This window comes from Cornus florida, unplaced genomic scaffold, assembly GCF_030987335.1.
Source record: "Cornus florida cultivar Cherokee Brave unplaced genomic scaffold, ASM3098733v1 CherokeeBrave_3.0.0_Hap2_Chr08, whole genome shotgun sequence".
In the NCBI taxonomy this organism is placed as follows: domain Eukaryota; kingdom Viridiplantae; phylum Streptophyta; class Magnoliopsida; order Cornales; family Cornaceae; genus Cornus; species Cornus florida.
Window position 1 is genome coordinate 23543044 of NW_026775578.1, and position 107567 is coordinate 23650610.

Genomic DNA, 107567 nt, shown 5'->3' on the forward strand with positions numbered 1-107567 from the left:
AACAACTTCTTGTCGTAGTGCTTGTGGCCCGAGTATCATGGATCCACCACCGTGTGCTTCTTTTTGATAGTTGTGTTGATAAATTGCAGTTTATCTGTTTCATCATCACTTTCTCATCTAAGAATGGTTTTATTTAGATTTTTCTATCAGCAGGTGGATCAAGTTGCAACCAAGATCATGGCTACTGATGACATTGTCTGTGCTGATCGTATGACCTTTCGAAGTTTGTTCTTGCTCTATCAATGGCTGATGAAAACGCTCTGGCGATGGCTAACAATGCTGGTCGTATGACCTCTTGGAGTTTATTATTACTCTCTAAATGGTTGATGTCTGATCTGTGGCTAATGAAGACTACATCTGTTATTGCTCTCTGGATTGATTCATGGCTGCTGACGACACTGTCTGTGTTGGTCGCATGACCTCTCGGAGTATGGTCTCGCTCTATCAATAGCTGCTGGATGATCCATGGCTGATGAAGACGCTCTAGCGATGGCTAACAATGCTAGTGGTATGACCTCTTGGAGTTTGTTCTTACTTTCTAAATGGTTGATGTCTGATCTGTCGCTAATGAAGACTGCATCTGTCGTTACTCTCTGAATTGATTCATGGCTGCTGACGACACTGTCTGTATTGGTCGCATGACCTCTTGAGTCTGGTTTCGCTCTATCAATGGCTGCTGGATGATCCATGGCTGATGAAGACGCTCTGGCGGTGGGTGTTGACAACGTTGTCTGAGCTAGTGGTAAAACCAGTCTCCATCTACATCTGTCATTGCTTTCTGGGCTGATTCGTGGCTGCTGACGACACTGCCTGTGCTAGTGGCATGACCTATCGGAGTCTATTTTTGCTCTATCAATGGCTGCTGGATGATCCATGGTTGATGAAAACGCTCTGGCAACAGGTGTTGATAATGTTGTCCGAGCTGTTGGTAAAGCCTCCCTGTGTTTACATATTTCGTTGTTCTCCAAGTCGATTTGTGGCTGCTGACGACATTGTCTGTGCTGGTGGCATGACCTCTCAGAGTCTGTTCTTGCTCCAAAACGGTGGGGTTTGAAACTCTTGAAAAACACCATGGTTGACTAGCACCACTAAAAAAAAAAATGGTTATCACTGGAGGAGGAGGAACAAAAAAAAAAAAAAAAAAAAAAAAAAAAACGAAGGAAAAAAAAAATCATGAAAAAAAGGAAAGCAAAAAAAAAAAAATTGTGAAAAGAAGGGGAAAAAAAAAAAGAAGGAAAGGAAAAAATTCGTGAAAAAAAACAGAGAGAAATAAAGGAAAGAAAAAAAAAAAAAAAACAGAGAGAAATCATACTGATTATTTGTTCAAGTAAAAGCCGTAATCCAACACAGTCTTCAAATGTTGTAATCTGAGAAGTCTTTAGAGAATATTAGAATTGATGTCAAACCCTATAATATTGGGGGTATATATAGGTAACAAAATAACTCCTATTTTTATTAGGATTTGTATAATTCAGTTCAAATAGGAAAGTAAAATTCCAATTCAAAGTTAGATAGAAAAGCAAAAGAGGAAATCGTACCATCCAAAGTTGAATTAAGAAAAAAAAATAAATAAATAAATAAAATAAAAAATAAAAAAAAAAAAGAAAAAGAAAAAGAAAAAGTTGGATACTTCAAATCCCACTTGAAAAAGGAAACAATTCATGTCAAACTGGGGACTCGAAGTGGGGGCAATTTGTAGACACTAAAATTTTAGTGGGCTTTGGTTTTGACAAATAGACCCATTAAATATGGGCCTAATGTTTAATTAAGTTATTTAATTGGCCCAAACTTGGTCCACTTAAATTATTTAATTAGCCCAGCCCAGATGGTTAAATAAACAGATAATTATCCCTAATAAAATATATTTTGAATAATTATTTTTAAGGACAATTATCATAATATAACCGGCCTAACCCAGTTATTATTTTATCCTTATCAAGAGATGACACGTGTCATCATCCTATTAATCCAAGAAGCCTATAAATAGAGGCCTAAAGGAAGAAGGAAGGGACACACAAATTCAGAGTCCAGAAATCCAAAGACTCAGAAATCCAGAAGGTCCAGAAATCCAAAGACTCAAAAATCCAGAAGGTCCAGAAATTCAGAGTCTAAAAATCCAGAAGGACAAAATACAGAAATTCAGAGAATCAGAAATCCAAAGGGCCAGAATTCCCGAGGGCAAACCTAAAGGCGAAGAACACCAAGTACATCTAAAGACATGCAGTTCTTCCTCAAATTTAACAAAGGACACAAATTCATAATTCAGAGGTCCAAAAATTCAGATACAAATTCATAATTCAGAAATCCAAATTCTAGAGAGAAATACAGAAACTCTGCCCCAACATTCAAACCTAAAGACGAAAAACACCAAGCACATCAAATTGTGTCGTTCTTCGTCAAATTCCCGGTGATCAATAACAAGCTCATCAAAAGACGTGTCGTTCTTTATTCAAATTTCACGGTGATTTAAAATCAAATTCGTGCAGCCTTTGGATCCAATCAACTAAAAAGGAGATCGAATCAGATGACCTTATTCTATTCTTTGTAAAGAATATTACAGAGGATTATACTCTAAATATTCTAAATTAATAAATTCTATTTACTCCATATTTTATTTTTATTTGTAAATTACAAAATTTGTGTGTACACATCCGTATGTTAGAAACGGATGATCTATGTAAGCCTGTTGTTGTGTAGTGTTGTTTTGGGGTCTTTTGTTTATTTGATCACATCCGTATGCTAGAAACGGATGGTCTATATAAGTCTGTTGTTGTGACTATTCAAGTCATTAATTGCAGTTATTAGTTCATACAATTGGACCTGGGATTTTCCCGTGTTGGGCTGCTTTAGGGCAAGTTTGTAGTCACAATTATGGGTTGTACTAGGCCTAATGGCCCACAATCTAATTATCTTTTTTATATATATTTTAGTTGCTTAAAATTTCGGTAAAAAAAAAAAAAAAAGAAAAAAGACAAAAAAAAAAAAAAAAAGTCAAATTATGTGTTTGAGCAACAATATGGAAAAGCAAGAACCTGCAAGATGGATAAGCACATCACTCTGCTTGATTAATATTCTGATAGATAAATCTTAAGAGAGTTTTTTAATTTTTTTTATTTAATTTTTTTTTTCTTTACCCTTTTTGCAAGTAAAATCAAATACCTGTTTTTAATTTGAAATGAAGTAACAAAATGGAGGTATTTTGAAATACCTCTTTCTCTTATTTTCTCCTAATTTCTCTCTGTACCAAACCTCGAACTCTAGACCTGAGAGTTGACAGTACAAATCAACTCCCAAGCCAAAGAGAAAATGAGAGGACCAGTGCTTTGAACGGTTTATGTTTTACTTATAAAGTGAAAGAAAAGTACATCCGCACCGGGAAGGCGGAACAAAGCCTATATAAGCCGAGGAAAAAGACGAATCTACCCCCAGCTATTAGATCCACTATTCATATAGAAGAGTGATGCCAAAATACAGTCTGGAGGGCGAAATTTTTAAATGGTCCAGGTCAATTAGGTGCAGCTATATATGTAATTGTAGATAAATTATTATATGATTACAGAATTATTGGTTTTGAACCAATCAAAATATGACACATTAGTAAATGCGTCAAAAATGTGTAAATTTTATTCAGTTTTTTTTATTGATGTGTCATATAGTAATTGATCAGGGTTATGTAATAATTTTTTTTAATTGTGTCCGTTTTTAATAATTTTTTTGCTTATGTGACCACATGTAATTAGTCGGGACCATATAGCTTGTGACCATATAATAATTTTTTCAATCACAATGCTCTTAGTGCATTAAATGTTATTACAGCCTAAAAATTGTAAAGCCATTTCTCAAATGCTTGTTTGGTACACATGATTAATTTGTTAAGGAATGAGGAGGTTACATTTCGAAATTAAAGGATGAGTTGCTATGTGGTTGTTGGAAACGTATGCGACGGGCTTCACTCCTTAGCAGTAGTCAATCCAAAAATTAATTAGTGCGGTGAGATTGGTGTCCAAAGTCAATTATTGGTTCAAAAGTCATATGTCAAAGAGTAACATTACTCAAGCAAAAAAAAATAGATCGATTAATCAACAATAATGTAAAATTATCGATAGATACATTTACGTAGATTCTGTATAAACTCATCTCGTCAATATTTATAACTCATTTTAATTTTTTTTTTTTTTTTATTAATCAGTTTACTTTTTCACTTTAAAAACTTCTTTTCCTTTTTCAAAAAAGCAGAAAACCTCTATATTTCTAAACAGTATAATTCAACCATTACCACATTAGTTGATTATAAAATTAATCAAAATTTTTATTATTGAGTTGTAAAACAAAGTCCAGACTCATGATAATGTCATTTCCACTATCATAAAATAGTTAGATTAGTCGGGAATCAGATTACTTATCATTTTCCTTTTATCAATTTCCGTTTCTAATCTCCAACAATGGTTAGGTGTGCGATATAACTTCAATTATACTACATACCATCACAAAGAAAAACAAGCCGACAGTTCATATATATAAATCATACGACCTATGCATGTTTTTGACATTAAAAATATTTTAGCAATATAAAATATGGACTTTGTCCCGTTTTCTTGCGGGTAGTGAGGTAGATGGATTGAGGTTGTCTCCATAAGTTGATGTCTCTAATTAGGACTTTTTTTTCAGTATTTGAGACATGAATGGTGGACAATTGAACAGAATTAGTTAGTGTTAGTCATTAACTATGTGTATAATATTTTTTTAAATGTTTCTTGTACGTCATAACATGGGCGGCTAAAGAGTGCAACGAATTTGATTTCTAAGTATGGCATGGGAGAAGATTGCGTTTGTCTATTCAGTGAGGTTATCCATCTGTATGTGCGTCTGCTCGGTATGTGATAAGGACATTGACAGGTAGGAATCCATTTTATGCTCCCATCCATGCCTGTGAACCATCTTGGTCAACATCAGTTTCATATATATATATATATGTGTGTGTGTGTATATATATATAGATTGTCAACTGCAGCAAGAAAGGGGTTGTTAACTCTATGGAGTGGATGTTAGGAAGTAATTTCAAGTTTTGTTTGCGTGTCAATTTTATCATACATATCATATTGTTTCAGGTTGGATCAACCAGAGAATTGTATGAGAATGGCGGTTTTGAACAATAATAATATATATTGGGGTACCATTAAAAATTGAATGAAACTTTTTTAAAAAATTTCATAAAATTTATAGACAATTTTGCAAAAAAAAAAAAAAAATTCAATAAAGATACCTCCCCCACTAAGGACAAGGATTCTCTTCAAAAAAGAAGAAATTCTGCACACCCCACTAATAATGATGTCATATCAATGGTTTCTTGAAGGGGATCCTTATCCCCCACTAAACCCTTAATAGTTCGGTGCCTGTTTTCTGTTTATATTTTTAAAGATAATATTCATATTATACATGTAATGTATTTATCCAGGCTAGGTATTCATATTATACACATTATAATGCGTTCATCATTATGAATTTGAAAATAATATTCATATTTTTATAAACTCTTTCTCTCCCTTTTTAATTTTTTATTTGTGAGTCGTGTTGTTGCATAAGCATTGTCACTCCTTAGCGGTATCACGTCGCCATCGAATACTATTGATTATTAAGTTACACAATCATTCTCAACAGATGCTCTTCCTCTTGCTCTCGTTCCACTCTATATGACTTATGTTCATCGTAAGATTTTTCATAAGTGTATTTCAAGCTTCAAATTAACATATCTAATATAGAATATTAAAAGCTAGAAAAAATACTAATATGGTATCAATAATTAGAGGGGAAAAAATTAGAAAAGAAAACCTAATAATTCGCTATTGGCATGAGCAATTTGAGAGGCCAAATTATTGATTATGTTATTCAGAAAGTTTCGCATAGTTTGATTTGAATAAGTTTTAATAGAAATGTGTCTTTAATTCCAAGTCAAATCCTTCATAGCAGCCTTCAACAAAAATGATAAAGACCAAGTCATTTCGTGATTTAGGACCATAGAAACAATCTAATAATTGGGTTTGTAATAATTTGTAAAATATATATATTTGTAACAGTAGAAATAAAAGCCTGAAAATTTTAGTAATTTTATTACAATTTTTTTATTAACATGTAAATTATACAAGTTAATAATTCAGTTTTTGACAAAAAAAAAATCTATGAACTTTTAGTAATTTTGTTTTTATTTTTTCAAATCATTCTTAGTAATTATATTTGTATTGAGTTTGGATTTTGAAAGTATTGAATAGGCCTTTGAAATTAGAATTGAAACAAATTTAATTTAAATTAAATTTTCTTTAATTCTAAATTTAGAATGTCAAGTTGGTTTAATTAAAAAAAAAAATTAGATAACCCGATCTATCATGGAGACCCCATTTAGCGACAGAGCCATGTTGGGCCCAGTGAGAGCAATTGTCCCCAGAATTTTTCTATTATTTTAAGTTCTTATACATAAATTTCAATAATAAATAAAAGTAATAATAAATAAAAATGATCCATTAAAGCCTTAAAAAATTCACAAAAAAGTAAAAAAAAAATTTCAAAATTCAAAATGACTCCTCATTTTCTAACTCAATAGCTCAAAATAATTTTTATATTTCATAAAGACCTGTCTTTTCTCCTCCAACGAATCTCACAAAATTTTTTGAAATCAAAATTCAGATTATTATTTTGCTTCAAAGTTTATTTATTTATTTATTTTTTATCATATTAGTGTTAAATGTCAATAGTTATCCCAACACCATATTAGTTGCTTAACGAAAGAAATCTGCGGCAGTGGAGTGTGGGCCCTAAAGCAGCTATGGCGCCAAGTTTTTGGATCTATCATCAATGGAGGTCCTTGGATTGGACACTTTTAAGCATCTATTCGAAGATTCTTCATTATCTTTTAAAAACGTATTAGAGAATAAAATAATAATAATTTAATTTAATTAATTAAATAAATGAGTTCGTTAGTTGGTCCATGGCCGACGCTCCAAAACATGCTTCCTTCCTAGGGGATAGGTGCAGCTCATATTTACTGTCTTCTAAGTCAAACCAGCGTCACATTCGTCCCACCCAACTAGATCACCACTTAATTTTATATAATAATATATAAGTGTATTTAATATGTGTATAAATGTACATAAAAAAAATTTATTATTTTTATCTACGTAGCCACCCGTCTTATCTTTTATTCTATAACTGTAAATAAATTTAACTGTTTATATAAAAGAAGTAATTTCAATCCATTTTTTAAATATATATTTTATGATTTTTACCTACTTATATAAAAAATTTGTAACCGGTTCCTCTTGAAACAATGTTAAATTCAAATCGGTTGACTTGGACACATAATACTTAAATATGAATCATTTGACAAACAACAGAGTGCCAAATTAATTGTCTTTTTAAATTTAAATTAAATCCAAAACTTCTTAGCAAAAAAATACTTCAATTTAATACATTAACAAATCTTATTATCTCTATCTTACTCAAAACAAGAGTATTGGATAGATGTAGTAGTTAATGTTGGTGTGCATAAAAAAACAGTAAGCATTTAATAATTGGGCTGCAATACACGCAAATCATCAGCTCCTCCTCTGTATCTATCCATCCATCTATCCAGACGTGTAAGCCAAACACCACCACTTTGCTTTCTTACCTCCCAACTGTAACCGCCACGTGGCAGCATCAGAGAGGTCTACCTGGCACCGCCAAGCCAATAAAAATATGTCCAACCATATCCGACAGGCGGAGTGGTGGTGCACGTGATCGGAACGCCACGTGTCCAACTCCGTCCACAGTCAGTGCCTTTGCTTGAGATAACAAGCCACATGCTTAGCCGCGTGATTGGATGGCCAACAAAAGGTAATTGCTTAGTTGGATGACACCCCGCCCCCCCCCCACTGGCTTTAAAGAAGATATGGGTTGTTGACACGTGGACGAATGAATCGGTGGCGATGGGCGAAATTGAAGCGGTAAACGCGGTGAGGGGGATGGAATTTTCTAGAACCAAAGAAGAGAGAGAATTAGACTTATCTACAAGCAACTGAACTGAGTCCCAAGTTTTGAATGGCTGAAGGAAAATGCCCCTCATATCTTGGTTAATTATCAACTGCCCTCGTTCAAGTCTTGTCAGCCGTCTTGATAGACAGTGCCGCGATGTAACCGATATACAAATCGTATATTGGACTTAAAAAGGGATCGTGTATCGGTTGATACGTCGCATATCGGATAATACGACAAATCATGTCGAGAACTACATGCCCCTCTTGTAAATAGTATATCATGTTCTGTCCAATTTGAAATATAAAATTAAAATATTTACTAAATATTTTAACTTTTTAATAAGATACAACCCAAACTAAATAGAACAAATCCTACCGATCCATTAGAAATGATTCAAATCCTGCATAATACAGCCAACAGCCGGGTACCATCACAAGACTAATAAGAGTGGCAATCACAATAATGTGAACAATGTTAGCATTTCTGCATCAATTTCAGTTTGTTGGCTCTTAATGGTTGTTGTATAATTTATATTTGACATTGAAGTAAGAATGGATTTTTTCAAATAACATGTGACTACGGCTAAAAAAAAATAATGATGATAACATATGACTATGGCCATGTGAGAGAGTGATCAAGTTCACACCTTCCCTCTCACAATGTCAGAGTCCCATGTGGTCAATTCTAATATTGTTCTTGGATTAAAGATGATATATTTTGAAGAGCTGGTGTATTATTGGAGTAAGACTCAAGTTTTACCTTATGTAGTAGTACCATATATGTAAAAGAAATAAAAAAAAAAATTAAAATCTATCTTATTGAATTAAACAAATTTTTTTTTTTGTCACATAAAATAATGTCAAATAAAGCTTGATTCATATAGCTTCTTGAGAATGTTTCAGATACAGACATATTAGGAGTCTCCTCTATCCAGTTCTCCCCACTTATTTTCGCTAGTTTTTAGGCACGAGCGCATTAGTCCCCACTCAAACCGACAATGGCATAACTGTAATACCGTACATCATCAGGCACGCGTCCAAATCGGGTCAGCTGGAACCCTTTCAACGAATGAGACCAATCCTTAGTCTCCTCGGAGGCATCCTAGGAACTAATGTTCCTAAATATATATCAAAATAAATAAATAAATAAAATTGTAAGTATATAACCAGCCAACACATCCATTGACAAATTATTGAGTACATGCTTATAAATGGTCCGGTCAATTATCATTTCACCCTCAAAAATATAATGGAAATTTCATTTAGCTTTTCATTTAAGTTATAATACTCATTTCCTTAAGAATGTCTCATATTAATTTATCTCATTTGAAAAATCAAAATAAAATAAAATTATATTTTTATAACTATCGTTTTAAATTTTAAAAATATCAAAATATATATAATATGCACATTTAAACTTAAAAAGACATCTTAATAATTTTAAGATTAAGATTAGACAATTGGTCCCATAAAAAAAATAATTTTTAATATATAAAGTGAATAACTAATTTATTGATATCTTATTTATTATGAGAGAAATTTTGATTTTAACTCATCATAACTTTGACATGTAAGCTCAACCAATTAAACGTATTTTGCTTGTTAGATTCACGAAATCTAAATCACATAATAATTTCTCTCATTATTGGCTCTACCAAACACGTGGAACATTCTTATTTGATGTTTGACAAGAACGTCCAATAAAAAGTGTTGCAGACTTGCAGTTTACGTGGGTGGTCCTTGGCAGACTTTAATTGAAAAATAAAACCACATTCCTAAAAAGAAAAAACAGAACGTGCTACGACTAAAAGTCCATGCTTATCCAAGGGCATTTTCGTGAAAAAAAAAGTCACACCAACTGTGTTAGGTATATTCGTATATGGATAACCTTCATGCTCTTTACGGAGTATTATTAAAATAACAAAAAAACAAAAGAAATAAATTAAAAATAATTAATTCCTCCCACCGCCCCCGCTTTGAAATTCCTCGTTCTCCATTTCACACGCGTTTCTTCTGTTCCTAACCCATACCCTTCTCCCATATATCTATATATATATCTCTCTCTGTCTCTCTTCATTTCAAAATTCATCATCCATACACACCTTTTATATATATCACTCGCAATATGGTCGATTTAGATTGGAAAACAAAGATGTTATCTTCCGATATGACCAACAAATCACCCAAATTTACAAATAAACTCAATATTTTGGTGCCACCTCCGTTTCGCGCCGGTGAATTGTCGCCGGCGTCTGAGTCAGCATGCTCGGCTTACGAGAACTACATTCGTCTCCCGGAGCTGAAGCTTCTATGGAGCTCTAAAGAGTTCCCTAATTGGAAAAATGGGTCCCTTATCAAACCAGCTTTGCAAGCTTTGGAGATTACGTTCCGGTTCGTTTCGACGGTGTTGTCCGATCCGAGACCGTACGCGAACCGGAGGGAGTGGAAGAGGAGGCTCGAGTCGCTCGCGACGAGTCAGGTTCAGCTCATAGCTCTCCTCTGCGAGAACGAAGACGACGGGGAGGCACGTGGGACGGCGCCGATCGTTGATCTGACCTCGTCGGGAGGCGTGTTGGCGCGCGAAGGAAGCTCCGCCGAGGTGTGGAAGCTCCACGGAGAGACGACGGTGGTGAGCCGAACCAGCGAGGCCAGCTTGCTGCCTCGGCTGGCCACGTGGCAGAAGTCGGAGGACGTTGCACAGAAGATCCTGTACTCTATCGAGTGCGAGATGACGAAGTGTCCGTACACACTCGGTCTCGGCGAACCGAACCTCGCCGGAAAACCATGCCTCGATTACGATCTCGTCTGCAAACCGACCGAGCTTCATATTCTGAAGAAACCCCCAATGAATCTCGAAAATCACGAGAATCAAACTCTTTACACTACGCACCAGATCTTAGAGTCGTGGATCTACGTATCGCAACAGCTTCTGAGACGAATTAGAGAGAGAATCGACAGCAAAGAATTCGAAAAAGCTTCAACTGATTCATGGATCCTCGAGAGGACATGGAAATTTCTTGCCGAAATTGAAGATCTCCATTTGCTTATGGATCCAGATGATTTTCTCCGATTGAAGAACCAGCTCTCGATCAAAGCATCAACCGAGTCGGAAGCATTTTGCTTCCGATCTCGAGCACTCATCGACATAACGAAACAATCCAAGGATCTGAAACACAAAGTTCCGAACATCTTGAATGTGGAGGTAGATCCCAAAGGAGGGCCGAGAATTCAAGAAGCTGCGATGAAGCTGTACCGGGAAAAGAGAGATTACGAGAAGATCGATTTGCTTCAGGCGTTACAGGCGATTGAATCGGCTTTGAAGAAGTTCTTCTACTCGTATAAGCAATTGCTTGTGATTGTGATGGGGAGTTTGGAGGCGAAAGGCAATCGAGCATTTCTGGCCGTCGATTCGAGCGATTCGTTGTCTCAGATCTTTCTGGAGCCGACATATTTTCCGAGTTTGGATGCTGCGAAGACATTTCTGGGAGACTACTGGAGTCACAGACATGGAAGTCGCAGTCCAGAGAAACGAGTCGACAAAGAAGAAGGTAGACTCGGTGTGTGACTCGCTGTTTGGTTGGCAACATGGGACTTGGAAAGTCAAAAACTCATTTTATTTTTTTATACTTTGAATTTTGTATACTCAGTTATTTGTATTTTAGATCTTTGTAAAATTTTCACATCATTCTTATATATAAGTTATTCTTTTTCACACATCATTGAAATCAGTAATTGCATGTTTGGATGTCCTTTAAAGTTGAATGAACCTATTTTAAAGGATTGAATAAGAAACATATGCACCCATCTCAAATTACAGATTTATTCTTTTTCTCGAGTTACGTCCTTGACCACGTGGAAAGAAATTTCAAAAGAAATACATTCCACGCCTATTTTTTTTTTTTTTCAAAATGACTTATTCAACCTATTGACATCCATGTCAAAAGCACGGTTTACAATTGTGATAATAGGTCTCATTATAACGATCTTAATGGAGTTAGACGAATATCGGTGTAAATCAATCAATTCCTGAAGAAGTTTAACGGGTACCAAGATGTTTAACGATATCGGACCATACGTTGCGTATCGGTGTAAATCAACCAATTCCTGAAGAAGTTTAACGGGTACCAAGATGTTTAACGATATCGGACGATAAGTTACGTATCAGATGTTACGATGAACCACGACGGTCAAAAGTACAAAATATGGGGAATTATTCAAAGTCCTATAGATTTCTGAACAGGCTTCCATTGAGAGTGGGAGTTGTAAGGTCTTGATGGCCGCCATGTACCTACCTACCAGGGGATGCAAAGTTGCAGTTGACGACGACGCACAGGGTCCAGAGAAGATTGAGTATTTTGCAAGCATCAGTTTGGAGTCTCTAGACACCTACAACACGCCATCACCATTCGTGATTATGTAAATAAGTTCTCGGCATTGATGCTAGACATGGGGAATATGCCCCCTTTATATGTCATAAAGAATGGTAACTGGTAAGGGAAAGACACTCTTCTGCTTCGTAGAAGGGCTTGAAACCATGGCCGAAGCAGCAGCTGAGAGACGAGGATAGTGGCCCAGAAATGACTAGAAAGAAGCTTCTTGCATTACAACTATTGCAGCTGCAAAGGAGGCTTGCATTCATCAAGGAATCTTCATAACATTAGCTGCCACCAACTGCCATGGTAGATATTGCAACCCATTCTAGCCTCTGATTGGTAAAACACGAAGAAATTTTCTTGAACTAGATTTACAAACTGCTAAAACATTACTCTACTAGCCAATCGTTTGCAAACATTGTGAACATATAACATATACTGATACGCGCACGCGACCACACAAGCAAGTACCCATGCAAGTGAAATATCAGTAAGAAACTAAATCATTCAGCTAAAATGGCCCAAGCAATCTACTTAATAGATTAACCTATTATAAATAAGTTGACAAGACAGAAGATCAAATAGATGATGTTTGCTCTAACCAATAGAGTGCCATAGATAAATATGTAACTCAACAACTTAACAAATCCTTATCAGCTGCTGATTATGCAAAACGAAAGTTAACAGTCCAACTGATGACTCTGCAAAATGAAAATAAATCTCTTCTACTGCTGCTTTTCTGTAAGTTTATGTGCATGAAGTTTAGGAATAGAAGCCTAAGTTCTCATTGCTTGATACAGCTAGCTTCTGGTAGTACTAATCCAGACGACAATTGTATCCGTGAACCGGCTTCTCGATACATGAACAGACAATACGCTAAAGAAATAAGGAGGCCCACAGTTCTCCATAGATTTGAGACTTTATCACAGAAAATTCCCTTAATCAATCCTTTACAAGCCTTTCCATCCAGATGGTATAAAGCGAAATCAGGTACTAGCCATACTCATGGAAAGAATGGTAATAACGAAGCCAAGTAAGGTATTGACTATCAGAAAGCAAGACAATAAGCTCCGCAACCTTGGGCCTGATGGCACTTTAAACACAAGCTACATGAGGAAGGTAATAATTCATAAACTGAAGGCATATGATAACATCTCATTAGATGTCAAAGCAAGGTAGGTAAGCCAACACCCTCTAAACATTTAGCATGCGCTACATCCGGATCCTTTATCAAGGCTGTCTCTTCTACATGAATGGCATTCCTTTCCATTTCTAAGTTGCCATACTGCTCCTGGAACACACTAAAGCCCATACTTTCAGAACCTTTACCAAAATCACCTAAAATGGAAAAAGACATGTTCAGTGGCATGGAAGATGCATCAACTTTGACTTTGGTAGGTCCTGACATTTCAAGGGATGACAATCTGTGGCTTTGACACAGGACAAGTAGTAACTAGAAAGAAAGCAGGGGACGAGAATGAGAAGATGAGGTGAGGCTAGACGAAGGAGGTGAGAAGACAGACGAATGGGGATGAGAATCAGATTGAAGGAGGTAGGATAGAGAGGCAGAGGGATTAAGAACAGCAAGAACAAGGAGGGAGAAGGACACAAAGGGAGTTCGCAAACTCAACAATAATATTCAATTTCTCAAAATTGAGTTCTCAAATTACAAAGGAGCCTTTAAATAGGCAAATTATTAAGCAAACCCTAAAACATAAAAATACCAAAATAACCCTAAAATTCAAACATGATCAAATATAACAATAAGCATAAATAAAAACCCTAAATTACTAAAATTCCCAATTTTATTTCTCTTTCCCTCTTCTCCAAAAGTAATGTTGGAACACGTGCAGCTCATGTGTGCGAATCACACCCCGTTCCCCATCAGGCTTATGGGAAGGTCTCCATTATTGTAGGAGGGGAAGTCCAAGGGAGAGAAGCTAATAATGGATGATTGTTGTATATCATTAGTTTTACAATTACAAAATTTGAAGAGTGAACTTGTTTTTGTTGTAAATGACATGTTTTCTGAACTGAACTGAGTGTTGTGTGCACGTTGGGTTAGTACATCAGATGTTGTTGTGAAAGAAGTTCATTTCTCTTTAACCGCCATCTTGATAACAAGCTAGTGCATTTAGGGAAGGCATTTTTTCATGAGTATTTTAGTGACAACAACATTAAGTACTTTAACAGTCATTGTTGGACTTTCAAAGAAAATCTTTTGTTCAAACTTCAAAGGTTAGATAGAATTTATACTTTGCTACCACTGGGTCATTAGTGCATGGAGGTCATTTTAGGGTGTGTGTAGGAGTATTTACCTAACAAAAAAATAAAGGAGTGGTAAGGGCCAAGTCCTTTAAGAGGCTCTTTCAGTGAGTACCAACCAGTTATGTCAGACCACAACAACTGATCATTTAAACTATCTATAAATTGCAGTAGTTTAGTTCAAATTTAATTGCATAATAGAGTTCATCGTGCATACAGCAGAGCCAAGACAAAGCTTTTTCTTTTTCTTTATATTTTTTTGTTCATAAGTAGAGCAAAACCAAGAGATCTTCTACTTGATTCAATGCTTAAAAGTAGCTGCATCTGAGAGAAAAAAATGTCCGATTGTCCAGAATCCATGAAGTTCTTCAACATGCCCCCCATTCGTTTTTCTAAATTGCAACCAGTCCTTGCAAACTTCCCTCTCTTCTTATAAGGACTAAGGATCCACAATCAGATTTGTGACTAGTTCTATTATGTATACTTATAGTTAGCCTCCAAATTTATGCAATCAATTTGTTCCCTGGTTGTGTTTTACTGGTAGTTGCCCTTAAATCTATGCATTTTACATTATTAGCTACATCTCATGTTAAATTTCTATATTTATATCATACATCCAAAATTTATTCATTAACTATCGGCGGAAGGTTACAAAAAACTAGAAAAATGTGTTCACATGCTGAAAATCGGATGGGGTTCATTAAAACGTTAAAACCATAAACAAGAACACCATCTTTCCAAGGAAAGAAGCAAAGACTATAAAATTATATAAAAAATGATATATGACCTCATGATGTATCAGTATCCTTGTATGCTCTGCAAACCTCTTCAATCTCCATCTCAGAATTGTCTGATAGTGAATCATCCTCTAATCCACTCATGGTCTCCTCCTGCTCAGATTCCACACAAACATTATCATAATCAGAATCGCTCTCAAATAAATCCTTGTCCTCTATGTCTGGTAAGTCATCAAAAGTTTCAATTTTCTTCTTCCTTCCTCTATAACCAATAAGACTTTGAACTTTTTCTTTCCAAAGGACCAATTCACTTTTCTCAATCAACTCTGAACCTTCATAGGCTTCGGTCAAGAACACACTAAATCTCTTTCCCCTTTCAGAAACATAGAAAATGCCAAAATGCTTCAACAGAAGCCTCATGAGCTTCTGCGGCATCATAAACTCCCTTCGGAAATGTGTTAGGTGATCAGTTACCAACCTCTTCTCAATAGTAAAGTTAAGCAGCTCATGCATTACTGCAATGGCCCTCTTATCAAATTCTTTTGAACCGGCTTTGAGCCCCCGTGCATCTGCATATGGAGACAAATATGACATTTTCTGAAAATGATCAATCTTTCCACCATATCTATAAACCTTCTTGTAATCTGGAGGAAATTTCATCGGGAAAGGGAGCGAAAGCAACCCAGGTGTATGATCAACAGAATCAGTTCCAACCATAGCCTTCTTTTCCAATTCTGTGATAGCCCAAACAGGATTCCTAGAAACAAGTTCCAAATATTTAATATCATCCTCTGATTTAACCAACCTAAAGTGTTGGGGATACTTATGCACCCAATTAGTCCTAAAATCAATTGGCAACCCAAAGTCTCTTCTAAAATGTGCAATCTTGTCCAATGCAAGACGCCCATCAACAGACATCATTAGCATCCTGGTAACGTGCTCGGCTGCTTTCTCTTCGTACTCCTCAATGATCCTCTCTTCCTCCTGCACCAACTCTTCAGCGGCCTCCGTCAGTCCACACCACAACACCCCCTTACGGTCCTTGTACAATTCAAACAGTTTTGGCGATTTTCGGAGGAAATCTGATATCTTGTGTGGCTTTGGCAAACTGATTTGCCGCCTATACTGATCCAGTGACCTTATGGGCATGATTTGCTCTTTTTCTTGCTTAAGAACCTCCATAAAAAACAACACTTTTGAGGCTATCTTCCACTTCTCTGTGGCAATTTCGAGATCGTGGACCCTCTTCTTCTTGCTCCGGTCTTGGACTCGTTTACTGGTTGTCATTTCTCGACATTGAAACGCCAAATACGACAACACGTTGGCGCAAGCTCTACGTGATTCACCATAAAAGATTACGCTTCTGAAGACTCGGTTGAGCATCACTACGCACAACAGAACTGAGAGATAGATTTATGAAAGACTGATAATTCAAAAAAAAACTCAAAAGCTTACTCACCTGTCACTGTATGTCTGTATCTTTCTCGGTTCTAACCAACACCTATCAGCTGCTTGTGAAAAGGCTTAAGCGAAAGGTGTTAGTGTCACACTCTCTCTTGTTTCCGCCACTGAAGGGCAACAGTGGAGCCATCAAAACCCTAATTTTCCAAATCTTCAGAGCAAACCCATTTCGATTATCTCTCTAACGGCTCGCACGAAGCAAACAGCTCGCAAATCTACGCTTCAAGAGCCCTGATAAGGGTTTTTCCTACACAGCAAGTGTGAAGAGGTCTAAAGCAGAAACTCGGGAGGTGTTCGCCTTATCAGCTTCAATGGAGGACGAGCTGGGTGATCAACTTCTTTCTCAAGCTTCCTGAGATGAAAATACTGAGCAAATTCTGGAGGATTCAGACTCCAGAGAGGGAATGAAATTATGCGACATCGGTTTTGTAGGAGAATTTATTCTCTGATAAACCCATCAATTTTATTTTTAGGGACTACGCGAGCAAGATTGGGAATGCAAGTCGTTAATAATTTCGTCAAAGGGAAATTTCGAAGAAGAAGCCCATGGCTAAATATTTTCGATTACTAACTTCTTACTATATTAATTTAGGGCGCAAATCACCTGTGTAATTCCCATGTTTCCTACAGTGAGTAATAAGTCGCCTTAGTTTGGTCACGTTTTATTCCACTTAATAAATACTAACATTGTGTTAGACAATTACATTATTATTTATAAATAATATTTTATGTCTAACCAAACTATTCACTATTAATTTCCGTCAAAAACCCCAAAAAAAAAAAAGTTTGGCCTTTTTGATTAGTAAAACAAAATATTTATTGAGGTAATTAAGCAAGTCAAGTCTAACACTTTTTTTTGCCCTTTTGATTTAGCTAATTGCATTGAGCTCACCTATACCATGGAGTTTCGATTAGCCTACGCATTCTATTTCAAGACTCATCTAACTTTCTGTTAGTAATTTTGGGCAAAGAAAAAAGATATGATAATAATAATAAAAAGGAAAAAACCAAAAAAATCCTAAATAGGGTTTCAAGAGGTGGGGAGGAGGAAGTAAAAAATAAAAAATCAAAATAGGTGGGATTTCAACTAAAGCTACTCCCCCACCCTTCTTTATTTTACATTAAATGTTGGTTCAGAATTCAAATTATCGGAAGTATCGAATGGGCAGCTTGAATTTGGGATTGGAAGTGATCCCAAATATTGCATAAAAGTAATCACCTTAAGCTATGTTTGGTACGGTGAATTTGAAGGGAAAGGATAACATTAGTTATGACGGAAAGAAAAGAGAATGATAATTTTAATTTCCTATCGTGTTTGGTTGATTATTGAATGAAAAAGAAAAGAAAGGATAATAATCATATTCGGAAAAAGAAATGAAAGAATATGAAGAAGAATTATTTTAATAAATTTACTATTATGCCCTTTTATATTTTAAAATATAAATTTATATATATATATATATATATATATATATATATATATATTTGTCTCCTATATAAAAGGCCATGGATCGGCCACCACCAGAAAATGAAAAAAAAAAAAAATAGGGCAAATCATTTCAACCTCCATCTTTATTCTCGTTCTCAACTCTGAACTTACCCCCTCTCTCTCTCTCTGTAACTGCAAACGACTACAAGAATTAGAAATTCAAAACTCATATATTTCAGTTTATTTATTTGTCTGCAAGAATCAAAAGTTCAAAACCCATATTGGCATCATTTCAAATTGTTCAAAATATCAAAACTCAATTTCATATTGTTCAAAATATCAAAACTCAATTTCATATTGTTCAAAAAATAAAAACCCATATCAATTTTTCAGTTTCCATCGCCCGCTGTTCCAATTCAGGTTCGCCGTCCGCAAGCTTCAGCCACTGACCCTCTTTCTCTCAACTCTCAAGCTTGCCCCCCTATCTCTCTGCAACTGCTAAATCAACTAATCTGTAATTCTTGTTTTGCAAACTAAATTCACATATAATCAAGGGCAAATTTGGCATCAAAAATCACACACCAAACCTCTTCTTCCCTTTCCTTTCATTTCCTCCCATTTTTGGGATGTTAAGAAATTTACCGTTGAAGCTTGTGTTAACCCTCCAAACCCTTCCCTTCCCTTCCCTTCCCTTTCCTTTCATTCCAACAATTTTTGTCAAACACAAATTTTTAATCCCCCTCCATAACCTTCCCTTCCCTTTCCTCCCTTTTCCATTGCACCAAACTGACCCTTAGGCTTCTGCTTCTGCTCCTTGTATGTGAAAAATGGGAACCATATACATTCGATATTGCACTGCTGAAACACACAAGTCCAGACACCTTTAGTATTCAAGATCCGAATGAGAAATGAAGGCTTAATTATACCATTACAACAACATCTACAAGGAAATATATTCATTCTCCAACTTTTAATTTGGAGGGTTAAACTATAAAGGAAGTATAAGGAACCCTCAAAAAGAAAATGACAAGAATACATCAATACAATCGCTTCCTGGATCCTCCATCAAGTTGCGTGTTAATATATATGGCTCAAAACTAATTGACTACACTAACTCAGCTTCTATCCCCAGTGACATATAATTGGTAGTAACATGAAAGGAGTATTACAAAAGTAGGGAATTAATGGAACAAAATGAGGAGGAAATCAGGAGCCTATAGGTACAAGAAACACTAGCATCACCAAAACCAGATGTTGCGGCTGTCAACAGCCTTCACGGAAGTCGAAACCAAGGGCATTCGCCCATACTCTGCCACAAATCTATTAACGCATTCAGACCTTTTTTCGGTGTGACCTCCCAAGCTACTGATTCCGGTTGAACCAATCTCGTTTATCTTGCCTGCATTGGCACACCAACAAAATATCTTATATAATTAAATGATATTGATGGCGTACATATACAAGCTATCCAGATTTTAAGATAGTGTAGGGATGAAAACATATAGATACTGAAATCTTTCTCAGAATGTGGGAATCATTATTTGACAGAAACGGAATAAGAGAAACAAAAATCAGAATGCGGAACATAATTGATAAGGCAAAGGCTTCGTGGTTTGTTCCAACACTTTGCCACAACTCAACTCTCTCCCAGAGGAGCAACCTAAAATCAAAAACTAAAAAGCAACAGCATCTTGCCTCACTTGGGCATCCAGATTTGCATTTAACACTATCCACGGACTGGATATCCTAATTCTCTATCGATCTCCACCAGCCAATTCAAAGCTGTGGCAAATTTCCACAAGTGATAAGCCCAATTCATGGCAATTAGTTTTGTGTAGCATTACAGTACCATCCCATACAAAGTAGGATATTTCTTTAAGCAGTGTCATTAGTTCCGAAGTAAGTTTGAAAATATGGGACCAGGTCATGAGTTTGATTCAATTTATAACTGTCAGACACTAAAATTTTGAGACAATAAAATCACCCATATGATTGGTCAAATGGTCAAAGTATCTCAGATCAAGCCACAAATCAAATGTTTAAAGTTCAACCAATGAGTCATGTCTCATGGGAAACGCGTGTCAAAATCTCAAGGCTAAGCCATTTATGAAAAAGTCCAGCAATTCAAATTTAAAATCAAAATTATTTCCAGACAAATAGAGACAAATTTCACTTGTTTTCGAAAATCAAATCATTTAGATATTCGTTTTTGGGGTTTCCATACTAAACAGCCCCTCACCTGGCCTATAAAACAATGCCATGCAACAAATATAGAGACCAAGAGATTGCTTAACTTTGTCTCTCTACAGAGTTTCCTGTTCGTGTCACCACTCTGAATTTGTATTCCAAGAAGAAAAACACCAAGCACATCAAGTTTCAAGTCCCTGTCATTTTTCTTCAAGTGTGCTCTCATCTCCTCCCTCTATTTTGTCTAGAACCCACCCTAAAATCCAAATTCATTTGGCACCATGGAGTATTACATACATATTTAAACATATATAAACCTTATAAACCTTTGGGATTTGGATATAAACAGTATGATGGAATGAAGTAGGTGTTTGCAGGGGGACTTTCTCCTGGTGAAAAATATCGATGCAGAGCATAGAGTTGGAAGCAGTTAGAGGACATTTTGTAATGAAAATATAAATTAATTTTAAAAATACATATTGGGAAGAAGATAAAGAAGATGATATGAAACAACTCTCAGTCTAGCAGAAGCCATTTTGGAATAGCCATTTCAATATTCTGCTAGAGATTAGATTAAATTTTCATGCTTAATCCTTTTTTAAAATGCAATGATACTTCTTTGCTCTTTCAAACTTCCTATTTCTCCTACTTGTACTTCATATTAATACATAATTGGAATTTATAAATATTTCAAAAGTACTTCTGATGTAATACTTCATGAATGACTTTAGAGGTTACAAGTCTTCATACATAGAATTCCTTTTCAAAACTTGCAAATATGTTGCTCTAAATTTTGCACTGCGTGCTTTGAATAATTGTCTAATTACCTTTAGTAGCACATCCACCACTCATAATAACAAGGAGAACAACCAGAAAATAAAGTATTATTGCAGTACCATACTTTATCAAAACATATGCTAGTGTTCTTTCTTTTCTTTCTCTTGGTTAAAGACTCAAAACAGTATTATATCTGATATTACCCAGGAAAGAAACATTTCGTCTGCATCTAGATCATAGCTTTTTGGTCACTGATTATGCTGAAGAGATCTAAATTCAATCCTATGATACACTATGATATAAAGCATTTTTATTGTAGCTAATAACACCTGAAAGGACATGAATTCCCAATAACATTGGACTAGCGTCAGAGGGTAGCACCGAGGTTTGTTTACAGATAAAATTTAATGTTAATACGTCTCAAGAGGTTCAATGTTGTTGTTTCCTAACAATGCAAGCTGCTTAAGGGGGATAAGTAAAACCTTTGGAAGATGAACCATCAAAAAGATGTGGAATAAGCAGGACTAAGAAAATGTAACTGTATTATTTCAGTAAAGCTAAGATCTGTCCTTTATTGTATGCACGTTCAATAATCAAGAAAGTAAGAAACACCATGTCCCTTTGACCAATGCCAAAAGTGATGAAACTGTAAGCTCCCAAGCAGTGGGAGAAGCCCGGGGCTCTGACCGCATGCCTGTTGAAGAATGAGCCAGCGACTCATAGGCAGTGGCTTGGTTAAGGGAACCCACCAGAGCCGTAGCGAAAGCAAGTCTTCATAGGGCAATTGTCACTACTTATGGACCCAAACCTGGGTGATCTATCCATGACCGGGATGAAGCTTGGGTGAAACTAGGACATTATGATGGACTAATTTGAAAGATAAGAAGATATAAAATTATAAAACACTGGTTAAATGCACTGAGGAGAAGCTAAAGACAATACTGTGTGAAGATAAAATGAGTGAAAGTTGTCTGGTATGATTTAATTCAGCTAATTAATTTTTATTCCAATTTCATTTTAACAATTCATTCCAGTGTATTGCATGTGATAAAACACCAGTAGACATCTCAATGAGAATTTGGGACTAAAATAATATAAAATAAATCATAAATTGATTGGTTTGGGTAATATCATTTACCTTTCACCCAAATTGGGGGAGCACCAGTTGCATTTGCAACAAGGAAAGACATAGCAATATCTTCACAGTTCCTGGTAGTTCATCCCAAGATTTAGGGAAAATGTTAGCAAAATATGCCATTATGTTAGCAAAATATGCCATTATACAAAATGATAGAGAGATAAAATAATAAAAGAAAATTTTCAAAATGGATAAATAGTAGAAAAATAATTATTCACACACAAAAAGAACCTGTTCTTTGTTACATAATCTCTGATGGATGCTGGCATCTCATTTGTATACAAACTCAGATACTTTTTATGGAAAAATGCTGCCTTAGAGAGCACCATACTGTATGTACCCATCCACCAAACAGACCACCATCCTCCATAAATATAGTGATCCTTATCAGCTTTCTGCATGGAAACTTCCTGGTTAAGAAGACAAGTCTGACAAATTAAATTTTCTCCATGCAGATCCAACTCAAATGAAAAAGCTACAGAAAATGCATGCTACCAACAGTATATCGCAAACAACCACTTTGCACTTCACTTTGATTCTCGTGGAAGGCCAAGGCTTACAACCCCCAGTGATCTTGGGAGTTGTTTGACTAAAAAACACATTAAGTGAAGCATGTGGAAAGAAAAAGAATGGTAGGCACACTGGTGTAGTTACCCACTCACAAGAAGGACCATATATCACAATTAAGCCTAAGACCATTCTATCTCAGTTAAAACAATTAAATTGATGTGCCATCCTACAAGATTAAATTAAGCTCTAGCTAGGATTCTACATGATTTAGGTAAACCACCCCTGATGCTGAAGCACACAAAATATATATTGATGCAGACTTCAGAAGGTATGATCTCTACAGATTGGTGATTTATCAGTACAAAGAATAATAGTAACCACAGGAACAATTAGAAATAACATAACTAACACATACCGATTCATCAACCCAATGGATACGGGGCACATATCCCACCATTGTATCTGGTGCACTTCGCCAAACATTGAAAGCAAATTCTACTGAAGAGCAAGGAAATATAACATCATCATCAATTGAAAAGATGGCATCCGTCTTCAAATCCTTAATCTCTTTGAATCTATTGTTCAGACTATCTTCCTTGTTTATATCAATTTTCAATTCAACTTGCCGACCATGCTTAGAACTTGACTGTGTAATGTGGTTTAGTAGATATTTGACAAGAGAACTTGATGGAGGATCGGGTTCACTCCAGACGATATGTATGGAATCAAGCCCAGGACATGAGATATAGTGAGAAATAGACTGTTTCAAAAGATCATTTCTCTTCCATGTGTTAATCAGTATAGTATATCCCTTCCTGTAAAAAATATAAAGCCAGCATGTAGGAGTGAGAAGAATGATTTTAAATGTTCGATCAACACTTGCCTCAGCTACAGATAGATCTGATTAATTAGTTCTAAAATTTGAAAGTTTGCTCTCTAACACATAAACATGCAGTTATAAGTTCAAATTTTGAGAAGGCACACTAAAAAAATGACATGACTAACAAAAATTGTGGCCACGCAGATAAATTATTAATACATGAAAAGGGAATGACTTTTGCTTTAGTCTTCGACACAAGTTGCACTAAAACAAAAGGAAACGTTGAGATTCAGGAATTACCACGCATATCTCAAATTTAATAATATAGAACAGTACAAATGAACTTTCAGACATGAAATGCATTCAACAGTAAGGGAAGTGCACAATGTTCTAGAGTAAATCAAAGCTTCAGTTAGCAACAGAAACAAAAACAACAAATGTAAAATTTAAGAATCTGTAGTAAAAAAAAAGAACAATTTGTACGATGAAATGATATTAAGGAAGATTATTTCTTTACATTAAAATAAAAAAACTAAGTGCCTACCAATACAAAAAGTGCTGACTGCCACCAGCTGGGACCACAAACATGCAATTCTTGTTTCATGGCGTAAAGCAAGGTCATGGAGATTATCATATTCCCTGCCAAATAAGGAATTTCGCCAATAAAACTGGCATCGTCACTCCTTATACTGTTTCAGATAGTTCAGGAACAGCTGGGACATAGTGCCCCACACCCCCTGTTTCCTCCAAAGAAACCATCATCGAGAAATCATAGTTTTTGCTTAGTTTTAACTAGATCTATGAGGTAGCTTTCTAGTGACAAACAAAGATTAAAACATTTGGGACTGTTACAGCAAACAATAAATATATTTCTCCACCATCTATTAGTATAGTTAACTACGTATTCGGCATGAATAACCTACTCTGTACAGTGAACACTGGATGTCATACCTCCAAAATTGTTTTACTGGCACTACGACAAATTTAATGATACTGGTAACTACCATCAGCAATGATGAAGAAAACAATTTGGAAGCAATAGTACTGCTAGAGGCTTGTCAGCAGTGGTTTTAGCACGGATTGCTAATGCAGAAATGGAGAGCAATAACAAGTGATGGGACTTGGAAGAACGGAGGTGATAATGGAGTTGTACAGAGGTAAGGCAACAGAGACGACATAAGTGATTATGGTGGAGGTGTTCGGGACAAGTACATAAAACTAGAGGCTCTGTGGAGGCAGTAGTAGTGATGGCAGTGATAACAACAATGGAAAACAAGTCTGGGCTTGTGCCGGTGATGGAGTTGGAGTTGGTAATGAATATATGTAACAATAACTCTGTAACAACTAATGACTTTAAGGTAGCAACAGGGTGAGAAGGTCAGTAGTAGAGGAAGGCACGGTTGGCAGGGGTGGTAGCGGTGGAAGGGGCATGCCCATAATGACAAAAATATTAATGGTGTTGAAAGTGAGGAAGGCAGTAACCACTTTCACAACTAAAATTATAAATCCACAACTTGGACTTAAAACAAAATTTGACATGTATAATCCTACCTAGTATCACCGGCCATTGTCGATTCTATAATCTTTTTCCTCTGACTTGGGAGCATTTTTTTTTCCCTGAATTGGGAACAAATCGAAGCATCTAAACTTTAGTTGAATATGAAAATTAATTGACTGCTCTTGCCGTTTTAACTGTCAAAAGTCTTTTTTTACTTACTACTTAAAGAGGTTTGATTCAACTTGACCCATGTGTGATAAATCTACCTTGCTTCTTTTATTCAGGATTTTGCAGGGCAGTTTGCCCAAAAACGTTATGCAACAACATTTTCCCTATATTTTGGGGGCATGCTACACAAATCCCATCATGAATCAACACTTGAAATGGAAACCATCTTAATATCTCCGTAGACCAAATTCCACTTCCACTTCATTAAGCATCAATTACGACAATAACTACGAATATATTTGAAATCTCAATTGATACCCAAAATGATTTTTAACCAAAAATAAAAGTTTCTGTTTCATAACGTCAATTACTCAAAATTTAAAATTCAATTAACTTCAAATTTTTGCCAAATAGATTCAAACGAATTGCGTATCAGAGAAGGGGAAAAGTAAAAGGAAACAACCTGATCTGTGCGTGTATAGAGAGAGAATTACGCCATTGAAAGTGCACTAAACACATATATCCCTTAAATCTAGCGTTTAAGAACCAATAAGTCAATTAAAGCAAGTTCACTACAATAAACCTAGAGAGATTAACTAAACTAATCAGTAATCACGTATCAGATATGATGAATTTTAGTTGAAGAAACCTGGGAACAGAGAGCCGATCAAACGACGTAGTCTGATGTTTCCATCCCATAAACGACGCCGGAATGCTCGCGACCACGAACACAGTGAAGACTATGCAGCAGAAGAGCAGCAGCTTTATCTTCACTGATCCAACGGCCGAGATCGCAAGCTGCCGGAACCTCTGGGCCATCCGACGGCCGAGCAAGCTCCACCTCGTCGGCTCGGCCTTCTGTGTCGCCCACCGATCCGAATTCCCCATAGCGCGACTCAAGTTCGAGTCAACTCAGTCGCCGCCGTCGTTCTGCTTCTCTCCCCCAGTCGTCGCCAGTCGTTTTGGGCGGTGTTTTAGAGTAGCAAAGATTCTCTACCGTGTGATGGAAGATTTGGGAGTGTGATAGACGGCTGTGATGCTTAGTTGGAGTTATGCTGGAGTGCTGACGTCATCAATCTCTGTCCTCGTCGCCTCGTTGCCGTCGATGCAAAAACGTCCGAATATAGAGAGAGAGATGGAGAGAGAGAGAGAGAGGGTGGTGCATGGGAAAATCGAGTGTCTGAAGCATGATAGGTGGTGAGCATCTTTGAGTTTGTTTGGACCGTTGGATGGTTCCAGATGACCATCATCGTCGATGTTGATGTAATATCTTTTGAATTTCTGGTTTTGGATATTGGATGTGGACCAGTGCTTCATCATTGGTGGGACCCAATCCGAATGACTTTTGTGACTCAAAACTAGGGACGGTTGAATTTTTAAATTAGTTCTGGTTCCACGCTACGTTACCTTGACATGACATGAGTAGTCGAAAATTCATACAGTTTTCAACAAAAATATGTTGAGATTATCGAAAAAAAAACCTAGAAAAAGAGAATCGGTTTACATAAATTCAAATTTGATACTATTTAATAAAAAAATTAGCGAGAGAGTTAAAAATGGAGTAATGTTTCTGAGATGAAAAAGTCACTAGTCCTCTCTATTTGAGTATTGGATGAATAATTTTTTGAGACACGTAAAAAGTTAAATTAATTATTAAATATATTCGAATTAAAATATAAAAGAATTTGTGACTCTTCTTATAAAGGAGACCTCTTAACATGGATAACAATTCGTGTTTGCAAAACACAATTCTCATTACTTAGTAGGGATTACAATTTGTGTTTGTTGGTGTCAGTTTAAGATATTATACTAAACAGCATTAAATAGGTAAATTTAAACATTACTCGTTTAATAATCGTGTCAGGACATCACTAGTCCGATTTATTTATTAAACGAGTTACTCGTGTTAACATGTTTAATGATATATTTACTAAAACGAGACATTTAATATTCGATCAAAAAATAAATACTAATATATATATATATATATATATATATATATATATATATATATATATATATATAAAACAATTAACCCAAATATTAATATTTAAGTAAAATTCATAAGGTGTATCCAATGTTTATGTTGAAATGAGTAATAATTTACACATATCGTATTCACGGTTATGACACGTTAAATTAAACAAGTATAAACGAGTTACACGGGTTGAACCCTTTAACTCTAACACGACACGATTACGTAACTATAAACGAGTTAATTGTGTCAACTCGTTTATAACCCGATCCCGTTTAAGAACTGTAACGACCCGAACCCGAGGTCATCTAAGATAATACCATCATATCAAAGGTCAATACATCATTACTAATCAAAATATATAAATTTCTTTTACACAATTTTTAATGAATTTAAATACATAAACGAGGCCACTATGGCCGTATATACAGCCTTATAACATTATAGAGATTTTTAGTATCGTCTAAATCTGTGAATACAAGTCATACGCCCTTTTTTCCTTCGATTCTCTAAAAATATTAAGATAAGGGGTGACCTCAACAACTCAAAAGGTAATGCCTAAAACATCAGTTTTGGACTCCCTTAAACCAACAACCAAGTAACGGGGAAAAAATGTCGTGATCATATACAGGGAATTATCAAGATCACAGTCCATATCATTCAATTTAAAAGATTATTATCACATAAATAGTCATAATCATAAGTGCCAAAATGCCATGAAATGCAATGCTTTGCGTAACTGCTCCCAAGACTTGATTTAAAACCAAACCCAAATCTCTATTTACGCTAACTGACTATACCGAGCCGGGATGAACACTATCCCTGGTCTATTGGCCATTTCGGGCCTAGTATCAACTTTTTCACGCCCTACATCAGGTTGCGCCCACTCTAGGTTAAGTATGCCGCTAACTGACTTTACCGAGTTGGGATTGACACTACTATTGTCAACTTTTTCACGCCCTACACCGAGTCGCGCCCACTCTAGGTCAAGTTAGCCCCGGGCTCGCAATACCCGGTTCGTTTCATAATCATTTCCTCACAATCTTTTCCAAACGCATTTCTTTAAAAATAATCATTTCAACCTCACTTTTCCCAAACCATGTCCGTACCATGAATGGAATCATGCATGAATGAATTAACATACACATGCATGCTTTTTATCAATTTAGCCATACACACTCATCATCGTCATCATGTATATACATATAACCTCAAGAAAACATTTCAACGTAAGGTACACTCTTTAAACACACTCGCAACCAACATCATCTAGAGCATGCATTACCACATAAACACATAATTAACATTTAAAATTCCAAATTTATCATTTTAATCATGCTTAAAAAAAATAAATAAATAAAATAAAATAAAAAAATCCGAATTCAACTAAAGTCAAAACTTAATGATTTAGACTTCCCTACCTCAAAAGTAGCCAAAATGTATCCACGGTCAGAAAAAGTAACGCCAGTCAATACCGGTCAAAGGAAGTTGACGCCAGCGCAACGGAAAATTGTTCAGTGGGAACGTAGCCGACGATGAGAAGATTCTACTATTCCAAAGGCGTATTTCCGGAATCTGACTCCAAGTGGCCCAAAACCCCCTCCGAAGCCAAAGATCCAAAATTTTCAAAAATTCGTAAAATAATCACCGCTCCTTCGAAAATTTAATCCTTTGATTATGTGATAGAGAACGACGAGAGGAACAATTTCAGTCAAGGAACCAAGACCAGAAACCCGACTTATTGTCTGAAAAATGGAGGAGAATTTTTGTGGCAAAAGAAAAAGAAAAAAAATGAGGCTGAGAGGGAGAGAGAGCCAGCGTGAGAGAGAGTAAAATTTAATGGCTGAATAATGCATATGTACAAGTGGGTCCCACAAGAGAATAAATATCTTCCTTTCATTATGATATAAATATATACACATATATATAAAACATATCACAACCATAACTTTAAATATAAATAACTAAGTAATTATTCAACAAATAATGATGCACTAAATGCCACAAACTCGAAACACAATTCCCATACTCAACAATTCCGGTAACAGGTCGTATTTGGGACCTCCCGACCTGAAAAACTGAAAAATGTCAAAATGGTAAACAATGCATTTCCACGAGTCCTAAACTCAAGGAAATATTCCAATCAACTCTAGGAACTCACCTGGCACACCTTACAATGTTTGACACGCAAAACGAGATAATGATTAAAATAATCCAGAAAATGAAAAATTTAAAAAAAATCAGAAATATCACAAGATCAACCTAAATCTGCCTATATCATGTCATGTTCAAGTCGTGTTGGTAGGTCGTGTCGAAATTTGCCACCCCTACCTCTCAGGAGTAGGGCTGCAACTCAGGTGGGTTAGTGGGTTTGAGGTACAAATTGAGTACAACCTTACATATGAAATGTTTAACCCAACACTAACCTTACTGTGATACCCCCGGATTTCCGGATGCGGGTTGGCTAGGCCCACGCCCGACTACCCGAGGATATCAAACAAATTAGCAATAAACGAACACAGAATACAATTAAGGAAACAGGAATAAATAAAAATTTGCTGAAAAGAAACTAGAATGATAAACCAAATACTGAAACCTCAGAATAAAATTAAATTAATAAATAATTATTCTGATACATCCAAATTCTCCATTTCTAATACAACTCGGGAATCCATCTGGTGGACCCCTAATAAAATCATCACTGAGAAATGAACCACTGAAAAAGAATCCAATGCTAAACCATACAGGAACCGCCTACGTCGTCGGAAGAATGAGAAGTCGTTTCTGCTCAGCACGAACAAGATCTAAGACCTAGAACCGTCCGTTACCTGAAAAATAATAGTGGGTCAGGCCCACGAACAAGTTCTATCCTAACTACAATCCAAACAGAGACCCGATACGCAGATACATCCTAGATGTCTCAACCATATCTATATAGTCCGTAAATAGATATATACATATAACCACACTACAGGACTCTCACTAGACTATGCTGAGGGTCTCAACCAGAATAGAAGGCAACATGCAAAAACGCACCTGAGTGGGCATGACTACCTAAGCCTAACAGGGTATACCTCAACCAACATAGCTAGCTATGCATCCCACTGCATATACGCTCCCTAACCGTCGACTATGAGACTCAAGTTCAGATCGCGGTACCATAATTATATATATAAAGTCCGATCCTATCCAACCATAAGAAATCCAGCTAGTCGTTCAGCTTGTTCAGCCGCACAGACTAACATAAATTAAGTGTATATACAATCCATCCAAATACAATGTTGAGCCGGTCAACTATTCGTCGCCAAAACACAACATATAATTATGATTTAAATATTTTAATTAAATCCCTATCCTTCCTATTAACAGAAAATATAAACAACCATCCAATATGTCGTTCAACTATTTTAGTTGACAGGACATGAAACCATGTAGGATTTAACTGTTTTAGTTAATCCATTCTGTATGTATGAATGGGTTGGAATTAGCGTTTTGATCTAATTCGTCCCTCCGTATGTCACCGTCCCATACCGGTACATACCATGCATATGATCCGTAAATAATGCATTAACTCAATCAGTGCACCAAATAGAATCCACATAAATCCATGTAGCTGATAAAACAAAATTGGAACAGTTTATCAACTAAATATCCATGACAATAGCCATGAAATTGACGAGACAAAACTTAATCGTTCGTCAACTTAAAATCCAAAATCCATTCATATAATTGACAGAAAATATACAATTAATTCTTCAATTAAGTCCAGGTTAACTCCCATGTAAATTACAAAACCTATGTTTTAATTTAGCAATTTAAGTCCAAAACTATCATCCAGTTGAAAACCATCATCCAATTAATTGCAGAATAGTGTATCTAATAATTCAACAATTTAAAGCAAACCTTTTACTCATGTAGTTGCAGGAAAAATTAATGTTTCAGCAATATAAAAATTCAAAGTATGCACAGGTCTAATCTGTTAACTAAAAGACTCTACTGTGCATCTAAAACAAAAATTAGAAACATGTTATAATTCATTAAATTGCCATATTAGAGCAAGCAAGTAATTTCCTATCCTTAATCTACGTAATTGCAGAACGGATTTATTAATTCAGCAATTATATTCTCGAGTGTGCACAGATCAAATTTATTAAGTAAATGACCCTAACGTGCATTTAAAACAAGATTAACATCATGTTATAATTACTTAAGTCGCCCATTTAAAAATTGAACAACTACTTCCCTTCCAACCGTTAACAATATGTAAATTGTCTAAATTTCACACTGATCATTCCCTTCCTATAATAGGCTAACTTATGCAATTAGAGAGCTTAAGATCTCTTGAAATTACTTTTAAAATTGTTAGTTCACTCCCTAAAACAATTTAGAACTCCAAACATAGCCCAAACAGTTCCCGGACAGCTCAAGATTGCAACCAAACGTAACCTAACCAAAGAGCCTTCTCTTGAAAATCATAGAGCAGGCTCTTTACACCATGGAGCCTGCTCTATAAAAACTTAGAGCCTGCTCTAGAAACTTAGAGCCTGCTCCATAAAAACTTAGAGCCTCCTCTGTCCAGTTTTGCTCCGTTTCGCCTTTCAGCTTCGTCTCCGGCTATTCCCAACCTTCGGTTCATCTTTAATACTGAGTTTAAGAATCATATTTACACCCAAAATCATCCCCATGACTGGTTTTATAATCCGTTTAATCATTGAATTAAACTACGCAATTTAACTTTCCTCCAACCGTTAACAGTACTGAAAAGTTGTCTATTTTCCTACTGTTTAATACTTTAGCGTAAATGTATAAACTATGCAATAAGAGGTTTAAATACACTTGAAGTTTAAATTAAGAACCCAAATGCCCTCACAACATAATTCGAAAGAATTAAAATCATCCAAACGGTGCCCAGAAAATCAGAAAACACTAAAATACGTCAAAATATGAGAGAGCCTGCTCTAAAATGCAAGAGCAGGCTCTTGCAAGCATGGAGCTGGCTCCATGCCTTCTTGGAGCCGGCTCTTGAATGATGGGAGCCGGCTCTTCAATCCCCAGAGCCGGCTCTTCATCCCTCTGAGCCTCTGTTCTCCTCCAGCTACGTTTTTTCGACCATCTGCTTCAGCACCGGCCACTTCCACTCCCTTTGTTGGTTTTTAAAATTGTTCCAAGGAGTCCTAAGTATATCTAAAACCATCCCAAATCCTTACTTAAGTCAATTTCCATCAAATTAAAACTTAAAACTTTTACCGATCCAACATGCTTAGCCAGAGCAAGCACTGCAACCAAACCAAACTTGCATGAACTGTAACAAAATTAATTCACGCCCACATACAGATAATTGATTAAACAAATACTAAGCATCTAAGATTCAATTTATTAGTCCATTAAAGCCCTAGAGACTATCTACAGATGCATAGAACACAGGCAACGGGAGAGAGAAAGGAAAGAACTTGCCTTTGCGGTTTTTGAATCAAAACCTTGTCGCCGTCTTCCTAGGTTTTTTTCCGGCGATCATGACTGCCGTCAAGCCTCCTACTGCTCAACCTTCCCTTCTCCTATGACCAATCATTTATCCACAGTTGAAACCCTCACCAAAGACGGTCTGTTATTGTCTCACAATTTACGCTCTGTTCCTCTCTATCTCTCTGGTACGTGAAAAGGGTTTACATATTTTTTTAAAACCCTAAGTCAACATAATGATATATTTATAGGTTTAGAAAAACTAAAACCCTAATCTAATTTTAATCCGAGAAAGAAAATCAACCATAAAAGTTATAATGTGAGTCGGCTAAAAACATGTGAATATATGTAATCCTAAAATTATAACCTATATTAAATTATGATTAATACCTCAAGTTTAATTATTAATAAATACCAATAATTAAAAACTAACTCTATATACATATATACCCATATATATACATGTATATACTTCCATGGATAAAACGGTACCCATTTACACTATCCAAATAGTCCGTTAATCATATCCAAGCCCAAGTTCGATTAAAAATAAAATAAAATAAAAACAATACATTTAATTTAACATTCAAATGCCACTTCATCACGCACACTTATAATTAAATAGTTAGTTCATTTAAACAACAAAACAGGAAGCCACGTAACAAAAGTCATGAAAACACCTAAGAATAATAAAATAAAATAAAAATAAAATTCCAATTATGTCCTTTTTAAATTAAAGGGTATTACACTTACCTTCAATTCTAACAACTCAACCCGAGCCTAACCCATGCTTCTACTTTTAAACTAGGGTTTGCAAATCAAGCTTGTATTTTGGGTTAGGAAGTCAGGTTAATTCGGGTTTACCATATAGTCAATATTCACTCTGAAAATTTAATGTGATCTTGAATTAGTGTCAGAATAAATTACTCTTAATTTTTTTTAAAAAAACATATTAATTATTAATAATTACAAACAAATGTTAATGTGTAACAAATTAAGATTTAACCAATGAAGCTGGAAAAAAAAATGTGATCATATTATGAATATTATATATTTAAAAATAATTTTAAAATTCGAGTTCGGATTGGACTCAGGTTACTAGCACCTCAACCAAAGCCCAACCTTAATTAAGTTCGGGTTGAAATATTTCAATTCAAATCTAATCCTACTCGTAAAAATAATTATCCAAACCCATAAAAAATTGAAGTAGGCTCGGATTAAGTTCGGTTGCCCTAACCCAAATTGCACCCCTACATGATTCATATAGAATAGTTTCACTCCAAGCCTCTTCATGACTCCATACAACAATAAAAAAATGTGCCAAGTCATTATTTATGCAACTACACATTATAATGCCATACACAACTTAATTCAAACAAAGATGATAATGTGGATTTCTTGTAATTGTCAAATGTCATTAGGGAAAAAAAATAAAAGGATAAATTACACTAATCTTTTCTCAAATTTTGACAAATTACACACGGATAGATTATTCAATATTTATTATCTTTGAATTCTTTTGAGATTTGGCTTGTGTGCTAAATGACACCCTAACATTTTTCTTTTCGACATAACTATGATAATTTTGCCATTTCCTTGAATAAAATGCAATATAATATAGTATTGCTGATTTTTGCACATTCAAAAGTCACTTCTTTGTCGTGGACGAACGTGTTTAGGTGAGGCAAAAGTAATAAACGTTAAATAATCAGTTCGTGTATAATTTATTCAAATCTTAAGGGATGTTAATGTAATTTACCAAAAAAATAATTCCAATGTAAAATAAATACGTGTGTTATGATGACGTGTGTGCTAAATGACGCCCTAACATTTGAATTTCTAACATTAACGTTTGAGTTGAGAGCATTGTCATTAGCACTTAAAATTCAATTATTAAAAATTAATTACTAATTTCACTTTTGTGTTTTAGCAAAGAACACTTATTTTATTAAAATTTCAGAATTATCACCAAGTATATATAATTGCTTCAAGAGGCCCAACGCGTATATATTACATATTATTGGACCTTTTTGATAACAAATGTGAAAGAGACATTCGAACATTCTAGAAAATTGTTGGCAACTGATTTATTGAAAAATCAGTTTTAATCCACTAGAATTTTTTTGTTTGTTTTAGAAATTCCATCCCATACAAAAAAAATTATTTTGGGCTAATGACATGGGCCTTTTGTTTGAAGTAAAGATATTGGACTAGGCTTTGTCACTTCCATAATACATTTCAGTTTCCATACCTCGCTAAACACCTAAACCCTAACCAATCTCACTGCTTCTCTGTCCTCTCTCCGTCTCCTCTCCATTATTTCGAGTGAAGATCAAATCTAGGTCAGAATATGGCGTCGAGCGACCGAACGGTGTTGCAGTTCGTGCCATCTCCGACGAGCTTGTCGGCGAAGGTTCAACCTCTGGTGATCTTCAACATCTGCGATTTCTTTGTCAGACGGCCCGACCAGGCCGAGCGAGTCATCGGTACACTTCTGGGCTCGGTCTTACCCGACGGCACCGTTGATATCCGGAACTCATATGCTGTTCCTCACAACGAGTCCTCCGATCAGGTTCGCTTCTCTACGTTGTTTCCTGTTTCGTTTTAGCTGCTGTTCGATTGCCGGGAAAATCGTAGGAGAGTAGGAGATAAACATAAATTTCTGCACAAATTGATTGGTAGAGATTTTAATTTTACTCTTACTTCAAGTAGTGGGAACAAGGATCTGTGAGGATGGATAATGGATCTATTTTTGGAAATTGCACAAGTAGTTGAAAAATAATGTTCTATATTTTAGTGTGTGTTCTTGTGCGTGTTTGTTGGCTTTATGGTAGTTTGACACCAATTAGGTTATACATTCTCCAAGAGATAGATTCAAATTTTCTTTTGAGGATTGTGCGTTATGTTTGCTGTCTGTATTTTTATTTAGATTTTCATTGTTAAGATTTGTTTGTGTATGTGTTTCACCAGGTTGCTTTGGATATCGATTACCATCATAATATGTTATCATCCCACCAGAAGGTGAATCCAAAGGAAGTCATTGTTGGATGGTAATCTCCTATCTTAAGAATTTTTATAGGTAGCTTGAATTTCCCCTGCGCAGTTGGTTCTGGTATTTGTTCAATCATATTCTTTAATGCTAGTCTTGTACTTCTATGTTATATTGCACTAATGAACTGATACTGCTGTGACTTTCATGTTATGTAGTATTCTACATGAACTTTCACCTGGTTCTCTTTGTTTTCCATTATTTGCTGCTGCGGCCTCTCTGCATAAACCCACCTCTCTCATATGTTTTAGCATCACTTTCATAGTTGTGGTGTTTTCTCTTTTGGAGAATTGAAATTCTTATTGTTCTCAGCTTTGCCTTTTGCTTTTTTCATATTTGATATTTATATTCTCCACTACTTCACTCATACACATTCAAAGATTGTCATACTGAAAAATGGTAAAAGATGCAAGTTCAGGTAAGAAATGTACCATCAAATTTGGATTGTTTTTCCTTTTTTCTTTTTGGTGGATAAGAAATTTATTTATTAACAGACTCTTATGAATCCTTTGTGCCGGAACTCATTTTACATCATCTGTTGAATCTAGTTTTGTATAACTAACCGTTTCTAATAAACTATACATATTTTTCTTATTATTATTTTTAAAGAAGTTGACAAATTTATTTTCACCATATATGATCGTTTTTCATAGATTGTATAGAATGAAGTTTGTTATGTCATCTTGTCTCCGCAGATTTTTTGTCAATCAAATATATGAAAGCTTCCTGGTGACATAATGTAGTATATGTTACATATGTTCAGTTTTTTTTTTTTTTTTTTTGTTTTTTCCTAGTTGGGACTCTCACACACTGCCTCCACTGAGGTTCGAACCCCTAACTTCCCTTTGGGAAGGAGGAGCCTTGTACCGTTAGGCCACAGACCTGTTGGTCTCTCTTCTTTGATTGGCCAACTTCACCCACAGTAAAGGTCGTTTCTGTATTCAGAATTCACCACTGATGAGCAGAGATAGTCTTAGAGCAGGGGCGAGTTGCCCAGGGAAAGCCTCTGTGCCTGCGGCTGATTCTGCTAGAGGATCTGTTGCTTCTGTAGCTGTAGCTTCGTAGACATTGGCTTCCGCGGCATTCCTTACTCGCGGAGCGGCATACCGAAAAAAGAAAGGTTTCTTTATGCCCATCAAAGCACCTCGAGATGCTAATCCATGAAAAGACAAGTAATGGTGACCCACCGAAGACCTCCGAACTGAGGGTTCAATGACATCTTTTAGATTAAATCCCCCTTTTAGGTCGCTAGTTGATATTAGATAACACGTTTGAATACCCTATCTGTTTGACACTAATATACAAAAGATTCTCATTTCTGATTGATGGCTCAGGTTTACGAAACAGGATAAACTTTTGATCTCTAATAAGCTCAGTGAGACTCACATGATTTTAAAATGATGTCAATTCCGGAAAGGGGAGGGATTGCAATCTGTGACTAAGAGAGTTATATGGCTAATGAAAAAAAATACTTAGCTTTTTTTGAGAAATTTCCAGTAAACTCAAAGCAATAGAATTTGATTGTTGGGAACATTTGTTATTAATGTTAACAATGATGTGCATTGTTATATATTTTTGCCTCATTTTATGCACGTAACCAGAAGAGTGGAGTCATTTATTCAAACTTAGATGCTATTATCATTCATGGCCAATAGCCAAAATTTCTTTCCCTTTCAATTGCAAGTAATCTTTAGGAAAAAGGGATGAGTAGATAGAAACTACTCCCCTTGATATGAGTTTCTGTAAGCTGCATAACCACACAAGGGGACATGTATGCGTTTTTTATTTGTTGCTACAACAATAACAATAAAGAAAGTAAAAGACAAAAAGAAAACAAGAAGGATTTGTTGCCTTGGCAAAACTATCAGAATTTTGTTGGTCTAGTTTGATGAGGGGATAAAAAGCCCATTAACCCAGATATGCCCTTTCACCAACTTAAAAAATATTTGAGTTTTTAGGTATCCCAAAGAGCACTTTCTGGATTCTTGACTTGTTGCCTCAATGAAGTTGGTGGGAGTTCATTGGTGAACTTTCAAATCAGGCCTTAATTTATGAGCCCTGTTCTTGACATTACTTCAGTAAGAATTACCCATTATCTTCTAGAATAAAGGTGCTTGTTTATTTGTTGATATATATTTGGTTCTATTTGGTAGGAGTATTGGAATATTGAGAGGAATGATAAGTGGGACGGAAGGGAAAGAATTGCTTCTAATTTTTTTCTTTTCCTTCCGTCTTCATAATAGAAACTCTCTTAGTTTCCTCCCTTTTTCTTCTGCCCCTTTCGTCCTTCCCAATAAACCTTCCTACCAAATGGAGCATTCAGTTTGCAGGTTTTAGATGTGTGTTTTGATTAGTATTTCATCCAATTATTTATTTATTTATAATTTATCAGATTGGAAATCAAGGAATTGGCTGAATGATTTTTACTTATTTGCCATATATCATGGAAGTACTAACAAGGCAACAACTTAATTTTCTAATTTATTTTATTTTATTTTATTTTTTTATTTATATTTTATTTTATTTTTTTTACTACTTTAATTGTGCAGGTTTTCAACTGGCTTTGGAGTCACAGGCGGTAGTGCGTTGATCCATGAATTTTATTCTAGAGAAGTTTCAAATCCTGTTCATCTGATTGTCGATACAGGATTTCGGAATGGAGACGCTACCATAAAAGCTTTTGTCTCCATGAATTTGTCTCTTGGAGATCAACAACTTGCTGCACAATTTCAAGAGATTCCTTTGGATCTACGCATGCTTGAAGCTGAGAGGGTTGGATGTATGTTTTTATTTTTATTTCCCGTTCCTAGGAAAATCTTTGCTGTCCTCTATCTCTCTCTCTCTCTCTCACACACGCACACACACCAGGGTAAAATATCTTCTTACTTTAAGGTACACATTATTTTGGTTGGCAAAGCTGAAAAAATAATCTGCAAACCTAATACCTCAAGAACTTGCTTTACAATAGACTAACAGAGGTGTGCTAATTTAAACTCCTACTTTGACAGGGGTTAGCGTCGTAGGTTCTTACATAGAACTTCTGCATAAAACTAAAAGTCTAAATTTGTCATAGAGCTACATGTCAGTGTTTTAATTTGTGAGGATACTAGTCTTGGCCATAACTTGCCTACCTCTTGCCCATAACTTACCTACCTCGTTGCAGGAAAGCATTGCCTGAGTTTATAGGTTTTTGTGGTTGAATGTTCTCTCCTGATCATGAAGCACTGAGGTAACTGCAGGTCTCTGTGATGCTGGGAATTTCTAAGCATGTAAAACTTTTAGTTAGGTTATGAGTAAGACTTGATTTCCAGAAACAATCTATATGGATTAAATCAATCCTTTGCCCATATCTGAAGCTCTTTGTTCATGACTTCATCTTTCATATTGACTTGATTTGTTATTATTATTATTTTTAATTCTCGGTCAACGTATTATTTTCTTCTGAAACTGGTCTTAGTTTTCCTAATCATACAGGAAATTGGACTTTAAAGTTCTCTCTTTAACCTTCTTAGATTAATCAATTCTAACTTGATTCACGATTGTAGTTGACATCCTTAAGAAAACCGTGGTTGAGAAACTCCCAAGTGATTTGGAAGGAATGGAAGCCTCGATGGAACGCTTACTAGCTCTTATCGATGATGTCTACAAATACGTTGATGATGTTGTGGTAAGGAAACTGGTTCTCTTCGCACTTTAAAAATTCTCAATTCCCTTTCATCGGATTCCACTTTCATTTATCTTTATTTCTTTATTTTTTCCACTCAGGAAGGGCATGTTGAACCAGATAATAATATTGGGAGATTCATATCAGAGACTGTAGCCTCCATTCCAAACCTTTCACCAGCAGTTTTTGATAAACTTGTGAATGATAGTCTACAGGTAAGATCGACTTCTTTTTATTTGTGGCATATGTGCACAATAGCTAAAATTGCAATTTTTAAAATAGTGCTCGGGGGAACCTTCTGTTGCATGGGTTCACCCAAGAGATGATATAATCCCCAAAAACGAGTTTGGCCCATGAATTTCACAATCTTTGTGTCATTTGATTTGTTTTGGTCAATAATAAACATTAGATGAATTGCTGGAACCTGTGGATCAGGTTCTGCTTTGCATCCCAATACTTGGACTGAACCATTTTCTTAGTTCTGGTGTTTGAAACCATTGTTAATTTATTAATTATTATACTGTTTGAATTGTTATTATTAATTTGCTTTGTGTTTTCGATTGTTCTCCACAGGATCAACTACTCTTGCTATATTTGTCAAGTGTCACAAGAACGCAGCTCAGCTTAGCAGAGAAGTTGAACACAGCTGCTCAGATTCTGTAGCTGATATCTCCCCTCCTTTGAAGAAACTCATATGCCGAGACAGTTTTCCTTTCAATTGTGGTCTGTGTTTAGCGATGCATGGCCAACTTTTGAGACATGCTCTCATTTACCAAAGAATGGTTATAATTATTCCCCCCACAATTTGGAGCCATGTAGGTTGTACTTTTTTGTCAATCTAAATGTTTTGTAGTAGTAAAATTGCTATGCAGAAACAAAATATACAGTTTTTCTGGACCTTTGACATTTAATTGAAGGTTGAAAATCAGGATATTGCCCCTAGAACATTTGAGACGGGTCATTTTATATGGGATTACTATGACTTCGTGGATGCTTTATTTGAAAATGGAAGGTGGTGGTTGAATGCTAAAGAAACACTTGCATCAACTTGTTCCTGCGATATGAACCTTGTCCCTGAGTTGAATTCATTTCTATAAAGAACTCCGAAACTTGAATTTCTCATATTAATAAATATTCTTGTACACAAAAAAAAAAAAAAAAATACAAAACAAAACAGAGGCAACATGACAATCAGTGTATTGGTTTAGTTGAATTTTGGAGATTGAGTTGCCATGTTGCATGACAATCAGCTGTGTGTTTGATCAGTCAGTCCTGCTGGGCTTAAGCCTGCGTTTAGATTCAACCATGTCATCGTGAAAATGAAATGGCAAAAAGTCAACTGATAACTCGAAGGATGTCAAGATTGAGCCCACAGTCCACTTTAGAGAGATATCACTTCATCTATATTAGAATTGAAATTGCAAGTAGTTGAGTGAGTCAATTTTGGAGATTGAGTTGTTTCTTCTCACCTTGTGAGATGTTTTGACCATAAATTTCAGCAGAGGGTAATTGTAGGTGTCCAGCTGCAGGGGCGGAGTTTATTACATCACGTCGAGTCTATTTGCAATACTACTTTTTCTTTTAGCCCAGCTGGGTATTTTTCTTTTAGCCCAGCTGGCTGCCTCTAAAAACAATTGGAGTATAATTTTTTTTTGCGCTTAAATCGACTGCGGCATGTCCCACTAAATAAAAATCCATTGCCGTTCCGAATTTTTGTTCACATAAGGACACGCGTCCCTCATTTGCATTGATTGCATTCTCATAATTTTTTGCATTATATGATTGGGTCTTCTCACAACGTTTCCCTAGTATTTAATGGTGTCGCACTGTCGCATAAGTGGGTGTGAAGACTTTCAAATATTGAGTACCAACAAACCCGGCGGAGACAAGAAAGAAAAGGACGGAAATCAGGGCGGCCTAGATTTCACGCGTGCCTATATATATATATATATATATAAACACAGTGACACACACAAGCCTAGCTATGGAAGACGGTCTCGATTGTCACTGAAAAACATTTCCCCTGTTTGTATATGCATGTTCGATCTTAAATAGACCCACCAATCTCTCTCTCATTCATGTCCCAGGATCTACGTGGAACGTGGACGCAAAGACACAGTTAAATCCCACATATGGCGCTTTTACCAAGCTCATCATTCAATCTTTTATTGCATGATTATTATTATTATTTTGTTCCTTCTTTCACTTTTGGATTATAAAGCTAACTCATTTTTAATAATTAGCTTGTTCCATGTCTTTCATCCATCTTTCTTTGAGATACTCTTGAATTCAACTAATTAATTTTTATTATGTAATTTTCATTTTAGAATAATTTTTTTCTAATAAAAACATCAATGATTTGATTAGAAGTTTGTTTAGGTGGTTGTTATTTCAAGCATCCTGTTACAACTTTGATTGCTCAACAAGTAAAGCCGATAACATTGGGTTTGATTTAGTGGACTACTTTTAAATATATTTTACTCGTTTTTTCTTAAAAATTCTCATTTTTAATGTACGAAAACAAATTAAGAATTTCTATGACTATTCATCGGGCGGGAATTAGGGGGATGCCACGTATAAAGTACCCCTAAAATTAGTATACTTAATCCTCCATTAATGTTCAACTAGACAAACTTGAACAACTCAATCTGTAAGTATAATGTACTACCTAACCAACAAAGTGATTAACTTAAAATTTATTAAAAGTTAGAGAAGCTAGGGATAAGAATTAAGAACAGAGCCACTGTGAAGTGCCAACAGCTAAAAGACAAATGGATTGTATTATCTATTCATCGTGAACTACATATATATATATATATATATATAGCCTTGAGAATTGTAACATCGAAGCACGCACTACAATGAACCGTCCACTTTCTTCGCTAAAGACATGCAAATTAGGTGCGTGTCAAAGACCAGAAAATAGTACCGAGTACTCAAACATCAATAAAGGAACAAGTGGAAATTAAGAACAGCTTATACAATTTCAAATGAAAAAGATAGTCTACATGTTGGGACACTAATAGTTTGGAAATGCGTCTCAAAGACACAGAGTTGATTGAAAAGTGTGTAGCATTGTATAGAGGATACTGTACTGGCAAGCTGTTATTACAAAATTCATACGTGAACACTTGGTTATAATTGCATTGTGTGTGTGTGTGTGTGTGTATAAAACCTATGTCTCAAAACATTGTAGTAATTGATGATGCGACAAGTTTGAAAGTAACAAAATGAGGGTACGAGTCTTCGTTCTTCAGCATATATATATATATATATACACACGCGCACACACATACACATACACATACAGTGTAAGCTATAACGGGAAAGAGGACATTTTATTGGGCAAGGTTTTCAGTGGAGAAAGAGAAGAAAAAGATACTGGGATAGGTAAAAAAAAAATAGCGTTAAGATGCTTTGCACATAGAACTGAGTTTTTTATGCTTAAATTAGCTATCCAATCACAGTACAAATCTGTTTTATTATGTCAAAGACTACTTCTCCCTATTTCCTGTTACTTCTAGTTTAGTTTAATCATTTTTTAATCACTAGACTTTTCTAAACATGCTCGTGACTGTGAGCTACACATAAGGGTGTCCAAAGAATATGTGGAATCGAATTGAATCGAACTGAATTTGAACCGGTGCTTCGGTTCCAATTCTAATTTTTAAGAACCGTTGAGAACGGTTCCGGCTCTAGACTCCGAAACAAGAACCGAAACCGTATAATAATTATAAATATTATGTTTTTAATTATATAATTATTAATATACATGATACAAAGAGATATATAATAATAATAATAATAATAATAATAATAATAAAAGTATGTTCTACTTTACCTTCAATAGCTGAGCGAGATGAGATGCATGGTTTTGTTCTTTCTTTGCACATCGTTTAGTGTACCAAAATGTCATTTAGTACAATATTATATATCAAAATGCATTATAAATTGGTTTAGAGTCATTAAATTATTATTATTATTATTTTTTAATTTTAAAAATACGGAACCAAATCAAACTGGAACCGTGGAACCGGTTCTATGTTCCAATGATCCGATTATATTTTTTAGGAGCCGTTGGGACCAATTTCGATTTTGATTTCAATTTCGTCAGAAATCGTAAGAACCGAAATCGTGTGCATCCCTAACCTACATATAAAAAAAGAAGTAACAACTTTAGCACATTGAGTTGAACACCTGACTCACCTCTCCCTCAGCTACAATAATTCATTCTCTCTTTTTAACTGTGTAATTAACAGTTTTTCATTGAGTTATATTTACTTTTGACCAAACTAAAGTAATTATAAACTAGCATAGCATACTTTTTAGGAGTTCTTAGTAGCTCACCTCTTGCACAAAAGTTGCATTAATTCTTCTTTTCCTACAAGTCCCTTTCAACTTTGAACTCCTCTCTAGCTTAGAATTAATTCTATTCATGATATAAGGACAAGACCTCAAAATGTATACTATATAAAAAAAAAATCTGTCAGCTTATATAATACACACACACACAGAACCACTAGGCTTAGTTTCTAATTAAGCTCCTAGAATTCAAATAGAAGATTGTATTGTTAAAAGGACGTGAGTTGGCAATGACAGGTGCAACAGGACATGAAAAAAAGCCAAGTTGGTCCCCCTTCTAGTAATCTCAATTTGGTGGCTTTATTGTCCTCTTGTTTCTGTCTCACCCCCTTAAAAGAAGGTTTTAACTCCACGTTTTTTTGACTGAATGGTCAACTGATTAAAGCCATATCCATGTCAGTAATTGTGATCACAACCTTCCAACTCATACCAGACAATGTGAACTTTGACTTTCACTTACATCAACCTCCTTTCCAGCAACCATTCATATGATCATTTGCGGACCACCTCTAGTTTAATAACAACACTTGGTTAACTCACTAAAGGCCATTTGGCCCAATGGTACAGCCTCGTCATCTTCAAAGAGGGGGAGGGGTTAAAACTTAAACTCGAATGTGGATAAAAAAAGGTGTGTTTACTTTACCATTTAAAAAAAAAATCTTGGTTGAAGAGCACTGTTATTTGTTGTGATAAACGATTATTGTGACATATCATTACTTATGGTACTGACTTCGTAAGAGACGTGTGAGTGTTATCATAGGCGATTGTCACAACAAATATAATTTTTCTAAAACACTTACAAATGGATCTTTTTAAGAGTATTAAACTAGTAAAGACAGACGAGCCCAACACGAAACTGACAAAACTCGATTATGTTGTGAACATGAGACGTAATGCTTTATGAGACACTAAGTCCCAGAGTTACACAATTGGAGCCGATCCGCTAGGGTTCTGTTAAAATAAGCTTGTGAACAAGAGTGATGAATGAACTCTATTCATTGATTAGTCGATTGAAATAATTTTTATGATTAGTGGATCCTATTATTACGGGTGAATATTTCATTAACTAGATAATGATACCATGTCATGGTCTATCAAAAGTAAACTCAAACAATCCCATATATATATATATATATCACTGGTTAATAGATATTTAATCGAGAATCTGATAATGAAGTAGAATATTTTAGACAGAATATGAGAACTTACCTCTTTGTCTGCTCGCCGACCGAAACGTTGAACAGTGGCAGCTTTTGTGCATGTGTATCTCTCTTTCTCTCTCTACACAAAAAACCAGGAAAAAACAATGCGATCAATTCCTCAAAGTTCTATCTCACATTCCCTAAAATCAAAGCACACTCAATATTAAATTTTAAAAAGTCCTTAGCTTCACTTACATTACATGTTGAATTGTATTATATATGAGCACGAACTCGTGTGTCTTTTGAGTTCAGAACTAGGGTTCAGAGGCCGATCCATCGGACAAGTTCAGAAATGGACAGAGGAATGTCAGGCTTTTGTGTCAGACCACGCGTCGGCGGTGGAGGCGGTGGTGGCAATAGCGGTGGTGGAACAAAGTGTGGGAGGTGGAATCCGACCGCGGAACAGGTTAAAGTTCTGACTGACCTGTTCAGGTCCGGACTCCGAACTCCGAGCACTGATCAGATCCAAAAGATATCATCGCAGCTGAGCTTTTACGGCAAGATCGAGAGCAAGAACGTCTTCTACTGGTTTCAGAACCACAAGGCTAGAGAGAGACAGAAGCGTCGCAGAGTTTCTGTATCCGAACCAAATGATCTCTCCGCAAAGCGTAAGTCAACCATTTAGGCACATATAATCATTTTCTTTGCTTCTCTCTATTTTTCTCGAGAAACAAACAGAGTCTTAACGAGTATAATTTCATTGATAGCAGATCTTACAGAGATTAATCAAGTTTCGGACACGGAAAGAGTGACAGAGACTTTGCAACTCTTTCCATTGAACTCGTTCCATGAATCGGAAGCGGAGAAGATTAGATTCTTTGGATATGAATGCAAGGAGAATACGACGTCGTTTTCTTACTCTATTGGGACTGAAATGGATCATCCGCCATTGGATCTGCGTTTAAGCTTTCTGTAAAAAAAAAATTCAAACATGTTTGAATTACTGTCATGAATCGATCCACTTTAGGTTTAGCATAAAAAAAAAGAGAGAGAAATTAACTCCCAAAAAGGAAAAAAAAAAAAAAAAAAAATGAAAAAGAAAAAGAGAAAGAAGGTTTATGTCCTGAGTTGTAAAATGCACGTAGCTCTAGATATTGTAGCAGTGGGGTTGAAACTTTAAAAATGGTTCGACATTGATTATCCTATGCGTGCACATAAAACATTGTTTTTCTTTATGTGTGTAAATGTGTGTGAATATATGCTTGGGAAATGTAATGTGGTTGTTCTCAAGAAAAATAAGAGAATATAGCTTGAAAAAGGGTAGATTTGTTGGTTCAAGTTCTGAAAACAATTGATTTTGAACCAGAATTATGTGACAAGTTAATTTCTTTACAAACCCTTCTTTTCAAATTTTTATAAACTATTCTTTATATAATTTAATTGGAATTGTATAACATAAATTCAAATGGTACGATGTCTTTCATTCAAAGTAGTGATTGAGTTGAGTGTTTGAAACTAAATTGGAGACAATATTGCTGAGTATGTACCTTTTTTGCTTCAATACTTCCATAGTTTTTAATCCTTTAACAAAATCGTAATTTTCAGTTGTTTTTTTTGAGCCATGCATAGAAACATGATTTTTGAAGTTCTATTTTACTAGTAACTTTTTCTTTTTTCTTTTTTTATTTTTTATTTATTTATTTATTTTCTTTATCCTATTTTTAACTAGTGCCCCACTTATGATTGATGGCATTATGGCAAATAAAGAAAAGAATTATTATAGGATGTTTGAAGAAATTGTCTCCACATGTTGGCAACACAAGACCATGAGTAGGTACGGAAAGCAACAGAGAAAGAGGAAAAGATGAGTGTGTGTTGCATGCTACTTCCTTTTCCTTACATGCCCCATCTTTTACTTCTTACCATTTTTTTAAGCGACTACAACCACTCTCTAACCTGATCAAGAATTGGGTGAGCACTGTATCTGTATCTGTATTTGAAATTAAAATTAATAGAAATTTATTTAAAATTTAAAATTAGATTTACTTTAATTTTAAATTTAAATTCCAATTCAGTACTCTCAAACCCAATATACTTTGACTTTTGTAATGACATTCTTGTAAAAAGCTAAACAATATATATGGCAAATTCCACTTACCCCATTGAAGTTTGTAAATATCCCATATGGACTATTTCCACTTCCTTTATATTTTATAACCTTATTTACCTCCTATAAAGGTAAGTAAAATTATGAAACTATTTGCACTAAAAAATAAATTTAGTAGCTAGTTCTGTTATATTATTATTATTAGTGTTAAGTGCAAAAAACCCCCTCATAATATACAAAATGTGCAATTCACCCTTATTGTTCATAAAACCCCCCTGCATTTTACAATTTGTGCAAATAAAGACATTAGGTCAATTTAGCCATTGAAATGTTTAAAATTTCTTTTTTTTGGAAGGTCTCTCTCCCCTCTATTTCTCACTTTGTTTTCACTTTCTAGTGGAACTCTCTTTCCAGCGACTTCCATATTTATTTCTCCATATCTTCTCTTTTTCAACAACTTCCATATATTTATTGATCTTCTCATATATATATATATATATATATGCAAAATCTTTAAAAGAAATGCAATATACCCATAATAACTTTGGTTTTAGAAGCAAAATCTTTCGATCTCTTTCTCCTTTTTAACATATGTGAGAAAGCGTGGTTGCAAGGATATACATAACAATGTTCATATAATTTAATTTTTTTGATTTTTAGAATGTAAATGCTGCTCTGAGCCTATGAAGGATCAAAATGATACTGTGATGAACAACCAAGAAGGACAATTGAACTTGTGCATCTCAGGCTCTAGATCATAGACTAAAACTGAAACAAATTGAGATGATGCCAAAACCAACACAACATTTATCTTATTGTAAAGTATGTTTATATACTCTTGACATACTGAAAATACTCATCTTCAGGGAATATCAGTAATTTTTATATTTCAAATTTCACAAGATAAACACGTTCATTTCGTTCTCTCCATGTCTTCACCAATTAAATATTTTGTGGTGTTAGTTATATATATATATATATATATATATATATATATATATATATTAAGCAATTTGTTTTAGAAGTTACCTAAATACATAATTTTTTTTTTTCATCAAAGTTGTAATTTTTCGGCGATGATATTTATTATAGTAGTGATTTTTAGACGAGAGTCATGAGAGCTAATTGGTTATTGTTGAAGTCGAAATAGACACGATGCATGAAAATGTATGGTGTTCCTCTAAGTTGTAGAGACTAGAGAGAGAGAGCTGAGAGACTATTTAGAGAGAGAGATTTTATTTTCTTTTCTTTTCTTTTCTTTTTTCCTTACATCTGCAAGGGCATTTTAGGGTTTTTATAAAAAAAATTGGTCAAAATTGATGATTAAGGAGTAATTTACTCAAAAGGTTGATGATACAGGGATTTATATGCACTTAATTTTTAATGGGGACATTTCTTACACATTTTTTATATAGTGAGTTATGAACTTAACCCTTATTATTATTATTATTATTATATATTAGGATTTGATGACAAACCTCATGCGTGTAATGATTGTTGAAGGAATGAATGATGAGCACAAAAGAAGTTGGCTCTGAATACAAATTTGAAGTGTTTGAATTAAAAAAGGAGGTTGATTCTCAACTACAAAATAACATTTAGAAATGGTTAGATGATTATAAATAGCATGGAAGAAGGCCTGTGAAGAGGTTCCTGACCAACAAATCAGAATTTTCACTATGTAGTCTTTTATGCTTTCTTTGTATTTCCTTTTCTTTACATAGTATTTTCCTTGTCTGTTCTTTCGTTAGGAGTAGTGTTTTAGTTCGGTCACAATTCCTGTACTTGCAATCCTCATATTGAAATTCTACTTGTCTGTTCTTGTTTGATGAATGCTTGTACGGTTTCCTTTGTTCTCTCCATACAATCCCTTTTTCTGCAATTGAAGTCCTTTTCGTTGAGGCTTGAAGAACCGGGAAGGAAAGTGGTAATTTCTTACTTTCCTAACAATGCCAAACAGAATCGTAGAGGTAACCTATGTAAAATATTGATAAACTTCAAGATAAGTAAAATTTATCCATAAATATATATATATTTATATCTATATCTATACTATTATTAAATGTGCAAAGAGTTTCAGTGTTTCAGTATTTATTTATTATTATAAAAAAAAAGTTTTTATAAACAAAAAAATTATCTAAAAATTATTTACAGAGTTTAATTCAAATTACCTAAAAATTAATTTAAATAGTTTAATTCAAATTATAAATTACCTAATAAAATTTATTTTTTTTGTCCCACATCGATGTTAAGTGAAAAAGATTACATAGAAGCCTCTTATAAAACTATAGACTTAAAGAAATAATAATTACACATTGTTCGGCCTTTTAGCTAAGATGGAGTGTAATACTAAATTTTTTTGAGTCGGCCTTTTAGCTCACCTTTGTTGGTCTTTTGGCTAAGATAAAGTATAGTATTACTTTTTCGGCCTTTGTGCATAGAGTTTCAATATTTATTTGTTCATATAAAAAAAGATTTTTATAAACAAAAAATTACAAAAAAATTATTTAAAGAGTTTAATTCAAATTACAAATTACCTAATAAAATTTATAAAAATTAATTTAAAGGGTTTAATTATCAGATAAAACAGAATCATCAGATTCCCCTTCATAATCAAACAGCTTCTTTTGCATTTACTTCGTCAATCTTGGCACAAGTCTGTTCAAGAAGATTGAGACTCTGGAGGGTTATTTTGGAATTTTCAAAATCAATTTATCAATTTTTTTTTTTTTTTTAGAATAATATAAGTCCGAACAACAACTTCCTCTTCATAATTAAAAGCACCATGTTTTTAAAAATCTCATCAAAACATATCACATGCACTAGGACATACAATTTTGGGATGCATGGAGTCATCATTTAGCCTCCTGGTAACTTCTTTTGATAATGTTACCAAGAATTCTGAACCTTATGCCGTTTTCCACAGAGTTGCGGGTGAACGGGAGGTTCTTAAGTAAAGAGTTGGAAAAAATGTGGCCGTTGTTTAATCCTACAATTGGTGTACGTGTCCTCCCTAGGCCTTTATTGGCTCCGTCCCTGATAACTAATTGCTTAATAGAGATAATCAGGGTATCTCTTTGGTGGTTGTTTAATCCTACAATTGGTGTTATGTGTTGAGGACGTTGCTGTAGATCAAAGTTTTGCATTCTACTTGGTACAATTTTCTTCATAGGTGGATTCTATGGCAGGATTGTGCACTATGATTCCAAAGAAGAGAAAAAATAAAAGAGAAGAAGTTGAAAGCACGTTGGAAAGATTGTGATTCTGTTCTTGTATGGTAATGCTTAACGCGCATGCATTCTGTAATGACCAAAATACCACAAAGATATTGACCAATCTTTACGTGAGAATTGACATTTGATTAACAGTGTATCATACGATTAATTTATGCTAGACCTAAATAAATAAATAATAATCAAATTTTTCTCGGCCTTTCAGTATTTATTTATTAATATAAAAAAAGAGTTTTTATAAACAAAACATTACCTAAAAATTATTTAAAGAATTTAATTCAAATTACAAATTACCTAATAAAATTTATAAAAATTTATTTAAAGAGTTTAATTCAAATTACCTAATAAATTTCATTTTTCTTGTTCCACATTGGTTTTAAGTAAAAATGATTACATGGAAGTCTTTTATAAAACTATAAACCTAAAAAAATAATAATCATACATTTCTCGGCCTTTTAGCTAAGATCAAGTGTAATACTAAACTTTTTTGGGTCGGCCTTTTGGCTAACCTTTCTTGGTCTTTTGGCTAAAATTAAGTGTAGTACTACCTTAAAGAGTTTAATTCAAATTACAAATTACCTAATAAAATTCATTTTTCTTGTCCCACATTAATTTTAAGTAAAAATGATTACATGAAAGTCTCTAATAAAACTATAAACCTAAAGAAATACGTGTAGTACTGCTTTATCGACTTTTTGGCTTTCGGTATTTATTTATTAATATAAAAAAGAGTTTTCATAAATAAAAAATTACCTAAAAATTATTTAAATAGCTTAATTCAAATTACAAATTACCTAATAAAATTTATAAAAATTAATTTAAAAAATTTAATTCAAATTACAAATTACCTAATAAAATTCATTTTTTTGGTCCCACATTGGTTTTAAGTAAAAATGATTCTCTTATAAAACTACAAACCTAAAAAAATAATAATCATACATTTTCTCAGCCTTTTGGATAAAATCAAGTGTAACTAATTTTTTTTTGGGTTTCTTGGTCTTTTGACTTTCAATATTTATTTATCAATATATAAAAAGAGTCTTTGTAAACAAAAAATTACCTAAAAATTATTTTAAAATATTTAATTCAAATTAAAAATTACCTAATAAATTAATTTTTCTTGTCCTATATTGGTTTTAGTGGAAGCTTCTTATAAAACTATAGAGCTAAATAAATAATAATCACATCCTTATCGGTCTTTTGGTTAAGTTCAAGTATAGTACTAAATTTTTTTGGGTCGGCCTTTTGGCTAACCTTTCTTGATCTTTTGACTAAGATCATGTGTAGTACTATTTTCTCGGCCTTTGTGCAAAGAGTTTCAGTATTTTAGTATTTATTTATTAATATAAGAAAAGAGTTTTTATAAATAAAAAATTACCTAAAAATTATTTAAAGAGTTTAATTCAAATTACAAATTACCTAATAAAATTCATTTTTCTTGTCAAAGAGTTCAATTCAAATTACAAATTACCTAATAAAATTCAATTTTCTTGTCCTACATTGGTCTTAAGTAAAAAAGATTACATGGAAGTCTCTTATAAAACTATAAACCTAAAGAAATAATAATCACACATTTCTTAACCTTTTGGCTAAGATCAAGTGTAGTAATACTAAATTTTTTTGGGTCGGCCTTTTGGCTAACCTTTCTTGGCCTTTTGGCTAAGATCAAGTGTTGTACTACTTTATCGGCTTTTTGAATGTGCAAAGAATTTCAGTATTTATTTATTAATATAAAAAAGAGTTTTTATAAACAAAAAATTATTTTTTTAAAGAGTTTAATTCATTTTTCTTGTCCCACATTGGTTTAAAGTAAAAAATATTACATGGAAACTTCTTATAAAACTATAGACCTAAAGAAATAATAATCACACATTTTTCGACCTTTTGGTTAAGATCAAGTGAAGTACTAAATTTTTATACTATCCTCGATGCAACACAACAAACCAAAAATGCTTTCAAAAGTATTATTATATCTTAAAATCTTATTATTGTATTTATTTCAATGGTTTAATAATATTACAAATACATAATTCTTTATCTTTACTCATGTGCATATTTATGATGATAATTAAAGTGCGAAGTATGAAACATATTGGAGCACTTGCAACCCTAACAATGTTCAATGATTGCCAAACATTATAAATTGTTCACTAAATGATTTACTACAATTACAAATTGAGATAATTTTCCACTCTTATTCATAAAATTTTAATTAAATTAAAAAAAAATATTTACTTGAATTTCTCAATAGCTTTAAATTATATTTGTTCTTTTTACAAGACATGGATGAATTCAGCAACAAAGTGACAAGCTGCAAAGGAAAATCTTTTCTTTTCCTGGTGAAGATAGATAATACTCAACAACAAATCGTAAAAACTTATTTTGCGGTGGAAGAATTAAAAGAATTGACACTTGACAATGATTCATTCCATGAAGAAATGAGATATGCAAAAAAGATAAAAATTGAGAAATAAATAATTTAAGAATACTTTTATTTTCAAACAATTATAGTTTTGAATTTTCTAATATATTTTGTTTCTTTTGTGGTGACAAGTATTACAATCTAAAAATTGTTGGTACCTTTTCAGATTTTATAGTATATAGAATTTTTATATAGTATTTATTTATGAATATTTTGTAAAGTAGAGAATTTTATTTCATATATTTTTTAAATGTTTATAGTTTTCATTTATACATCAATGAAAAACCTTATTTTGTTTCTTTTGAGATGACAATTATTACTCTCTAAGGCATTATGAGCCTGAAACTATTTTGCTTATTTTTTTTTATAAAACTATAAATAATTAAAAAATATAAATTATATAAATTAAAAAATATTCATCATGTGCATCGCACGTGCTTTTTACTAGTGTGTATATATATATATATATGACTATGTTACCATAACCAAACAACTTGGTCAATGTTAACGTCCATAGTTAAGATTCCTGTATTTTCCTAGGAACTCCTAAGATCAAATTTTGATTTATTTTTTATGTCCGAATTCTATGACGTATGTGTCAATTGTTTGAGATGTGGGTGCACGATATAGCGAAGAGCCTCCTTTTTGAATTTAAGCCCAATTTCTTAATGCAATTAAGATCATGTTGTGAGAAATGTAGAGAAATCGTGGTCATGTTTCCTTACCATAAATTTTCATTTCAAAAATAAGCGAAATTTGATTCATATGTATTTATCAATGTGAATCCCGAAAGATTGCGCTTAAAATTAATAAATTACAGTAATAAAATCTAATTAAAGGGGGAAGAAAATTGAAAAAATGAAATAGTACTAAATTTTGGTCGTGTGATGCACACATGTACAAGTCTTAAAATGCTTTCTTTCCCCTGTTTAAAGGCCATTAATTATGTAGCTATGGCCCTATGGGATGAATAATACAATTAGGTCTCAAATCACATATAGATTTAAGGTGGCTTCAACAAATTCAGTTCCTTAAAAACATTCTGAAAATAAAGAACTAGAAAGAATATGTAATCTTTCCAACTTTGTGTTGCATAAAAATTAAAAATAATAACAATGGTAATAATAAAATCAGAAAACTGTCAAAAAAAAAAAAAAAAATGAATAAATTACACCAAATGAAACAGTAAGTAAAAATAAACAAATAATCTGAGGGACAGCTAAGAAACTGGAAATGCAAGAGAGTATTATTGAATATGTAATTCCATCTTCACCACACTAGTGGTCTCTCGTAACCTCTAATAAGTGAATCCTAATGAGGCCTGAGGATGACAAAAAGGTAAGTCACAAGACTCACGATTGGGTTTATTATATCCCACAAGAGAACTAGCTTTCTAAGTTCTGGTGTTCTAACTCCCAAGTCTGCTTTTGAAACCACAAAAACATAAAACATAAACCTCAAATGCATTTTCTGAAAGATCGAGAAATAGAACATGGAAGTCATGGATATGATATTGGCGTTCACTTATGAACTTTTTGGCAGAGCATATGTACAGCCCCACTACTTCAAGTCATCACGAAGGTGGTCCAATTTCCACAGAATACAAAAATACCTTCAATAGAATTCAATAAAATGGTATAGTTTCATTTTAAGGCCTTGGAGCCAGAATGCATGCACAATGTGCCTTGCTGGTCAGAGTTACAACTATAACGAATCTCATTGCAGCTATTTGGTAAAAATAATTACAACGTATAAGCTTTATCATTCTATACAAATGTTCAATGCTACTATTTGTTCACAAAACTGATCATTTGACACGAGAAAGAAGAACCGAAACTAATTTCTTTCGTAAGATTGGGAACTCCATTAGAACCGTACACAGACTTGAACTCACGAGTTCTTATACAAATTCACATCACAAGATTGTTAGTTAAGAACCAAAACATACTGCACTACAACATTTCTTGAAGCCAATACATCTACCATTATCAGTCTCCTGTCAGCACCGCGTAACTTGTCATCTCCACTCAATCATCTTCATTTTCATCAGGCTGAAATGATTGCTCCAACTCCGCATCCATGATTACCCCATTCATTATATGCACAACAATCTCACCCTTCATAAGACCTACCCGCACTGACCTAACTCTATTAACTACCAGCATTCCATCTAATCCCTTCGAAATGTACAATCTAAATCCGGATAAGGAATCATAATTGATCTCCTTATCAAATGGTAACATAACCGAAGAAATCATCCGAGGCACAGCCGAGAAACCCAATACTCGAGTGAGTATTGCATATGTATCATTCACCTTCTCCGCACTCAAACTCTCATTCACCCGCAGCCTCAAGTCCCTCTCAAACGCCTTCTCCGAAGGGACAAATATAGTAAATTTTAGATCTTTAGGCAACATATCAACCATCATTTCCCCAAATTTCCCTATACTATCCGCATAAACCTTCTCAAATCTATTGGATCTATGGGGTCTTAAGGCACGAATTGCACTATTTCCCACTGATACGTCTGGAAGCCTAAGCATCGAAACAATCGTAACCGAAAGGCAAGAAACAGAGATCACTATACAAACAAAACCCACTGAATTCTTCAAAAAACTTCTTAGGGTCTTCATTGAAAACCCCCAATGGCTTCTAAATGATATTTCTCACAATAAATTTACTTTATGAGCTAGAAATTACAAAAATCAAAAGTGTTATTCTTAGAAATTATCTATCTTTATCACTCATCAAAACGAAATCAGGTTTCAAGTACCGTTAGTGTCGTAATTTGCGGAAAGCGAAGATTAGAGAAAGGGGACTGAGCTAGCTTCTGCGTTCACGGTGTCTAATTCTAGCTAAGTGGACTGTCTTTTATCTGAGGACTGCAAATTACTCGATTAAAGCAAAATCATATTGGAACATTTCTGTTTGGTTGGCGAGAAAGCGAAGGAAAAGGGGAAAAAAAAAGAAGCTTGAATCTTAAATGAATTACCTGAAACTGAAAGTTCCTGGGTGAAAGAGATCGTGGATTGCAAAATTCTCTTCCCTCTCTCGTAGTAAATCTGGGGATTGATAGCCTCAGACCTTGAAGATTCTTGTACCGTTTCAGTTGCGAAAAAAAAAATCATTCACAGAAAAAATTTCAAGGTTAGCTGGTTAGTTCGTCAGAAGTGGGCTAGATTCAAAATGACCTGTATATTGTTGGATCATATTGGGCCAAGGCCCTATATAAATGGGCCCAACTTAAACAAGAGGAGTGGTGATGAGCTCTAAAAGAAAGCTCCAGCTTGACTATTTTTATCTCAAAGGCCATTCGGAGTATCTTTTTACTTTTTACTCAGAGTTGGTTTTTACTTTTTGCTAACTTGGCTGATAGCATTCAATGCTAGGCCAATGCTCCTACCGAGTTCGACCCAATTTCAAGAGTAAGAAAAGGGATCTACGTGACCAATTGTGGGACAAGCCACAAAGACTAGTCAAAGCTTCGAAAAAGCGGAGTTCTCCTCTAAGGCAAGTATTAGTGGTCCAGTCATGCAAGAATGGAGGGGTACAGTATGAGTGAAAACTCATACTGTGTAACCATTTCCCTGCCCAGACAAGGTCTTCTCAGTAATCTCATCTAGCGCTTCTTGTAGAGAACATCTGTAATCTTCTTCGCGATGTTTGTTTTCTTCTAATATTCACTTGCCTTGCGAACCCACTTCTAGGCTCAGAAAGATCTACTACAAATAGGGCGGGCACTTGACTCTTTGGTTGAGAAGATAAATAAAGGGATTATGGGGTGGAACTTGGCAAGCTTGTTGAGTAGCAAGCTGCCTTGAAGCAACCATTTCCTCGACCTAAGCTGCTACGGTCAAGTTCTTGTTGATTCTGTCTTAATTCTGCCCTTTATTCGAGTAGTTTTTTCATCGCCAAATTGCCCGAGTCTTGTGCTTTTTTGAATCCAATCGTGAATGTCATGCCAGTCATACCTGTACTCTTCTTTTTCTTAGCCTTTGTTTGACAAGCTACTATAAGTTTTCGATGAGATCTTTTTTAATACTATCCTAGAAAATTCATGATTTATTCGAGAAATTTTTTTTAACTATTGATAAGATTAGGTAAGTCTTACAATATGAACTCTCGATTCAAACATTAAAAGTGTTAATCATTAAATCATTTGACAAGAGTGCTCTCTTAAAAGCATTCTTTTTGTTAAATTTGGCTTTGATAAGTTTCAAATCATGCTGAAGCTTTACTGGTTCATATTATGAGCCAACGATTTAGTAGACAGATAACGAAAGTGGGATTTTTTTCTTACATTTTTTAGTTACTTTCGAATGAGGTGGTGCTATCCGATGTTCCACCTTCAGCCCTGTTGTTATGAATTTGAAAATAATCACTAGTTCACATTGAATTAATTCAGCTCACAATATCGAGTTAATATCTATTAAACCGGCTACACCTTCAGAGCTTTCAATTTAGAGGATTCGTATCCATTAAGTTGATTCTTCGATAGAATTTAGATTCATTTAAGTCGATTTTTTATAAGCACAATTCACTCAAAGATATATCATGCTGCTCGTAGAGCATCATTACTCTTTTCTTAAGTCAACAATTACGCTTTGTGTGCGCTCTCGCTCTCGTGTTCCGCGCATATTCTTACTCTTGTTCTCACACAATTGTTCTGAACTGGTGTAGCTCTCCCGTTTCGTACTCGCTCTGGCTCCACGTGACTTACCTCTTTTCTCTCTCTATACACACAAGGCGCGCTCACTCTATTTCCGTGCTCCTGCTATTGCTCCCCCGTAACTTAGATTTTGCCGCTTCACTTGCCTCTTTTCTCTCTCTACACACACACACACAAAAGCGGGCACACGTATACCACCAGCATTGGGAAAACTTCGCTTGCGACAGCCACCCATCACTAGATGGTCTCTTGATTCTCTTTGAAAGTAAATTTATCTGCACTGTAACCCTCACTATCTTTTTGCTCCATCCTCGTGGTTTTTGACCTCATTACCCTCCTTGTCTGCGTTAATCCTTCATCCAACATCACTCCAGATCAATATTCTTATATCTCCCAAAATCGGTTTGTCTAAAATTGTAATCTAAAAGAAAAAGTATCAACTTTGAGCAAAAATGATCACTACTTCAGTAGACGAGCTTTGTGGACAGACAATTGTTATGACAAGGAAAATACTATTCTTGATAAGGTTGCAACTTCACTCCATTTTCGGTGTCCCTGCCTGGACATCTCATAAAAATGTAAAACACTTAATATTCTATGTGGTAGATATGAACTTTGCTGTTCTACAATGGAAATGATTTTATGTACACAACACAGTTACATGCTGTCAAAACAATTCTAAACCTAGAAAGCCTAGCAGAAAACCGGGCTGTAAAACAAGCATATCGCCTACTTATTTTCAGCAGCTTCAATTAGGTTTCATAACACTTTAATGTGACTTTTACTGTAGACAATGTTATTAACAACATACTATGAAAAGCACTTTGTTTGCACATCATTAGTCCAGTGAGGATGGATTTTCATAAATAAAGAGACTAAAAACAAAGAGTCTGAAGTTCAAACAGGAAATAGGGAGGCTGTAACATGACATCCATCAAAACTTACTTGCCAACAGAGCAAGAATTGTCAATCAAACAGCCAAGTCATAAACTAAAAAATGAAACTAAAAACAGTATTTGATTATCAAACCTTGTATCAATAATCACTAAGGAAGCTCCTAGGCTCCTTTATCAACTTGAGTAAATGAATAACAACGAATAAAATCATTCATATGATCCCATCCAAATGCATAAAACCACGATTTGTATCAGGCACCATGTGTAGACCTCTATGTCACCATTCACATTAATGAGAATGAGACTCAATCAAAAAGAAAAAGAAGAGGAGAATGATAAAAAAATAAAAAGGAATGAGAAAACATGAAAATGAGATAAGTACTTACATTGCAGATGTTAAGCAGGTCTTAATTATTGATGCCTTAACACAGTGTGCTAATCAACATGACCAAGCTTCGTTACTATATTGGAGCATTACCCAAAGATAATGAATCCCACACATGAAACTACAAGACGACAAAATTTCGTGATACAATTTCCAGGAATTACCACTCATTGAAAAATCTGAAATGGAGTGCAAAGGAACAACTGTTAACCGGATTTTTTGTGGAAGAAGAGCAAAAGTATATATCAGGTTAAGTTTGTTGCACAGAAAATGAAGTACAACTTTTTCCTATTATAGTTCTAGATTCCATATTGAAGACTCTTTTGTTTAATCAACCAAGGCAAACCAATTTAAGAATGACCCAATCTTCACGATTCCTGAAACAATAGTTGATAACAAATGTCCCCTGCACGGCACACTGCCAAGTCAATGGTGTCCGGGAATACAGCCTGCTATCTCTTAAAGGCATATACTAGGTCTGAAACAAGGACATAATCTAATTCGGCTACAATTTCATAATGTGAATTATATACATACAAGCATTAGATTAAGCTTCAAACATCAGCTACACTAAATTAAAGTAGCAAACAACATAAAAACAAGAACACCAGCATTTATTATTAACTATCCAATAAACCCTTACTTCACTCAGTCCACGGAACAACCACCAAAGCACTAAAAAGCCCCAAAAATCAACATGGCTTATCTACACACCAACCTTGATGTGTGAAAACTAACACAAACCAGGGGATTACATTACAGTCCACATTGATCACAATTGAGGTGCAATTTTACAAAGCTATCAGAGAAGAATGACATTAGTTTTAAGTTCATTTGCTCTCTGGCCTCCCTTTTCTAATAAGTAACTTGAATCACCAAGAATAAGTCAATATTCTAAAGTCCAGTAGAAAACTGTAACATGGAAAACAAGCATATACATATAGATACAAGCATTAGATTACTAAATTAAAGTAGTAAACTACAAAAAAAAAAAAAGAAAAGAAAAAAGAACACCATCATTTATTATTAATTATCCAATAAACTCTTAAGCACTAAAAAAGCCCCAAATATCAACATAGCTTATCTACACACTGACCTTGATGTCTCAAAACTAAAACAAACCACGGGATTACATTACAGTCCACATTGATCACAATTGAGGTGCAATTTTACGAAGCTATCAGAGAAGAATGACATTAGTTTAAGTTCATTTGCTCTCTGGCCTCCCATTTCTATTAAGCAACTTGAATCACCAATAATATTTTTTCTTTCTTCTCTCTACCTGTCTCGAAACCTTGACATGGGGCTTGAGAATTAAGACCCAAAGCGAGCAGGATAGAGTTAGACCAGTAATCACCAAGAATAATTCAATATTCTAAAGTCTAGTACCAGACTGTAACATGGAAAACAAGCATACGCATATGCATACAAGCATTAGATTCAACTTCAAACATCATAGCATTTATTATTAATTACCCAATAACCTCTTACTTCACTCGGTTTAGGAAACAACCACCAAAGCACTAAAAAAGCCCCAAATATCAACATAGCTTATATACACACCGATATTGATGTCTCAAAACGAACACAAACCATTAGCCATTAAAACTTACCTCATGGCAAGACTTCAATTTCAAGCCCTAGAATTCACTTGCATCATCAATAATCAACGCGATAATCGCTGAAATTATCCCTCACACCCAAATCATTCTCGACTCTCTCAGCAATTTTGTCCTCCTCATACTTCAATCCTTCATCCAATGCCAGTCCACCCAAAGTTCCCGCCACTGCTCCGACCGCCAATCCAGTTCCCAACCCCATCTTCCCTCCCTTTGGCTTCTGATCATACGGTGTATAATCCACCGGCGCGCTAGGTCCGCCGTAAGTGAACTGCCTGTCAAAGAACGGCCGTGGCGGCGGCGGTGGCGGCTGAGAGTAATACCCGGAATAGTACCCCGGATACGGATCCGAGTACGCGCCGAACTGATACCCATTTGTCGGCGGAGGCGGAGCCATTTTGGGAAGCTGAGATGGCAGAGGCGGTTGCTGTGGCGGTGGCGGAAGAGAACCCGTGTACGGCGAGGGAGAGTAACCCGAGTAGTCCCGGGCAGAAGGAGGAGGGGGAGGGGCAGTGGAGTAATAATAGCTGGGCTGAGGGGTAATATGGTAATCTGGCGCGGGAGGCAAGGGCTTTTCTCTGACGGCGAGCTTGATCCGGATCTTGCCGTGGGGGCGACCCGAGGGGCGGCGGAGCTCGTAGGTCCCGAGTCGGGCGGAATCGTCCGAGTCGATCAGGTCGGTGAGTGGTAATCGGAGACTGCCGACTAGGTTCTGGTTTGAGTCGAGGCGTCCAAAGTGGAGGACTTCGAGGACGAGGATGGAGTCCTGGAGAGGAGTGGTGAGAGGTACGACGAACCGCTCGTTCCAGACCGGGCGCGTCGAGCCGGAGTCGTCGTGCTTGGTGGACCGGATTTCAGGGTCGACTCGGAAGGTGACGTAGGGCTTGAGGTCACCGTGACGCCAGTTCACGTTCTTGAGGTGTTTGGCGGAGACGACTGTGATGTCGAGATCGAGCGGCTTGGGTGGAGGACGAGAGGTTGCCATGGAGGTATCGGTGATAACTTGCGCCGGAAGTGTGTGAGAAGAAGAAAGATGAGGGAGGATTCCTTGCAGAGATTTGGGTAAGGTTAGGTACTTATGCAAGTAGGGGGATAAAGTTGAGGAGGATATTGTGGTTTTAAGTTACGGTTTTGCCCTTTGTCTCTTTATTTATTTAAAAATAATAAAAAGTAAAATTATATTCACTAAATCGTCTAAATTCTGTAAAGTAGTATTTTTGTAAATCAAATAATTTTATATATTTATTTATTTTGTTTACACATATTCACTTTTTGTTAAATCAAATGAATCTTCAACTTTTCCATTTTCAAGCCTCCAACTTTTTAAAGTGCAAGAGTGTAAAGAGCCATCACTAGTTGCTTGCCTTTCTTGATAATATAACTTTGAAAATGAAAGTATTAAAGTAGTAATAAATATAAATTTTATTACTTTAAGGACAAAAATTGTAAGAAGATTTTAAAATTTATAAATTAGTATCACTTTTACTTTGTAAATGTATCATCACATGTCTCTTAATTTTGTTTTATTTTGTGTTGGTAGGAAGGAAAAAACTAATTTTTTTTTGTTATTTAGAGATGATATAAGGATATAAAAGATATAAGAAAGGATTACCAATCCTTCATCTTTTATAAATAAATTAAAAAAAAAGTGAATTATAGAAATTTTAAATTAAATACTATTCTAAATTATATAATTATTTTATTAAATATAATAATAAAAACAATTAAACTTTTTTTTTCATAATGGTAAAAATAATTTAAAAAATTTCTTTCATTTTGGTTTAGAGAACATGGTAAATTATGAGCTTATTCTTTTTTTAAGAGAATACTTAATCTTTTCCCTAAAAATGTCTCATCCATCATTTCTTCTCTGATTTCTATTCAATTTTTTTCTTCCATACATAAAAGATCATCAGTGATATTATCAAGGAGACACATGTATCATAAATTTTTATCCATCATAAAACTAAATAGGCCACAACTTTATAAATGCTACTACAACTCAAATATTGTTGTTCTCACCTTTATACCGTGTAAATGAATTTATCACATTGTTTATCATTTTTTAATCCTTTTTATCATAAGACATTTTTCTTAATTCGTATTAATTTTGTACATATATATTTATTTTAACACTCAACGTTTTGCTTTATATACAATAAAACCTATTTATATACTTTTCCCACGTCGTCAATCTCTCCTCTTCGTGATTTTGTATAATTGATTTAAGTATAAAAAATAATTATTTAAAAAAATTAATTATATTTTAATAATGTCTGTGTAGTTTTTTTTTTAATAATTTATTTTGTTTAACTTTCGGCCACTTTTTATGGTTTTTGTTAGAAGAATGATCTAAATAGAATATACTGTACATAATATACGCGTATATATCTGAAATATGTCCTTGTATATTTACGTTATCCTTAAAGGGCAAAGAGCCATCTATTCTATCAACGTCATTTTCTTTCTTGAACGGAACACCAAGGCTCAGTTTGGTAGAGTGGGTTTGAAGGGAAAGGGAAGGGAAGGTGATGGAAGGTTATAAAAAAATTGTGTTTGGGTAAAATTGGTGGAAGGGAAGGAAAGGAGAGGGAAGGGTTTGGAGGGTTAAGGCAAGGCTTGAACAGTAGATTTGTTAACCTCTCAAAAATGGGCGGAAACGGAAGGAAAAGGAAGGCAATGGCACATGTGATAATCGTGATGCCAATTTTACCCACACAAAATCAAGGATTTAGTTAAGCAAAACAAGAATTACAGACCTTAATTGGTTGATTTAGCAAAACAAAACCCGTACATATAAGTTAGCCATTGCACAGAGAAAGAGAGGGGGGAAGCTTACAGCGGCTGAAACTTGCGTACAGCGAACCCGAACTGGAACAACCGGCGATGGAAACGGCGAACCCAAACTAGAACAGCGGGCAAGAGAAACTGAAAGATATGGGTTTTGATTTTTGGAACAATCTGAAACAATATGCGGATATGGGTTTTGAACCTTTGATTCTTGCAAATGATAGATAAACATATGGGTTTGGAACTTGGATTGTTGTAGTTTTGTGGTTTGCAGTTGCAAAAGAGAGAGAGTGTTGCAGAGAGAGAACGAGAATAGAGATGGAGGCGGGGACCCTAAAATGATGACCCTAAAAATATTATATTTATATTAATATTTTTCTTTTCTTTTTCTTTTTCTTTTATTTTCTTTTTTTTTTTTTTTTTTTTTTTACAAATATTACATACTTAAGTTATTAATTTTTATTTTAAATTATAAAAGGGTATAATAGTAAATTTACCGAAATACTTTCCTTTCCTTTCTTTCCCCAAACATAATTATTATCCTTCCCTTCCTTTTCCTTCCTTAATCAACCAAACACAATACTAAATTAAAATTATCCTTCCCTTCCCTTTCCTTCCATTTCCCTCATAACTAATCTTATCCTTCCCTTTCAAACCCACCCTACCAAACATAGCCCAAAGCAAACCAAGCCATCAGATTGTGTGATAGCGAATACCTCGCTACCGCCAAACTCATAGATAGTCTCTCTCCCCCTTTCTCTCTCTAGAATCAGATCCCTTTTTCTCTCTCCACAAAACATTTTCCTGAGAAAATATGTCGGACGCCGTGATCAATGGACTCGCTGGAGCTGGCGGAGGAATCATCTCTCAGCTCATCACCTATCCTCTCCAAACTGTACTATTCCTCAATACTTTTATGTTTTCTCTCGCTTGAATTTCCATACATATAATGTATATATATCGTTTTCTATTTGCTCTAGGTAAATACTCGTCAACAAACGGAAAGAGATCCGAAGAAAGAAAAGAGGAAGCTTGGGACTGTAGAACAAATGTGTCAGGTCTATGTTTATTCATTTCATTGATGTTTACATGTAACTTTATTTTATTTTTAGCATTTTGTTTTATATATTTATATGTTGAATTGATAATTTACAGGTTGTTAAGCATGAGGGATGGGATCGCCTGTATGGCGGTTTAGCGCCGTCGTTGGTCGGTACGGCTGCGTCTCAGGTGGACTATTTAAACCTCCAATTCACCTTTTATTTTATTTTATTTTTTATTTTTAAGTTTTTGTTTGTGTGTTGTGCATTGATAGTTTGAAAGACGATGATTCATTTTTGGTGATGGTAGAACCCTATTATTTGTAAGGCTCGTAAGTTGGATTTGGGCACAATACATGAGTCATCTGTTTGGTTGCCGAGAAAAACCTTGGAAAAGAAAAGGAAATTTGGATTGCTTACCTATTTTGCCCGAGAAAAATCATTTTGTTTGTCATATTTACTGAGTCGAGCGAGTAGCTAGTGTGTTTAATGGCACAGAGCTGCCACAGATTGGTGTCCTGTTTCCATCATTGTGCAAGTGGTCCATGACAGTGGAAAACGTGCCATTTGATGGATTGGTTACCTAACAGGTTGTCGACACTAATTTATTTAGTTTGTTATAGTCATCTTTATGATAACAAAGTGACAATGAATACTACTTTTGAGGGTTTCATGTATAACTTGCCTTTTGATTCAATTTTTTGCCAAAAAATCAATTGTAAGATTTCAATTTCAGCTACAAAATGGCTAGCCCAATGCACGAGGCTCCTGCCATTGCTCCATGGGAATTGGCTTGAAATCAAAATCCTATTCTTTATGATTTCACCTTATGTGAATGCTTTATGTTAGGTTTGTTTTCGGGCTTGTCAGCTTGAGTATACATATTGGGTAGAATATTATTACTATTATACAAAGAGACCAAAAATGAATCTGGATGACATCACAATCACATGGTAACTGTATCCAAACATAACTTCAAGAGTTGGTCGCAGCCACAGTATTGGGTGGGGCTTCGTTCTGCTTCATTTGACTGATATATCGTGATATGCATAATCAATTTGTGTCAAATTCATAAATTCATCAAATTGTAGAAACACAGTATGGAAAAATGCAATGGGAAGCATACTGCAAGTAGCAAACAAGATGATACAAATGTTTGATTTAAGGGGTATCTAGTACAACACTATGTAAAATTTAGACAGCATATATGTATGCATGCACTATACTAAAATTGTCCAAACAAAGCACAAAAATATTATATTGTCAACATAGCTTAACATGTCCAAATTTTGCACATCTTAATAATACCAGATCATTCACCTCGATTAGTCAAGTAAAGTATGTGATGCTTCAAAACATGGGAGATGATATGGGAAAAAAGTAATCTTTTTGTTATTCCTAAGAATCTTCTTATCATGATGTTCTTTCATTGTTGTTATATTCTGTTTTCATCTTCTTCTGTTTTTTTTTCCCCCTTCTTTCTCTTTCTCCCATAAGATACTAGACATGCCCCTCATCCCAACTGAGACTTGAACACCTTGCACTTTTTAGTTTGGGAGTGGCAGGAGACACCACTCAAGTTAACATCTGGTGGCTTATTGTTGTGTGTTGGTCGGACATGGTACTTGAGACAATTCAACTCAACTGAAGCTTGCTTAATTTTTGCATCAGAATGTTAGTTTATACTCAATTTTGTCATTACTGATGCATTCAGCGTCTTCCTCGGATGGGAGAATACTTCAAGCCATGTTCAGGACAGCCCTGAGAATGTCTGTATATCATCTGATCCCTCAAGAACTTATAGGCATTCATATCATAATACACTGCATTAACGTCAATGGACATTGGAAGCAGATTTGCATGAATTAATGGGAGTGTTGTTGATGAGTCATGCTTTCTTAAAGCCATATGGTACTCCAATGTAGCAGTAGCCTTCGCCTGATTGGCTCCAGCCATAGCATTAAAGCAGTGAATTTGAGCTTTCATTGCTTAGATCAGTACATTCTCACTATCACAATGCAATATGATCTTGTTATTTCCGCCTCTCTGTAAGATGTGTTCTTTTTCCTGAAGTTAACTCTTAACTCACTTGTAAGATATAATCTATCAAGATTTATGGATCTATTTTATATGATTGTGGAGTTGTAAATTTTCTGATTGCCACACATATATAAGGAGTGGGCTGCAATCGCCAGTTATTAGAGACACTTTGGAATTCCTACTGTTAAGATATAAGATGGTTTAATGTTCGTTTTTCTTTGTGTTATTTGCCCCAAACTGAACTTCCTATCAAATTTTAAATTTATAAGCAATAGGTTAGATCTTTTCACATTGGACAGGAGGTATTTTTTATTACCTATTAGCTGTAGATGTGCAATCACTTTGTTTATGTAGATTTCTGATTTCTTATGCAATCAAATTTTTTTGGTACAGGGTGTTTACTATTATTTCTATCAAATATTCAGGAACAAGGCTGAAGCTACTGCTTTTGAACGTAAGAAGAAAGGGATTGGTGATGGGTCAGTCGGGATGTTCTCGTCACTTGTGGTGGCTGCTTTATCTGGGTATTTTACTTTGTTTATGGAGTATTTTAAAAATTTTATCCATCACTGAACTTCAAATACGGTTATGACATATATTCTTATAAAAAATTACAGTTATGGCATATATAGTTATTCTTTTTCTTCTTATACCCCTTACTGGCATGGACCAGTAATTGTCAGTCAAGTGGCTTATATTTGCATAGCCAAGTGGCATGGCAAGTTCACTCGATGGACAAGTTTCAGTCAAGTGGCTTGTATCTGGGTGATTTACTCTTTTTTATTTTCCCCCTTTGTACAGGTGTGTGAATGTGTTGTTGACTAATCCTATATGGGTAGTTGTTACCCGAATGCAGGTAAGAAACTGGTTGCCTTTTGCCATAAGTCTTTGATATTCAATGACATGAAATTGGAATAATCAATATCATCCAAGTTAAACTTAGTCATTTCAATAAAATTTATTCATCCTGTAAAAGGGTGTTTCAGTTCGACATTATTATCTTGTTCTTTTCTCTTTCTTTCTTTTCCTTTGACTGAAGTTAGTTTTTAAGTTTTTTATGGAAGTGAAATCAATTTATATAGGCCAATTTCCTTGTAAAACACCAACATTTTGTTATGATTGGTAGGAAGGGTTTACATCGTATTGCTGGTCCCAGTAAGTTGGATTCTATGTGATTTGAGAGCTACTGTAAGATCCTCTTAAAATCCTCTGGTATCAATCCTGATCCAAGTTATGAAAGTTCAATTGTAAAGATGGATCCTTATATGCTAGAATGCTTGAATGGGATATGTAGACAGCTCCAATTTGTTAAAGTATATGCAGCTTTGTCTGAACTTGTTCCCTTTAGTCATTTATTCAGCTAGGAAATGACTTAAATCTTGACCATTTCAAATGTATCCACTTTTCACTCTGCCACTTGGGAACAAAAATTGGTTCAGCTGCTGGATTTATACTTATTTTTTTATTTTTTTACTTTTTAAATTTGGAATTGAATTCCAAGATGATAAAATTAGAATTTTTATTTGAATACACTTTCTACAATTCATGATCATAAATCCTAATCCGACAGAATTATGCTTTTGATAATGATCTTGTTATTGAATTATGATTTGGTGATCAGAATAGTTGATAAGAATTTTATATTACAATTATTGTTTTTTATTTTTGCAATAAAAGAATACTGAATATGATTTACTATGTTTTTCCATTTCAAGTCCGACGTTCAGATGTGGAGATTTTTTGAGATTTCCTCCAATAAGAGAGAGAAAGAGAGGACCATTTTCTTTTCTTTCCAATGTTCATAAGTGTTCATCTGATTGCAACTAACGATAATGATGGTGGAACTAATTTTACAATATAATTTGACTGATGCTAAATCCAAATCCTTGAATCCCCATATATGGTTTTCTGAAATTGATCTTGCAGTATTTTTTGGCCTCGGCTATGCAAACTCTGACTTCAGGGTTTTTAAGTTCTGGAATTCATTCTCGAAATCATGTTCATCGTGCAGACTCACACAGAGAAATCCCAACCTAGTCAAACTCGATCAATTGTTTCAGATGAAGCAATTGTTGCTGCAGCGGAGCCTCCTCCTTATGGAACTAACCATGCGGTATGTAGAATAATGACTTGTTCGTCTACAATTCTTTACACATTTTTGTAGTGTCATTGAAACTTTTTGGCATACCCTACTGGAAGCTTCAGTTTCTATTAAAGACTTCTGGGAAGAAATTAGCTTCAAATTCTATGTACTGGATGTTTGAAGTTTGAACAAGGCATTATTTGAGCAAATCACATTGTGTCTGTATAAACATACTTTGTGGTGAACAACTCGCCATGAGGATGTGACGTTGGCTAGGGTTGTTTTCATTTTTCTAATTGGCTGTAACCATAGAAAGTCTAGTCATCATCACCATCATTATCACTGTTACTGTGCATATTATGCGGAGTCCAGCCTGCTATCTTTTTAATTAGTAATGTTTACCCTGTACAGATTCAAGAAGTTTATGATGAAGCTGGGTTTTTGGGATTCTGGACAGGTGTTTGCCCAACATTGTTCATGGTATGTGAGAAGTGATTCTAATATGTGGCATTGGATGATCGCTTATAGATCTCACTGATGTCATCAGGTGAGTAATCCTTCCATACAGTTTATGCTGTATGAAACCTTGTTGAAGAAGCGGAAGGAAAGGCGTGCCTCCAGTAAGAAGGGCAATAATGATATAACTGCTTCGGAGGTCAGTTGTTACTTGGAACTCCACAAGCTCCAGTATCACCTCCATTTTAATTATTTTCTATTTTTTGACATCACGATTCTACCTTCCCCCATTTTTCCCCCCATTTTTGTAGATATTTCTGCTTGGAGCTTTGGCAAAACTTGGAGCCACTGTTGTAACATATCCTCTTTTGGTTGTGAAGGTAACTGATGTGTGCTCATACAAATGAGATTGCATTTGGCGGCTTTTGTAATTCAGCTGAGTTAATTTGTGTTTCTCCGAATTGCAAGATAACTCTTTGAAATTTGATTTGGATCAAGCCTTTCTAGTTGTCAAAATAAATTTGACTGAAATGTATTACTCCAATTTTTTAGTTACTTTTGATAAGTAAAAGGTCACATAGGATTGTGAAAGTTTTCAAAAATGCAAGAGCAGGTCATTTCTTGGCCTTTATTTTATATTAAAATCTCACTTGCTCGTCTTTTGTGCGTGTGTGTTTTGATTTGAGAATGTATTGTGGGTCTGCAAGTGCAATAGAATTGAACCAAAGCACTGTCAGCAGCTCCTTTAAAAGTTTCCACCACCTGGTTGCTGGGAAAGCGCTCCTTAGGAAAATTAAACTATTGGGTTTCCGAAGGGCAGCGGTTTATGTTCCACCAGCCATAAGGATCCTAGGGATCCTTGTTTGACAAATACAAGTGGAGTCCAAGTGTTAGTGGATATTTGTAGTTACAAAGGATAGAAGTGGAGTTTTATTTTGTCTATGTAAAGCTGTATATTCTTATACCTAATATAGCATTGTATGTTATTAAAATAAATATTGGCTGGGAGGTACTTTAATTGGATGAAATGTTGCTGGTAATTAGGGTCTTAAGCATGAACAGTGACTACATATATCTGGTAGGAGCAAATAATTGAGGAGACTAAATAGGGACAAAAGGAAAAGGAATGGGAGCCCAGCCAAAACCAACCGGGAATGCATACTGGCCTTAGAACAGTTGCAATAGCCTTATTTGTATCCATATTATGTTCTATTTGTTTTTTTCTCTTCTTTGTTTGTTTAGGTTACTAAATAATTATATTGCCTTTGCAGTCGAGGCTTCAAGCAAAGCAACTTATTGGTGGAGACAAAAGGCATCAGTATAAAGGTCTGAGTTGTTGTTCCTTTTCTAATATCAGGAATAATGAAAATTTCAACCCATTAACCATGGTCTGTTTCGTCTATTTTTATGATAGGACCTGAATACACTCTATAAACTTGCATTCTATGCGTTAGACATGAAAGAGAATGCAACCGAGCACTGGATTTGTTTTTTACTCGACTTCTAAATATTATCCATTATTATTAATTTTGGGGGGATGGTGTCATTGTTACAATATAAGACAGTTTATTATTCTTATTTATATATTTATTTTCTTTGGGTGGGTTGGTTTGATTTGAAGTAATACCTCCAATTCTACATATATGTGATGATTGTCATTGGAATACCAACAGGCCAGTGGCCTAGCGGTATCAGCCTTTTACCTTCTAAAGGGAGGTCAGGCCCGTCAGTGGTTCAAGTCTCAGAAGAGAAAAGTGTGTATGAGTACCAATTAGGAAAAAAGAAAAAAAGATTGTCATTGGAATTATGCTGTTAAAAGCCATCATATCTTGAAGTTAATCTTGGTTGGCTAAAAATTTATGGCTGCGATTGAGTTGAGATGCAGCTCCTCGAATGACTTTATTTCTTTTTCCTCTGATCCGGCCTCTTCTTAATTTTTACAATATTGTGTGTGTAGTGACGACGTTGGCTTTCTTGTGATACAGGCACATTCGATGCTATCATGAAGATGATCCACTATGAAGGGTTTTACGGGTTTTACAAGGGAATGGGCACAAAAATAGTGCAAAGCGTCCTTGCAGCTGCTATTTTGTTCATGGTCAAGGAAGAGCTTGTCAAGGCAAGTCGCTGGTTATTAACGAAGGATGCCGTTAATATAGCAAGATCAAAGCCCCCATGACCGGAGCTCTCTCTCTAAATGCCTTCACAAGCAAGTTCTGTACCTTGTAGTAAACATGAAATACTTTGATTTATTGGATAATAATATGATACTACACCAAATCATTCAATCATCAGAAAGGTTTATTTTCTTAGTGTTACGTTGTGTTATAAAACTATGTAGTGCAATGTAATTGTTCGACTCTTTAGACATGTGATTTGAACTGAATAGTACAGTTTTTAAAGTATCCAGTTCGTTTTATGAATCTTGAAGTAACTACCATTCTGAACTGAACATTTAGCATTTCATAGGGCACCACGTGTGAGGCTTGTGGACCGTCAGATGCAGTGTATAACTTGCGTTGTATTGCAAAGGATCAGGACTCTTTATACGCGTGTTTGTTTAGTGAATTGTTGCACTCCAATGCTAAATTTATGTTTTCCTTGCATTAGTGTAAATGATTATGGCGCTGTACACAACAATGAGTGATACGAGGAGAACTATAGTCCTAAAATTAGGGCAAAATTCAGAAAAAGGTAAGGAATGTGTCTAGAATTGAATGCATTTTCTGCTTATTTCATGATGGCTTCTGTAATCAAAATAGAAGAGGTGAATATAAATAATTGAATAGAGAAGAAAAAGAAAATAAGTAGAGTTCGAAAATTTTCATCAGTCCAGTCATACAAAATAAGGCGGGGAGATTAAAAAGTAGGGAAGTATAAAGATAGAACTCATCAAAATTATATCATTGCGAGTAGATCACATCTATTCACAACTGAGCAATTGCACCATTGCCTTCAAGGTGATAGTCTTTCTCATAAATATTCCCTCCTAAATTCCTATTCATTTCATTTCGTTGATTTTCTTTTTCTACTAAATGAACGGAAAAGTGAAGCTTTTTTTTTTCTTAACAAATAACTTTCAAAATGTTCTTAGAGGTATTCAACATTCTCACACTTTGAGACGCGAAGATATGAGAAATTATTAAGTAATCTTGAGATCGAAACAAAAAGCTGAATAAAATTACACATTTGATTGCATGACATATTATGATCGCACCAGGCCACATGCTCTCAAATCATTTAATATCTTTTTAAAAAATAAATGCTGTCACAACATAAATTTTAGATCATTATAAATCACTTTTAGAAAAAATGCTATTGTGCATAGACTTTAAATAATCAGAAATCGCGAAAAGTGTTCAGTGTGGAGATCGTGATCGAAAATACAGTGTTTTTGGTGTTTTGTTTACAAAATTTTAAAACTAAAAATAATTTTACCATACATATTATTAACTGAGATTGACTTTTATTTATTTGTTTATTTATTTTTTTTTAATAAACATTACTAAACCACCCCCTGAAGTTACTCATTTTCTTTCATAAAAGACGGTATATCAAGGGGTTCCCCAGATTCGCACTTCGTGAGCCCACACAACTCACAATATCTGAGAGGTCTCACAGACTTGGTCGTCCCGGGTCTGTAACGCTTCACTCTACAAAGTCTTCAGCTTTGATCAGACAAACCCTAGTAGTTCGAAATGCAGGAAAAGAAGGGAGACATGGCATCCAACGACACCACCACCCCCGCAAACAAAAACCCTAAAAAGGCGAATCTGTTGGATCATCACTCCATCAAACACATCCTCGACGAATCTGTCACTGAGGTGATTCGCAATTCATCGTTTAGTCCACGCAAAATTCTTCCTTCTCTTTCTATATATGTATATGTTAACTGAGGCCATTGATTTATAGGGTTTTATGGTTTATCTGTGCAATTTATTTCGTAGATCGTTACAAACCGTGGATACATTGAAGATGTGAGGATGAGTAACGTTAGATTGTTGATGGGAACGAGCATCATCATCATCGCTCTCGTTGCTCAGTTTTACAAGAAGAAGTTCCCTGAAAACAGAAATTTTCTGATCGGCTGCATCATATTATATCCTCTTAGTGACATTTTATTTTTGTGTTTGATATTTGATGTATTTTGTCATCTGTTTAGTTTACTGAATAGACGCTAGAAAAGAGAATCAATTGAACATTTTGAGTCTCATTGAGTTTGTGTCTCTTTTTCTCAAAAATTGAAAAAATAAAAATAAAAAACTGTGAGAAGACTCATTTGATTTCTTATCCCCACGCTGGGTTTAGAACGGAGAGAAAGAAAGAAAATTAAAATTTTGAGCTTCATACAATCTCTTTTTTTTATTTTAAAAAAAATCACTGTTTTAATGTCCTAAAATTTGAAATTTGGAATCCAGTGGAACTTGCATGAGATGTTCAAGTATTATATAAATGTCACTGTTTTAGAATGTGTTTGATCTTTGACTCTGGCAAGTATATTGTATTCAATGGGTTATTGCAGCTGATCATATACACCAAGGAAAAGAATGCAATTTTGTTTACCTATCCTCCTACTGTAAGTACGCCTGTTCTTCCAAATGGAAATTTAATTGTACTGGTTTCACTTAGTGAATGTATTTATATTTGTCTTTGTCTCTAGACCTTATTTATTTATTTTTAAATGTTTGCCTCCTCCTGTGCATAATTGTTATTGTCATTTTTTTTTTCTTGGGTACAATGGCGGCCTCCCCCAAATCCATTACACTCCTTATCCCCCACCCAATATAAATAAATTAATAAATAAAAATAAAAATAAAATAAATAAGTAAATAGAAAAGAAGAACTTTGACGAAGGTACTATGATACAGTCACCTAGAGAAGTTACCAGCTAGGGCTTTTAGTGCCTTCCTTCTTTTGTCTACTGATCATCTGGATAAGAATAAGAACAAACTTGGAATAATATGATTAAGCTAATTCTAATCTACTTATTCTAGAGGTTGATTGCATAAATACTATTGCTCTCTAGGAGAGACTTCAATATGTTTATAGTTTCCTGGATGAATTTAAGAGAGAAGAGTAGTCTAGTTAGTCTTGCAAGTGTCCTATGAATTTTAGAGAAAGTATACAATACCCCCGGGGTATTTTTGACACGTGGTACCCCTCCCATTGAAAACTCTATTTTCCTTGATAATAGAGAAGTGTTTTCATTGAGAGGGGTACGACATGTCAAAGTACCCCCAGGGTATTGTATAATTTCTCATGAATTTAAGCACTGTGTTATGCCTTGATGGTATCAGATTAGCATATCTGCAGCTGGAAAAAATGGTTCTGCTCATCATTGAAACTTTTGTATGATCTTGTCAATTGTTGTGAATTCTAGGTTTATACTAATTCATTTATTAGTTTTGAATAAATTCTTTAAAGCAAGTTGGAAATTATGCATCTTGACTTCGATGGTGTAAAAGTTAACTGCCTCTTTTTGACCACTTCACTTCTTAGTTTTGAAATTGGTTTTTAAGAAAATCTTTTGAGAAAGTTGGAAATTATGCATCTTGACTTTCATGGTGTAAAAATTAACTCCATCTTGTAGTCTTTAAATTATAGAAGCCAATCTTCATTAGTCCTTCCTATCTTCACAGTACTACGTTGCCTGTTTTAATTGCAGTTTCCATCTTGTTACTGTGTTGTACATCGTTATATATTAATATTGTTAGTACAAGGGGTGATGCCAGAAAGAAATTTGTGAAAGTAAATGTACCTTCCTTTCCCTCATTATCTCTGTCCACCTTTTTTTCCTCACTCCCCTCTTCTCTTTTCTTTTTCTAAAAGTGCAAATTTGTATTTTGTACAAAAAGCACAAGAGAGATTGCCACCCATGTTCAGGCAGAGTATAAAAGAGGCAAGCTCTAGACTCTTTCTATACAACTTATTTTTCCTAAAAAGTCAACAAGAGTGTAAAGAATCAAAGAAACTATTAATGTCCATTGTTGCTTTCTTAATCCTACGATTCCACATTTTTCACATTCGCAAAAGCAGGTACATTCCTTTCTACTGCCTGCTTCTCATTAGACAAAAATTTGCTTGCTAAGTTTAACAAACTTTACTGCTAGCACAAAACTAAGCATCTCCTCCACAGTCCAGGACATCACCCAAGCCAACACCAAACACTGAGAACAATACGCACCAGAAATCACATGACACTGCACCAATGAAGAAGAAGGTGATTGGTATTATCCTCAGACCTCGAACATAGCAATGCCCATTTGAAATATTCTCCTCAGACCTCTTACATAGCAATGTCAATATGAAATAATATTTCCCCTTTCCAAGATTTCAATGGTTAAGATAGCTTCTAGAGTGTAGAGCGTAAAGCAGCAATCCAGACAAACAAAGATACTATAGAAGACACTTTGGTCTTCCAGAGCCCTTTCCAAGGGAACCTCACTGTGTGTCCCCAACATAACACTTTAAAAGGGTCTCACACAACAAATTACTCCTATTGGGCTTTTAAAAAAAAAATTGGTGCTTACAAAAGTAAGCTCCTTGTTTGAAGAACTCTGAAGAACGTAGACTTGCACACCAATCCCCCTTTGAGAATCTGACATACTCTGATACAAGTGTTCTTTTGTAAGTGGCAATTATGAAGATCACCCCCACACTAAGTATCTTGCTAGAATGTTACCAAAGGTCCAAAGCGCATCTCCAACTATTAACTCATTTCCTGGTTGAAGATGGAAACTCTCTCCATTCCTTTCTTTACCTTCTCATTTTTCTTTCTGGTCATTTTTCTTTCATGCCACTTGAATCTGGATAAAACACTTCTGATTTGCTCTAAAAGTGATGATGAAAGAAATACAAGGCTATCTTCCCAAGTATATGTTGCATGTGTAAAACAACAATCTGGTGGCAAGTTTTTTGTTACTTCATTGCCAACTAGTGTTTCCATCAGCTTGCTGTTAGTTGGAGTGTCAGGGATTAGTTGGGCTGCACCTCAGCAAACTCTTGAATTATATTCCCATCTCTGGCATCGCCGGGTTTCTATTCTACATTGTTGGATTGCTTTGAGATTTTGCATTTTCACCCATATTTAGATGATCTCTTTTTTGAGTATTACAGTAGCATTTTCACTCTGTTCCTCTATTACTTTCTTTTATTAAAAGAAGAGAGAGATTCGGGCCTGTGTTTCTTTGCAAAGGGGGGTTGATTTATTAGAATATCCATTTTCAATATATGACAGTCATCTTTCGTTAGATACCGGATAAAGCAAATCTTGGTTTACATTGTCCTTGTGATGGACCTGGAAGAGAGGGGACGTGCCAAATATTGGCTTGGGAAAAATTCTGTTCTTGATGTACAATGCAATTTTGGTACTAATATTCCATTTCAGCAGGAAAATGCTGTCACATGTTTGGGGCAGCAACATTTAGTGTATGGTGCAGGTAACTGCTGGATGATACGAGGAACCAAAATTGGCACGATTCATTAGAATTTTTACGATTCTAATTTCTGATGAATGATGGCCAAAATTTATAACATAGTTATGGACGTGGATGTAAAAAAAAAAAAACGTTCTACATCTTGAACTTTTGTTCTTTTTTTGGGGTGGAAGCATATTAAACTTGTTATTAACTTGTACTGTTGTCCATCTTAGTTATATTTATTTCATTACTTGTTATGGTTTAAATGACTGCCTAACTTTGTCTTGCATATGGACATTTGACCTTAAGTTAATTTTGGAGATATTGCTTTGCCAATAACTGGTTTCATTATTTCTTCTATTATCTATCATTTTTCTGTACAGGGATCCTTCAACAGCACCGGCCTGATGGTCTCTTCCAAGTTACCGAGATTTTCTGATGTGTACACACTTACTATAGCAAGTGCAGATCCCAAATCAATATCAGCGAAGGAACCAGTAGAATTCACCAAAAGCATCACTAAGTGGTCTCTCTCTCTCTCTCTCTCTCTCATGTATTATATTGCATTCAGAGTTTCTAATTGCATTTATTTTGTTCTCTCTTAATTGACCGTCACGAATATTCTTCGTGCAGGTTCACGAAGGATGGAGTTTTGGTGGAGGGCCTGTTCTGGAAAGATGTTGGGGGACTGATAAATGATTATTCAAGAGAATCTAAAAAGAGCAAGTGAATTCAAGCTGCATTCCTTTGGTGCAATCCTACTAGCTTGACTGGAATAACTCTCTATTAATATATTGCAAAGCATAAATATTATGTATTGAAATTATGGTTCTTGCTTGGATGGATCTTGAACCAGAACTGTGGAATCAAATCACCGCAAGTTTAGAAGAGAATTTACATCTTCAAGTTGTGGTTTTGACTATTGTGGCTAATGAAATTTTGGGACTATTTGGCATCCTTGATATCCCATTTCAGTAATTATCAAATGGTCACAGATATAAAATAGTGAAATATACTCTGATATATTTTTTTGGTATTTGAACAGCTTAAATTGATTAAAGATATGTAATTGTCATAGATATATAAACAAAATTTTATAGTTAGGGTAAATTCAAGTAACACACCCCTTGGGTTTGCCTTAATATCAAATTAAAAACAAACTAGGTAAATTGTTATCAACACACTCCTTTCAGGTACTTTCTTTTGACGCCATTAGCATGGGTCTCGCACTATGTAAAATGACACACACTCTTGACTTGCAGAAATACGTCAAATTACTTAATTACCCCATCAGCACAACATCTGCATATCTATAGAATCAACAACATAGAGCATATTGAGCTCCTTAATTAAGAATATTGGAGAAATGTTGAAAATTTAATGGTAAAATGCACTGCTCAAACTGGGATTTTTTTTTTTAAAGGCCATGCACATCTCCCGTACATCAATTACAAAAAGAAAAAAAATCAGGAACACGGGAGTTCCTGTGATATTTATTTTGAACACATTCATTGCATTATTTTTTTTTTATCTCCACTGTTAACTCTCACAATGTTCTCACAACGTATTTGAGAAGTTATTTTTTTTTTTTTTATCTCCACTGTTAACTCTCACAATGTTCTCACAACGTAGTTGAGAAGATTCGAATTCTTTATCTTTCACTTTAAGAGGAGGAAATACCACGGGTCTTAATATTCATTGCAATATAATTAAAATTGATTATTACAATTAAAACAATGCTCTTTAATATAGGGTTTGTTTGGTAATTATTTAATTTTTTTTGGGAGTTTGGTTATATACAAAGTGAAAATTTTAGAAAAAGTAGGATTCCTGCATTTGATCGATTTTCCCCAAATATTTCCTCCATAAAATATGAAAAATTTTACTTTCTCACAAAAACTGTCATTTTATATGTGAGTTTCCTATTCTAGTCAGAGTCAATTACTTATCCATCTTTGCTCTTCTTCCCAAAATATTCTCACATTCAGGCTAAACAATACTTGTCTACTCACCGGTGAATAGGTAATCTTTACTGATTGCTGATGTGGTTCAATCACAAATGCCCATAGTGCCTGTAACCAATTTTTTAAAAGTACTTAAAATCATTTGGTAAGTAAAATTATTTTCTTTTCCCTTTTATTTGGTAACTAACAAAATAATATTTTCCTATACTTTTCTTGAAAAAAATTTCTACTAACCAAATGTATGGGGGAAACTTAATTTTTGTTTGTCTTTCACTTTCCATCATAATTTTTCGTGTAACTAACCGGATCCTTAGGAATTACCTAATGACGAAAGCCTCAAATCTCAATATCGCAATATTATCTTCAGAAATTAAGGACTTCCGTCATGTGAGTGTTTGCAAACTACCTAATGGGCTACCCTCCGTACGTAGTTTTTACTAGTGATTCAAGATTTAAATTCCAATCCATTATTCTCCGATTCCATTAAACCATTTCACATAAGTCGTTCTCCGACCCGCTCCATTAGATATGTGAGTGGGAAGTTGAGAATTTTGATAGGGGGGTCTCACTGATTGAATTTTGTCTATTTTGTTCTAAATTTATATTAGGGCACACATTAGGGATGATACTGAATTTACCCATATATTTATATTAGGGCGTGTCCTAATCTTAAGTTTTTTAGAATTAATTTGATAGTGCAGGCATCCAAAAAAATGTTGTAGGGGCCTATAATTTAACATTTTATAGGTATATAATTAAAAAAAAACAAAATTAGTAGGTATATAATACAAAAGGAAAAATTTTCAAAATTGCCTCCACTAAGCCTACATTAGTTCAGTGTGAGTTGGCATCTCTGTGTTATATCATATCCGTACCATGCGTCTCACTATGCCTGCCTGACATATTTAGAGAATTGAGCATCCTCTATGTCAATTTTATAATACCGACAAATTTAACTTTGAGAATCATTATCTATAAAGAAAAATATGGAGTGTCAAAATAATTGCAACTTAGAAATTCTAGAATAATAACTTATTTGTAGATTGTAGAGATTTTAGAAGATTAGGGAGTGAGTATGTAAAAATTTAAACTATTTTAAAAGAGTATTCTAAATGCTCCGTTGTAACCGTGGATTGTTAGGAATCCTAAATGAGACCTATGCTCCATCGTAACTGTGGATTGACACAAATATAGCACGGGTGCATAAAAAAAATAGTAATTTAATATATTATTTTATATAAATAATAATAAATTTTACTTATTTTATTTACTTATCAAAAAATTTTACTTATTTTATTCATACAATCACGAATGAAATTACTAATGTGAAGTTTGAACCAGAATTTTGTTGTTATTTTTATTTTATTTTATTTTATATTATTTTTAAATATATTTCAAATTGCATTGAATTCCATCTTCAATTACAAAATCATTCTGTCCCACGTCCAAAAAGTGTATTTGTTTTGTCTCAATCATGTTTAAGTCAATTTCAGTATACTTTTAACCATGTTTACGTGTTTGACAATGCGACAGCAGTTTAGATGAAATATCTTGCTTTCTAGAATTAATTTTTTTGAAAAAAAAAAAAATATTACTTGGTATATATTTTGAGATATGGATTTGTTTATATAAGTCCGGTCAACAAAATTGAAAATAATTTCAACCCTAGTTCCTAATTTAATTTGCTTACACTTGTCAGTCCTGTCCATATCATGCCATATTTATATGAAGCATATGTTTTGTGTAAGCAAGGAAAGCAACTTCAATTGGTTAATTTAGTGCCTTAATTAATCATTATTGTACTTACCAAACATCTCTAGACGCCATCAAATTCGCTTGATAGTCGGCTATTTGATTACGTGGCACCTCAAACTACATTTCCTGTGGACCCTACAACAAAACTTTGGAAACCACCTGGATTAGAGCTACGTGTGTGGCCCGGATCTCAAATCGTCTATACTCCAGCTGCCCATATAATGCATTAACGGCACTTGCACTTCTGACACCGCCAATCATTTCATCTGCATTTCTCTCTCTCACGTTAAGAAACATTCATTCCGATTGTGAAAATTTTCAATTGGGTTGATTTTCCGAGAATTCAAGTTCACTTAGGGTTTTGATTTGAATTTTACCGGTTTGATAGCTATTTGAGAGAGAGAGGAAGTTAAGAGTTTCGGATCTTCTTGTGATTTGAAGATACTTTGCAGCATCGCAATGGTTAACCCTAAGAAACAGCAATGTGTTGACGAAAGCGAGATTGGGGATGATCGTGTGGATCAATCCAATGACGATGTTTCCGATGATTCATCATCTGTTGGTGCCTCCTCGAGTAGTGTTGAAGCCTCTTCGATTTCGGGACGTTCAAGAGGGAATGGTGGTTCTGGTATTGAGGTTGGGCTGACGGAGCGTTTGACGGACATACTTTTGGAGGAAGGGGACGGTGATCTGTTGCTTCAACAGAACGATCGAGAAGATAGGGTTGTACAGTGGCTCCAGGCTCTGGATTTGCAACTTATGGGGGCTTGCCGTGCTGATGAAAGGTTAAAGCCTTTGCTGAAGCTGAATGTCTCGAGTGGCGCGGCCGAGTATCGTCTGCTGGCTCATCTAAGCAAGGTATGTGCATGGATCAACTGACAATTTACTAGTATGGATGTAATTTACAGTATTTTTTTAGAAGGGTTGCTATAGTTTTAGTGAATTTTCTACTAAGTCACCGTGTTTCCACTGCGCGAAGATTGTTTTGCAGTTCTACTTATGAAATGAGTGTTATAAAATCTGTGAGTGTTAAATATTTCATGCACTTTATCTTCTGAACAGTTAGCTGTGAACTGAAACATGGAAGCAATCATATATCAGGAACTCATGTAAAAAAAGGCCAAACACAAATAAAAAAACTCAATACTCCTGATGAGTGAATAGTGGAGTTTTGCCATGTTGCTGTGTGTAGGTAAGGGGTTTGTAGTACAGTAAAATAAACAGAATCAGTGGGGGTATATTACAATACAAGTTGAGGAACCCAAAGAGTGATTCTCGTAGAAGGATGAGAAGTAGACCAGCCAAAGGAGTAAATGGTGAAGGTAGGAGTGTTTGTGCCAATGACAGAGGATACATGGGCTAAGGTGGTTGCGATTCTTGGTTGCTCCGATAATGCTCCACCATGCATGTATTTATAGTCCTAGGTTCCTTGGTTACTCAGAGATTTGAGGTTTGGCAGGGTTTTACCCAGCACCTAGGGTCATAGGTCATTAAGCCTGCTATACTTTTGCTACCTAAGTGGTTAAACCTTTCCTTTTGTTCCGCTTCAGCGTGACAGCGACGCATTAATTGGATAATACAGACACAAATTTCATTCCGCTTATAAACCGCGACAGTAGTTGAGCATTAATGGTTCAACTGAAATATTAATTATCATGGTAAGGGTTTCTGTCATGGCATGTGTTTCACCACTTCCTTGGCTATACCCGCTAATCAAGGCATGGTCTGACTTCTCATCCACCATTTCAAAATCCTTCTAAGTGTATAACCTATGTTGGTAGCGGTGGCAATTTACTTTGCCTCAAAGGTTTTACTCCCCGCCCCGTATGGGATGGAGTTGGTATACCTTTATTAGGGTTAGGGGCGGATTTGGTATTCAAAGATTAAATCTGAATTGGGTTCAGGGCAGGGTGGGTATATTCCTATTTCACCCTACATACTTAATTCGTTAATACCCTGTGGTTCAAGGCTTGGCTGGGTTTTACCCAACTCCTAGGGTCCTAGGTCCTAGGCTACCATTAAGCCAACTATGCTTTTGCTAACTAAGTGGTCAAATCTTTCCTTCTTTTTCTCTTCAGTGTGACAGCGGTCAATAATTTGATAATACAGGCATTAAATTCACTTGGCATATTTACAGCAACGGTAGTTAAATATTAATGGTCCAGCTCTAATATTAATTATGATGGTAAGAGTTTCTGTCATGTCAAGTGTTTTACTACTTCCTTGGCTGGGCTCGCTTTTCTAGGCATGTTCTACTTCTCATCCACCATTTCAAAATCCTTTTAAGTATCCTAGGTAGCCTATGTTGGAGGGGTGATAATTTACTTCGACAAGACGTTTACGCTCTGCCTCGTATGGGATGGAATTGATATACCTTTATTAGGGTTAGGAGCGAATTTGGAATAAAATGATTAAGTCCGAATTGGGTTCGGGGCAGGGGCGAGTATATTCCTTTTTCGCCCTGCCCACATACTTAATTCAATATATATATGTATGTATGTATATGTATTACTCACTTTCTCTAGGGTTTACTTTACTCGTTCTCGGCCACCACTCACAAACCCCCTCCCCCCCCCCCCCCCCCGGGGAAAACTCTCCAATCCTCTCATTACAAACAATCACACTCCTACACAATGTTCTTCAACTTATTTCAAACATCTTTACTGGTAACCGTCTTAAAGTTGACACAATGTCTTCTACGCTCATGGTAGCAGAGAAGATGTTACCACGACAGTGTTTTCCAATCAACCTTCCAATAATATTTGTCTGTATACACACAAACACATATATGGTTTTTCTTTATTTTATATCTACACATATAGACACTTTTTTACGCTTCTCAGATTTCAAAAAAGCAAGGATTTTTTCATAATCTATGTATATAGAATTTGTGTGTAATTGGAAAGAAGTTGAAGAAGATTGTGTCCCACGATCATCACATCTCTCTCTCTCTCTCTCTGTGAAAACGAGCGGGCCAAACGGGGCTGAGATGGAATCTCTTATATTTTCTAGGGTGGGAATGGGACCGCAAAGAAAAATATGTCCCAGCTTTGGGATGTGGATGGAGTGTAAAATTTCTTAACAAGGTGGGGTAGGGTCCACTCAAACCTGTCTCAAACCCGCCCCGTTGTCATCCCTATATGTTGGTGTTTGAGGGGTCCTCCTACCTGTGCTTGCTCGATATCACTACCTTCGATGCTTTTTTGGAGACTCGAGGATTTCTCTGAGGTTCATTTTCTTGGAGAGCTTCGGAACTCTTGGGACTCGAGGGTCTGCTTCTCGAGGTTGAGGGGCTTGGGAGTATATTTTTTTGAGGTTTTCTCGACCTGGAATGTCTCGGGTTTTTGGACTCAAGGATTGCATCTCGAGGTTCAAGTTTTGAGAGGTGCTGCTCGAGGTTTATTTGACCTGAGAGGCTTTCAGGGTTTCAAAAGACTTGAGGGTCTGTTTTCTCAAGGTTTCTTTGACCTGAGAGTGTCTCAGGGTTTTCAGATGACTCAACGGTTTGTCTTCTCGAGGTTTCTTTGACCTGAGAGTGTTTCAAGGTTTCCAGAGGACTCGAGGCTTTGTCTCCTTGAGGTTTATTTGATCTGAGGATGTGTCAGGTTTCTTTTGGAGTAAAGTGTTTTTTTTTTTTTTCCAAAGTGATCATATCTTTTGTTTTGACCTCTGCTGATGTGGCCTCTGTTTGACTTTTGGTGATGTGGCCTTTATTCACACAGTGCTTGCTATAAATTTTTTATTATTTGTTTTAAGTTTTGTGGGTTCTGTATTAGAGATTACCTTGTTCATTATCTTCATTGTAATTTTGGGGATGCATGTGTTTTTGTGTGCGTACTTGTGCTAATTTGTTCACTTAGTAGCTTACATTGATTTTGTTTATTAAGCAGCACTTTGAGCCATCAGAAGTTGGTATGCTAGCCAGGTGCTTGTGTATTCCGCTTGTTTCTGTTCGAGTCGGAAAAATTAACAAGCAAGGGACTATCCTGTCCCCAACTTCTACAAGGTAATTGCAAATGTTTGGACACTCCTTTGTATATTAATGGTTGTATGTGTAACAATTTGTTATCATCTGTAGAACAGATGCTAGCTACATTTCCAAACTAGTAGTCTGACTCGTTGACAGGCTTATTAGTCTACTATAATTGAAAATTACAATGGTTTTTTTCCCCCATCTCTTTGGACAATAAGAAAGTAACACTTTCCTAGTGCTGACAGTGACAGTATGCAGTTTCTCCACATGTCAAACATTGTTTCTTTCACCTTTCTTGTGGTTTGTGTTTAGAGTGTATGGCTGTTTAGCTTTAGACAGAGTGGTTGATCCATTTTTGTAGAGAGTCGTAACATCACCGGGTTTTTTTTTATTTTTTTATTTTTTTTATTTTTTATCTGGATGTTCCTTTTGAGTAGTAGTCATATAAATTGTGGTTCAATATCTTATTGATTCTCTTGGAGCTAACAGATAAATGTTGCTTCTCCTAGAATATATAAATGTTGCTTTGTAGAGCCATATATTTATTTTTACTAATTCAAAATAAACTGTCGTCATTATCATAACAAGAAGCAGTCTATTGATGCTTTTGATAGCTCTCTGGTTCTGATTCACTACATCATTTTATACAAGAATGAATAATATTATTTAAATACAGGCAGCTGGTTAGATGCTTGCAGAAGATGGAATATTCCTGATACTTAATGAACTTTACTGTGATCTTAAGGCTTTTGTACTTGATCATATATAACGGTATATGTGTTTGTAGCAATGCTCTTATCTATTGCATTGTATGACTTATTTATATGATCATTTAACTTATGATTTAAACTTAGTTAATGGTAAATATATCAAACATCATATATCAAATACAGGAATTTTATGTTGTTTGTCCTTAAGAGATGGGGAGCTTATTACACGTTTCTTTTCCTTTCCTTCTCTTTCTTTTTTGTTTTTTGTTTTTCGTTTTTTTTTCCCCTTGTTTGGGGAAGAGGGTTAGGAGGTACATGGGGTTTGCATGGGATCATAACCATCCAACATATTGGGAGACTAACATAAGCTTCTAACTTCATATGTTGATGGTAACCTTGTCTTGGGGAAAATGTGGCATTCTTTTTGGAACCTTGTTATGTCCTGTTAGTTTAATAATTGTTAATACTACAGACGTTGATATTTTAGTGGCAATTTCAAGTGTTTGGATTATATTTTCCCCATGTTGAGTGATTTTATAATTTTATAAACCTAGAAAGTTGTTCATTTTCCAATCCCCAGCTTGTTTAGGGACTAGGTTGCATATTTGAATGTCTCGAAAATGAATTGTGAACATATTTGACTATCAGTGGTGCTGTTTGCTGGATTGTGTTTGGTCAGTTCATAAACCACCACAGCATCTTGATATGAGACTTTATAGCTAGGAGGTGAATGTTGTCATGGGGAGACACCACGAAGGTTGGAATAATGAATGCATCTGGCCATGTTGGCTATGTAATTTGTGAGTTTTTTTCGTTGCACTGCAACACTGACATTTTAGTATGATGCTGCAAGACGGTCGTTTTGTGGTGCTGAGGAGGCCCAGGACGACATGGGCCGGATCTGACTTGCAAGCACGACATCCGGTCCGTACAGCTGGGTCAGCCCATAAAAAGACACTGCCATATGGGCCGAACGCGAATAAGCCCATCAAAGGTGACCAGGACTTATGGAGGAACAGGCCCAGATCCAGCAATCCGTCAATATTTGTAAATATCTTGTAAATATCTATAAAGAAGGGAAGGAATGAAGAGAATAGGGGGATCTTTTCGTTGAAATGTAAGAATTCTAGAGAGAGAAAGAGAGTATGAATTTCTTGCATCTTCAATTGGCGCCGTCTGTGGGAATCGCATGGAAGTTTGGTTGATCATTGAGGAATATCGAGTGGATTCAGACCAATTCGGTTGATGGAGACTCGATCTTTGGGATTTGGATCCAGATCTGAGCGATTGTGACCTACTCTGGAGGAATTACAGTTCTTGAAGCTTTGGCAGAAGTGGCTTCAGATCTACGCAACAACGAGTTGTTCGATTGTGGCAGGATCTGACGGATTTAGAGTTCAGACAATTCAGATCTCGTAAACGATGAGCATAATTCGGAGAATTCGAAACCAGATCTGAAAAATTCCCACTCACGAAGCTCGGATCTACTCGCGAACTTGAGATTAATGCCTTTACTCCGTTCAGGAATAATGATAGGTGAAAGCTCCAATCCGATGGAGGCTGTCCAGCAAACAAAGCTTGAGGAGTTGATGAACTTGATTGAAGCTCTCAAAAAAGAGAATGCAGAATTGAAAGCTGGAATGCAACATCGGCAAATACCTGCGGTTTCGCATCCACCTCCGGTCGGTGAAGGAGGTCTTCAATCTAATATCGCGCGTCAAGGCGAGCAGGACGAGAACAATCAGTCAGCTCACCACCGTGATGAAAGGATGATGGACAATTTGCCGCCAAATGTTCGTCGAGTTGAGGATCACGAAGGATCGACTCACGTTGATCCGCGACATGAGCAGATTAGACGGAATGAAGCCATAACCTTCGATCCGCATCGGGAAAGGTTCGACCGAGAGGAAGTGATAGAGGTTGATCGCCGTCGAGTAGCGTCGCCTTGGCAAAGAGAGTTCATAGAGGAACGGTCGTTCGATCCGTCTTACCGGCCCTCCATGGCTACTATCACTCATCGCGGTTCGGAGGGCAGAACCGTAACTCACAGAACTACCGCTGGACTCCAGAGAGAGAATGAAGCTCTCCGATCCGCAGCTCGGACGGTTGATTCACCATTCACCGACGAGATCTTGAATGCCCCGCATCCAAGGAAGTTTGCTATGCCAGTCTTTATTCTGTTCGACGGAACAACCGATCCGATCGATCATGTGTACCATATCCAGTTGAAAATGGCCCTGAATACGGAAAACGACTCTTTAATGTGCAAATGTTTCCCTACAAGCCTAGCCGGACCGGCGCTTAGCTGGTTCAAAAACTTGCCTAGGAGCTCCATTGGTAGCTTCAGAAACCTGTGCGATCGGTTCATAAGCCAGTACTATGGGAACAAGCGCCCGCCGAAGGACATCTCGAGCCTATTCACGATGAGGCAGCACAAGGATGAACGTCTCCAGGCTTTTCTTACCAGGTTTAATCTCACTAAGAGTATGGTGATCGAATGCCACCCTTCTACAGCAGTTCAAGCCTTCAAGTTAGCCATGACACGCGGAACTCCGTTTCACACCAGTCTGGTAGTGAACACGCCGACTACTATGGATGAACTCAATGAAAGAGCCGATGGCTTTGTGCGCCTGGAAGAAGAGGAGGCAGCTAATGCTCGGACAGCGTCGCTCGTGTCGACCGAGGAAAAGTCCAAGGCAAAGATCAGGCAGAAGCAGGCTCAGCCGCAACGTCAGACCTCTTGGAAGGCAGAAAAAAGGTCCAGGGAGGAAGAGCTGATTACTCCGCTGAAGGTCACTCTGGCGAGGCTGTATCAGGAGAACAAAGATAAGTTTCATCCACCACTGCCAATTAGGCAACCCCTCGAACAGAGGGATCAAACTAAACATTGTGCTTTCCATTCCGATTTCGGTCATCAGACTAACGAATGCAGGAACCTGAGGAGGCAAGTGGAGATGTTGATAGCTAGAGGGGAGTTCGCGAGTTATGTTCAAGGCTCGGCGATAGAGCAGAATCGACCGGTGGAACAAATAAAAAGGAGTCATAAACAAAGCTCCCACAATTCACAACCAGTTCGTATAATCAATGCTATCCATGGTCGACCCGAGCCTAGTGAAGAGTCAGATGAGCTACTCCGGGCGCGCCTGCGGCAGGCGCAGATGAAGAAAAGGGTCAGCAGTGTGAATACTCTACACCAGCAGAGCCCATCGATGCAGATAAAGTTCGACTGGACAGACCTGCAGCGTGTTCAACTGCCCCATGAAGACCCGTTAGTAGTCAGTTTGACAGTGGCGGACTGCTTGGTGCGCAGAGTTCTGATCGATCCTGGGAGTAGTGCGAATGTCATGCCGAGGGACACATTTGATAGGCTCGAGATTAAACCAGAGAGGCTCAAGCCCACTGGAAATCTCTTGTTAGGGTTCGATGGGAAGAGGGTGGAGCCTGTCGGGATGGTGGAAGTAGAAGTTCAAGCTGCAGAACGAGCTCTTATGGAAACTTTTGTGGTTGTAGAAATTCACCCCTCGTATAATCTCCTGATGGGAAGAGGATGGATTCACAGAGTCCAAGGTGTACCCTCAACTCTGCATCAGGTCATGACGGACCCGATGGAGATAAAGTGATAAACATTCGGGGGGATCAGGTTGCAGCCAAAGAGTGTTATTCCGTCACACTAAAGTATGCTGGGAAAGGGAAGGCGCCCGTCCGTTCGGCAAGCCCCAAATAGCAATTACAGGAACCTCCGCCCGAGCAGAACAGGGTGGAGGAGTCAGTCGACTTGACCGAGGAGCCCCTTCTGGATGTGCAGATCGATCAGTCCAGGCCAGAACGAACTACCAGAGTAGGTATAAGACTGACCAGAGAAGAGCAGCAAGAGCTAGTGGATTTCTTGTCCCACAATGCCGACGTATTTGCATGGAGTCACCTAGACATGCCTGGAATTAGCCCCTCCGTATCCTGTCATTCCCTGAATGTCAATCCCAATTTCAAACCAGTGAAACAGAAGCAGCGAAGATTTGCTCCAGAACGTAATCAAATCATAGCGGAAGAAGTCGATAGGCTGCTTGATGCGGGATTTATCAGAGAAGTGCACTACCCTGATTGGTTGTCCAACGTCGTTGTCGTGCAGAAGAAGAATGGGAAATGGCGAGTATGCATTGATTTCACCAATTTGAACAAAGCCTGTCCGAAGGATAGCTTCCCGCTGCCTAAGATTGATCAAATGGTGGATGCCACCACCGGGTATGAGCGTTTAACCTTTCTGGACGCTTATTCAGGTTATAATCAGATCCCTATGGACCCCGCAGATGAAGAAAAAACTTCTTTTGTCACCGAGCGAGGAACATACTGCTACAAAGTTATGCCTTTCGGACTAAAGAATGCGGGAGCAACTTATCAAAGACTTGTTAGCAAAATTTTTAAGAATCAAATGGGAAAGATTGTGGAAGCCTATATTGATGATATGGTGGTAAAGAGTAGGAAGAAGGATGATCATCTGAAGCATCTGCAAGGTGTATTTGATGTACTGAAGCGATATGGGATGAGGCTCAATCCAACCAAGTGCTCGTTCGGTGTGAGTTCCGGACAGTTTCTGGGACACGTGGTCAACCGCAGAGGCATCGAAGTTAGCCCCGCTCAAGCAGAGGCTTTGATTAAGAATGCCGAGCCAAAGACGATCAGAGAGGTGCAAGCCCTCACAGGACGAATAGCTGCATTAAGTCGATTTATTTCAAAATTGTTAGATCACTGCAAGCCGTTCTTTGACACAATTCGGAGCCATGGAAGGCAGGTCTGGGGGGATGAGCAACGACAAGCATTGACTCATTTGAAGGAATATATGCAGAATCCACCAGTCCTGTCAGCCCCAGATCCGGAAGAAAAGTTATTTCTATATCTTGGAGTATCTGGTGTCGCGACAAGTGCCGTTCTGATTCGTTGCAAGGAAGGGGTGCAATACCCGGTATTTTATGTAAGCAAAACAATGACAGAGGCAGAACAAAGATACTCAAAGGCCGAACGAGTGGTACTTGCACTTGTAAATGCAAAAAGAAAGTTGAGGCATTATTTCGAATCCCACCCCGTAGCTGTTCTAACAACTTTTCCAATCAGAACGCTTATGCACAAGCCAGAGCTCTCGGGCAGAATGACAAAGTGGGCCATAGAGTTGAGTTCATTTGATATAACGTATGAACCGAGAACAGCTGTTAAAGGGCAAGCGGTGGCCGATTTCCTGCTAGAATGTGATGCCGAGGATACGGAAGAAGACCTTAGATGCGGCTCTTGGAAACTTTTTGTGGATGGCTCCTCCAACCAGATGGGGGCTGGAATTGGAATCAAACTGCAAACCCCAGAGGGTACTTCCTTGAGTCAAGCACTCAGACTTGAGTTCCGAGCCACCAATAATGAAGCGGAATACGAGGCGTTGCTAAATGGATTAAAGTTGGCCAGAGAGCTACAGATCAAAAGTTTGACTGTGTATAGTGACTCGCAGTTGATTGTTCGGCAGGTAAATGGTGAGTACGCAACCAAGGATGACACGATGGGGGCATATCGTTCTGCCGTTCTGCATAAAGCCAAGGACTTTGCAAAGATTGAATTCATACAGTTACCGAGGGAACAGAATGCAGATGCGGACCGGTTAGCATGTAGTGCTTCGAGTTCCGGTGAAACATTGGCGAGAGTGATTCCAGTAGGAATACTGACCCAGCCATCTATTTTCGAAGAACCCTTGGACTCTGACCCTTGGCAAGTCAACGTCATACCGTATGAACCGAGTTGGATTGACCCCATCATTACCTATATTTGAGATGGCGTTTTGCCTATGCAGAGGGATGAAGCTAGGAGACTCAAAAAGAATGCTGCAAGGTACGCCATCGTGCGTAACCAGCTGTAGAGAAGGTCCTACTCTGGCCCATACTTGAAGTGTGTCACCCCCGCGGAGTCGCAGCAGGTATTGCGAGCTATTCATGAGGGTGTGTGTGGCAATCATTCTGGGGGGCGATCGTTAGCGCATAAAGCAATGACACAAGGGTATTTCTGGCCAAACATGTCAAGAGATGCGGAGGAGTTCTCTCGAAGGTGCGATAAATGCCAACGATATGGACCATTGATCCACCAACCACCTGAGGAATTGCACGTAATGGCCTCGCCATGGCCTTTCGCGCAATGGGGGATGGATGTGGTCGGTCCTCTGCCAACTGCAAGAGCTCAGAACAAGTATGTGTTACTGGCCACGGATTACTTCACTAAATGGGTGGAAGCAGAACCATATCCTAGCGTGACTCAGACTCATGTGAGACGATTTATTTGGAACAATATTATCTGCCGTTTCGGCGTTCCAAGATCAATAGTCATGGACAATGGCACAAACCTCGACAGCAGGCAAGTAAGAGAGCTGCTGGAGGAGTATGGAATCAACCAGAAGTTGGCTGTAGTAAGTCATCCTCAGGCCAACGGACAAGCAGAAATCACAAACAGAACCATTTTCGCCTGCATTAAGAAGAAGCTGGAAGACCATAAAGGGAAGTGGTTGGATGAGCTCCCGAACGTTCTATGGGCTTACAGAACCACCCCAAGGCGGCCGACTGGGGAGAGCCCGTTTGCAATGGCATATGGTACTGAGGCAGTTATACCGGTTGAGCATTTGGTCCCCACTATCAGAAGCTTAGCATGGAGTCGAGATCAGAACGACAAGATGTTAAGATTGAACCTCGATATGATAGACGAAAGGAGGGACACAGCGGCTATAAGGTTAGCATCGTATCAGCAAGTATTGGCGAATAGTCATAACAAAAGAGTAAAACACAGGGATTTTGCCCCTGGCGATCTGGTTCTGAAAAGAAAGGTGGGGATGGTCAAAAAAATGATGCCACCCTGGGAAGGCCCATACAGAATTGCAGAAGTCATAGGCAAGGGAGCATATACGTTGGAAACCATGGCGGGAAGGTTGGTCAGCAAGCCCTGGAACGCCACGTCTCTGAAGAGGTACTACCAATAAAAGCTAAGTTTCGGCTTTAATTGGATGTTGTTTGTTGTCAATCAAATACGTATGAATGTGCAAGTTACTGAAGTTTACAAAAAAATAACTTTCTTTTCCAACGGCCTGCTAAAAAGTTTAAAGCCAAGTGGCAAGTGGCATTCTAGTCGAGCGCCAGGCACTTAAGCAAGATAAGTGGCAGCTGGCACCATAAGCCGAACGCCAGACACTTGCTAAAAGTTTAAAGCCAAGTGGCAAGTGGCATTCTAGCCGAGCGCCAGGCACTTAAGTAAGATAAGTGGCAGCTGGCACCATAAGCCGAACGCCAGACACTTGCTAAAAATTTTAAGCCAAGTGGCAAGTGGCATTCTAGCCGAGTGTCAGGCACTTAAGCAAGATAAGTGGCAGCTGGCACCATAAGCCGAACGCCAGACACTTGCTAAAAATTTTAAGCCAAGTGGCAAGTGGCATTCTAGCCGAGCGCCAGGCACTTAAGCAAGATAAGTGGCAGCTGGCACCATAAGCCGAACGCCAGACACTTGCTAAAAATTTTAAGCCAAGTGGCAAGTGGCATTCTAGCCGAGCGCCAGGCACTTAAGCAAGATAAGTGGCAGCTGGCACCATAAGCCGAACGCCAGACACTTGCTAAAAATTTTTAGCCGAGTGGCAAGTGGCATTCTAGCCGAGCGCCAGGCACTTAAGCAAAATAAGTGGCAGCTGGCACCATAAGCCGAACGCCAGACACTTGCTAAAAATTTTAAGCAAGTGGCATTCTAGCCGAGCGCCAGGCACTTAAGCAAGATAAGTGGCAGCTGGCACCATAAGCCGAACGCCAGACACTTGCTAAAAATTTTAAGCCGAGTGGCAAGTGGCATTCTAGCCGAGCGCCAGGCACTTGCCATAAACAAACATACGGCAAAGCTAATATAAAAGAAAAGAGAGAAAAGATATATGTGTATTGAAAATAGGTTGAACAGAGCACAACACAAAGGGAAAAAGAGTTCTGTCATTTCATTGATATTAAGCATTGAGTTTACAAAAAGTGAGATGTCCATCGTTACAAAAAGGTATGGAATCGAAGAGTCCGGAGGAGCCCTAGCTAGACGCCTCAGTACCAACAGCTTCCTGGTTGTGCCGACCCGCCTCCTCGGCCCCATCAGCCGTCTCACCTTCACGAGGTGGGGAATCAAGATGAATGACTGAATCGTTCGGCTGGGGCTCAGCGTCAGCAGTGGCTATGGAAGGTACCGCAGTTGACGATTGAGGAGCGGTCAGAGGCAGAGCGGTAGGAGGAGCTGTAATGATCCTTGAGGAAGCAATGTCCTGGCACTCATCGAATATGCGCTCTGCTTCGGTGGGTTCTGGGTCGACATAGACCCCCAGAGGTTCGATCCCTAAATCCTTGTCGACCTCATCTGGAGTGGAACTGGTCTGTCCCTCATCCGGAACTCGGTCGGCGAAACCTTCTTGGAATCCTTGAGCATATCTAAGAGCACCGACCCTTGAGAACCGAGCGTGAAGAGCCAGCATCCCACCGCTCACTCTGCTGATCGCATCGATCAGAGCGGTACGCTCGTCCAGAGCTCTCTTCTCAAAAGCCATCCGAGCAGACTGTTCATCAGCCAGAAGGCGCTGGAGCTCTGCCTTTTCGTCTCTGATTGAGTCACGCTCAGTCTGCCAAACGCTCTTTTCAAGCTGGAGGGCATCCTTCTCATCCTGAAGAGAGTCATTCTCCTTCTTCAGGACATCTCTCTCTTGTTCAGTTTTTTCAAGCCGAGCCAGTACCTCGGTATTCTTCATGGCGAGAAGGTCGTTTTCTTTATTAGCCACCTCCAGGCTATCAGAAAACTTACGAGCCCTGGCGTTCCCCATCTCCACCTGCTTCTGCATAGCCATCATTCCGAACAATGTCTGCATAGATGTACATTAATAACGGTTAAGCCAATAGTCAGGTCAGGCGAAGGCAAGACCAAATAATATGAGAGAATTCATGAGTTGGAAAATAAAAGTCACCTCCATAGCAGATTGGGGAAAGCGGCTGAACACATCCTTCTGGGATAGGCCCTTTGCCGCCTCAAGGTCTTTCGGAGTCCACATGCTCCTATAGTACGCCATGGCGGTCTGGCCATCCTTCAGCATGGTCTCGTTCGGTTTCACGAACGTCCCATCCGTTCGGGTGTACCGAGGGGCCCATGGCGGTAAGGTGGGGATAGAAGGAGGTCCTGAAGCAGAAGCAGAGGCACCAGCTGCAGTAGGCCCCGCGGCAGCAAGAGCTCTGATCGCACGATGCAAGAGAGCACCCGGCCCGGAGACCCGGGTCCTTCTTATGAGAGGTTCATCCTCAGGATCGACTTCACTCTCAGGATGAGGCCTTTTGCCTCGTTCTTTGTCCCGAACGCCCCCCGCGGCAGCAGGAGCTGTGGTAGTTTGGGGAGACGCGCTCGGGTTGGCAGCAGGGGTGCTGACAACGGAATTAATAGCCACTGTGCTCGGGATAGTGTCAGAGATGGTGGCTGAGGAAGAGGCTGATGCTGGAGAGGAGGTCGCCCCAGCAGCAGGAGTGGCTGGGGGAGTATTTTTCTTCCTGCCAAAAGAAGGAATCTGAAGCCTGCTCATGTTGTAGCCGAGTGATGAGAGCGCTAAGAGGTTGTCTGAAGTGAGGAGATCTGAGCAGGAAGGAATATCGTTCAGAACGTATTTCTTCAAGTAATTACTCCTATCCCTGCAAACACTGTAGCTCAAGTCATCACAAGGTATTCCTAAGGAACGGCATAAGAAAGTACAAAAACGGGGAACGCATGTTTCGCAGGGGCAGTCATGTTTATGAGATTTGAATTTCTTATAGGAGGAAACAGAACAGACACCAAAGGCGCTCGGGATTGGGTAACCCTCTGCAGCCGGCGAAGACCAAGCCCCACTAATGCCCACGATGCTATCCCTCCAACCCTTTTCAGATTTTATTGTGTCCGTACATATGGACATCTTCTCGAACGGTTAGAGGTGGTAGAAGGGTTCGTTAGTACGTATCTTACTGACCTTATAACACAGAAGAAGGTCTATGAGGTCAAGGTCCAGATTTCTGTCACGCATCAACAGGAGCATAACGGATATGATTCTAAAGAAATTGGGGTTTACCTGCAGGGGGGATATCCCCAATCTATTGAAGACATAACTAAAGAAAGGGTGCAGAGGGAACCTAACGACATTCAATTGAAGGTTCGTGAATAAGACTTCGCCGGGCAGAAGGCCGGCACCGGTCATAATGTTAACGTCCTGAGGGCAAACCCTAACTTCGATGTTGTCAGGAAGTCTAAGTCTCATACGAAGAACATCCAGATCTACAACCATGGTGGAAGTGTTTGAAGGATCTAAAAGGGGGTAAATAGAAGCCTACCGAAAATAAAAAGGGGGTAAATAGAAGCCTACCGAAAATAAAAAGGAACAAAACTAACCTCTGAGGACTGCAAGATCGCTGGAAGAATGACTCTTGAAGGATTTCACCAGAAAAAGCTTACCACTGTTCTAGAAAGAGAGAGATTTGACTGATGATGGAGACGGTAAAAAGACGTGAAGTGGTATTCTAGAGCCTTATAAAGGCGAGGGGGGCCCGAGGGCCGAAGCGTCAGGAAGGCGAGAAATTCATCGAGCCCCGGAACATTGATTCTGGATCTGACTGTCCGTTCCCCCACGTGGTTTTCTCGAGCCGTCAACGTCATGATGAGACGCCATCAATAATTACCCCCTTATTAAATAAGGGGCAATTATGGGGGCAGTTGAGGAGGCCCAGGACGACATGGGCCGGATCTGACTTGCAAGCACGACATCCGGTCCGTACAGCTGGGTCAGCCCATAAAAAGACACTGCCATATGGGCCGAACGCGAATAAGCCCATCAAAGGTGACCAAGACTTATGGAGGAACAGGCCCAGATCCAGCAATCCGTCAATATTTGTAAATATCTTGTAAATATCTATAAAGAAGGGAAGGAATGAAGAGAATAGGGGGATCTTTTCGTTGAAATGTAAGAATTCTAGAGAGAGAAAGAGAGTATGAATTTCTTGCATCTTCAGGTGCTTATATCTTTGTATAAGAATTTGGATTTTTTACTGAAATTTCTTGTATATGATGTTTCGGTCTTGTGTGTGTGAATCATTTTTGTGATTGCACCAAACTTCCTTTAGTTTTAATTTTCTCTAACGTGATTTACTTGGAGGGTGTTACTTCTGCACTAAAATGGTTTACGTTTACGTGTACTTGTCCAGTAATTTGAAGTTTGCCTTTTGGCTGGAAACTGTATCCTGTAGTTGATGATAAATAGAAATTGAAGGATTCTGATTTTTAGATTATCGATGATGACAACGTTCATCCTTCCGAATAAATATATCTTTTTACTTGTAGGTAAAGTGGGCGTATTCTATTATGATCTCTGAATTAAGGAGTAAAGGTAGTTTCAAGCTCCTATATCATGTAATTATTATTATTATTTTTTGAATTATATTTATTTCTCTTGGCTATTTAGGTTAAGCATTTTATTTAATCAATAAGAAATATAACTGTGTAAAGTATTGCTTGTCTTAGAAGTGCACAGTTATACTTGAAATATTATGTTTGTGTAGTAGATTTTATGTTTTCCCTTTTCATTTCATTTTGTCATAATTAGTCCCCCCCCCCCTCCCCTCTGTTTTATAGATCTAACCATACCTTTTTGGCTAAAAACTTCTATCTTTTGGTGCTATGAATTTGATCACATAGTGGAAGAATTCTATTCTATTAGATGTTATTGCAGATCTGCCATCCATGTTAAAGATTGTTTATAGTGAAATGACCCCCTCTGACATCATATTTGTCCCAAAATGACTTGAACTGTAGTGATTGATTCATTACCTTAAAAGACAGATAATCTAGTGGTGACAGGATGGTCTTAATAATTTGTTTTGTTGGTTTGCAATTTTTTCTACAAGCATATATCAAGTTGCCTTTTGTAGACATCTACATTCATTTGAAGGACAATGGCTACCTTAATATTTGAACAAGGGCTTTCGTTCAACGGTAATTCTAGCATGAACCAGGGAACCAGGTACAAAGTGCTCGAGGTTCAATTGGAGCATTGTTTTGCACACCTCAGGCATTTATTGGAATAGCTGACTTTTCTGAGTTTGGAATTCAGAGATGGACAGTTTGTGAAGACTGATTTTTTTGGGGTCTGAATTCATATTCATGATTTGCAAAATAGGCATCTCAATGTAGTTAAGTTATGCTGACCAATTGATTTGGGCCCATTTTAGACCTGATGTTACTATTATTATAATTCGAGATTGAAACATTTGTATAACATGAGCCGTATCATCTATATGCTGCTTTGGACGTGCTGAAAAGAAGCTTTAGGTTTAACTTTGTCACTCTGAATTTTAAATTTCAACTTGAAATTAAAACTGCAGCTAATGCACCAAAGGATGTACATTATTAGATGATCTACTCTCAAGTTTGGCAGTTTAGCTCATTCTATCCAGCCTGGTTATTTTAGGCACTTCTCTGGACCATTAGTTTTATTTTTGAATGTGTTCCATTTTCTGTTGTCTCTTAACTTTTTTTTCTTCTCACATTGTAACAGGGGGAACTTAAATCTCACGCTCTTGCCAACATCTGATTTACGCATCTCATTCATTGGAGATGATGGTCACACAGAGAGACTGTCAACCTTAACCAGTGATTCCCGGTGCTCTGCTGTAGCTATTGAAGAAATCGTAGCAGACAAGTCTGGACGATCATTCCTGCTAAAGATCCCAGATGGTGAAGTTTTCTATTTTTGGTGCTCAGAGAAGTCAAAGCTACTGGGGATAGAGTTTCTTTCAAAGGTACATCTGAATAATTTCAATTACTGTTATATGTGCACATGACGGAGCAAATGCTCATTAGAATACTTATTCCTTTGGATAGATGAAGGATTTACTTAAGAGGAAGCCCTCCCTAGCTGAACTAACTGGAATCAGTGAGTCACGTCTCGACTCTTTTGTGACTCATCTCCGAGCTTACCTTTTTGGGTCAGCAGTGACTGAAACTCGAGCAGGTGTGGTTGTCTCACTGCCTACTCCCTTGGGTACCACATCAGGCTCTTCTGAGCTTTGTCAAACAGCTCAATCCTTGCCTGCATCATCTAAGCCTGTTCGTTCCAGACATTACAGTAGTCTAGCTGCAAAGACTAATTCAGTATATCAGGGTAGCCTCAGTCCAAGGTCAAGTTCTTTTAAAGAGGGGCTGTCAAGAAATTCATCTTCCTTAAGAAGTGTTGCTAGAGAAAAGTTCAGGCAGCGTGGGGATAATAGCCATCTTTCAGGTCTTGACAATCTCTCTGTTGCTTCAGCAATAGTAATTGATGCATCTGGTTCAAATCATTCTGAAAAAGATGAGCTTGTAGAAGCTACTTCATCCAGCTCTTTTTCTCCATCGAGTTTCCTGGAGTCACTTGGGAAATCTGTTGTGCCGCCCTTTTATAGCCAAACATCCCATGTCTCTTCCATTGGTTCAACTCTTTTCTCTCCCTATTATTGTTGGTGCCCTCCCATTGCATCAACTCTGCAATACACAGTAGCACTTCCACAACTGCCCATCTCATCAAATGAATCATTTTCTTTACCACCACTTTCTTCTTTATTAACAGCCACTAACTCTGCTAGTGTGTTGACATCAACACCACCTCTGAATTTGGCTGATGTTCACTCTATGGATTTCCCACCTTTTCTTCCTGAATCACCGGGTGGGCTAGTACAAAGTTCACTGCAGTTCCCAACCTTCACACCTTTTATGTGTGACCCTATTGTTCATATTCCAGTTATCGATGTTTGCTCCTCTGGCCAAGGTTACTTGGTCAGTGCAGGTCCTGCTATTTCAACCACTATACCTCCATTGCATCCAAAACTTGTGAACCCATTGATCCCGAAAACTGATTCTGTGGTAGAAATGGGTGCAAAAGAGACTCTGCGGTTGCTCATTAGTAGTTCTAGCCAGACAAATCCACCATTGATTGATGTAATGCCATCTGTTTTAACCAATACTGATGAGAAACACAGAATCTTTGTAGCTGGAAGCAGGGGTCTTTACCATGGAACTACGGATGTTGATGCTATTGCAAGCAGTATCACAGCCTTGGGGTTGGTTGCCCTATCTGAGAGAACTGTAGGAGACAGTGGTGTCAAGAGATGCATTAGTCAAGCCAATTTGGTGGATCAATTTGAAGATTCAGGTGGCCGGGGTGGATCTTGTCCAGATGATGGTGTGTCCAATTTACCAAAATTTAGCAAGGAACGGAACGATTGAATTAATGCTATGTTTGTATTTTTGTTTACTTTGTAGTTTCATTTTTAGTTTTGGAAATGTAGGTATATGGTTGTAGTTTTGTTCTGAACTGTAATTATCTTACAAATTTAGCCATTTTTAGCCGAATTCTCTTTTGATTGTTCTAGTTCTTGGACCAATTTGTAAATAATTTTTGCATCCTATGGTTGTTGGTCATCGTTTGTGGCTATACAAATGTTGCGTTGGTTATATTAGTTAAAATACACTCAAAAAGGGTTTTAGGCACCTGTTATGTTATTTGAGTTCCAGCTTCAAGTTCAACATCATGTATTGAGGTGGACAAATGACTTTGGCAACCTCTCTGATGTGATTAAAGAAACTTTCGAGGGTTGCCTTGAAACTGTAGTTGTGCAGTGCCCAAAGCTGTTGTTGGTCAAGCTAGAGGAAATGTGAAATCGAGACACAATAATAACATGTCTCTCTGGTGGTATGTTGTGAAAAATTCTGTCAAGTAGTTATCATGATATATGTATGGTAAAAGTCCACGTTGTGACCCACCATTTCGAGTCTTACATTGACAAGAAAAAATGGTAATATACCTTGGACAGGAAAGCAAGACACAATCAGATTCATGACCGAACAACTCACAAAATGAGCTCAATGATGTTTAATGGTAAGGTTAAATTTTTATTTTTTTTTCTTTTTTCCCGACAAAGCTTGAAACAAGATTGGTTTGCCATAAGATTTTGCAACATATTTTTCTAGAATGCCAATGCTCACAAATATACTACATTTCAATAGATGCAGCTTATAAACATCAACCTTGTTTGGATTGATGGAATTGGAGAGAAAACAAAGGAGAAGAGTATTTTACTTATCTCGTGTTTGTTTTAAAAATAGGGAGGAAAAAAAAAAAAAGGGACAAGTGCAGAAAACACCCTTAAAGTATACTCTGTGTAGCACTTTTACCCACTATTTAAAAAAGTGTGCAAAAAACACTCATAATTTTTTCACATTATGCAAAAATACTCACTCGGACATAAATTAGTGTTGTAATACTCATTTTGCCCTTTTACTCTTTCGAAAATTCTCAATGGGGTATATATGCTACTAATATCATAGAATAGGGGTGTTATGTGCACATTACTTTATATATATTTTTTAAACTTTTTTCTTTATATATATCTTTAAACATTTTTTCTTCTTTTTTTTTTTTTCGAGAATTTGTAGAATAAGGATTTGAATTTTTTGAGATTTCAGTTTACTCTTTTCTACTAATTTTTTTTTTCTTTATTTTATTTTTTTTCTTACCAATATGAGTGTGCACTACTTTTCGGAATTTGGAAAAAAATTGTTTTCTTTACTTTGTACTTTATTTTTATTTTCTATTTTTATCTTTACTTTTCTTTTATATTTATATTTTTATCTTTACTTGTCCATTGTCTACGTCCTCCAATAGTGTCATTTTCGGTCATTTTATAAAATTATTCATTTTTATACATTTTATAAAATGGTTCAGTAAGGGTAATTTAGTCAACTTGAAGTTTAAATTTATCAGAGGGACCTATTTGCACTAGATTGAAACTTTAGGAGTTATTTTTTGCACGAGAGGAGCATCCTCCAATAGTGTCCTTTTTGGTTATTTTACAAAATTATTTATTTTTATATATTTTATAAAGTGGTTCAGTAAGGGTAATTTAGTTAACTTAGGGTTTAAATTTGTTAAAATGACCTATTTGCACAAAATTGAAATTTTAGGAGTGTTTTTGCACGTGAGGGGGTATAATATGCACTGTAAACATACTTTAAGGTGATTTCTGCACTTTACCCCAAAAAAAAAATAAAAAATAAAAAATAAATAAAGAAAGAATTGGAAGGGAAATTGAGGATTTTCATCCCTTTTCTTGCCAACCCGCAAATCATTTGAGCAAATGCAGGATTGGCTTGATTTTCTTTTCCGACACCAAAGTTTTGACTAGTTTAACAATAAAAGGTAAAATAAAAAATAAAAACATGGTACAAAAAAATTTAAAATCTTCTCGATAATGGTTACAAATTTGTAAACAAGTAAAATAGAACCATAAAAGAGCAATAATACGGAATCCAAACTCCGAATCTACACACACAGAGGGGAGTGGTGGTGCCCACCAACTCGCTCTATGTCTGATTCAGAACCATTAGTTTAGTGATAGGTTGTTGCTTATCAATTATAATGGCACTCCCAAAACATGAAAAGCAATTTCTTGCCTCATATTATGAGTGTTATGTTGTGAAAGCCATTAAGCCAGCATGATGGGACAGGTCACAACTCACAACAAACAAAGAAGTGGGTGTGACCTTCGTCGTCGATCAAAAGACCCCAAACAACGAATGAGAGCTTCAAAACCCACTACTAGATAAGCAAATCATGAAGCCATCTGACTCCTCCACCACACAAGTCCATGTTCGAAACTAACTCAGCCTCTGAGTTTGCAGAATTATTGAAGACCACCATTACCATATGTTGTACTCACAATAACACTACAACACCCCCCCCAAAACACACAATCAGTGGTGGGCCGTGTGATAGCAATATTAGTTGACATTGAAACCAGTTCTTCATTTAAAGAATAGAACAACGAGTAGTTGTATCCAAATTGTAAACCATCATCAACATTGTCAATGTTTGGTCTAAGATTAAATTTGAAAGCAACCGAGACATAACGTAAATCTAACCCCGTAATAACCTCTGTTGAGAGGTTTGAGCCTCCGACAAAGCTCGTGTTGTGTTTTGGAACACCAAACAATAGAATCATCAAATGATAATTAGGTGAGTGACCTCTACTAGCCAACAGGTTGGGCCTCACATTCAATTGTTTTGCTAGTTGCTATGCATCCAACATTTTTATTAAACCACAGTCTGACTATATATGCACCAAGTAGAATCACATCGCATATGAGCACCATATCAGGCTGGACAATTCAGGCGTCAGCAACACAATAATGGTACTCCAACCCTACCAAATTAAATGACCTTTTTTTTTATTAATTATTATTATTATTTTTATTTCAACTTTTTAAGTGGACCCTTTAATTTCTAAAACTGACCCCTAAAAAATCCAAGTATAATTTAGGAAATGTAACATTTTTAAAAAGAGAGAAATTCAGTTTGGGACATTAAAGATAGATGACATTTATTTTGTGAGGGAGGTAGTTTTCTAAAAATCCAATTGATAGCATAAAGCAAGCACATCCAACAGTAGCATGGTCACTATCTAAAAGGCGTAAGTGACCCCTATGATGATCTTGTGGACGGGTGTGTTGTGAGCGGGTGCGAGACACTGACAGGCTATCACACTGGCGAGTTACGGGTACACAATCTCACATCGCATGGGAAAGAGAAATGTGAAGTGCTTATATGTTGGTGTGTCACTCCAATTGGGATGAGGCTTTTTAGGGTAAAGTCCAAGAGTAAAACCGTGCGGGTTCAGATCCAAAACAAACAATATCATACCATGTGGTGGAGTGAGTCGTTACAAATGGTATTAGAGCTTGACCCAATCGGAAGTGTGCCGACGGGGAAGTCGGGCCTCCAAGGGAGGTGAATTATGTGACCATGTGGACGGGTGTGTCGTGGACGGGCTGGGAAAGGGAAATATGAAGTGCTTATATGTAGGTGTGTCACTCCAATTGGTATTATCCTTTTGGGGTAAAGCCCAAAAGTAAAACCGTGCGAGCTCAGGTCCAAAGTGGACAATATCATACTATGTAGTGGAGTGAGTCGTTACAACTCCTCCTTTCATGCTAAGACCCTATCATTTTACTATCAATAAAAATCTAAAAAAGAAAACAGAAAAATGTTTCTATGTAGAATAAAGCAAGCAAATGGAATCACTAATGCCGATGGCCCAAGAATAAATGTACCATGCCAAACGGTGACTCCTTTTCTAACTATGAAACAAAACTAAATATGGGGTCCGTTTGACATGTGTTTTGTTTTACGCGTTTTGTTTTTGATTAAAGCAGAAACAATGTTTTTGCTGTAGAAGTATTTTGGAAAAAAATCGAAAGCACGATTGGGAACGATGTTTCAGACATTTTGTTTTTGACTCGTGTTGCGCTACTATTATGGTTTTGGGCCATAAACAATTGTCAAAATAAAAAAAAACTAGATATAATTTTGTTCACGAAGTGTTTTAGTACTGTGTAAAATAGAACAAGGCTGCACTAAACATACTTTTGTTGCTAAAATTGACACTGTAGTAGCTTAAAAAAATAAAAATAAAAAATAATAGAAACAAAAGGCATGCCAAACGGGGCCTAATTATCAGGAAGTAAAACCATCTCCATTGTACTAGGAATGGTGGGACCATCCTATCACGTGGGGCCCACTGGCGAAGCCGTCAAAATCTTCTGTCGTGTGGTGCATAGAGGAAGAATGTGGCTAACCTAGTAGTGAATTCCGCCTACTTTTGAATTGATCTCAACCTTTTTCGATGTATCGTGAAATGCAAGTACGATGATACGGATCGATGACTACATAGGAATAAGGTTGAGAGGCTATTACCTAGTGGGTACAAGCCTAACATAAAAGATCTCCCTAGAAAAGTTAATTTTTTTTTGTTTTTTTCCTTTAAATGACCCAAAAAAAAGCTTGCAAATAATGGTGTGGCAGAGTACAAAAATGCTAACCTTAGCTGGCAAATTGATGAAAACATATATAATTGAAGGTGTTGGTGGGAATCTAGCAGGTGCAAGAAATTTAAGGACCAGGTTATGGTCCAAAACCTATCATGTAGCCTACTGCACTCACTCTGCAACAAATTCAAGGACCAGGTCATGGTCCAAACCCTAACATGTAGTGCTGCAAACTTTCTTTCTTCCACATATTTTGCCTGAGAGTGGACCACTATTACTTAGACTTGTCACACACCACTATAAAAAAAACACACTCATTCAATGGCCTAATTCATTACCCATTTCTGAGGAAAATCACATCCAATGACACACAAACATAGTCTCATGAAAAGTTGTTTCATTTATAATTCTGTCCAAACATAAATAGAAGTGCTTTTTACCACTGTTATGGGAGTTCTTTTGAGGCAATGAAACCACCATGCTATGTCATTCCTATACAACAAAAACGTTCCCAAAAAAATATTAGAACTTATACTCATTTTTAAATGCTGTCCATTTTGAAAGAAAATCCTAACTTTGCGTATAAATGAATCAAAAGCAATTTTGCTACTATACTGATAAAATTTTAACTATAATAAAAGAATTAAGAGCGTTGTTACATTAATCGACTTGCAATATTATGATTACTCACAAATTCTCTTGGAGGATCAAAATCATAAAGGTAGCAATCTACACCCAAACCCATTAAACTGCACAAACTCGCCCACTAAAATTAAATTATTTGGGTAATTTAAGTGAATGTATAATTAATGGATAAAAAATGGATACCTATTATATTCATGGATAAATAACGGGTAAATAGCGAATACACATTTCAACCCTCTCAAACAAAACCCTTTTTTCTCTCCTCATTATTCTCTCTCTTTCTCCCTTTTTTTTTTTTTTTTACTTTCTCTCTCCTTTTTTTGGGAAAGTTTTTTTTTATCTCTTTTGTTTGCCATCTCAAAAATTTTAGAGAGGAAAGTAATTTCATCTCCTTTTTTCTAATTTCTGATTTTTATTTTTTATTTTTTAAAAAGTAATTTCATTGGCTGACATATTGTTACTGTCAAATTGGTGTCTCTCACAAATTTGGCACTACTTTAACTTTTGGGGGAAAAAAAATTTGGCACAGTTTTTTTATATATTTATTATTATTAAATTTTATCCCTTCCTAAAATATAGAATTATTGCAAATATTGGTAAGAGATTCTGTCATTGTAATTGGGTTGAGAGTTAATTGTATAGGAAGATGGTCTGATACTTCGTTATGGTTATTAATTATGATTTTATATAGAAAAATTAAAATTGACCTCTCCAATTTTTATTTTTTATTTTCTCGCGGCTGTGGTACCGCTTTCTATTGTAATGTTACCTCAACTTCTATATATATATTTTTGCACCACAAACCTCAATTTCTATTTTATTACGTAAAAGAATTTGAAATTAAAACCATGTTTGTACAGGTTAAAATTCTTATATATATATATATACACACACATACATTATTATTAATAATACTAACAGAGTAATAAGTTGTATCGGACTTTTCAAAAAAAAAAAATTGTAGCACTAGAGACCAAAATATTAATATAAAACTGTAACAAGAACTTTTTTTTTCTTTATTAATATTAAATTTTATCCCTTCCTAAAATATAGAATTATTGCAAATATTGCTAAGAGATTCTGTCATTGTAAATTGGGTTGAGAGTTAATTGTATAGGAAAATGGTCTGATGCTTAGTTATGGTTATTAATTATGATTTTATATAGAAAAATTAAATTTGACCTCTCCAATTTTTATTTTTTATTTTTTCGCGGCTGTGGTACCGCTCTGTATAGTAATGTTACCTCAACTTCTATATATATATTTTTGCACCACAAAGCTCAATTTCTATTTTATTACGTAAAAGAATTTGAAATTAAAACCATGTTTGTACCGGTTAAAATTCTTTTATATATATATATATATATATATATATATATATACACACACACACATTATTATTAATAATACTAACAGAGTAATAAGTTGTATCTGACTTTTCAAAAGGAAAAAAAAAAAAAAATTGTAACACTAGAGACCAAAATATTAATATAAAACTGTAACAAGAACTTTTATTTTTTATTAATATTAAATTTTATTCCTTCCTAAAATATAGAATTATTGCAAATATTGCTAAGAGATTCTGTCATTGTAATTGGGTTGAGAGTTAATTGTATAGGAAGATGGTCTGACACTTAGTTTTGGTTATTAATTATGATTTTATATAGAAAAATTAAAATTGAACTCTCCAATTTTTATTTTTTATTTTTTTGCAGTTGTGGTACCGCTCACTATTGTAATGTTACCTCAACTTCTATATATATATATTTGCACCACAGACCTCAATTTCTATTTTTTTACGTAAAAGAATTTAAAATTAAAACCATGTTTGTACCGGTTAAAATTCTTTTATATATATATATATACACACACACATTATTATTAATAATACTAATAGAGTAATAAGTTGTATTTGACTTTTCAAAAAAAAAAAAAAAATTGTAACACTAGAGACCAAAATATTAATATAAAACTGTAACAAGAACTTTTTTTTTTTTTTTTTTTGACATTCAAAAATAAAAAATATTTGACAACTTGTTTCTAAAAATATTCGGATAATTGGGTTTGGTGTGGATATGACTCAGTCCATTTAACATCCAACCTATTTTTGTTTTTTTATTTGTACTCACATGTCTCTATCGAGACTTGAATTACTGACCTCCTTTTAGAAAATAAAAGCTTGGTATCGCTAGGCCAATGGCCTATTGGTCACCCAACCCATTTATGATAACCCATTTATAACCTATCACAAATGGGTTGATAATGGATTAGTGACCATTGCTGTCCAGCCCATTCATGACCAGTCCAAAATCCGTCCATATCTACCCAATTGCCACCCTTATGACCAAATCCTCTCCAATCACGATTTTTTTTGTAGTTCTTATTATGGGTAAATTTCACCAGGACAAGTGTAAAAAACACCCTTAAAGTATAGTCCGCGTATTATTTTTACCCCTATTTGAAAAAGTGTGCCAAAAACACCTCTAATTTTTTTACATTGTGCAAAAATACCCCATCTGATATAAATTAGTGATCTAATACCCGTTTTGCCATTTTACTCGTCCGAAAATGCTCCAAGGGGGTATATATGCTACTAATATCATAGTATAGGGGTGTTATGTGCACATTACATTATTATTATTATTATTATTATTATTATTATTTTCCTATATATATCTATCTCTAAACAATTTTTTTTTAAACTTTGAGAATTTGTAAAACAAGGATTTGAATTTTTTGAGATTCCAGTTTTCTCTTTTCTATTAATTTTTTTTTTCTTCATTTTATTTATTTTTCGTACCAACACTATTATACCCAAAAAAAAAAAAAATATTCGCAATATCAGTGTGCACTGGTTTTCGTATTTTGAATTTTTTTTGTTTTCTTTAGTTTGCACTTTATTTTTGTTTATTTTTGTTTTTAATTTTTATCTTTACTTTTCTTTTATACTTTTATTTTTATTTTATATTTTTATCTTTATTTGTCCATTGTCGACGTCCTCTAATAGTGTCATTTTCTGTCATTTTATAAAATTATTTATTTTTATATATTTTATAAAATGATTTAGTAATGATAATTTAGTCAACTTAAGGTTTAGATTTGTTAGAGGGTTATTTAGGAAAAAAAAAAAAAAAAAGATTTGTTAGAGAGAGACCTATTTGCACCAGATTGAAACTTTAAGAGTGTTTTTTTGTACGAGAGTGACATCCTCCAATATTGTCCTTTTCGGTCATTTTATAAAGTTATTTATTTTTATATATTTTATAAAATAGTTAAGTAAGAGTAATTTAGTTAACTTGTGGTTTAAACTTGTTAGAGTGATCTATTTGCGCCAAATTATAATTTTAAGGGTGTTTTTTTTGCACGTGAAGGATGTGGTATGCACTATAAACATATTTTAGAGATATTTTCTACACCTCATCCAAATTTCACTATTATCAATGATAAATTTTGCTATTA

General features: G+C 36.1%; 10 protein-coding genes across 12 annotated transcripts; 6 read left to right on the forward strand and 4 right to left on the reverse strand.

Annotated features, from left to right (window-relative positions):
• The first annotated feature begins 9955 nt into the window (after positions 1–9955).
• On the forward strand, positions 9956–11720 carry LOC132270830 (nematode resistance protein-like HSPRO2). The gene has a single exon (XM_059772038.1). The coding sequence runs from the start codon at positions 10132–10134 to the stop codon at positions 11569–11571; it is 1440 nt and encodes a 479-aa protein (XP_059628021.1). The 5' UTR covers positions 9956–10131; the 3' UTR covers positions 11572–11720.
• Positions 11721–15255: 3535 nt separating this feature from the next.
• LOC132270831 (protein WHAT'S THIS FACTOR 1, chloroplastic) lies at positions 15256–17393 on the reverse strand. 2 transcript variants are annotated; one of them, XM_059772040.1, is made up of 2 exons: positions 16841–17393; positions 15256–16766 (listed from the first exon to the last, which is right to left on the reverse strand). In XM_059772040.1, the coding sequence occupies exon 2, from the start codon at positions 16762–16764 to the stop codon at positions 15433–15435; it is 1332 nt and encodes a 443-aa protein (XP_059628023.1). In that variant the 5' UTR covers positions 16765–16766; positions 16841–17393; the 3' UTR covers positions 15256–15432. The 2 variants fall into 2 exon arrangements, with proteins under 2 accessions (XP_059628023.1, XP_059628022.1); XM_059772039.1 differs by having other exon boundaries at positions 15256–16781.
• A 1780-nt stretch (positions 17394–19173) lies between these two features.
• On the reverse strand, positions 19174–26545 carry LOC132270832 (glycosylinositol phosphorylceramide mannosyl transferase 1). 2 transcript variants are annotated; one of them, XM_059772043.1, is made up of 5 exons: positions 26019–26545; positions 23299–23698; positions 22605–22768; positions 22374–22444; positions 19174–19670 (listed from the first exon to the last, which is right to left on the reverse strand). In XM_059772043.1, exons 1-5 carry the CDS (start codon positions 26255–26257, stop codon positions 19510–19512), a joined length of 1035 nt encoding a protein of 344 aa, XP_059628026.1. In that variant the 5' UTR covers positions 26258–26545; the 3' UTR covers positions 19174–19509. The 2 variants fall into 2 exon arrangements, with proteins under 2 accessions (XP_059628026.1, XP_059628025.1); XM_059772042.1 differs by having other exon boundaries at positions 22605–22783; positions 26019–26544.
• An 8485-nt stretch (positions 26546–35030) lies between these two features.
• On the forward strand, positions 35031–40523 carry LOC132270833 (eukaryotic translation initiation factor 3 subunit F). Its single transcript, XM_059772044.1, has 6 exons — positions 35031–35376; positions 35775–35854; positions 38403–38632; positions 39399–39520; positions 39619–39732; positions 40091–40523. The coding sequence occupies exons 1-6, from the start codon at positions 35155–35157 to the stop codon at positions 40178–40180; spliced, it is 858 nt and encodes a 285-aa protein (XP_059628027.1). The 5' UTR covers positions 35031–35154; the 3' UTR covers positions 40181–40523.
• A 4850-nt stretch (positions 40524–45373) lies between these two features.
• On the forward strand, positions 45374–46276 carry LOC132268511 (WUSCHEL-related homeobox 5-like). The gene is made up of 2 exons (XM_059769348.1): positions 45374–45689; positions 45792–46276. Exons 1-2 carry the CDS (start codon positions 45374–45376, stop codon positions 45995–45997), a joined length of 522 nt encoding a protein of 173 aa, XP_059625331.1. The 3' UTR covers positions 45998–46276.
• A 7493-nt stretch (positions 46277–53769) lies between these two features.
• LOC132270834 (uncharacterized) lies at positions 53770–55939 on the reverse strand. The gene has a single exon (XM_059772045.1). The coding sequence runs from the start codon at positions 55414–55416 to the stop codon at positions 54811–54813; it is 606 nt and encodes a 201-aa protein (XP_059628028.1). The 5' UTR covers positions 55417–55939; the 3' UTR covers positions 53770–54810.
• A 4233-nt stretch (positions 55940–60172) lies between these two features.
• LOC132270835 (actin cytoskeleton-regulatory complex protein pan-1-like) lies at positions 60173–61428 on the reverse strand. The gene has a single exon (XM_059772046.1). The coding sequence runs from the start codon at positions 61335–61337 to the stop codon at positions 60393–60395; it is 945 nt and encodes a 314-aa protein (XP_059628029.1). The 5' UTR covers positions 61338–61428; the 3' UTR covers positions 60173–60392.
• A 2395-nt stretch (positions 61429–63823) lies between these two features.
• Positions 63824–71166, forward strand: LOC132270836 (peroxisomal nicotinamide adenine dinucleotide carrier-like). The gene is made up of 11 exons (XM_059772047.1): positions 63824–64037; positions 64123–64200; positions 64298–64372; positions 66616–66746; positions 67024–67078; positions 68234–68335; positions 68717–68785; positions 68853–68960; positions 69073–69141; positions 70033–70087; positions 70747–71166. Exons 1-11 carry the CDS (start codon positions 63957–63959, stop codon positions 70938–70940), a joined length of 1017 nt encoding a protein of 338 aa, XP_059628030.1. The 5' UTR covers positions 63824–63956; the 3' UTR covers positions 70941–71166.
• Positions 71167–72311: 1145 nt separating this feature from the next.
• Positions 72312–77157, forward strand: LOC132270837 (signal peptidase complex subunit 2-like). Its single transcript, XM_059772048.1, has 5 exons — positions 72312–72585; positions 72709–72860; positions 73256–73337; positions 76563–76705; positions 76813–77157. The coding sequence occupies exons 1-5, from the start codon at positions 72460–72462 to the stop codon at positions 76907–76909; spliced, it is 600 nt and encodes a 199-aa protein (XP_059628031.1). The 5' UTR covers positions 72312–72459; the 3' UTR covers positions 76910–77157.
• A 2976-nt stretch (positions 77158–80133) lies between these two features.
• Positions 80134–99062, forward strand: LOC132270839 (uncharacterized). The gene is made up of 4 exons (XM_059772049.1): positions 80134–80756; positions 83789–83904; positions 97165–97408; positions 97491–99062. Exons 1-4 carry the CDS (start codon positions 80358–80360, stop codon positions 98865–98867), a joined length of 2136 nt encoding a protein of 711 aa, XP_059628032.1. The 5' UTR covers positions 80134–80357; the 3' UTR covers positions 98868–99062.
• The last annotated feature ends 8505 nt before the right edge of the window (positions 99063–107567 follow it).

Excerpts from the sequence above, each read along its gene's own strand:
- LOC132270833 (XM_059772044.1), top strand. The coding sequence starts at position 35,155 with ATGGCGTCGAGCGACCGAACGGTGTTGCAGTTCGTGCCATCTCCGACG. Across the intron at positions 38,633-39,398 it reads TGAAGCTGAGAGGGTTGGAT|TTGACATCCTTAAGAAAACC; the intron begins GTATGTTTTTAT and ends TCACGATTGTAG. Across the intron at positions 39,733-40,090 it reads TTGTGAATGATAGTCTACAG|GATCAACTACTCTTGCTATA; the intron begins GTAAGATCGACT and ends TGTTCTCCACAG.
- LOC132270835 (XM_059772046.1), bottom strand. The coding sequence starts at position 61,337 with ATGGCAACCTCTCGTCCTCCACCCAAGCCGCTCGATCTCGACATCACA.
- LOC132270839 (XM_059772049.1), top strand. The coding sequence starts at position 80,358 with ATGGTTAACCCTAAGAAACAGCAATGTGTTGACGAAAGCGAGATTGGG. Across the intron at positions 83,905-97,164 it reads CTGTCCCCAACTTCTACAAG|GGGGAACTTAAATCTCACGC; the intron begins GTAATTGCAAAT and ends ACATTGTAACAG. Across the intron at positions 97,409-97,490 it reads GGATAGAGTTTCTTTCAAAG|ATGAAGGATTTACTTAAGAG; the intron begins GTACATCTGAAT and ends TCCTTTGGATAG.
- LOC132270832 (XM_059772042.1), bottom strand. The coding sequence starts at position 26,257 with ATGGGGAATTCGGATCGGTGGGCGACACAGAAGGCCGAGCCGACGAGG. Across the intron at positions 23,699-26,018 it reads GATCGGCTCTCTGTTCCCAG|GAAGGGATATACTATACTGA; the intron begins GTTTCTTCAACT and ends TATTTTTTACAG. Across the intron at positions 19,671-22,373 it reads TCCCCCAATTTGGGTGAAAG|GCAAGATAAACGAGATTGGT; the intron begins GTAAATGATATT and ends GTGCCAATGCAG.
- LOC132270836 (XM_059772047.1), top strand. The coding sequence starts at position 63,957 with ATGTCGGACGCCGTGATCAATGGACTCGCTGGAGCTGGCGGAGGAATC. Across the intron at positions 64,201-64,297 it reads CTGTAGAACAAATGTGTCAG|GTTGTTAAGCATGAGGGATG; the intron begins GTCTATGTTTAT and ends GATAATTTACAG. Across the intron at positions 70,088-70,746 it reads CAAAAGGCATCAGTATAAAG|GCACATTCGATGCTATCATG; the intron begins GTCTGAGTTGTT and ends CTTGTGATACAG.
- LOC132270837 (XM_059772048.1), top strand. The coding sequence starts at position 72,460 with ATGCAGGAAAAGAAGGGAGACATGGCATCCAACGACACCACCACCCCC. Across the intron at positions 72,586-72,708 it reads TCGACGAATCTGTCACTGAG|ATCGTTACAAACCGTGGATA; the intron begins GTGATTCGCAAT and ends TTTATTTCGTAG. Across the intron at positions 73,338-76,562 it reads TGTTTACCTATCCTCCTACT|GGATCCTTCAACAGCACCGG; the intron begins GTAAGTACGCCT and ends TTTTCTGTACAG.
- LOC132270834 (XM_059772045.1), bottom strand. The coding sequence starts at position 55,416 with ATGAAGACCCTAAGAAGTTTTTTGAAGAATTCAGTGGGTTTTGTTTGT.
- LOC132270830 (XM_059772038.1), top strand. The coding sequence starts at position 10,132 with ATGGTCGATTTAGATTGGAAAACAAAGATGTTATCTTCCGATATGACC.
- LOC132268511 (XM_059769348.1), top strand. The coding sequence starts at position 45,374 with ATGGACAGAGGAATGTCAGGCTTTTGTGTCAGACCACGCGTCGGCGGT. Across the intron at positions 45,690-45,791 it reads AAATGATCTCTCCGCAAAGC|ATCTTACAGAGATTAATCAA; the intron begins GTAAGTCAACCA and ends CATTGATAGCAG.
- LOC132270831 (XM_059772040.1), bottom strand. The coding sequence starts at position 16,764 with ATGCTCAACCGAGTCTTCAGAAGCGTAATCTTTTATGGTGAATCACGT.